The 144179-nt window shown below is 39.1% G+C and overlaps 1 protein-coding gene and 1 long non-coding RNA gene across 4 annotated transcripts; both read left to right on the top strand.

Annotated features, from left to right (window-relative positions):
• The first annotated feature begins 2836 nt into the window (after window positions 1-2836).
• Window positions 2837-5940, top strand: LOC123391915. Its single transcript, XR_006606588.1, has 3 exons — window positions 2837-3062; window positions 5027-5254; window positions 5398-5940. It is a non-coding gene; the product is annotated as an uncharacterized LOC123391915 (long non-coding RNA).
• Window positions 5941-42152: 36212 nt separating this feature from the next.
• Window positions 42153-127870, top strand: ZFR (zinc finger RNA binding protein). Of its 3 annotated transcripts, XM_045079449.1 has the most exons (21): window positions 42153-42303; window positions 42597-42696; window positions 62900-62923; window positions 64605-64887; window positions 67173-67317; window positions 69685-69903; window positions 76679-76926; window positions 79901-80092; window positions 80576-80867; window positions 82990-83183; window positions 84893-85012; window positions 86152-86297; window positions 92100-92262; window positions 93347-93552; window positions 94932-95082; window positions 98259-98400; window positions 103003-103100; window positions 103966-104061; window positions 121213-121324; window positions 121436-121533; window positions 126338-127870. In XM_045079449.1, the coding sequence occupies exons 1-21, from the start codon at window positions 42267-42269 to the stop codon at window positions 126515-126517; spliced, it is 3246 nt and encodes a 1081-aa protein (XP_044935384.1). In that variant the 5' UTR covers window positions 42153-42266; the 3' UTR covers window positions 126518-127870. The 3 variants fall into 3 exon arrangements, with proteins under 3 accessions (XP_044935384.1, XP_044935385.1, XP_044935386.1); XM_045079450.1 differs by lacking the exon at window positions 62900-62923; XM_045079451.1 differs by lacking the exons at window positions 103003-103100; window positions 121213-121324; window positions 121436-121533; window positions 126338-127870.
• The last annotated feature ends 16309 nt before the right edge of the window (window positions 127871-144179 follow it).

Below are 144179 nucleotides of genomic sequence, written 5' to 3'. Positions count from 1 at the left end.
TTTGGCTCAGGTCATGATCTTATGGGTCCTGGGATCGAGTCCTGTGTCTGGCTCTGCGTTCAGCGCAGCGTCTACTTGAAGAGCCTCTCCCTCCGCCCCTCCCCGCACCCGTGTGTGTGTGTGTGTGTGTGTGTGTGTGTGTGTGTGTTTGCGGGTGTGGCATGCATGTTTTCCCTTTCTCTCAAATAAATAAATGTTTAAAAAAGAAAGAAAGAAATCCAAGGGTGGGGGCAGAAAATGAGGGCAAGAGTTCTCATTGCTATCTTTTAGGGGCCCATATGTTTCCCATCCGCAAGCAGAAGATACAGCTAGAGAGGAAATCAAGGCCCTGGCCCTTCCCCCACCTCACTTTGACCAGAAATAAGATAATCAAAAAATGGATAGCAAGGGAAGAAGAAACAATCTGGCTCAAAGAGTGCTAAGCTGAGATTTTCCACACCATTAAGGAAAACCAGGAGGGGAGTTGATGAAACAGGACAGAGGCCACCCCAGGTCCCCAGCAGCCACCCCCTCCGCCCCGGGAACCCTCTCATGGACATCCTTCCAGACCTGGTGTCTGGACTTCATCAGCCTATCAGTTTATGACGGGGATCAGACAGCCACTTCCTTTCCAACTCAGGAGTAAACCAACGGGATCACATGTTTATTTATGTCAAAACCACTTAACTAGTACAATGCAAAGTGTAAGGCATTATGTAAAGGGATATTTTGCTGATTTAAAATATCTATTGCATTCATTTTTCAAATAAATATATTTTTTCTCCTCTATTGAACTTAAAGCCTTCCTCCATATATGTAGGAGATTACCAGTCCTTTTCAGGGAAGTCATTCTGTCTACCTAACAGCTAAGTGGAAGACCGTGTCTCTCTTCCCAAGACCTTCTTTTCCTCCCTACACACCCCAAAGATTCATTTTGTGTTGCCCCTCTCCTCACTGCTGCTACCTTCTCTGTGTTTTCTGTCTGTATTGATAAGAGTTGTGAGTGGCTGACAAGAAACCTCTCTAGCTGCTTTAGGCAGAAAGGGATTAATTAAAGGTATCAGGACTGATGCATTTCCGAGAGGACCACGGAGGGAACCAGCCTCAGATTAGGGAAGCATCCTAGCAAAGTGACAATAACCCCACTATCGCCACTGCAGGCCGCTCAGCATCACAGTCTGGACTCTCCTGAGAATCCCAGGCTGTGTGCTTTTCATTCAGCAGGCATCTTAGATTATTACAATTCCAGCAGATGGTGTCTTATTCTAAGACATCAGTGTCCTGATGACAATTTTTTAAAAGATTTTATCTATTTATTAGAGAGAGAGCACACATGCAAGAGAGAGAGAACACGAAGCGGGAGACAGAGGAAGAGGAATAAGCAGGCTTCCCATTGAGCAGGGAGCCCAACAGGGGGCTCAATCCCAGGACCCCAGGATCACAACCCGAGCAGAAGGCAAATGCTTAACTGACTGAGCCACCCAGGTGTCCCCTAATGACAACTTTTTTTTTACACTTGGAATTAAAGTGCTTTAGGCTACACGAGGTGTCTTTTTCTAGTTAATACAAAGATGCTGTATAACTTAGCCATAACCGTTCCCATGACAGCAGATATAAACAACAGAAAAACCCCACCACCGTTGTTCCAGAAGAATCAAAACCTCAAAAACTAGGATGTTTCCCAGAAAACACAGTCTCCTAAACCTCGGCCAGGGCCTCAGTTCAACCTTGAAGTCTCAGGGGATGAGTACCATGGGGAGCCGTAGCTGCACAGGACTATGGTAACTAAAGGTTTCCCCAGCGTCTGCGAACAGAAATGTGTGAATGGTATTCTGAAAAACAATCCACAGAGGCAACCTCCAACATTTCCAGCAGAGGATGTCACATCTCCCCGGCCTCCCCTTCTTCACGTGGCTGAGAAATACCACTTAGCCTCTCATATTCTCAAGGTTCTGCTGGGGCGGGGGGTGGGGGACGTTCTGCTGATCCCTATGGTGAAAATCTGAGGAACGATGCAAAAAAAGAGAGATCTTGGAATCAACAAATACCCCTTTTTCATGGTTCAATATGTTTTGCAATATACTAGTTGAATGTTGTGTGATTCGAGGCTCCGGAAAATCTCAAAAAGATCTCTCTGCATTATTTCTTCTGTCTCCACTGAATTGCAGATGGAGGTTCTGGTCCACCCAGGTAACCGGAGAACACGCATTAATAATCCATCGCTGACCACACCGGACACCTCAGCCGACGGACTATCGGAAAAGAAAGACAGAGGGATGGCAGCAGAGGGATCTCGGAGGCAGGCACGAGAACGGAGGAAGCCACTGCCTTGAATACACGGGGAAGGTCTAACTCCCAGGAAGAAAACTGAACCCCTTCTGAGGGTCTGTGACAAGTGACCAAGCTGTCCCTAAACAGCAATGACTCTGCAGCTGCTAAGTCGACTGATTTCTTTTTTTAAGATTTTATTTAACAGAGAGAGAGAGAGAGAGAGAGAGCACGAGCACACAAGCAGGGGGGAGTGGCAGGCAAAGGGAGAGGGAGAAGCAGGCTCCCTGCTGATCCCAGAACCCCAGGATCATGACCTGAGTGGAAGGCAGACGCCTAACCAATAGAGCCACTCAGCTGCCCCCACGTCTACTGAATCTCCATACGGTCATGGACAGTAAGGAAACAACCAGCCCAAGCAGATGTAGCTATTACTCACAGCACGGCCGGCAGCATGAGCCCCAAATTTGCAGCAGATCACCTGTCCCCAAGCCCCGGGAGGGTGACGTGGAGCCTTCTGGGGTGAACAGCACCCACACAGAGTCCATATCGCAGCTAAGAAACCTCCAATCTTATAAAGGAACTGATGGCAAACCACCCCCCACCCAACCCTCATGCCGCAGAGGAAGACGGTATCTTCATTATATTGGTCAGGAAACAAAACTGACTTCTGACCCCGAGAGAGATCTTAGCGCTAGCTTCCAACGATGTTTGCTTTATGCAAACAAGAAACAAAAGCTGTCATAAAGGGTGTGGAAATGCCGTGGAGAATTGCCTCCCAACATTCTGTGGGTGTGACAGAGGCAGATGGAGAGGTAAGGCAGAAAACGGGGCATCTGCTGAGGTCTGCAGAAGGGGTGACGACATGTACCCCTGCTCCAGCCCGGGGGTGGCTGGGTGGGGAGCCTTAGGCTGGGGACCTTTGTGGCCCCTCGGATCTCAGGACTGGCGTAGAGGATTGCCCCTGATGAGTTTTAAGGCTCCTTTTTTGCAGGTTTATTGATGCCTCAGGATGTTAATTTTTGAGGGTTAGCCTTGTATATGGTTAGACAAATAGGGTCTGACGGGAGTCACCAGTTGCCACAACGTTGGTGCTGGACACTCGAGAAGTTCTTGAGGCGCTGCTGCCCTAGCCCCCGAGCGCGGTGACGCCAGGTAATAACTCCGCTCCCACTCACTTCCGGAGGCCTCAAATAAAGCTCCTTACTGGTCTAAGTGGCCCACTGGGGTCAGGCTTTGGGGCAAGGGAAGTTCCCACATCTCTTTCTTCTTTCCTCTCCTCCCCCGGGGACTTTGACCTTTTAGAATCAAGCTGGACAAAGTTTGGAGCAACAAATTATGGTTTCAATACAGAATATAAACCTTACCAGCCTGAACAATGTGAAAACAAATGACAGATGTCAGGAATTGGGAAGGAGAACATGGAGAGAGGAATTTAGGGAAAGGCAAGCTTTTTTGACTTTTCATAAAGTCATGAAGATTCTGCCTAAAATCATCGGAACAGGAAAGAGACATGCATGTCTAGTATTTAATGTTAAAACAGCAACCACTAGAATAACTAAAAATGACAATATACTTCCACCAGTAGAGTAGTGTGGGCAGGCTAAATCCTTATCGTTCACAACAGGAAGTTAAGAGATAGTGTCTAAAGTTGATAAACCAAAAAACAGCAGTGTGAGCATAACAGACACAGAGAGGAAATAACCTGAAAACAGAACCAGAGAGGCTGCCTTTGGCTAGCAGAGTATTTTCCTGGTGCACAAGAGTAAGTGTACGACACTGTCGAATTTAATTTAAAAAAAAAAAAAAAAAGGTCATGTGCTTGTATAACTTTGGTTAATACATTCAATAATTTAAAGAAATAAAAATGGAATTAGGCCTGTCTCCCCTCTCCTCCTATATGGTTGCATGACTAAAACGTTTCCTCAGCTTCTTCTTTTCCTGTTGGTAAGACTTCTTCCCAGGTCTACAAGCATTGATTGGAGGATGTTCGTTGTATCAAACACATTTAAGGCTGAATTGAATGCCTGTGACCCGAATGAGAAATTTCCATCTAATTTTTTTACTTATTCTGTATTCCATCCATTCGATTAATATATATTCTGTGACCATGTTAGTATGTGCTAGACCCTGGAGATCTAATGGCGGAAGCCCTCGTAAAGGGGAGTTCTTCAGCTTGGATCCCTAAGTGACAAGAGCATGTAGAGTCCCTTTGCTGACCTGGACAGGTAACATAAAGAAGAAACAAGCCTCCATTTTGGTAAGCCACTGAGATTTGGAGGCTGTTGTCATAACATAACCTAGTCAGTAGGTAGGTACAGGGAGGCAAGATAGAAATTGGGGTGACATAGAAACATCATGAAAGTTCTATGTCTTCCACTCTGGAGCTTGCAGACTAAGAGTTCATTCCTGGTACAAGTACTCACTATTTCTTATTTCTTCTGGCCAGAAATATCCTCGGGTTTGAAACCCTACAAGGACCAGAATCAGCCCTTGCCGTTTTCCCTGCTTAGAATGTCCCTGGAATCAATGTTCTATTCCTCTTCTCCCATCGTTCATTCAAATTTGCCCAGCTCTAAAATTACCCCTTCCTCTCAATTCAATAAAAATGTTTCTTTTTCAGGCGCCTGGGATCGAGGCCGCATTGGGCTCTCTGCTCAGCGGGGAGTCCGCTTCTCCCTCTCTCTGCCTGCCTCTCGGCCTACTTGTGATCTCTCTCTCTCTATTTCAAATAAATAAATAAAATCTTTAAAAAAAATTTTTTTCTTTTTCTTCTCAGTGTGAGAGAATGACTTCTTATTATAAGAAGTAATAAGAAAATTCCCTCCGGTGTGTGAATAGAAGCTTCATGTCCCCAAGAGGATTTGCACTTGAAAAGAGATTTAAAAACAAAGCACAGATCCCACACAAACGAAGCTATACAAGGTGAAACTCCAGAAAGTGTGATTAAGTGAGGAGATTTTCCGAAGTAGGGAAGATACTTGGGGGCAACAGGAACTTTCCACAGGTACTCTGCTGATGATACCAATATCAAAATATTGTTGGGTATTGATTGCTGGGGGCTTCTGAGTGGCAGGGAGAACAAGGAGTCCTCAGGGATGCTTTAGAGCGACTTCCTGTGGTGTCCACTAATTCCCCGTCTCCTTCCAGGTGGCTCCCAGTGACACACCAGTCTATCTCCTACAGCCTTGAAGCCTTTTCTGCCCACCCTCAGGCCCAGCTTCCTGCCACTTTGCTTTCCACGGGGCGACTTCCTGGAACATGTGACCCTTACCTCAGGGTAAGGTCCTTAAAACCTGACACAGAACTATCCCTGCTGCCACATCTCTCCTCTTAACTTCACGCCAGGAGGCTTACCTCATATCACAAAAGCAATGTACATTCATTCATAAGAAATCAAATGGGCAGCTTATTTGAAAGGCGGATTCCGAGATCTAGATTCTGATTCAGTCGTTTGGGACGCAGCCCAGAACGTTTTTATAAACCTCCTTCCCCCAGGTGGTTCAGATGCACTAGGCAGACTATACTTAGAAAACCCAGCGCCCCAGGGAGAGGGGCTGAGCTATTAGTTCAGCTTGCCCTCCAGAATCTCCAGCTAACTCTTTTCTAGTAAGTTCTGACTTCCTGTGTTGCTGATGGAGCGAGGCCATCTGCTCACAACCTTAAAACTAAACAAAAGAGACAAATAAAAGATGGAACATTGCCTTTTGGAATTCTGTGCTGTTTTCGCTTTTCTTTCTGTGTACAGGGGAATGGGTCTTTTTCTGTGATTTAGTCTTTGATGACAAAAATGAGGACAACAAGTCGTTTCCTCTCCCACTCAAATTTCTGCCTATTTGCCTAAACACAGAAGAAAGAAGAAGCAACCAGCTGGGGAGTTCTCTAGTGAACCCTGGGATAATCAAGAGTTAAATGAAATTCGTTAAGGCAGTGTCTTTTAAAACCTGAGTTAGAGCCAGTAACCAAGGGCAGAACCAATAGTCAAAGAGACATAATCCATTTGGACAACTGAAGGGTTAATTTCTATGGCCTCCAGCTAAAGGCTTCAGAGTCCTCCACACCTGGAGGTAATTATCCCCCTTGGCTCCTGCCCAGCCCCAAACCAGGTCTCTGACCGAAATGCGCTCGCCCCCTGGTGGTTAAAAGGTAAACTACAATTTACCTTAGAAGAAAATCCGTTGTCGTATTCTTGGTTTCACCACTCAACACTGGCATAGAGCTTTTTCAGGGACAGATCTGCAGGTACAGAATCCTCTTCAAGGACACATCAGGACTGTTTTATAGGTAAGGACATCAGCTCTGGCGATAGCCACACGATTGATGGCACACACCTGAAATATTTGGGTACTTTGATACTTTACAAATGCAGATATTTATCAGCCCTGAAATGCACATTTCTCGCCTAGCCCAGCTCAATACACTAAACCAGGCCAAACTGCAAGCACATATCACAGAAAGCGCCCAATAAAAATCAAGTCCCAAGTTCAGTGTGGGCCTTCGGCTCCACCAGCACCCACTTCAATTCCAGGCCTGCCTGCCCAGCTTCCCCGCTCCTTTGTGGTGTCTGGACCCCTCATTATGGACCCCAGAATCTGCTCTTAGGGACACAGCTTGCATTCACCCTGTGGCCCCTGGGCTCCACCAGGCTTGCAGGTCTACTCCATCCCCACCGCCCTAGTTAGGGGAAACCTCACAACTGGAAAGTAATAGTAATAGAAAAAAGGCCTTTGAAACTTCAAAACAAGCTGGCCTTCAACCAGACGTTCTACTCACCTGCAAGACTTTTTTTAACTATTGATTAGGCAGATATATTTTATTGTTAAAAAAAAATCAAAGAAGCCATTGTTATTAGTTTGGAGTATGTCCTCCCAGAACTTTCTATATGTATTTACATATGTAAATATACATAGAGAAATACATATATATAAATGTATATACATACTTTTCAAAAAAAAAAACCAACAAATAAGTTCATACTGTACCCATCTTCTTTGGCAGCTTGTTTTTTTAAATTAACAAGAAGACTATTATCAGGGTACCTCATGGAACATGTGACTCTTGGATCTCAGGGTTATGAGTTTGAGCCCCATATTGGGTATACAGATTACTTAAGAATAGAAAATCTTTAGGAGTGGGGCACCTGGGGGGCTAGGCCAGGTAAGCGGCTGCCTTCAGCTCAGGTCATGAGCTTAGGATCCTGGGACGGATCTCTGCATCTGGCTCCCTGCTCAGCAGGGAGTCGGCTTCTCTCTCTTTCCTTCCCCCTGCTCATTCTCTCTCTCAAATAAATAAATAAAATCTTTTTAAAAAAGTTTTTAGGAGGTGCCTGACTGGCTCAGTCAGAAGAGCATGTGACTCTTGATCTCAGGGTTGTGGGTTCGAGCCCACGGGTGTAGAGATTACTTAATGATGAAATCTTTTAAAAATTAAAAATTAAAAATCTTTTAAAAATATTTCTTTTATCAATACTTCATTCCATTCGTATATATATGGAGCCATTTAGTTCTTTTTAACTGCTACACACTGTTCCATAGTATTGAGAATTTAGAAAGCCACAATAATACTCCCTTCTCTCCTGAGTCTGTGATCAATGGAGAAAGACAGATATAAATCGAAAACTTAACAGAAATCAAAATGTCTGTGCTGTTAACGTGCTGATTGGAAAACATGGCTTAAAGGAGCATGTAGAGAGACTTGCATTTCACCCCTGAATGCTTATGGCCTTACCTGTGGGGTCACAGGCATTCTTGGATATCCACATGTCCTCGGGCTTCAGAGCAGGTCACTGACGTGAATGCCCTCCAGGCAGACACCTTGGGAAACGGGAGCAGAAGGGCTGAGCTAAGATGCCCAGCCCCTTCTACCTAACCCTCAATCAGGCAAACCAGTCCCCTTGTCCTAGGAACGCAGGAGAGGATGAGGAAAAGGAGGAGGGACAGGCGTGCGATATAGAATCTAACTGAGGCCAGGCACATGGAGATTCCCTGATCATTTTCCAGCGTTTTGTTCTTACAACCATTTTAGACCAAAATGCACCATGGCATGGTTGACTCCCCCTTTCTCCCTGGAGCAGAGAACAAGCATTTATCAGAATGTTCCTGGCTTCTGCCTTCCTGAATCCATTCCCTCAATACCAATCACTACTCCTTTATACATCTGTCTAGTGAATATGCACTTTGTACATTGTGCAGTTTTCAGTTTAGCCTCAGGAGACTCTTAATATGGGTTAGGACAGTCCTTTTACTAAATTGACTCCTAGACCTTGATGTTATCTAAACAAAAATGTGCTCCGTATTTTGTTTCCCATCATAAACATGCCCAATCACATTGTCCAATGTAACTCACCAAAGCTTATACAGCAAAAAGATACTCCTTTTAAAAATGCAATATCTAAAGGGGCACGTGCACCCGAATGTTTATAGCAACAATGTCCACAATAGCCAAACTATGGAAAGAACCTAGATGTCCATCAACAGATGAATGGATAAAGAAGCTGTGGTATATATACACAATGGAATACTATGCAGCCATCAAAAGAAATGAAATCTTGCCATTTGCGACAACATGGATGGAACTAGAGCATATCATGCTTAGCAAAATAAGTCAAGCGGAGAAAGACAACTATCATATGATCTCCCTGATATGAGGAAGTGGTGATGCAACATGGGGGCTTAAGTGGGTAGGAGAAGAATCAATGAAACAAGATGGGATTGGGAGGGAGACAAACCATAAGTGACTCTTAATCTCACAAAACAAACTGAGGGTTGCTGGGGGGAGGGGGTTTGGGAGAAGGGGGGTGGCGTTATGGACATTGGGGAAGGTATGTGCTTTGGTGAGTGCTGTGAAGTGTGTAAACCTGGTGATTCACAGACCTGTACCCCTGGGGATAAAAATATATGTTTATAAAAAATAAAAAATTTTAAAAAATTAAAAAAAAATGCAATATCTAACATAATAAAGGTCATGTATTAAAAACTCAGAGTTAACACCATACTGAGCAGTGAAAGACTAAAAACTCTTCTCGAAGATCAAGAACAAGACAAGGATACATGCTTTCACCACTTCTGTTCAACATAGTATTTAAAGTCCTAGGCAGGGTAATTAGGCAAGCAAAAGAAATAAAAGGCATCCAAATCAGAGACGAAGAAGTACAATTACCACTATTTGCAGATAACACAATATTATATACATCACATATAATTATCTTTAGGGTTAAGGACTTAACCAAAAAAACTGAACTGATAAACAATCTCAGTAAAGTAGCAGGATATAAAATCAATATATAAAAATATGTTGCATTTCTATACATTAATAATGAACTATCAGAAAGAGAAATTAAGAAAACAATCTCAGGGGCGCCTGGGTGGATCAGTAGGTTAAAGCCTCTGCCTTCGGCTCAGGTCATGATCCCAGGGTCCTGGGATCGGGCCCCGCATCGGGCGCTCTGCTCAGTAGGGAGCCTGCTTCCTCCTCTCTCTCAGCCTGCCTTTCTGCCTACTTGTGATCTCTGTCTGTCAAATAAATAAATAAATAAAATCTTAAAAAAAAAATAAAAAAAAGAAAAGAAAAAGAAAACAATCTCATTTACAGCTGCATTGAAAAGAATAAAATACCTAGGAATAAATTTAACCCTGTACTCTGAACAGTATAAGATACTGATGAAAGAAACTGAAGAAGACACAAATAAATAAGTATTCCATGCTCATGGATTGGAATAATTAATACTATGAAAATGTCAGGGCACCTGGGTGGCTCAGAGAGTTAAGCCTCTGCCTTCAGCTCGGGTCATGATCCCAGAGTCCTGGGATCGAGCCCCCGAATTGGGCTTTCTGCTCAGCAGGGAGCCTGCTTCCCTTTCTCTCTCTCTGCCTGCCTCTCTGCCTACTCATGATCTCTGTCTGTCAAAAAAAAAAAAAAAAACTATGAAAATATCCATGCTACACAAAGTGATCTACAGATTGAGGGCAATCATTATCAAAATTCCAACAGCATTATTCATAGAAATAGAACAATCCTAATATTTGTATGGAATCACAAAAGACCCCAAATAACCAAAACCATCTTGAGAAAGAAGAACAGAACTGGAGGCATCTCTCCTTGTTTTCAAACTATATTACAAAGCCATTGTAATTAAAAAACCATAGAAATCAAAACATACATATAGATCAGTTGAACAGAATAAAAAGCCCAGAAAAAAAATTAATTTAGGTCAATTAATTTACAAGAAAAGAGCCAAGAACATATAATGGGGAAAGGACAGTCTCTCCAGTAAATGATGTCGGGAAAACTGGACAGCCAAATATGAAAGAATGAAACTGGACTGCTTACACCATACACAAAAAAACAGCTCTAAATGGATGAAAGATTTGAATGTAACACCTGAAACCATAAAACTCCTAAGAAAACAGTAGACAATCAGCTCCTTGATGTTGTTCCTGGCAAAGATTTTTTTGGATTTGACACAGAAATCAAAGGCAACAAAAGGAAAAATAGGGGCACCTGGGTGGCTCAGTGGGCTAAAGCCTCTGCCTTTGGCTTGGGTCATGGGATCGAGCCCCACATGGGGCTCTCTGCTCAGCGGAGATCTGCTTCCCTTCCTCTCTCTCTGCCTGCCTCTCTGCCTACTTGTGATCTCTGTCTGTCAAATAAATAAATAAATAATCGTTAAAAAAAAAAAAAGGAAAAAAAAAAACAAGTGGAACTGTGTCAAACTAATGCTTCTGCACAGCAAATGAAACCAAGGCAACTTACCCAATGGGAGAAAATATTTGCGATTTATATATTCATAAGGAAGTACTATCCAAAATATATAAAGAACTCATACAACTCCATTAAGAAAACAACGAATCCATTTTTTTAAATGGGCAGTGGAACTGAATAGACATTTTTCCAAAAAAATACAAATGGCTAACAGACACATGAAAAGATGCTCAACCTCATAATCATCAGGAAAATGCAAATTGAAACCACAATGAGATATCATACCTCACACCAATCAGAATAGCTATCATCAAAAAGACAAGAAATGCTGACAAGTGCTGACCAAGATGGGGAGAAAAAGGACCACCTGTGCACCTTTGGTAGGAATGTAAACTGGTGCAGCCACCATGGAAAAGAGTATAAAAGTTCCTCAAAAATTAAAAGTGGGACTACTATATGATCCAGCAATGCCACGTCTGAGTAAATATCCAAAGGAAAGGAAAACAGGATACTGAAAAGATAGTTGCACTCTTAAGTTCATTACAGAATTATTCATAATAGCCAGACATGGAAACAACTGAAGTATCCATCAGCAGAGGAAGGGAGATTGATCGATTGATCTATCATCTATCTATACACACACATATATATACTATATATGCATTACATATATATACATACATACACATCATATATACATACACATACACACACACACACACAGATAATGTTATTCAGTCATGAGAAAGAAGGAAATCTTGCCATCTGCGACAACATGGATGGACTTTGAAGGCATTATAGCAAGTGAAAAGAAAAGAAAGACAAACACAGCATGGTATCACTTATGTATGGAATATTTGTTTTAAAAGTCAAACATATAAACAGAATAGAAATGTTGTTCCCAGCCCTAGAGAATGGGAGAAATAGGGAGAGGTTGGCAAAAGGCACAAACTTTTAGCTATGAGTAAGTCCAAGGATCTAATGTAAAATGGGACTATAGTTGGTATTGTGTTGTAAAACTGAAATTTCCTAAGAGAGTACAAGTTAAATGTTCTCACCAATAAAAGACAAACATGTGAGGTGATGGATGTGTTCATTAACTAGATGGGAAGAATCATTTCACAATGTATACATATAGCAAATCACCATGATGTACACTTAAATAGCTTACAATTATATATGTCAATTATACCTCAATAAAGCTGAAATTTTTTTCTAAAACCTACTACAAAACTACAGTGATCAAAACACTGTGGTATTGGCATAAAGACAGACATATGGATCAGTTAAATAGAATACCACACCCAGAAATATATGGTTAAATGATTTCCAACAAGAATGTAAATACCTTGGGGCGCCTGGGTGGCTCAGTGGGTTAAGCCGCTGCCTTCGGCCCAGGTCATGATCTCAGGGTCCTGGGATCGAGTCCCACATCGGGCTCTCTGCTCAGCGGGGAGCCTGCTTCCCTCTCTCTCTCTGCCTGCCTCTCCGACTACTTGTGATTTCTCTCTGTCAAATAAATAAATAAAAATCTTTAAAAAAAAAAAAAAGAATGTAAATACCTTTTAGTAGGGAAGGAGCATGTTTTCAGCAAATGGTGCTGGGAAGACTTGAGTACACACATGCAAAGGAATGAAATTGCACCATATACAAAAATTAACTCAAAATGGATCAAAGACCTAAATGTAAGAGCTAAAACTATAACACTCTTAGCAGAAAACATAGGAAAAAAACTTTATGACATTGGATTTGGCAATAATTTCTTGGCTATGACACCAAAACGCAAACAACAACAAAAATGAAACTAGATAAATTAGACTTCATCAAAATTGAAACCATTTGTGCATCAAAGGATTCTGTCAACAGAGTGCAGAATAAAATAAAATTCTTGTAAATCATGTATCTGATAAGGGATTAATATTCAGAATATTCAAGGAAACCCTACAACTCAACAACAGAAGGAAAACCAATAAATCAATTAAAAATGGGCAAAGGACTTTGAGATGGTTAATGTGATGAGTCAATATCACTGGGCTAAAGGATACCCAGATAACTGGTAAAGCATTATTTCTGGGTGTGTCTGTGAGGGTTTCATTGGAAGAGATTAGCGTTTCAATCAGTAGACTAAGTAAGGATGATCAGCCCTTGCCAATGCAAGCTGACATCATCTGATTCTTTGAGTGCCTGAAGATAACAAAAATGTGGAAGAAAGGAGAATTTCCTCTTTCTCTTTTTGAGCCAGGTTATCTATTTTCTCCTGCCATCAAACATCAGCACTCCTCGTTCTCCTGGCCTTCAATCCTGGACTAGGAGTTACACCATCAGCTCCCTGGTTCTAAAGCCTTCAGACTCCAGTGAAATTGTACATCTGGCTTCCCTGTTTTTCCAGCTTGCAGGTGGCAGATCATGGAATTTTTCGACCTCCGTCACAGCAGGAGCAAATTCCCATAATAAACCTCTGTCTATATATAGGACATATATAACCTATTGTCCCCCCCCCCCCTCTGGGGAATCCTAATACAGACTTGAATAGGTATTTCTCCAAAGAAGATATATAAAAGGGCAATAAACAAATGAATAGATGCTCAATATTACTAGTCATTAGGGAAATACAGATCAAAACCACAAGAAGTTACCAGCATACCTGTTAGGATAGTTATTATCAAAAAAACAGAAAATAAATATTGGTGCGGATGTAGAAAAAAATGGAGCTCATTCACATTGCCGATGGGAATATAAATTGGTGCAGCCATTGTGGAAAACAATATGGGGCTCCAGAAAAAAATTAAGAATAGAATTATCCATTTTGAGTTTATCTTTGTGTACGGTGTAAGAGAATGGTCGAATTTCATTCTTCTACATATAGCTGCTCAGTTTTCCCAGCACCATTTATTGAAGAGACTGTCTTTTTTCCACTGTATATTTTTTCCTGTTTTGTGGAAGATTATTTGACCATAGAGTTGAGGGTCCATATCTGGGCTCTCTACTCTGTTGCACTGGTCTATGTGTCTGTTTTTATGCCAGTACCATTCTGTCTTGGTGATCACAGCTTTGTAGTAAAGCTTGAAATCAGGTAACGTGATGCCCCCAGTTTCATTTTTGTTTTTCAACATTTCCTTAGTGATTCGGGGTCTCTTCTGATTCCATACAAATTTTAGGATTATTTACTCCAGCTCTTTTTTTTTTTTTTAAGATTTTATTTATTTATTTGACAGAGAGAAATCACAAGTAGACACAGAGGCAGGCAGAGAGAGAGAGAGGGAAGCAGGCTCCCTGCTGAGCAGAGAGCCCGATGCGGGACTCGATCCCAGGACCCTGAGATCACGACCTGAGCCGAAGGCAGTGGCTTAACCCACTGAGCCACCCAGGCGCCCCTTGCTCCAGCTCTTTGAAGAATACTGGTGGATAATCGGAATAGCATTAAAAGTATCGATTGCTCTAGGCAGTATAGACATTTTAACAATGTTTATTCTTCCGATCCAAGAGCATGGAATGGTCTTCCATCTTTTTGTGTCTTCTTCAATTTCTTTCATGAGTGTTCTGTAGTTCCTTGAGTACAGATCCTTTACCTCTTTGGTTAAGTTTATTCCCAGGTATCTTATGGTTCTTGGTGCTATAGTAAATGGAATCGATTCTCTAATTTCCCTTTCTGTATTTTCATTGTTAGTGTATAAGAAAGCCACTGATTTCTGATTTCTGTACATTGACTTTGTATCCTGCCACGTTGCTGAATTGCTGTATGAGTTCTAGTAGTTTGGGGGTGGAGTCTTTGGGGTTTTCCATATAAAGAATCATGTCATCTGCAAAGAGAGAGAGTTTGACTTCTTCATTACCAATTTGGATACCTTTTATTTCCCTTTGTTGTCTGATTGCTGTTGCTAGGACTTCTAATACTATGTTGAACAAGAGTGGTGAGAGTGGGCATCCTTGTCGTGTTCCTGATCTCAATGGGAAGGACGCAGGCTTCAGGAATCCATCAGAATCCTAGAGGAGAACATAGGCAGTAATCTCTTCGATATCAGCCACAGCAACTTCTTTCAAGATATGTCTCCAAAGGCAAAGGAAACAAAAGCGAAGATGAACTTTTGGGACTTCATCAAAATCAAAAGCTTCTGCACAGCAAAAGAAACAGTCAAGAAAACAAAGAGGCAACCCACGGAATGGGAGAAGATATTTGCAAATGACAGTACAGACAAAAGGTTGATATCCAGGATCTATAATGAACTCCTCAAACTCAACACACACAAAACAGACAATCCTATCAAAAAATGGGCAGAAAATATCAACAGACACTTCTCCAATAAAGACATACAAATGGCTATCAGACACATGAAAAAATGTTCATCATCACTAGCCATCAGGGAGATGCAAATTAAAACTACATTGAGATATCACCTTACACCAGTTAGAATGGCCAAAATTAGCAAGACAGGCAACAACATGTGTTGGAGAGGATGTGGAGAAAGGGGAACCCTCTTACACTGTTGGTGGGAATGCAAGTTGGTGCAGCCTCTTTGGAGAACAGTGTGGAGATTCCTCAAGAAATTAAAAATAGAACTTCCCTATGACCCTGCCATTGCACTCCTGGGTATTTACGCCAAAGATACAGATGTAGTGAAAAGAAGGGCCATCTGTACCCCAATGTTTATAGCAGCAATGGCCACGGTCGCCAAACTGTGGAAAGAACCAAGATGCCCTTCAATGGATGAATGGATAAGGAAGATGTGGTCCATATACACAATGGAGTATTATGCCTCCATCAGAAAGGACGAATACCCAACTTTTGTAGCAACATGGACGGGACTGGAAGAGATTATGCTGAGTGTAATAAGTCAAGAAGAGAAAGTCAATTATCATATGGTTTCACTTATTTGTGGAACATAACAAAAAGCATAGAGGACATGGGGAGTTAGAGAGAAGAGGGTTGGGGTAAATTGGAAGGGGAGGTGAATCATGAGAGACTATGGACTCTGAAAAACAATCTGAGGAGTTTGAAGTGGCGGGGGGGGTGGGAGGTTGGGGTACCAGGTGGTGGGCATTATAAAGGGCACAGATTGCATGGAGCACTGGGTGTGGTGAAAAAATAATGATATTGTTATGCTGAAAATAAATAAATAAATAAAAGAATAGAATTATCATATGGTTCAGCAATTTCACTTCTAGGTATATATCTAAAAGAACTGAAAACAGCAACTCCAACAGATTTCTACACCCAAATTCACAGCAGCATTATTTATAATAGCCAAAAGGTGAAAACAACCCTAGTATCCACTGATGGGTGAACAGAAAATGTGCATAAACATACAATAGAATATTATTCAGCATTACAAAGGAAAGGAATTCTGACATGCTACAACATGGCTGACACTTGAAGACACTATGCTGTAGAAGAGAAAAAATAATTTTCCCTCTACTCTTCTGAGTTCTTTGCTGAGACTCCTGTAATAAAAGACAGTTTAACAGAAGAAAACCAAGTAAGTTTATTAACTTGTATACTTCATATGGGACATACTCAAGGGAAAATGAATGACTCTCTGAAGTGGCATTATAATTCAAAACTAAATACCATCTTAATAGGGAAAGGGGGAGGTAAATGATTTTTAGAAGAGATGAATGAGCTTCTAGAAGAGTAGGTGGTTTGTCTCGGGTTGGTGTTAACTTCTCATCTGCTCTTCTGTGACAAGAGTCAGTCCTCCCTGGTTGTTGAAACTCCATGGGAAAGGATTGATGACAATTGAGTTCCTTTGGATGACCTGTCTTTGGGAAGATAGGGGGAGATCAGGGAAAGCCTCTTCCTGCATTTGCTATTTTTCAAGTGTCTGTAGCTCAAAGTAATCAGTATACTAAAGCAGCGTATTTTGGGGTGGTATATTCTGCTACCCTTCAATGCTAAGTCAAAGAAGCCAGTCATGAACGGACAGATACTGTAAGACTCCACTTACATGAGGTACCTAGGACAATCACATTCATAGACACAGAAGGTTGAATTTTATCTGCCAGGGGCTAGGGGCAGAGGGAAAATGGGGAATTGTTTTACGGGTATGGAGTTTCAATTGAGGAAGATGGAAAAGTTCTGGAGATGCATGGCATTGATGGTTGCAGAGTAAGGTGCATGTACTTAACACTATTGAACCATACACTTAAATATTAAAACAGTAAATGTTATTTGATGTTATGTATATTTTGCCACAATAACCAAAAATACAATATCTGTAACACAGAGATTGGAATAGGTTTTCCCTCCTACAATGGCTAGCTCATTGAAAAAGTCCAAGGGCAGAATTCCCTTAACTTTGTAAGTTAAAGTTTGAAGAGGTTAAAATTCAAAATTCTTCCTCTCTGGTTGACTTCTTAATTATGCTCAGTTTCTGTCTGAAGTTTCTCACACTGATGCCCAGTTGAGTGAAGTTTATGTTAGCAAAATGCAGCCCTGTTGATGTCCACTGGAATAAGTGTAGTTCTTTTATTTTTTAAGATTTTATTTATTTTATTTATTTGACAGAGAGGCAGAGAGACAGGCAGAGGGGGAGGGGAAAACCGGCTCCCTGCTGAGCAGAGAGCCCAACTCTCGACTCTCGGGGCTTGATCCCAGGACCCTGAGATCATGACCTGAGCCGAAGGCAGAGGCTTTAACCCACTGAGCCACCCAGGTGCCCCAAGTGTAGTTCTTTTAAGCCCTCACAGATGGAATGAGGTAAGACTCTGATGTGAGACTCTAATGTACCTCTCTTTTAATGATTCCAAAGAGTAAATAGATTCTATTTATAAATAGATTTTATACGAAAAATATAATATATAATATATAAATATATTCTATAAATAAATTCACAAGACTGTCAAAGCATAAGTCACATACATACCATATTTTGGGAACTCAAGCAATTCCCAGTACCCCATGATGGATGTAAGTACACAAAGCTTGAGTTAGAAACTTATGATTACCAAAGACCAAGGCCATGGGATCTGAGAGAAGACAAGTTGGAGAAATCTTTGATTCCAGCCCTACCAAAGCCTCTTGCTGTAGACATTCTGGTCTATGCTGGGCTGAGATTCAGAAGAGATGCGCTAGGAAAGCTCTTGACTTTGTTCAGTACCAACATTCCTTGGGACTCAAGGGCCTGTTTTCCCCAGTCCCCACTGTGGTTTTAGCTGGAGCCTCCTGCAGCAGATTCTGAACTGAAGCATTCTCCTAGAGGCCTGGAGAGGGCTCATACCTCTGCCATCTGTTTTCCCTCAAACCCTAGGCTTTCTTTAGCTTTGCATATTTTTGAGGTCCTGTCTTTGAATTTTAGGTCTTGAATTACTTTCTTCTGCCAGATCTTTTTCTATAGTAATGAGATAAACCTCTGGGGTTCCATATCCCCTGTAGTCTGATGCTCTGGGGACCAAACAATGATGCCAAGGCTCTCAGATCTCAATCTTTTCAAAGACAATCTCTTCATTTATTTTGCTTGCATTCTTCCACTGCTATATCCTAAAGCAGATTTTTTTTTTTTTTTTAAAGCAGGCTCCATGCCCAGCATGGGGGCCAACACAGGCTAGAACTCACAACCCTGAGATTAAGACCTGAGCTGAGATCAAGAGACAGACATGTAACTGACAGAGCCACTCAGGCACCCCTTCAAGCAGATTTTTCAGACTCCTTTGAAACAACTTGTTCTTCTTTGACTCTTTGACTCCTAGATGTGGTCTTTTAATCACCTTCTTAGCTTTTGTCTTTGTAGTAATTCTATTGAGTTGTTCTACTTTAACCCAAAAGGTTGGCATAGTTGCTAATAAGATATGTTTTCTATTTTGACTGAGTGGTGGGTATTGGTAGTGCTCACTTGAGTACTTTTTTGTATTTTTTTTTTTTAATATTTTATTAATGGAGCACTTGAGCGGCTCAGTTAGTTAAGCATCTGCCTTCAGATCAGGTCATGGTCCCAGGATCCTGGGATTGAGCCCCACGTCTGGCTCCGTGCTCAGTGGGGAGCCTGCTTCTCCCTCTCCCTCTCTCCCTGCTCATGCTCTCTCTCTCTCTGTCAAATAAATAAGATCTTAAAAAAAAAAAAAAGTTTATCACACACCCATGCACAAGCATGCGCACACACAGACACATTCATTCTGATGATGAAGCTATATTTTTTGAGTCTCTAAAATCCTAAGTCATGGTCAGAGGTTATATAATTGGTCAGCATGGTGGAAGTGACTCTTAACCTGTAGACAAGCCAAACAAATCTAAGAGGTTAGTTTCCTGCTTGACCCTAAAAGCTGATATAAAAAGTGACCACATTTCAAACTGTTTTCAAACAGTCAAGGGCAAAGTGAACCTTGGCCCTGTCCTTCCTACAACAGCAACAAAGCCTGATGCTAGCAGTCCTGGTTGCGCCAGGAGCACGATCTCTCCATGTGTTGTTTTCTGTTCTTTTTTTTTTTTTTTTTTTTTTTTTTTTTTTGACAGACAGAGATCACAAGTAGGCAGAGAAGCAGGCAGAGAGAGGGGAAAGCAAGCAGGCTCCCTGCTGAGCAGAGAGCCTGGCGGGGCTGGATCCCAAGACACTGGGATCATGACCTGAGCCGAAGGCAGAGGCTTTAACCCACTGAGCCGCCCAGGCACCCCTTGTTTTCTGTTCTTAAAGCCAGTCCCAGTCACTGCTTAAGGTTCCAAGCTGTTGGGTTTCTAGAAGGCGACTATTTACAGTTCTTTATTCCCATCCCAAAACAGAAGCACCCGAAGAATAGACAGTAGACCACAGTGTCTGCTTTTTCATGGAGCACTGGATAGAACACGGATTCAAATCTTTGGCTACAAGCGGTTCAGCCTATAATTAGATAGATGGGTGGAAGTAGATAGGCTTCCTCATTCATTTACTACTGTGTCAGGCAATAGAAAACAGGTCAAAATGCATGGCAGGGTCATCAAAAAAGAGAAAAAGGAAAGAACTTGGCTGAGTATGTCCAGTTCTTTCTTTCAAATTCACTAATCATAGACTTCCCCCTCTTCCCATAGAGAGGTCCGAATAAGGGGACAGGGGTGGGACTCTAATTTCCTCTCACTGGAAATATGAGACCAGAAAAAAATGGAAGTTCCCCCATCATATAGTATGGGCCAACCAGAGTTTTTTTTTAACACCCTCCCCATTGATTGTCTCTAGTCTTTCACACAATGAACGGGTGCCAGGGAAGATCCTATATGTTTCACAGCACACATGCAAGTGTCCTCAGGCAAGCCATCTGGAAACTGAATGTATAAACATTAAAAAATTTAATAAAGACTGACAATTTGCTTTCCAAAAAGTCTACACATGATTTGCACTTAAGCCAGAATGTGTGCAAATAATTGTTTCCCCATATCTTCATCAATGTTGGTTATAAGTGATCTTTTACATTGTTGCCAAATAGGACAGGTAAAAAGGATATTTTTGTTTTGGTTTACTACATATGTCTCTATCACTGGGGAGCATGAACAACAACTTGTTATGGTTTTGGCCATTTGTATTTCCTCTTCACAGAACTGTCCGTTCATATCCTTTGCCCATACTTATATCAGGTTATCTTTCCTTATTATTTATAGGCATTCTTTATATATTTTAGATGCTAATATTTTGCTTTTTGTATTTGTGATAACTATTCTTTGTAGTCTTTTGCTTGCTTTGTAAATTGAGTGTGTATCTTTGGTAGTACAGAAATTTTATTTTGATCAGGTTGTCATAATTCACTGTTTTTTTAATTAAAAAAAATTTTATTTAAGTCATAACCACAGCCAATGTGGGGCTCAAACTCACAATCCTAAGATCAAAAATCTCATGCTCCTCCAACTCGGCCAGCCAGGCACCCACATAATTATTTAATTAATTTTGAGTGAGAGAGAGTGAGAGGAGGGGGAGGGGCAATGGGAAAGGGGAGGGAGAGAGAGAGAGGGAATCCCAAGCAGGCTCCATGTTTAGCATAGGGCCTGACTCGGGGCTCAGTCTCGGGACTCTGAGATCATGACCTGAACCAAAATCAAGATGTGGACACTTATCCCACTGAGCCGGCCAGGCACCCTAAATATCCTGTGGCTTTAGGAAAAGACTGAATTATGTTTAGGTCTCTTTGTTTTTTAAGACTGTTAAGTTACATATTTTAAAGCAATTTCTATTTTTAAAAAGTGGTTAAAATAAACCGTTTTGGCACTTGAAGGGGCAACTTTCCATTACATGGAAATATCAGTTGCATGGGATCTTGATTTTCACACAATGTCAGTACACTGAGTGTTGTTATGACTTAGGAAGTCATGGTGGAACCAAGCTCATAAATGCAGAGCAAGGGAGACCTTACCTGTCATTTTAAACAAACTTGAAAAAGACCCAAGAGCTTTATTTTTCTACGCTGGGCCTGGCTGCTGCATTTCACTGCCGGAACCTACAGCCCCTTCCGTGACAAGCTGCAGCCTCTACTCTGCTCAAGTTCTCAGCCTTGGTGCTTCCTGCCAGAGACAGAAATTCATGGCCTTGTAACCTGAGCTTCCACAGGCTCATATTTTAGCCTGGGGGTAGAAATCAAGGAGGCTCAAATTTTAGCCTGGAGGGTAAAAATCAAGGAATATGTATCAAAGTAAGAGTAACAAAGGAACAATCTTGGCTGTACGGTCCTATGGTGGAGATTGTACTCTTCTCCCTCAAGATGTTTCCATGGTAACTCACTTGTGCCTCGAAACAGCTCTTATGGGCCCTGTAGGGTATTGGGTTACTGCTCCTTCACTTCCTCCCAGTAAGAAAAGAAACATCCACGACTTCGTAGGGTCTCCCAGTACAGTGACTTCATGCCTTATTGATGTCGGGCTGGACTCTGGGGTTTGTTTGTTAATGGAACATTCGTGAACGTCACCGAAGCAGAGGCTTTAAATGTGCTTGCAAGGTCTGGCGTGGCTTCCTGGACCTCAGTCGTGTGCCAGGAGAAACTGCTGGTCCAAGCGTAAGAGACACAGGGAGCTGACCTGAACCGGACCCACAGCCTGAAGCAGAACCACTCCAGTGGTTATGGTGAGAAGCACAGATGTGGTGATATTGATATAGGCCTCTGAAATTTGAGTTAGTTTGTGTTTTTGTTTTTGTTTTTTTACACAAAATCATTGCAGGAAAACCTGACTGATCCAGCGTTTTGTTTTTTCGTTTTCTTTCTTTTTTTTTTTTTTTTAAAGATTTTATTTATTTACTTGAGAGAGAGAGAACACAGAGGGAGAGGGAGAAGCAGGCTCCCCACTGAGCAGAGAGCCCGATGCGGGGCTTGATCCCAGGACTCTGGGATCATGACCTGAGCTGAAGGCAGATGCTTAACTGACTGAACCATCCAGGATCCCCCAGCCCTCACCTTTTAATAATAGAAAATTTTCTAAAATATATAATTTATTACCTGTCCTAAAAATCAAAGGGCTCCAGGGATGCCTGGGTGGCTCAGTCAGTTGAGCATCTGACTCTTGATTTTGTCTCAGGTAGTGTCGGAGGATCAATCCCCACACTGGGCTCCCCACTCTCTTTGAGATTCTCTCTCCCTCTACCCTCCCCTAGCTTGCATGCTCTCTCTCTTTGTCTCTCCAAAATAAATAAATAAATCTTTAAAAAAAATTTTTTTAGAGCTCTAGGGGCACCTGAATGATTCAGTCTGTTAAGTGTCCACCTTCTCAGGGTCCTGGAATCGATGCCTGCATCAGGCTCCCTGCTCAGTGGAGAGTCTGTTTCTCCCTCTTCCTTGCCTCTCCCCTCTGCTAGTGTTCACTGTCTCTCTCTCAAATAAATAAATATAATCTATAAAAAAAAAAAATGAGGGGTGCCTGGGTGGCTCAGTTGGTTAAGAGACTGCCTTCAGCTCAGGTCATGATCCTTGAGTTCCAGGTTTGTGTTGAACATCAGGCTCCCTGCTCAGCAGGAAGTCTGTTTCTCCTTGACCCTCTCCCCTCTCATGCTCGCTCTCTCTCTTTCTCAAATAAATAAATAAAATCTTTTTTTTTTAAATGAAAGTGTTCTAAACATAATTTAATCCAACCCCTTGCTGGGCATATCCCCAGAGTTTACTGCACACTTCTCCTGTCATCCCAACAGTCACTACTCACCAGACACACACTGAGACTTGCTGCACAAGTCTTCACCCCCCCCCACTCTGGCTGGTGCCCCCACCATCCCCTATAACATCTCTCGTATCTCTGGGATCACGGGTGAGGTACGGACTCCCCTCAGTTCCTGCTGACATGAAACACTTAGTTTCTTCCAACCTGGGTTAAACTGTACAAGGTCACCAAACAGAGCCACACTGTGCTGCTATCTACTGTTCTGAAGCTTAACTAATTCTTTCATTTTAGCACAAGACTTCTCTCCCCAGGAGACAGTTACAAGACAATTGGACCTAAAGATCATTTGAGACTCACTGAGGAGGCTGCATTCAAACCCTTTCTCCCCAGCACCTAACCAGTGCTCATGGGCCAACTATGAGTGTTCCTGCTGGGGTGAGTTGCTTTCTTTTTAGAATACCGCTAAGAAGGTTAAGGTAAAGTTAATGATCTCTGATTAAATGTGGGTTCAGTCCTGGGGGCCAGGTGTCAGTCCCAAGGTACCAGTATCAGACTCTTGAGTAAAGAATCCCCGATAGCCCATATGGAAATTCACATGAACTCCATAGCTTACGCCTGCCCTCTGAGAGTCTAAGTATGATAACAAGCTGGTGTTTTTATTTTCCCATTCTGTAGAGAAGATAAGTCTGTATCAGACCAGTCCTAGAAGATGCATTCACTGAATTCACTCAACAAATACTTATTCAGTCACTGATTTAAGCCCTAGAGATACAACGGTGAAACACACAAAGTCCTTGGCCTCTTGAAGCCTGCATTCCTGGGAGGAGGAGGGGAAGGAAACAGAAAATAAGGAAATAAACATAAATATATCATTTTAAGTGGTCATAAGTGCTATACAAAAAAATAGGGTGTACAGGAGGGTAAATGATAAGAAGAGGTCGGGCTCTTTTATAGAGGGCAGAGAAAAGACACTTATTAGAACCTAACATCTAAGTAGGCAGTTGAAACCAAGGGAGGGAACAAGCTGTAAGAAGTTTTAAGGAAGAACCAACTAGTAGAGAAAGAGCAAATACTAGGACCTGAAGCTGTTGCAGACATTCAAAGAGCGTCACCAAGTCCAGGGGCCAGAGGAGAATGAGCCAAAAGGAGCAGGAATCAGCAGGTAGGCAAGAGTCTGTCAGCCATGGAGGGAATTTGAATTTTGTTGTAAGTAGAAAAGGAAGCCACTAGAGAGAGTTGAGAGGGAAGCAGGGGGTGACTTGTAATCTGATTTAATATCTCTAAAACCTAATCTTCATCGATACAAATAAAAAGGCAGGAAGTTGCAAAACCAGTTGGAAGCTTACTGCAGTGACTCAGATGACAGACACTAGTGATTTGAATCGAACAGTAGCAGTAAAGTGGTGAGCGGGAGTCAGGTTTGGGAAACAGCTTGAGGGTAGAGTCCTTGGGACTTAGTAAGCAGCTAGAGCTGGATGTGGACAGCAAAGAAAAGAGAAGCATCAGGGATGACTTCCCTGGAAGGACACAGGGGTACGGGGGAACCTTGAGGAAACAGCTGGAGCCCTGTTACACAGAATCCCCTTGAGCATTGAGATGGGAAGGTCACAAAGTCAACATTTGAGTAGGCAATCAGGAGAGAGGGCAGGGCTAGAGGCATGAGCCTGGGAAATCATGGCCTTGTGGATGAGTAGAAAGCTGTGAAGCAGGATGAATTCTTGAAGGAGAAAGTGTAATGATAGAAGGGAGTTGAGAGTTGGACATATCTCACACTCTGGAACATGTCCTGAGAACTGTGGATCGTTCGCCATTTGGGCGTAATGGTGGACTCATGTTCTTGAGGGCGGGGGCCATATCTTAATCATCTTGGCGCCCCCTCTGGGTTTTACATAAGCCCCAGTGTCTGACTCCTGTCTCTGTAGCAGGAAGAGCCTCATTCAAGGCTTCAGCTGGGAACCTGAAGGAACACAGCCAACTCAGGGCTGAGCTGCAGCCAGAAACCAGAAGTGAGCTGACAATTTACTTTGTGTTGTATGCGGTTTCACACGGGTTTGGCTCTGCAACCAGAATGACAATTATATTGTGTGGGAGAGGAAAATGGAGATGAAAATTTCTTAGCATCTGAAACTTTCAACTATCTTTTGGATGAACCTCTAAATTTTTAAATAAGTCTTTCACTGTTGCTGAGGTAGAAATAATTACCTACAATTAAATTGTGCTGGACGTATCATAATTCTTTAAATCTTTTTATTTGTAGAGAATTTCCAGCTTACACAAAAGTAGACCAAACAGTATAATAAGCCCTCTATGTATCACTTAATCCCCAAAATTATCAACCATGACCATTTTGCCCCATCCACATCCTTGTCCAATTAATTTTGAAGCAAATCTCAGACATAACATTATTTCATCCTTAAAATTTTGAGTAGGTTTCTTTAAAAGATAAGTTTTTTAATATGTAACCACAATACAATCATTACACTAAAAAAAAAAAAAAAAAAAAATGTAGGGGCGCCTGGGTGGCTCAGTGGGTTAAGCCTCTGCCTTTGGCTCAGGTCATGATCCCAGCGTCCTGGGATCAAGCCCCACATCGGGCTCTCCACTCAGCAGGGAGCCTGCTTCCCCTTCTCTCTCTGCCTGCCTCTCTACCTACTTATGATCTCTGTCTGTCAAATAGATAAATAAAATCTTGGGAAAAAAAAGTTTAGTGTCAAATGTCTTGTCAGTGTTTAAATTTCCAATTGCCTCATAAATGCTATGAATTTTTCCATTTTCATTTTTTGGGGTTTTTAAAAAAATGGGATCCAAATAATGTCCACATATTGCAAATGGTTGCTATGTTTTTAAAATCTCTTTTAATCATAGGTTTTCCTTCTACTTCTTTTTATAACACTTGCAATTTCTCTGTTGAAGAAACTAGGTTGTTTGTCCTGAATAGTTTCCAATAGTCATGAGTTTTGTTTATTGTATCACATGGTTTATGAAATGTGTTCCTTTGTCCTCTGCATTTTTTATAACTGGCAGACGGAGTTGGATCATTATTTTTAATATAACATTTTTTAATATAGATCATTTGAAAACATACCAAAAAATAGAAAAGCTCCCCAAAAAAGCACCATTTATTCAAAGTTCCACTACTTACTTTTACCCCTCTTTTTGAACAGTAAAGAATAAAAATGGAAGTTCTCCCTTCTCCTTCTGAGATTGCACCCTGTACAAGTAACCACCAGTAACAATTTAGGATTTGGAGCAGATAGTTCCAATTCAAAAATGAAGGAAGGTGTGATGGTTAAATTTTTTTAAAAATGTGTTTATTCATTTAGGGGGGAGGGCAGAGGGAGAGAATCCCCAAGAAGACTCCCCACTGAGCGTAGAGCCCAACTCAGGGTTCCATCCCACAATCTATGAGATCACGCCCTGAGCCAAAACCAAGAGTCAAACACTCAACTGAATGAGGCCACCCAGGCACCATTTATGGTTAATTTTATGTGTCAATTTGACTGGGCCTTGGGGTGCCCAGACATTTGGTCAAACCTTATTCTGGGTATGCTGTATGTTTTTGGATGAGATTAACATTTGAATTAGTAGACTGAGTAAAGCAGATGGCTCTCCTTCATATAGATGGTCTTCATCAAATCAGCCATAGAACAAAATAGACTGGCCCCCTTTCAAGTAAAAAGGTACTCCTCTTGCTTGACTACCTCAGCTGGCCCATTGGCCTATTTTCTAGACTTTGGACTCAAACTTGAACATTGACTCTCGAGCCTATGGGCTTTTGACTCAAACTTACACCATCCAGTCTTCTGGTTTGAGGCCTTTGAACTTGATCTGGAATTACACAGAAACTCTCCTGGCCCTCCAACTTGTCAATGTAGATCTTGAGACTTCTTATCTTCTGTAACTGCATGAGCCATTTCCTTGCAATAAGCATCTAGATCACATATTGTCCATGTAGGATATACACGTATGTCCCCTATTGGTCCTGTTTCTCTGGAAAACCTAATGCAGAAGCCTAAGTGGAGGGAATGGAACCTGAAGGATTTGTGGCACTTAAACGGTTAAAGACAAGAGGAAAGAGTATGCCAGCAAAGCAAAGTGGAAGAGTCTGGAAAAGAATGTGTTATTGGGGTTCAGAGTGGAGATTGGGCAGACTGCAGTTAAGATTTGGTGGTTTTGAATCACACAGAGTTTTGGAGGCCAGGGTTTAATAAGTACACTATCCTACAAGCAAACAAGAATCACTGCCTATGCTTACCAAGATAGAAAGGCAGGTATTGAAGAAGTCTGCTATTGTATGCAAGATGGCTCAAAGCCACGGAATTTGCTGGACAGATTCCATTGTGGAATTCTGAAGGAACCCAAGATTCTCATTATCAACCTAGTGTCAGAAGTCTCACATGCATGTTAAGAAACACATTTGGAGGGCAGGGTCGCCTGGTTGATTCAGCTGGTAGGACATGCAATTCTTGATCTTGGGGAGTAAGTTCAAGCCCCATGTTGAGTGTAGCAATTACTTAAAAAATAAAATTTTAAGAAAAATAAAAAAGAAAGAAAGAGGTGCCTGGGTGGTTTAGTCAGTTAAGCGTCTGGCTCTTGATTTCAACTCTGGTGATGATCTTGGGGTCGCAAGATCAAGCCCTGCACTGGGCTCCAAGCTTTTAGCATGGAGTCTGCTTGAGATTCTCTCCTCTGCCCCTCACCACTCCCCTCACTTGCATTTTCTCTGTCTCTCTCAAATAAATAAATAAAATCTTTTTTAAAAAATAAAGAAAGATTATGCTGAGCCATGGTGGCTCAGATTATGCTGAGATTATGCTGAGCCACCATGGCTCATAAACTGAGCCATGGTGGCTCAGTTGTTAAGCCTCTGCCTTTGGCTCTGGTCATGATACCAGTGTCCTGGGATCGAGTCCCACATCAGGCTCCCCGCTCAGTAGGGAGTCTGCTTCTACCTCTCCCACTCCCCCTGCTTGTATTCCCTCTTTGGCTGTGTCTCCTCTCTCTATCAAATGAATAAATAAAATCTTTAAAAAAAAAAGAAAGAAAGAAAGAAAGAAAGAAACACATTTGGGAGCTCTCCAAAGGGAGGTACAAGGTAAATGAGGGCTAAGCAGAATTGTGCCTCAACACGGTCACTCCCTCACACCCCAGCTCTGTGACACTCCCTCCTGCTCTCCACCCCTTCTGGCTCTCTAGTTCTCAAACTTGGAATGCATCTGCATCTGTGTCTTCCTGACTTCTCATTCATTCTGTTTGCCAGTCCATAGTCTGCTTTAGGGTCTAGGTTTATCTGCCTGGCTTCCATGAGAGGCAACAGAGGCTACAACAGTTGAGTACCTCAGGAGCCATATTGTCAACGTTTAAATCCTAGCTCTGTCTCTTCAGTCAATGGACTGCTTTTCTCAGTCTACTAATTCAAATGTTAGCCTCATCTCAAAACACCCTCCCCAGCATACCCACACTAAGGTTTGACCAAATGTCTGGGCACCTCAGGGCCCAATCAAGTTGACACAGAGCATGATCTGATGCAAGTGCCTTAAACTTTCTAAGCCTCGGTTTCCTCATCTGTAAAATGAGGAGCGTGATGGCAACGTACACAGCAGGGTTCTCAGGAGGACTGAAAAGATGGTACATGTGAGGTGCTTAGAAGAGGTCTGGTGCAATAGTCATAGCTGTTTTTCATGAAAACATAAGCGAAACATGTGGTCTCTGCTTCCACAGCTCTATTCCACTGCTGAAGTAACCCATGGCCCTGAGTCTCAACCTCTCTGATCTCGGAGCTATGTGCTCCGCTCTCTCAGAGAGCTTCCCCAAGAATGCGGGGTTTCTGCACTTGCTAAGCTGGTTTCCTATCCTTTGCCCCTAGCTAACTGAGCCTCTTCACCAGGAGAGGAGACGCATGATATCAGTCCCTGCTCAGCTGTGGGCCTTGAGGCCTATCCCCCCAACCCCCCACACACCCCCCCAACAGGCTGAGCTGATCTTGACTAAGAATGGAGGGGTCTCGGGAATACCAAAGCCACCATGAAAGGATCTAGAATCAGTCAGGCTGCCATAGGCCTAGTCCTAGTACCTGCTGTGCTTGCTTCTCAAAGCCCTTACCCACAAACAGGTCCCCTCCAAACCTCTGAACTCTGCCTCTACCTCCCACTGCTGCTCTAGATAAGGAGTCCTCCCCTAGACAAGCCTGGCTTGTATGTGACACCCTGCCCTGCCCTGTCTGGCCCAAAAGGGCTGCCTCTGTTTTCCTCTAAAGGCTTTATTGATTTTTTTCCTTTCACATTTAAATTTGCAAGCCATCTGAAATTGATCCTGCCTTTAGTTCAAATGTTCTGCAGAGAATTGAATTGAAAATGGCTGGCTTTCATTCATTAGACAATGGTATCTATCCAGGCTATTCCAGAAGCTCCTGCTTCTTTACCTCCAGAGCTGACTTTGTTCCTACCGAATTCCCTGCGTGATCCTCCAGCCTTCCTGCTAAGCATGTGAGCTTTCTATAGCCTCTTCTAAAGCCGCCTATGGATTTCATCAGCCAGAGTTGTTTTCCATTACTTGTAATCAAAGTGATTTCTAATACCTACAAAGAAATTTCTAATTTCACATCCCACTCATGCTCTCTCTTTACCTCTCTCAGATAAATAAATAAAATCTTAAAAAAAAAAAAAAGAAAAAGACAGTCATTGAACTACTATTCCCTTTTTTCAATAATGGAACATTGGGGTGGGCACATCAATCAGTTATGGCCAACGAGATGGGAAAGAAAACTGACCATTAAAAGCAATCCCTTTTCCTCTGCCCCTTTCTCTGTCTTGTATAGTTGGAGCATTGGCAGCCATCTTGTGAACAGGAGATAATATATGAGGAAGAAAAGCTAATTACCCTGATGATGGTGAAACCAAGGGTACTTAGGGATACCGAGCCATTTAACATTTCTGGGACTTCCTGTTAAGTAAGCAATCAATGTCCTTATTGTTCTTACTAACTAGTCAGCTTTCAGTTATTCAAAGCTGAATTAATCTCATTAATACTGAAGACCACCAGACTTGCCCCCGGGCAGGCTAAATTGCCAAGGCCATTTAGTCAATGGAAGACCACACTACGTCTCTATGCCTACGGTACAGGTTCTTGGCAGAGGGATGTTCTCCTTCTTGTGGGGCAGAATCCCATAACTGCTAAGAGATCCAAATTTGGAATAAGATGCCCGGGTTCAAATCCTATCCTGACTTACAACACCAGAGACTAATTTTGCCTGGTTTTAGTTAAGACTCCAAGTAAAAAAAATTTAATTATGGGAGCTGATGAATGTGTTAACACATTTTATCATAGTAACCATTTCACAACATATACATGGGTCAAATCATCACATGGTACACCCTCAACTTCCATAATATATCAATTATATCTCAGTAAAACTGGGTGAAAAAAGAAAAGTTTCATGAAAATGACACAGAACCTGTACCTATGTCTTTTTTTTCTCAATGATCTTTATGTATGAGTACCATCTATGCTGCTGCATGTATCAGTCATTCATTCTCATTGCTGAATATTATCTCAGGAATAGAATAGAACTTATTTTACCTCTTTGTTGATGAATACTTGAACAGTATCCAATGTTCAATGATATGAATAGTTTCTCCCATGAATATTCTTCCAAGATCAGACGAGATCGGGCGTGTTCAGGGTGTTATGGCCGTAGACTCCTATGAATATTCTTTTTTTTTAATTAATTTTTTATTTATTTGACAGAGAGAGAGATCAGAAGTAGGCAGAGAGGCAGGCAGAGAGAGAGGGGAGGGGAAGCAGGCTCCCTGCTGAGCAGAAAGCCCAATGTGGGGCTGGATCCCAGGACCCTGAGATCATGACCTGAACCGAAGGCAGAGGCTTAACCCACTGAGCCACTCAGGTGCCCCTCCTATGAATATTCTTGAACATATCTTTTAGTGAACATATATCTGTAGATACAGCCTGGAGAGGTATTGCTAGGCAGTAAACCTGGACTTGTGGAGCTTTAACAGATATTGCCCAAAGTTTCCCAAAGTCGTAGAAACAATTGGCCCTCCCATTGTAGTTAAGACAGACCCACTTGGGGCATCTGGGGGGCTCAGTTGGTTAAGCATCGGCGTTTGGCTCCAGTCATGATCCCAGGGTCTTGGGATTGAGTCCTGCACCCAGTCCCGCATCAGGCTCCCACTCAGCCCAGAATCTGCTTTTCCCCTCTATCCCTCCCCCTCCAACCCTTCAGCTCCCCCCTCCCCGCTCTCTATGCAAAAATAAATAAAATCATAAAAAAAATAAAGCTCCACTTGTTCCACATTTGGATGTTTAGACATTTAAATGCATTCTTCCGACCCCACCTGACACAGAACATTGCCTGTGGAGCTTTGAGATGCAGCTATGAGAAACCAAGGAGGTAGTACTATGGCTACCTTGGCTTGGAGTCCTTGCTGAAAGCACAGGAGGCTGACTGCTACTTCAGGTCCCCGTTGGCAAGGGCAGGAGAAAGGTCTTGGCTGAGTGACAGCCAAGCCCAGAGGCTCCGAGGCTCTGAGGGTCTGACTGTGTCTCTGCAGGAGGATGACAACTCCAAGGCCTTCCAGGCAGAGAAAGGGTCTCTGGGTCTGATGCTCCTGGCCTCCAGCCTAGCTGGGTGGCAGCAGAAAGGCGGGGCAGAGCACACAGGTGGAGTGTGGAGTGGGCAGAGGAAGGGGAGATGAGGGGGCAGTGCGACAGCTAGAAAGCAGATTCAAGGTAGGTGGGAGTGGGGGAGCCCGGGTACAAATGACTATATTTCCAAGATGTATGCAAATCAGATGTACTTAGAACCAGGTTTTTTCATTTAAAAAAATCAATTCATTATACAAGGAGAACTTCTCAGCCACCACAAAAGGACAAATAAAGTCTCTTCCACCTCTTAGAAATTCTGATCCTCCAGGCCCCTTCCCCAAAGCGAAGCAAGTCCTCTAATAGAGCCAGAGAGGAAGGTGTAAGGAGCACAGTCTGGAAAGACCCAGCCTCTACTTCTCCTGGTTATTTCTGACATAAAGGAGAATCAGGGCACTTAATACAAGTTTATTTTGCAAAGTTGGGATTGTTATTATTCATTAGTAATAAATCTCTATGTTGAAATGAAACTGGCTTTGGAATAGAAGTCGGATGTGTCTGGATAATGGCCTCGTGGTTAAGGAGTTCTGTGATCTTGGACAGGTCACTTACCCCTCTAGATCTATTTCCTTATGTATACAACGACGAATGGATTGGGTGGTATCTTATTTTACTGGCTCTAAGATGTACGGTTTGTGGGTTGTTGCTGTTGTTTTTCACATTTTAATATCTCTGAACTTGGAATGTATACATAATAATTATAATCAATTTTGTCCTACAATTATTATTGGCAGAGTTATTTTCCTTGCTGCTTTTATAATCTATGGAAGATTAGAACCAATGAAATTTATTAAATGACATTTGCTAAAAATTTACTTCTAGCCCGGGAGACTTCTGGGCCCCAGGAGAGACCTGACTTGGAGATACCAAGTACCCAGGAGAACTGTCCATCATGAACCGAGTATTATCTTCTCTACCAAACTACAAAATGAAACACGTCTAAAATAAAATATTTTTTTATCCCAAAATAAAAGTGGTATTTATCTGAGACCAGGCTGGAGCAAAATACACTGTCACAACCAGGCGGCCCAGGATCGCCCTGTAACTTGCTCCTAGTACTTTGCTCTCTCTTCCTCCAGTCATTGTTAGCTTCACCAGGAATCCCTATGATCAGTGAATTAAAGAGGCAAATGTGGAAGAATCATTGACCAATCTGTATGCTGTACTGCTTCCAGCTAGAATTGGAAGATTTTTGTCTTACTGCCCCACTCAGGGTAGCCCTGAAATATAGTGGTAAAGGAAAATCCTCCCAGGGGGCATTCCCAGAGGATTTAAGGTGTACGCCTTATTATCTACTTCATGTGTAAATAAAGATAGACTGAGCATAGATCTATATTTATTAATGAGCACTGGCTAGTAGCTTGGCCAGCTGAGCAGGGACTTGAGAAAGAACAAGCCTAGAAAATGGTGACAGGAAGATCCAGGGGAGAGGTACCTGGATGGACCTTTCAGAATGGTCACTGGATATGAAAATGTCCCTATCCCATGTGTGGTAGGCAGAATAATGGTCCCCTAATCTATATTCTCTTACAGGGCCAAACAAATTTGCCAATGTGAGTATGTTAAGGATCTTGAGATGAGGAGATTATCCTGGATTTCCCAGGTGGCCTAATATACCACAAGGGTCCTTAAAAGAGGAAGACAGGAGTGTCAGAGGCAGAGAGAGATCTGGAGATACTCTGCTGCTGGCTTTGAAGATGAAGGAAGGAACCATGAGCCAAGTAATGGGGATAACCTCTAGAAGCTGGAAAAGGAAATAGATTCTCCTCTGGGGCCTTCTAAAGGTATGCATCCCTGTGACACTTTCATTTTAGCCCACTGAGATTTCTGAACTGCAGAATTATAAAATGATATGTCTGGCTGCAGGTCAAGAAGTTTATAGTATTTGCTATAGCAGCAATAGGAAACTAATACACCATGTAAATACCCACAACAGTGTGTTCCCAGCAGAAGTAGCTCTCTACTAATCAGGTAGACTAGATGACCCATTTTTTGTATGTCAGCTGGCCTCTTTCCCAAGCCACTTCAATGCTAGCTTGAAGTGTATATGTAGTCACTTAATCCTCACACCAAATTTATGACATTAGTCCTATTATTATTTTCCCCATTTTATAGATGAGGAGAGCAGGCACAGGAGGTTGAGCAAATTGGCTAGTCATATAATAAAGTCAGGATTTGAATACAGATCATCTGATTCTAGTGCTGTACCATCCAATATGGTAGTTATTAGCCACATTAAGGAGTTTAAGTTAAACAACACTAAAATTCTAGTTTCTATCACCAATATGCCCTTCAGCATCCCTCATTAATTTCATATCAATCTCTAAATGAGATCACAGGGGCACCCGGGTGGCTCAGTGGGCTCAGGTCATGATCTCAAGGTCTTGGGATCCAGCCCCGCATCGGGCTCTCTGCTCAGCAGGGACCTGCTTCCCACTTTCTCTCTGCCTGCCTCTCTGCCTACTTGTGATCTCTGTCTGTCAAATAAATAAATAAAATCTAAATAAATAAATAAATAAATAAATAAATAAGATCACAGCATGGCTTAGCCTCTTCTCCAAGCCCCTAAATAGCTATTCTTCCTGGCTATTTTGAATTCTGCATGTTCTTTCAATTTCTTAGAATGTGTTACTAACACAAGGAAACCCTTACAGCACTATAGTTGAGACTTGGCAGCAGATAATCCATGCTGAAGTATCAAGGGAACTGGGAGGACTAAAACAGGTTGAACTTTTCATATGTGCCTAGTACTGTGCCAGGTGGTAGTTGGAGGAGTGTAGAGGGAGATATCAAAAATACATATCATAAAACCATTGTCCTCAAGAGATGAAAAACAGAACTACTCTCATTCATCCCACAAATAGTTATCAAGTGCCTACTATGTTCTTGCCATTGTTCTAGGCATTGGGAATATAACAGTGATAAAACAGACATGGTTCCTGACTCTGTGGTGCTTACCACATTCTCTCCCAGGGGAAAAAAAGACATCGAACAAGAAATGACAAGTTTGATGTATGTGAGGAAAATGCAAAGTATGGGATGCTTCAGAAAATAGAGAGTTGATAATATAAATACTCCAGGAATTTATGAATGAGATATAGCCATGTGCTATAAGTAATAGGCCATTTTTTACTTTAGCCAAGCGGAAATCTTCGTAAGGACTTTAGCAGGGGAGACGTGTTGGCCAGAGGTGTTTCAAGAAGGTGGTATGTCACAGAGGTTAGGCATTCTGGAATCAGGTTGGTGTTAGATTTAAATCCTGCCTCTGACACTTACTAGCTTTGTGAACTCAGCTTTATCATCTCTAAATGGGATACCCATAATAGTCTCTACCTTAGATTTTTAAAAAGAGTATATTTATTTGTCAGAGAGAGAGAAAGCAAGCACAAACAGGGGGAGTGGCAGGCGGAGGGAGGAGCAGGCTCGCTGCTCAGCAGGGAGCCCCATGAGGGACTTGATCCCGGAACCTGACATCATGACCTGAGCCAAAGGCAGACACTTAACCGACAGAGATACCCAGGCAATCCTCTACTTCAGATTTTTTAAAAGAACGAATTATTGTAATGTATATAGTTCTTCTTACTATTATTAGTACCATTTTTCAATCTTAGGTCCTTTGATACTTATGTGGAGAATGGAATTGAGAGGATTAGATCCTTAGAAAGACCAATTAGTAGGCTGTTGAATGGCCTTGGCAAGAGACAAATTAGGGCAGTGGCTGTGCAGAGAAAGAGAACTTGAGATATTTAGAAAGGTTTTTTTTAGGTGTATACAGGAAATTGCTCTCAGGAGAACTGAAAATACGTCAGTGCAAAATTTTGTATTAGTCAGGGTTCTCCAGAAAAACAGAACCAATGCACAGGGATTATATATAAGAGGATATTTATTATATGAATTGGTTCACACTGTTATGGAGGCCAAGAAGTCTTGCAATCATCTATCTGCAAGCTACAGAACCAGGAAAGCTGGGAAAGAAATTTAATCTAAGTCTGAAGGCCTGAGAATCAGAACCAATAGTATAAATAAATCCCTGTTGGAGCTGAAAGGCCCAAGAACCAGAAGCTCCAAGTCCCAGGGCAAGAGAAGATGAATGTCTCAGTTCAAGCTGAGGGAACAAATTCCCCAGACCTCTGCCCTTTTGTTCTGTTCAGGACCTTGACAGATTGGATGATGCCCAGTCACAGAAATGAGGGCATCTTAATTCAGTCTAGTGATTCAAACCCTAATCTCTTCCAAACACACCCTCACAGACACACCCAGAGATGATGCTTTACAGCTACCCTTGGCTCAGTCAGGTTGACACATAAAATTAGCCATCATAAATGTTCATAGATAGTAGTGTTATTCTTCCTAGCAAATAGAGGAAACAACCCAAATATCCACCAACTTATGAATGATAAATAGATGGGATAGATGCAAACTATGGAATATTATTCAGTCATAAAAAGGAATGAAGTAGCAATACATGCTATAACAGAAACTTGAAAACATTTGACTTTGTGAAAGGAGCCAGACACAGAAAGCTATATGTTATATGATTCCATTTATATTGCATGTCCAGTACAGATAAATACATAAAGACAGAAAAGAGGTTAGTGGTGGCCAGGGACTTGGAGGAACAGGGCCTGAGGAATGACTGCTAATGGTTTCAGGATTTGTTAATGGAGTCATGATTGCACTGAGCATTTGCTATGTGCCAAGCAATGTTCTAAGAACCTTTCATGTATTAATTCATTTAATGTCCATAGCAACCATATGAACAAGGTGTTATTAGTTCCTGAAGAGACTGAGTCTCAGAGAGGTTATATAACTTGTCTTTGGTCTACACAACTAGTATGTGGTACAGACAGGACTTGAATTCACAAAAACTACCCCTAGAAGAAACCACTGTATCACAAACTCTCTTTGTTGTTTGTTTTTAAAGATTTTATTTAGAGAGAGAGAGAGAGAGAGATCACAATTAGGCAGAGAGGGAGGCAGGGGGCGGCGGGGGGGGGAGCAGGCTCCCCACTGAGCAGAGCGCCCAATATGGGGCTCGATCCCAGGACCTTGAGATCACCACCTGAGCCGAAGGCAGAGGCTTAACTCACTGAGCCACCCAGGCGCCCCCACAAACTCTCTTAACAGAGATGAAATACATCATCTTTCCACTAAACCCCCATTTGCACCAGTCCGTGTCACTGTGTTTATCAAGGATGCATTTTATCTCTGTGGATTCCCCTAGTGTCTGACCTTGGACCATGGTTCTGTTTGCTCCTCAATTCTTTAAGAGTTCTTCATGTCTCTATCCATTTATCCACCACCCAACATCCATTGGCCAAAAACTCAAGAAAGAACTTAATTGGATTCTGAAGAATATCCTTACTACAGCACATTTCCAAGACTACACGGTTATTCCTCCAAGGGAAGGGAGGAGAGTAGAGGGGAAGGGAGAAAAGGAGAAAGGGGTGAGGGGAGGGGAGAGGATGGAAGAATTTAGAGGAAAATGCTTCCTGGTCTTTCACATCCCACCACCTGGAGTACCTCCTTCAGTTAAGGTTCTCTTGATTAAAATCAGAACTTTTCCAGGGCTCCTAGGAGGCTCAGTTGGTTAAACATCTGCCTTTAACTCAGGTCATGATCCCAGGGTCCTGGGATGAAGCCCCACATCAGGCTCCCTGCTGCCCCTCCTGCTTTGTTTTCTCTCTCTCTCTCTCTCTCTCCCTGCCAAATAAATAAATAAAATCTTTTTAAAAAGTAATAAAATCAAAACTTTCCCTTTGAATCATGAACATTGTCCTACCCATTTGGCCCTTAAAATTCAGTCTGACATCTAGGTCAGCTCCCTAGCCTGACTTTGTTGTCCTCCACGTGCTGTCCGCTCCTAGCACCATCTGCCTATGTTGGTAAAGTCCCGGAATGCCTGGAATCTCAGCCTGTCCAAGTCATGCCCAGAGCTAGAGCCTCATTTCCTGTTCTTTCTTTGTTAGCCCCAAATGCAATCGCTGTAACTAACTTGGGAGACCATCAGCGGTTCCAAGTGAGTTTCCTGGCCTTCTTGCTCCCTCCCTTGGTCATTGGGGAAACAATGACGCAGATGCAGCCTGCCCCTTGCCTCCCCTTGCATGCCTCATGCATGATCCTCTGTGCCCTACCCCTTTCCCGGTCCCATCATGGGCTTGAGCTTACCCTTCCCCTACATCCCATTTTTTGGCTTCTTCTCTGGGTGACAGGAATGGGAGATGGTTAGAATAACCAACCAACATGCATAGTAGTTGCAATGAACCCCACATTGACCTAGGACCTTTACCTCTCGGAAGTTGTTAAAGCCCTATCACTTAGTGAGAGCTGAGATTTGAAGTCATATGGGTCTAGCTTCAGAGACCAAGCCCTCATTCTCCATGCCATACTCTCTTGGTATACAGAGTAGCTCATATACTATCCTTTCTGGCTGACAGGTTTGCATTTTAACAAGTCCTTTCAGGATACCAGGTCTCAATTCAAAGGTGTGACTAAAGGTGACTAGATGTATTGGGGGTGAGTTTAGGGACAGGCCTTCTCAGACCAGCTCCACCTTGTGGTTAATGGATCTGCCGATTAACGTTTTCTCATTTGCCTTCAGATGCTAACTGAAGTTCTTAATGATGACCCTGAGGCATTACAGGTTCCTGAAACTGCCTTCTGAATCATCAAAGATTAAGCTGTGCAATACCTGGTTCATTTATTCAATCCGTACTTACTGGGTGCCTATCACCAGGCACCCCATACTGGCACCCTGCCTTCATCGAGCTGTAGTTTGATGGCAGGAATAATGCTAACCAAACAATGGCGCAGTAAGTGCGAGATTGCAGCTGTCACAAAGGCAACTTAAGGAGGGATGCCTGAGGCTCTGAGAGCATAATCAGGGTCTGATGGACTACGGGGTCAGAGAAGGCTGAGGAAGAATTGATCCAGTGGAGATCTTGAAGCATGAGGGTTAACTAGGTGAAGGAAGAGCCATCTAGTCAGACAAAACATGCAAAGCCCTGTGGTGGGAGGGAGCATGGTAAAGAGAGGCCAAGGTAGCTGGAATGAAGAGGAGGAGGAGGAAGATGCTGGAAAAGGCTGGTGTGCCTGACTGCAAGGACTCTATAAGCCACGTGAAAATTTTGCTTGGTCCTAAGAGTGAGAGGAAGCACAGAAGGATTTGATCAAATTTGCATTTTGGACCCATCGCTCTAGCTGAAGTGTGGAGAATGACAGCTAAGTGTAATTTTTTGTATTCCAGCGCCAACCATTTCTGGACATGAAGGATGACAGATGTTATGAATGGCGTCCTCCAATCAAGTCTCCCACCTGTTTTTGGCCTAGAGGATTACATATGACGATGTTGACTAGACTGGGGACATACAGCCTCCCAGAGCAGAGCCACCTACTTTTTGGTTTTAGGTGACTGATTTGCATAGTGCATTCACTTACTAGAAGGTAGATTTTTTTTTTTTTAAGATTTTTTATTTATTTATTTGACAGAGAGAGATCACAGTAGGAGAGAGGAAGGGAAGCAGGCCCCCTGCTGAGCAGAGAGCCCGATGTGGGACTTGATCCCAGGACCCTGAGATCATGACCTGGGCCGAAGGCAGCGGCTTAACCCAATGAGCCACCCAGGCGCCCTAGAAGGTAGATTTTGAAAGGATTCACAATCATCCCGCCTAGTTCTTTTTACATAAATACTCTGTGCTTGACATTGTTTTATAGAAGTGCTACCTCATTTATTTTTTTTTAAAGATTTTATTTATTTACTTAACAGACAGAGATCACAAGTAGGCAGAGAGGCAGGCAGAGAGAGAGGAGGAAGCAGGCTCCCTGCTGAGCAGAGAGCCCCGATGCAGGGCTCAGGGATCATGACCTGAGCTGAAGGCAGAGGCTTTAACCCACTGAGCCACCCAGGCACCCAGAAGTGCTACCTCATTTAACCGCTACCACAGTCCTGTGAGGGAGATGTTATTATTATTCTTGTCATAGAGGTTGAGAAAGATTAAATAATGTGTTCGGGTCATGCTGCTACTAAATACAGAGGAAAAGGACCCAAGGCTTCTTAATTCCAAGCCCATCCCAAAATTCCTTCCTTGAATAAATCCATGCCAAGGGTAAGTTGAGCCCTTCCTACAGATTCTCTCTTTATTTTTTTTTTTTTAAAGATTTTATTTATTTATTTGACAGAGATCACAAGTAGGAAGAGAGGCAGGCAGAGAGAGAGGAGGAAGCAGGCTCCCTGCTGAGCAGAGAGCCCATTGCGGGGCTCGATCCCAGGACCCTGGGATCATGACCTGAGCCGAAGGCAGAGGCTTTAACCCACTGAGCCACCCAGGCGCCCCCAGATTCTCTCTTTAAAGAGTACACTGTTGCAGACAATTTTCACCACGGCCACACTTATTCTGAACTCTAGGAACAGTTACCAAAGAGGCACGCCTTCCTCTTCCTAGTTGCCTGCTCGCTCACTGTGGTGCGCCAGCAGACTTCTTCCATCCTCTAAAGGCCTGCCAAGCAGCCAAGCATAAAATTGGCCTAAAAATAATCTTCTTAGGCAGGTGATTTACACCTGTCTTTTCTCCTCCAGTTTTATTCAAGTAGCCTAGTAACTAATAGTACAAGTTTATCAAAGCAGTTACAGTCAGTGCCTTAAAAGCTTTATTGCTCCATGAAGTTCAAGACCTTTAAATGGGGTTCTAATATCCTATGTGTAGGAGACACTTTCTCCTAGCATCACACTTGGACTGCAAAAAGCTTTTGCCTAGAGAAACATCAGTATTGTCAAAAACAATGACATTGATTTTTTCCCCCCAATGTTCTACATTTTCTCTTTTTTGAAATGAGTAAGAGGATAAATCAGGTTCTTAGAACTCATACATTTGTAGGAGGTGTGGGGGAGTCTGGTTGGCACAGTAAGAATTGAAGTATTGTTTCTGCTATGGCATAAAAATGTGGGATAAAGCCCTAAACCTCATGAGTGAGTTCTGATTCACCCTTTGCATTTCTTTTTACTGCTCATGTTAAGCATTGAGGAGGGGCACATGGCTGGCTCAGTTGGAGGAGCACGTGACTCTTGATCTCCGGGTCATGAGTTCAAGCTCCACACTGGATGTAGAGATTACTTAAACAAACTTCTTAAAAAATGGTTAGATTATTTTTAAAGAATTAAGTAAATAAACAAACACTGAGGAGAAGCCAGTAGTGGAGGGTCTGGGGCATGGAGAAGATGAGGAAGAGGTGAAATGGAGCATTTATGCATTGTTCAGAGGCAGGAAGTAAGGGGGAAGGAAATCGTCCAACAGAAGACGGACTGTAAGAAGGAAGAGTGGGTGGAAATGAACGGGGAAAGTAAAGAGAAAACAGAGAGAAAGCAGAGGGAAGAAAGAAATGCTTGCATGAGGGAGAGTAGTCTTCCGTCCTCACCAGGAAAGATTTGGCATCCTTAGCAGGGACCTCTCTGAAGATCCTGTCTCCTTATCGCTCAGCAGCAGCCTCACTAACTTCTTGCTGCTCCTGCGCACTCCGGCTTTAGGGCCCTCCCTTTGCTTCCTTCCTCCAGGTATCTACCAGGCTCTTTCCTCCCTTCCTTCAAGGCTCTGCACAGGAGACTGTTCTGCCCACACTCTACAAAAAGCACCTCCCTCCTATCTTTGCCTGGCTTTATTCCTAAAGCTGCAGTCACTGTCCGCTATACTATTTGGTCCTTGTCTGACACCCTCCCCCTTTTTCCCCAGAAGGTAAAAGGGACTTCCTTTTCTCCCCGCATACATCCCCCGACATAGCCCGACACTTCAGTGGGGTGGGGGTGGGAGGGTTGAAGGTGGGGGGAAGAGGGTGTTCTGGAGGGATGTTTGGAGTTGTGCTTCCAGTCCAACAGACTAGCATTCTTTTCCTCTCCTCCCCCGTCTTTCCCTCCCCGATTTTGAGGCTGGGAACAAGAAGAATGAGCGAATAAGGAAGTGTACAAATTCATCTAGCTCAAATTCTTTTTTTTTTTTTTTTAAGATTTTTAAAAATTTATTTGAGAGAGCGAGTGACAGAGAGCCCACAGATGGGGAGGAAAGGGAGAAGCAGGCTCCCTGCTGAGCAAGGGAGTCCCACGAAGCGGGGCTTGATCCCAGGATCCTGGGATCATAACCTTAGCCAAGGCAGACCTTAACCCACTGAGCCACCCAGGTGCCCCTCCAGCTCAAATTCTCACGAAGCGTGCGCAGTCGAGAAGGACTGAAACAGAGCATTGCACACGAAAAAGTGAAAGGGTGAAAAGTAAGAAGAGAAGGCTAACCGACGTCACTCTCTGTGCTCACTCTCCCTGATCCCCCCACGGCAGGACGAGGCGCTCCTCGCACTCTCCTCTATCGCCCCTGTTGCGGCTCCCTTCCCCGGTCACTTCCCGGTGGAGAGCTAGCTGCCAGACCGCCTTCTCCCGCCGGTTCCCCCAGGCCCGCCTCGGCCCGAGGCCCGGCACGCGCCCGCCAGAGCCGCGAAGGCGGCCGGGACTACAGCTCCCAGGGTGCCGAGCGCAGGGGGCGCCTGCGCAGTGCGGCGGGAGGTGGCGGTCTGTTCTCCGCTGAGGAGGAGCGGGGCAGAGGAGGGAGGCAGTGGGTGAGAGTTCAGAGTTCAGCAGCAGCAGCCCGAGCCCATGATTCCCATATGCCCTGTAGTTTCTTTCACCTATGGTGAGTATAATGTACCCCGCCGAGGTCCTTGCCCGGCCCCTTACCCGACCCGGGGCCGCGGGGAGACGCGGGGGTTGGGGCTGGCTCCGGGGAGGAGGCGGCGGCCGCCACCGGGGCGTGCGAGTGAGTGAGGGAGTGCGAGGCGGGAGGGGGAGGCGGCCGCGGCCCGGGCCCTGGCCCGGCGAGGGCGGCTTCTCACAGCGCCTCTCTCTCTCCCTTTCCCTCCCTCGGCGTTTCTGCCCCAACGCACCTCTCCTCCCGCCATGGGACCCGACTCTCCGTGCCCGCCGCAGTGCCCAGCCGGCTGGGGGAAGATGCCAAAATGGCGACCGGCAACTACTTTGGATTCACCCACAGCGGGGCGGCGGCGGCGGCGGCTGCGGCCCAGTATAGGTAACGGCTCCCCGCCCTCTCCCTTCTTTCCCCCTGCTCGCTCTTCCGCCCGGATCCCGTCGACACGACGCCCCCGCGCCGGACCCCGCCCGGCGGCCCCGAGCCCCGGCCCGAGGCTGGCCGGGCCCGGCGGCCTCTCCCGCCCCGCGGGGCCCGGCCCGGCCCGGCCCCGCGGCGGGGAGCGGCCCCCGGGGGGAGGGCGGGACCGAGGGACGATCGAGGTGTTGAGACGTGGAGGGCCGCCGGGGCTTTCCGCGGCCCCGCAGCTAAAATGGCCTCCCGCGGCCTCGGAGCCCCGCCGCCACCTCCGCCGGGCCGGCTGAGCGGGGGGAGCGAGGCCAGGCTCGGATCTCCCCCCAGCCCCCGCCCCGCCTGTCCACTCCCCACCTCTAATCCCTCTCCCACTTGGGGAACTGAGAGGGTGGGCGAAGGGGAGTGCCGAGGCGCGCTGCCCACCGGCCTCTTCCGCGACGCCTCCCGTGCGCCAGTCTTCGCCCGGTGCTGCGGCCCCCCAGAGCCCAGATAACGTGTCGTTTTCTCGGGCACCTTCTCCTTCGGCTCCTCCTGTCCCTCCGCTCGAAGCGTGCAAACAAACTGCGGGTGTCACAACATTGATTGGGTTCCTTTAGTTTTTTTCCTCCGGGGAGCGATGTAAACATACCAACCACCTGTGAATTTGTAGTTGGTGGACTGGAAAAGATGTGCGAAGTTTCTAGTACTGGTAAATGAATCCCTGGCCTTGTTCTAACTATTGAGTTTTGGCGGGGGCGGGGGGTGGGGGGCGGTAATAATTCCCCTTGGCGGGTCTTTCTCCCAGGACTGGGGGGGGGGTGCTGGGGGGGAGGTGCAAGTGACATTATATTGACTTACTCTGATGCATCCTATGAAATCTCTACATTAAGGGAAGCTCTAATTTCTGAAGTGTCTGTAATTCATTATACATCTTACCAAATGAGAAAAACACGCTAGATTGTGTGTGTGTGTGTGTGTGGTCGTTGTTGCTTTTGAGTCAGTCTGAGACATTTTCTTTAGATTCAGACCATAAACCTACAGGGTTCCTAAGTGACAAGCTTTTTATAGAGAGATTATATTAGATAACTGTGTGTTAACTGTTTGGTTAAACCCAGGTAATTTTTTCATCTCATTAACTTCATGTGTTGGGTTGTGTAATGGAAAGGGCATCACTGGGAATCAGACCTGGCTTCTGTGTCTTTTTTTGCTCTTGAATTTATGACGTTGGGGACATACTTATTTGGGCTTTCATTTTCCTCATCTGTAAAATGAGATACTGGGCTATCTTCTTGGGTAAAAAAGCCTGTGATTCTGAGAAAGTTGCCGTATTTTATGGAATTCTAAGATGCCATTTATTTGTAAAGGGTGACGTTATTTTATGTATCATTAAAAAAAATTGCTGCTAATTAAAATATAATACCATGGTTACAACCCCATTGATTCTAAGAGCTGTTAAAATGTGTAAATGCATTATATTTACAAAATTGGTATTTTTATAATTGTTTTGAGTGTCTTGAATGCATGTGGCATTTTTTTACAAATCTGTTCTATCTTGAGACATGTTCCAGAAAAAGGACTAAGATGACAATTTATTGGGGCAAAGTCTTGGGACTTTTTAGATATTAAATTCTTGGCTTATAAGTTGTGATAATTAAACTAACAAAGTGTCAGTTACTTTGATAAACACCTTTTAGACCAATAATTTTTGTGGGGAGAGAAAAAAATCTAACCATTTTCTTTTTCTGGGAAACAAGATAGCTAATCAGCATCTGTGCTATAAATCTTGTGCTACCAAGTACTATGTGTTCTAGACAAAGCTGTATTTAGCCATTAAAAATGTGACTTGTTTCACACAGCATTTTTTGTTGTTACTATGGCAGAGTGATAGATTTTAGGATTATTTACTTAGTAAAAATGTAGTGGGTTCTTTGGCAGTTCGAAGTATTTTTTCTATTGCAAACCTACAGACAGAAATGGAGGAAATGGCAACTTAAAGATACTTTATATTTTTTTAATAAAATAGTTGGATGTATGTAATTTATCCTGGTATAGATTAGTACAGAATTTCTGTATCTGATTTTTTCTTTGGCTTTGAATCTCAAGTTTCAGTAAACTGTAACAACCATCCAAATTACTAAATTGTTATGTGTATGTCTAATGAGGAAAGACTAGTATTTGGGCTATACTTATTTATGCATACATATGTCAGCAAAACTAATTGTTTAATGTGCTGTGTCCCTCTTATATAGATAAGGTACATGAAAAGTTGTTTGCTTTTAATGGGAAGAAACCAGGCCCAATACTGCTAATACTTTGGCACAAGGAAGATAAGTAGCCATAATAAAAGGATATGCAAAGAATGCAGTGATGATGCTTATTTTTTTTCTGCCTAGAAATCGTTATAATGTAACTTAGATGGAAGACCAAGACTTACTTTGCAAGTTTTTTGTTGTTGTTTGTGGGGTTTTTTGTTTTAATTTAAAGGATGCAAACTTGGGGAAATTTTAAGCGTTTACATGTGAATGATGTGAGTAGTTGCTATGCCTGTCGTTGAATACAGATAACTGAAAGTAACCTAAATCTTCATTGCATTCTGCTTCTTAGTTTCTTGGTTATGTAGCTATGTAAAGCTCTGAATTCTGCTACTTCTAACTGTTAACCGCTAGATAAGCTAACTTTTTCATTTGTGTAATGCATATTAAATCTTTTTGTGATAAGCATTTACTTAGCCTTTGTGCTGCACATTCCATCAACTACTGAATATTTTTCTTCCTCTTTGTATTTTTTTTAAGTGAATAAACCTTTTACGCCCATTTGCTACTCTTGCAAATGCAATCTTTTCATTTTCTGACCTTTCATGTGCTTTTTACCCTTGGAAATGAAGAAATCAAAATATTTTAAAGTATTAATTTGTATGTGTTTATGTATGTGTATTCGGTAGAATTTGTGGGGCACAGGACAGAGCAGATCTCACGTACGGTGAAAAAATAGGATGGTTTCGAGGCAGAAAGCGGACTTGGTTGGGTATGTAACCTACATTAATAGAGTTACCTTTTTTTGTTTGAGAAGATAGACTTACGGATAAATCTAATTTTGTGATCTTGGGAAAACGTATTTCAACAGTTAGGAGGACTTAGGGTAGCAAAGAATGTGGGGGAAGATAATCCCCAGTGGAAAAAAGTTTTCTGATCGTTTCATAGGCTTAAAATCATTTTTTTTCACTCCTTCATTGGAGTGATACAGAGGTTCTCATTCAGAGAACCTCTTTTAGAGAGGAGTTTGTGGCATACACAAATATATATATGTAATACATATGTATATATATGTATATATGTAATATAAATATAAAGTAATCCATTATATTCCGCTATTAATAGGACATAAACTTTTTTTTTAGTTTTAAACAGCCAGTTTCCCTTTGTTATTTAGAAAAGCCTTAGACATCAATTCCTTGACGTTATCTAATCAAGCTACTTGTCTGTTAAAACCTGGATAATCTAAATCTTTAGCCTTTGCTTAAACTAATTTTCTTTGTCCTATATATACTTAGTGTATCACTAAATAACTTAAAGTTAGCAATTTGAAAAAAACATTTTGCAACTTTTTTTAACCCTTCTTATATCTAGTATTTATTGAATTCAAAGGCTTTAGGGTAGAGATTATATAAAGATGCAGAATAATTACTTTACCCCCGTAGTCTTCAAGTCTTAGCAAATATTGTTAAATGGTAAATGTTTACATGAATCCTGACTGTTTACTGGACATTAGTTTAATCATCTGCTACAAAGGCATCTCATCCAGTGATTCTTGAGATATCTTTACTATGTCTGTTCCTAAAAGATAATTATTCTCTTCACATCATTGAGATAGATAACTTGGGTAGGCTGATTAGCTGATGAATTTTCCTTTTCTCCTCCTCTTCCTTTTTTTACTTTATTTTGAATGTAGTGGTAAGAAAACTATGTCTTGAGGAAAGAATAAGAGTAACACTGGTAAGGTAGAAAAGGAGTAATCACTCACGGAGAAGGTGAAAAACCAGGTGAACAGGTTTTCGAAACCAATCATGGTGATGGAAATTTACTGGCTGTACGGAAAAAAAAAATTCTGCAACTGCTAATTATATCAGCTCTTTCATTGTTGAATCAGAGATCTTGGGATTCATATTGCATGAATGAGTTTGAAATAATGAAAATGTTCTAAAAGCATTGCTGCTGTTACATTAATGATACTTCTGTGATATTATTAGTTTTAAGAATAGTTGTGAGCCAAAATACTCCTGTATAGAATGTTTAAGGTGTGTGTTTGTGCTTTCCTAAATGGCTTTACCATATACTCTCACAAGAAGAGCATGGATTTGGAGCTTCTGAGACTTCAGATTTGAATCCAAGCTCTATCCCATCAGTCACTTGGCCAAATCACTTCATTTTTCTGAGACTGTTCCCTCAGTTAACTTTCCTTTGATCAAGATTATATATAAAACCTTCTACCCTAGTGCCTGATTTTCAGTAAGCATTTTACCTATGTTAGTTATCTATGAAGTATAGGTATTTGAATAATACTATAAGGATTTTTTTTAAAATACTATAAGGATTTTAGAGGAACTCCTTAGTTGATGTCTTTCATATACTTTATATAGTGAACATCATAATCTTAAGTTAAATGTTTTAAAAGTAGGTATTTGAGTATCAATTGATAGGTCAGTTTAATTGGGAAGGAAGGAAATTTTTTATTTGCAAGTGATAGACAAAAATATGAGATATAATAAGCATTCAGATTTTCTGGATCTAAGATTAGGCAAAAATTGGTAAAGTTACTATTTCAGCAATATTGAATTAATAAATTTCAAATTAAATCTTGTTTTTATATAGCCACAAAGCCTATTAAGTAGAAATAAAACAAATGAAATTTGCAGTGATTTAAGGAAAAAAATACATTAGGATATAAAGCCCATAAAAGACATAAATAAATGAGGATGGGCTGGGTTCATGGAGTGAAAAAAATCAATACTATCAAGTTATCAATTTTCGGGGCACCTAGGTGGCTCAGTCGTTAAGCATCTGCATTTGGCTCTGGTAGTGATCCTAGGCTCCCTGCTCGGTGGGAAGCCTGCTTCTCCCTCTCCTACTCCCCCTGCTTGTGTCCCCTCTCTCGCTGTGTTTCTGTCAAATAAATAAATAAAATCTTCTTTAAAAAACTTATCAGCTTTCTCCTAAGTAATCTATATATTTAATGTAATTCCAGTAAAAATCACAACAGGTTTTTTGAGTTACTGGATCAAAAGAGATTCTAATGGTGGTGATGAAGACAATATTTGTCCAAAAGTAGTCATGACAGATTTGTAATAATATGACAAGCAAGGTCATATGTTACCACATACACAAACTTTATTCAGTATAGGGATAGACATAGATCACTGGATTAAAACTGAGATCCCAGAGATGGAATTATGAGCAGTTGGATTATAAGGTATAAATGTTTAAATAGACATATTTGTAAAACCAGCCAAATTATTTTTCGGAAGTACACCATCAGGTTAACCAGAAGACAGAGCTTGGGGCTTGTAAGTGTAGTAATTGACAGATTGTGTTAGAATTAGTAGGTACATGATTAAAGGTGTGGAGTGCACCTACTATGCTCAATTTATGTCCTTGGCACTCTTACCTTAGAATTAGGGTCACTGTTCTGAGTATAGCATTTCTGAGTGTTGTGTGAAAGCTGTGTGCTTTCATGCATGTAGAGGACAAATAAAGATTAAATAAATATGACATTGGTTTTTTTTGTTGTTTTAATATAAATCTTCTCATATATAATACGTATGTTAAAATACATTTTTAGGGAGTAACACATGATATTTAATGAGTATCTACAATATGTGCAGTCTCTGCACTCAGGAGTTTACATTTATGTAAATTTATGATCATACCTGAATTTTAATGAAATACTAAAATGGGGAATTGGAGGATTCTGACTATGAAATTAGGGATATGCTTCATAGTCTTCCACGCAGAAAAATGAGAGATATTATTTTATTATTTTTTTATTTTAAAGCGTTTTATTATTTTTTTCCTTAGGATTTTATTTATTTGAGAGCATAAGCAGGGGGAGCAGCAGAGGGGAAGGGAGAAACCGGCTCCTTGCTGATTAGGAAGCCTGACTTGGGACTCCATCCCTGGGATCATGATCTGAGCTGAAGGCAGATGCTTCGCCAGCAGAGCCACCCAAGTGCCACTGAGAGAAGATCATTTTAGGCAGAGGAAATGTGTTGAGCCAGGACAGAATTGTATGATACTTGGTATGATTGAGAGTGGATGGGTCTGAAGTCAGACTACCTGAGCTGAATCCTGGTACCCTATACCACTTGCCATTTGACAGTGGAGAAACAGTCTCTTGGTACTTAAGTTTCTTCATCTTTAATCTGGAGATAATACTGTTCCTTACCTCATAGGATTGAGATTTTTAAAAAAATTCTCTGTTAAAGTGCAATGTATATAAAAAGAACTGCACATATAATAGTATAGCTTGATGAGATGTCATATACTGAATATACCTGTATAACCAGCACCCAGATAAAAATAAAAACAATATTACCAGCATCCCGGGAGGCTTCTTCATTCTCCATTGTGTTTTGAGGATTCATTAATGTAGTATTTGCAGAGTTCTGGAAACAGTCCCTGGCATATATTACATCCCCATTAATGTTAGCTATTATATTCAGTAGACCATTTGGAAATGAAGCTTAGGAAAGGGATAAGGGTTGGAAGTATGAATCTGGATATCATTTATATGGTAGTGATCCCCATTATATACAAGTGTATGAAATGCATCGTTTAGTAAACATTTTTGAATGAATGAAAGAAAAAAAACAGAGCAGACTTGGGGAACATCTGTGTTTAAAGTAGGGCCAGAGAAAGAAACAAATACAGAGTAGGCAAAGAGCTATGAGAATGTCATAAAAACCAGAAGAAGAGAGGTAGAAAGCAATGTTAGTTATCAAATTATAGGTATAATTTTAATGGGTGGCCATTATAGAAAACCTCAAATTTACTTATTTGGAACTACAGAAAGACTATGATAAAATTTTGCTTAAAGTAAGTTTCGTGGTCTCTATTAGGGCATGCACAGTGTCCCTGGAGGGAAAGGCCTTCTCCCTGTTTCTCCAGCCTCACTGTGAGGTGGATAAGGTTAACTTTACTGCTTGTGTCCTAGATCTTTTGTTAGAAACCTGCTTTTCTGTCCACATACTTGGACCTTCATCCTGGGGGCTAAAAAAAAAAGTTTTGTGGTCTAATTTAGTATTCATATAAATTCTTGAGGGTCTTAGAGATCAAAGGGGCATAAAATATTGGGAAGCACTATTCTTGATGGATGAAAATAAAATTTTTAAATCTTTTTTTTATTTCTTGGAAAATATAGTATATAAAATGCATTACAGTGATAGGGTAGTCGGCTTTAACTCGGAAAGAATGTTTTTGAAAAGTTTGAAGAAATCTACTACTTTTTTGATAGGAAAAATAATATAGAAGCCATTTAAATAGTAACCATATAGATGAGGGCAAAGAATGCTCTGATTTATGAAGATGGCTTTATGATTTCTCTCACTCCAAGTTATACCTACCCCAAACCATTTTTTATTATAAACAGAATGCTCATCATAAAATGTAAATTCAGCACAACACTCTTTTGCTTACAATTTTAAGTGGCTATCCATTACTTTTAGAATATCTGGTTATCCTACTTTTAAGAATTTCAGGATCTTATTACACATTTGTAATTCGTTTCCCACATTTATGAAATCGAAAGACTTCTGAAAATACTCCTGGTGTGTTTGTAAAACATTTAACAATAAAAACTGACCTTAAGTGTTAGGAGGCTATTTTTAGTTTTGTTTCATCTCACTTAGTGTGAGTGTTCTTATCTTTCGCTGGGGAAAAGTTCAGAAAGTTATAGGGCACTTTGGTTTAATTGACTTATGGTATCTATCTACCAGCTTTTCTTTCACTGGCGAAATTTTTCTTGAGTTCAGAAAGTTAAAGGGTACTTTGGTTTAATTATGGTATCTAACTTATGGCGTACATAATTAATTTTATGTACCCAGACGTTTGTGGGGTTTGATTTTTGAGCAGTTTTATTTACACATAGTTAAAAGGATTGCCATTTCATGACTTTTTCTTCCTTAGAGGTCTTCCAAAGAAAATCCTCTAATTTTTAAAAGTTAAATAGTGTGGGGCACCTTGGTGGCTCAGTGGGTTAAAGCCTCTGCCTTCAGCTCAGGTCATGATCCCAGGGTCCTGGGATCGAGCCCCGCGTCGGGGTCTCTGCTCTGTGGAAAGCCTGCTTCCTCCTCTCTCTCTCTCTGCCTGCCTCTCCGCCTACTTGTGATATCTCTCTCTCTGTCAAATAAATAAATAAAATCTTTAAAAAAAAAAAAAAGTTAAATAGTGTTGGGGTGCCTGGGTGGCTCAGTGGGTTGGGGCCTCTGCCTTTACCTCAGGTTGTGGTCCCAGGGTCCTGGGTTCGAGCCCCATGTCGGGCTCTCTGCTCATCGGGGGGCCTGCTTCCTCCTCTCTCTCTCTCTCTCTCTCTCTCTCTCTGCCTGCCTCTCCACCTACTTGAGATCTCTGTCAAATAAATAAATAAAATCTTAAAAAAAAAAAAAAAAAAGTGGAATAGTGTGCCTGGGTGACTCAGTCAGTTAAGCCTCTGTCTTCAGCTCAGGTCATGGTCCCAGGTGCTGGGATCGAGTCCTGCGTCGGATTTCCCTGCTGACCTAAGAGCCTGCTTCTTCTTATCCCTCTGCTACTCCCCCTGCTTGAGCTCTCTCCCTGCCAAATAAATAAATAAAATCTTTTAAAAAAAAATAAGTGGAATGAAATCCATTTTATTTTCCAATTACTATATGGATCCACTGGATCCTTTTTATAAGTCTAAGATTTACCGTATGATAAATGGTAAATGGATTTTATTTTTCCCTGTCTTGAAACATTTTGCTGTTTCATTATCTTGGGAATTATTTCCTTTTGTCACTTTTTGCCAACCACTCTAAAAAAGACTAATACTATAGAAAAATAGAGGAATGTTGGAATTACCTAGAAGGGTGGTACAATAGTAAAACAATTGGAAGACACTCATTGCCCAAACTTTTGCATCTTTTTTTTTTTTTTTTAATAAACATATAATATATTTTTATCCCCGGGGTACAGGTCTGTGAATCGCCAGGTTTACACACTTCACAGCACTCACCATAGCACATGCATCTTTTATTTTTTTTAAGATTTTATTTATTTGAGGAAGAACAAGATAGCAGGGTAAGGGGCTTTCCTAGCAGGAAGCCTGATGCCAGGCTCCATCCAGGAACTCCAGGATCATGAGCTGAGCTGAAGGCAGACACTTAACCAGCTGAGCCACCCAGTCACCCAATTTTTGCATCTTTGAAGATGGTATGAAAGAAAGTAGAGACACTGCTTTTATAGTTAGCTTTTAGTTTTTTCCTTCAACACAGCTGAGCATTCCAAATTGTCCATACTCTGTCCATATTGGCAGAGAAGAAAAGACAGGAAGATGCTTAACAATTATTAGATAAATAACATGAATGCAAAAAAACAGCATCACTCTAGACTAATGATGATAGTTAGTAAAATTGATTGTAAAAGCAAGATCTCAGACCAAAAATCTTCAGGTACAGTGTCCCAGGTGAAAATTTTTTTAACTGGGAAGTCAGTGAGTGAAAGATAAGTTTTTCTAAGGTTAAAAAAAGTAAATATGGTGTTTTTATCAGGTCAGTTAGTAAGAGTGACTTCATTGTGTAATATTCCATGAAAAGATCTCGAACATCTCAGTTTGCTAAAAGTGTATATGGCAGCAGTTCTTTCATCTTCTGTGATGTTTGTGCACCAGAATTTACTTCATATGATTTATTAGTGGATAGATGCTGAAGGCAGGTATGTATTCAAAGATAATTTGGAGGAGATCAATAGTGTGGAAAGGAAAAGACTGATTATATATTGATCATTCCAAACTTAAAATTGAAAATGTTTTGCGGTTATGGAGCAAAGAAGATGACTATCTCTCTTAAAGCCATCAAATGTTTTTTGTGGGTTTTTTGGGTTTTCGTTTGTTTGTTTTTGACTGAGCGAGAACGCACACAAGCAGGGGGAAGGGCAGAGAAAGAGGGAAAAGCAGGCTCCCCGCTGAACAGGGAGCCTGATGCGGGACTCAGTCTCAGGACTCTGGGATTATGACTGGGCCAAAGGCAGATGCTCTAACCCTAGCTGGGCCACCCAGGCACCCCAGTCCATCAAATGTTTTTAAAAATTTTGCAAGCATTGCGTTTTGGCAGTGCAGGTACAAAAAGAAAAACCAGAAGAATGATAAGTTAGAATTCATTAGAGATAATATTTGAAATCTGCAGTCAGCATTTATGAGAGAGAAATGTTACAGATTCGTGCATGAAAGTTGATCAGCGGTTCTGTTCAGAGAACATGGTTCATTTTAAAACCAGGAGCAAATGGGATAAAAATTAGGGTCTACTGCTGCTTTTAAGATTTCTGATAGGTTTTATTATCATCAATGTTATTATTATCCCTTATTCTTGTGTACATAATTTGTCAAATGACTTCAGAAGTACAAAAGTGCAAAGGGTCCAGTGGATCCAGGTAATGGTAATGACTTTTTTTCTTGGTATACTATGAGTTATGGATCCCAAGAAAACTTAACAGTTTTCATATTATATAACATTTAACCACCCTGACCCACTAATAATAGTCTGCTAGTGTAATGTGTTAGTAATAATGTGTTAGTAAAAATTGTAGGATTTTATTTTATTTGTTCTAGTTCTTAGAAGACATTTAAATTTCTTCTAAAATTCTGCAATAGTTATTGTTTGAATAGTGTTGTAAAGGTAATGGGAGCATGATATATAATATCAAGTGTACAGAATAAGATGGTTTGTCTTTGGGGTGATTCTCTGAGGAAGTTTAATTTTGCATCTTTGTCATATCATAAAATATTAAATGTAGTATAAAGAAAAATCTGTGAATTTGTAGGTACATAAAATGCCATAATTTGACCTAGAAAATAGAAAAGTCCAACAGTGTTGAACATTCAGCTTGGATTAATGAAAAGACCAAATTGTATTTTGTATGCCATGAAAAGGAAAAAAGCGTTTTGTCTGTCAGTTACTTTGCCATTTTATCCAGAATTGAAAATAATGCACACACACAGAATATGTTTTCCAGGGGAGGAGAAACATACCCCACAATGTGAGTATAGAAGCAGTCTCGTTTTCTTGATTGAAACCTTGTCTCATTCCTTTTATAAGGTCAGAAATTGAACATCTGCTTCTGTTTTATAGTGGTTCCTCTAAAAATTTATCATGAAGATTTTATGCAGTTTAAAGTAAATCATTATCTTTATTTACATTTCTGAACAATACAGGGACTTAAAATGCTTTAGCTTTGATCAGTCCTCTGGTGATTTTTGTGCTATTATTGTATAGTATTTTACATTTTAACCCCACAACCCATCATTGTTGAATAACATTATTTTATATAGTCATTGATTATTTAAATTTGCCTTCATATTTCACTTTCTTAACATGACATGCATTCTGAGATCATTTTTATTCTTCCTAAAAAAAATCTTAAAGAATGTCCCTTAATATGGTTGTACTAGTAACAGGGGTTTTTTGTTGTTGTTGTTGTTTTAATCTCACCTTCCTCATTTTGGAGAAGTCCTCAGTCTCTGTTAGGCACTTTGTTTTTTTCCCCTCTCGGTGCTTCTCTTATCTTTGTTGGGGCTTTCAAATTAATCTTTCATTAATTTTGGGAAATCTCAGATACTCTTTTTAGATGTGTTTCCTCTATTCATTTTCTCCATTTGCAGCTCTCCTTAGATGTAACTTATTACTTATTATCCTATCCTCGTCGTTTTTAAGCCTCTGTTATTTTTCATCTCTTTGTCTCTGAGTGCATTCTGAGTAATTGTGAGGATAACTTTCTAGTTCACTAAGTTTTTTGTCAGCCATGTCTAATCAGTTATGTAATGCCTTTCTAAGTTTCTGATTATAATTTTTATATACTGTATTTCATTTCTGGGAGGTCTTTTCTTTTAAAAATTCATCTGGTTGGTTTTTTGGGTTTTGTTTTTGTTTTTGTTTTTGTTTTTTAATCAACTTCATGGTCCTGAGTCTTAGTTTTGATAGTCTAATCGTTTACCTTTTTTAAAAAATTATTATTATGGGGCGCCTGGGTGGCTCAGTGGGTTAAGCCGCTGCCTTCGGCTCAGGTCATGATCTCGGAGTCCTGGGATCGAGTCCCACATCGGGCTCTCTGCTTAGCAGGGAGCCTGCTTCCTCCTCTCTGCCTGCCTCTCTGCCTACTTGTGATCTCTCTCTGTCAAATAAATAAATAAAATCTTTAAAAAAAATTATTATTATTATTATTATTATTATAAGTAGGCTTCACACCCAGTGCAGAGTCCAATGCAGAGTTGAACTCAAAAACACCTAAGATCAAGACCTGAGCCTGGGTGGCTCAGTCAGTTAAGTGTCTGACTCTTGATTTTGGCTCAGGTCATGATTTCAAGGTCATGAGATTGAGCCTCTCATGGGCTCTGTGCTGAGGAGTCGGCTTGAGATCCTCTCCCTGTGCCCCTCCTCTCTCTCTTTCTCTAGTAAATAAGTAAAATCTTTAAAAAAAAAAAAAAAAAAAAAAAGAGCTGAGATTAAGAGTCAGACGCTTAGTGGACTGAGCCACCCAGATGCCCCTTTTTTACTTTTTTAAGTTACTTATTTTATATTTTATATTTTGTATTCAGTAATTCCAATGCTTTCAGGCTTTTCAAAAAAAATTTTTTTTTTATTCTGCAAACTCTTGCTTCTAGTAACTTGTTTCCTTATAGGGTTGTTGTGTTGTTTTTATTGAGATCTTCTGTTTCTTAGAACACTGTAGCATTTAGAGAGAAAAATGTATTTTCTGGCATGTGAAAGTACTATCAGCTCAGAGATCTACTAAACTAACTTCTTAGCTTGGAGTTTTCCTAGTCAGATAAGGTGAATTCGAGAACTCAAACCTAAGGGAAGGCTAACTTGTCATAATAAAGATTTGTCTCAGGAGGGGTGCCTGGGTGGCTTATTTGGTTAAGCTTCTGCCTTTGGCTCAGGTCATGATCCCAGAGTTCTGGGATCGCATCCCACATTGGGCTTACTGCTCAGCGGGGAGCCTGCTTCTCCCTCTCCCTGTATCCCCCCACCCTGCTCATGTGCTTTCTCACTATATCTCTCTCAAATAAATATTTAAAAAAAGAAAAGAAAGGAATTGTCAGGTAAAGAGTGTCTGGATGCCTCTGTAGGTTAAGCATCCAACTCTTGATTTTGGCTCAGGTCATGATCTCAGGGTCTCTCCGGGTCGTGAGGTGGAACCCCCTGATGGGCTCCATGCTGGGTGTGGAGCCTGCTTAGGATTCTCTCCCTCCCACTCCCTCTGCCCCACTCCCCCACCCCATGCCCGCACACTGCTCTCTCATTAAAAAAAAAAAAAAAAGAATTGTTAGGGATATTTCTCTCCCTTTTACCCAGAGCCAAGGCTGAGCTAGGAAAGGTTCTTCTACAATTTTCTCTTGAAAGGGAAAATGGACTTTTTTCTAATTCATCTTCTGTGCTGGTTTCTTGTGGGAGTCCCAGAGTTGTAGGCCATTGCTTCCCAATACCATTCATGTCTGCTAACACAGAAAATGATGTTTGTGAACAGCACACTGGGTAAACTGGGAGATTTGGAGCCCTCGATAGGAATATTGCAGTTGTAAGCAACAGACCTCGGGCTCTGACCATGTGCGCTGCTCATTTTCCCTGAGAACTTCTCCCTGTTACAGAATAGAAGAAAATGTTTTTGTTTAAAGGTGTAAAGAGCAGGAAAATGAATGATGAATCAGAGTTAATGCTCTATATCATAAAATGGTAGTTCTTGAAGCTTACGGTTTTGGGACCCCTAAAGCAGTTATAGTTATCGAAGACCCCTAGAGCTTTTGTTTATGTTGGTTATACTTATTTACTGCCCTAGAATTTTTAAAAAGATATTTATTAAATGATTTCAAAATAAGATTACTACATGTTAACCCCAAGTTTCTTTATGTAACTATAAAGAAATAACTATATCCTGTCCTCCAAAAATAGGGAGATGAGGCATTGTTTTATATCTTTACAAAGATTTTTATAAATCTTTTTAATATCTCAATTAAAATGATTGGTGCTTTAGCAAAGGAAACAGTCAACAAAACCAAAAGACAACTGACAGAATGGGAGAAGATATTTGCAAACAATGTAATCAGATAAAGGGCTAGTATTCGAAATCTATAAAGAAGAACTTATTAAACTCAACATCCAAAAAAGAAATAATCCAGTCAAGAAATGGGCAGTGGACATGAACAGACACATCTGCAAAGAAGACATCCAGGTGGCCATCAGATACATGAAAAAGCACTCCACATCACTTGGCATCAGGGAAATACAAATCAAAACCACTATGAGATACCACCTCACACCAATCAGAATGACTAAAATTAACAAGTCAGGAAACTGACAGATGCTGGTGAGGATGCGGAGAAAGGTCACTTAACTCCTGCACTGTTGGTGAGAATGCAAGCTGGTGCAACCACTCTGGAAAACAGCAAGGAAGTTCCTCAAATAGTTGAAAATAGATCTACCCTATGACCTAGCAATCGTGCTACTGGGTATTTACCCTAAAGATAAAAATGTAGTGATCTGAAGGAGCATGTGCACGCAAGTGTTCATAGCAGCAATGTCCACAATAGCCAAACTATGCAAAGAACCTAGGTGTCCATCCACAGATGATTGGATAAAGGGTGTGTGTGTGTGTGTGTGTGTGTGTGTAACACACAATGGAATACTATGCAGCCATCAAAAGAAATGAAATCTTGCCATTTGCAACAATGTGCATGGAACTAGAGGGTATTATGCTGAGTGAAATAAGTCAATCAGAGAAAGACAATTATATAATCTCCCTGATATGAGGAATTTGAGAGGCAAAGTGGGGGGTTTGGGGGTTAGGGAAGGAATAAATGATACAAGATGGTATCGGGAGGGAGACAAACCATTAGAGACTCTTAATCTCACAAAACAAGCTGAGAGTTGCGGGGGGCGGGGGTGGTTAGGGAGAGGGTGGTTGGGTTATGAACATTGGGGAGGGTATGTGCTATGGTGAGTGCTGTGAAGTGTTTAAGCCTGACGATTCACAGACCTCTACCCCTGGGGCAGATAATACATTATATGCTAATTTTTTAAAATATTTTTAAAAGTTTTTTAAAATTTTTTTTGGTGCTTGGTCTGCTTCTGCATTCAGTGTGTTGCAATAAATTGTTTGGATTAAATTATATGAAGGCAATCTGTAATTGAAAAAGGGATAACCTCCTGGATCCGAGCAGGCCTTGGATCCTATTTTGAAAATCACTGCTGTACAGAAAGTAAAAGAGGTATAGGAATGTTTTTCCTGTTACCAGATGCCACTTACATGGACAGACCATTAGTATGCATAGTTGTTTTAATGCTGGTAGTGACTATAACCTTAGTATAATGTAAATCCAGGTCATAATGGAATTTAAAGGCACTAAAAAAGGGCTCAGAGTTGGGTATAGGTTAGGTCGAGACCAGAAATGTAGAAATTAGAATTGAGTGTGCTTTTCTCTCCTTCTGCCAGCCACTCTGCCTACTGTGCAATCTCTGTCAAATAAGTAAATTAAAATCTTTTTTTAAAATTTTTTATTTATTTATTTGACAGACAGAGATTACAAGTAGGCAGAGAGGCAGTCAGAGAGAGGAGGAAGCAGGCTCCCTGCTGAGCAGAGAGCCCGATGCGGGGCTCAATCCCAGGACCCTGGGATCATGACCTGAGCCGAAGGCAGAGGCTTTAACCCACTGAGCCACCCAGGCGCCCCTAAAATCTTTTTTTTTTTTTAATTATATTAGAATACCTAGACAGGAGTATTTTAAATTTGTGGTTGGTTGGTCATTGAGCTAACCAGTTTGAAAATTATCTTTTATGCCCTCCCCCAGAATAATACATAATGTAATTAAAAATAGTATAGAAGGGAATTTTTTTAGATTTTATTTATTTATTTTAGAGAGGGAGTGAGCACACGTGTGCGTGTAGTGGAGGAGGAGAGGGAGTGATTCTCAAGCAGACTCCACACTGAGCGTGAAGCCTGGTGTGGGGCTCAGTCACACAACCCTGATGAGATCATGACCTGAACCAAAACCAAGAGTCACTTAACTGACAGAGCTATTCAGGCACCCATAGAAGGACTTTTAATGAAAACAACATTCACTTATTTTCTTAATCCCTTATCCCTAATTCCGCTTTGTAGAGACTCCCACCTTTAATGCATTCTGGTTTTATTTCTAACTCCATATCATAAAATAATATGCTTCCCTGTGTCTTAATTTATTGACTTTTTACACATTATATTTTGATTTCCTATAATCATAGTTAAGATTTAGTATATATTCTCTCATGCTTCTCATTTCTCCTTCCAAGTTAAATGATATGGCTGTTTCTGTTATTTTCAGACACTCCCCCCATTTCCAACAAAGGTAGTCAGTATCTCAGTACTCTCTATTTTAGGAAAAGAATCTTGAAACTCTGGTGCTTTACTTTCCTTCTTTTCCCACCCCATCCCCCAACTTAGCTGTAGTTGTACTTGCAATTAACATTTATATTCTGTAATCACAGTTTATCTTCTGTACTTTAGGTTGATTCTAAAACTTTATTATGGCAGAAACTTTATTATGACTGTAAATAGTACTTACTGTGGACCCAGGTGGTAGTGTTCTAAGATTATTATTCCTAATGTGTTCCATTTTTACAACCGTGTACCACTTAATAGAAGAATATTCCTCAGTTCAAGTTCAAATGGATGTTTACTATTTTTACATCCTACTAATTGCTTAACGGTGGTGTCTTTTACCAAGATCATGCCTTTCTTGAGTAACGTCATATTTGCTGAAGTCTTTTTTTAAAATATTTTATTTTATTTATTTGACAGAGATCATAAGGGGGGGTGAGCAGGCTCCCCGCTGAGCAGAGAGCCTGATGCGGGGCTCAATCCCAGGACTCTGAGATCATGACCAGAGCTGAAGGTAGAGGCTTAACTCTCTGAGCCACCCAGGTGCCCCTGCTGAAGTCTTCCATTACCTTTTTTCCCCAAAAATCTTTTTGGTGCCTTGATTGTATCTTAAGACTTTATTTATTTGTCAGAGAGAGAGAGAGAGATTGAGAGAACGCAGAGAGGCAGGCAGAGGGAGAAGCAGGCAGAGGGAGAAGGCAGGCTCCCTGCCCAGCAAGAGAGGCAGGCAGAGGGAGAAGCAGGCTCCCTGCCCAGCAAGGAACCTGATGGTGGGACGGACTCCCTGAGCCGAAGGCAGAGGCTTAACCCACTGAGCCACCCAGGCATCCCCCTTGATTGTATTTTAATGTTTTTCCAAGCTTCTGGTCTACTGTCTGTTGTCCAGTTCTTTATCTTCCTGGATATCATTCTCCTGGAGGCTTCTGTCTTTTCACTTCGAGTCCAAGCTCACTGCTTCTTTGGGCCCGATGCATAGCTGCTGACCTGGGCTCTCATCTCCCTCCTGGGTTTGGATCCACTATTTATAGGACCCCATGATTTCTTTCTTGGTTTATTTTTTTGTTAAAGTACATCTTCATGTCACTTCCAAAGAAAAGGTATATAGGAGGTAAACTCAGTTCTTGAATGTCAAAAGAAAAGAAAGAAAGGAAAAAAAAACCCTTTATTCTGTCTTAGTGATTTAGCTGGGTGCAGAACTCTGTATTAATAACCATTTTCTCTCATAGTTTTTAAGACTTTAGTCAGCTGTTTTCTAACCACTAGTGTATGTGTTAAACTGGTTTTTGTTTAGTTGTATGCAGGTGACTTTTTCTTTGGAGACTTTGAAAGATTTTTTTTTTAACCTTGAGATGTTGTGAAATGCTGTATGTTTCTAGATGTTGGCCCTTCATTCTATTTTGCACTCTGTAGGCCCTTTTTAAAAGATTTCATTCATTATTTAAGAGAGAGGAGGAGAGAACACAAGCAGGGAGAGAAGCAGGCTACTTACTGAGCAGGGAGCCTGATAATGGAGCTCTATCCCAGGACCCAGGGATCATGACCTGAGCTGAAGGCAGATGCCTAACAAACCGAGCCACCCAGGCATCCCTCTGTAGACCCTTTAAATTTGAAAATATGCGTCTCCCTTCCAGAGTAGGAAGTATTCTTTCTTAATTTCTTTAATTTGCTTTTTTCTTTTCAGAATTCTTTCTAGTTGGATATTGGACTTTCTAGATTTATCTTCTCTTTTATAGTTTTTTATATCCTGATCTTGTCTATGTCCCTTAACTTTATCTTCTGACTGATGTTAAGTTCTTACTTTATGACTACAAATTAGAGTTTGTGAAAATTCTTGTTTGTTGAATTGAGATATCCATTTCCTGCAGGACCATTCCTATTTCTTTTGCAGTTTATATAGGCTTTCTTCGAATGGTGGTTTTGGTCAGCTATTTTGTAAGGACTCTGGCTGGTTTCACTTTCTGGTAAGCAAGGAGAAAGCTGGCCATTAACCTCCAGGTTAAGTCCAAGAATATAAAAGTGTTACTACTTTTTAATATTAATAATTCCTTAAATACTTTATTTACCTTTTTCTCCTCCCAAGAGAAACACGCTTCCATTTTATGTATTTCTTAACCTTGCTCGTCCCATATTTGTGTTTGTTTTTTAATTTGTTATTATTTGTCCTGGTTTAAAACTGATTTATTAGATTTAATTTATCTACAAAGGATATTATCCAAATAGAAGCTGCTTCTCTGCTGGATGAAAATGAAAGTCTTTGCATATTTCACAGATGTTTTTATGGCACAAAATTTGGGGGTTTTATTTACTTATTTTATTTTAAAAATCATTTAGTGACCATTAAGTCTTAAGTTTTATGAAGGCATGTAATTTAGTATCTTATTTGAGTGCTACAAACTAGGCGAAACCTTGGTTTAAAATATTTCAATCTTAGACTAATTTTGCTTAAACTAATTAGAATTTGAGGTGACCTGAATTTTTGAAAATTTACGTAGCCACTAGATACTTAATTGAATTGCTATAACCCAGGCTGGTCATATACATCACATAAAAGTCAATTTTCTAAGGATATTTCAGATTGAAACGAATTTCCTAGATGGGTTTAAGATAATACACTAGAAAATCTTTATTCTGAACAGCAGATTGTTGCCCTAGCCCTTAACTATAGGAATTAGAACTAGATCATTATTCTTCATGATGCTCTTGGTAGAGGATATGGGTCCAGCCGTACAGAGCAGATCTAACTATACAGATCAGACTTAGGTTAGGCAGTCCTAGGCATGTAGTATATGGTAATTGCTAAGCGTACTGACATCCTGTTATATGCTTTCTGGGAAGGGAGATTATAAGATTTATTGTTCAAACTGAGACACACAGGTGTGAGAGCATAGGGTTAATGATTATGAGGGGGCAGTAGGCTTAAACCAGAGCATATCATCATCCCTTTTTTAGTCACATGGACTTGTAAGGATCAGAGCCAGTATAAGTCGGATTGCTTGCCTGGTTGACTTGACATTCCTGTTCTGTTCCCACTCTGTTTTTTGTCCTATAGGACAAGTTTTGGAGACCAGGAAGTGTGAACAGATGTGCAATAAAGAGCAATGGGATGAATGGAAACTGTATAGGAATCCAAGATATCTGAATTTTTACATAACCAAACCCTTTTTATGCAGTGTAGTCTGAATGTGTGAAATTTTATCAGTAAATGTTAAATACAAGTTTCACAGAACTGGTATATTTATATTTTAAATATAATTCTTTTTTCAGTTCTAGGAATTTTGAAGAAATACGTTATTGGCATTTTTTCTTAAGGCTATGGAATTATCCATAGAAAATGTCAATCCCAAACCAATTTTTCCACTATTACAATTTAAATTTCCCTTTTCCTGTCTTTTAATTGTCATATATGTAGAAAATATTAGCTACTTTTAATATCAAAATGTGGAAAACCTCATCCAAATATAAATTATAAGAGTTTCTTTGGACTTTGTTCTAAGTTTTTGTTTTTTTTTCTTTTTCATATTGGGCTGAAATCTGCCACCCTTCCATCCATTGGTTCTAGTTCTGTTCTCTGGAGCAGCATGGAGTAAGTCTCTTCTATTAGAAGGCAGCTCTCATATCTTCCCCAGTCACCTCTTCTAGACTGAATGTTCCTCCACTTTTTATGTGAAATAGTAGCCATACTTACAAGCTTCATATCGATTCCTTTTGAATACATTGTAATTACTAGTATTTTTTCTAATACAGTTAAAATGTGGTGGCCCCAAATTTTAATTCCATGCCATATTTGTATGGGTAGTGTGCACACCAGGAAGACTATGCTGTACTATAACCCATGAATTAGACACTTCTTAGAGTAGCTTCAGCTTCAGTCAGGTATTTTTTTCTTGGCTATTCTTAACTGTTGGCTCATATTAAGACTTACGGTCATCTAAGACCTGTCAGCTAAGTAACTGTTGGGGCTCTTCTTTTTTTAGAAGGCATTTCTGCCTTGGTAATAAAGCTTTAGCAAGTGTAATCTTGAGCATTTTAGAGAACCTAGAACGACAAATAGACTTTCATGTGCTTAACATCTATAAGCCTTGGTTTTATGTAACATAGACTCTCAATTTAAAAGTTAAAATTTTAAAAAAGTTAAACATGACTCTGCAAACTTTAGCTGGAAATTTATTTCATTTACATTGGAAAATGTTTTTGCCCCTTTGCGTTTTAAATTGTTATGATTGCAAAGCATCTGACTTAGGTCTCCTTTTGCAACATCTGCTACATTTTTGAGAGAAATAAATGTGTATAATGAAACGCTGCCTGTAACTTGAGTAATTTATTTAAAATAATAGAGAGTCTGTTGTAGGTTTTGTGCCCTAGAGCAAGATTACTCAACCTCAGCACTATTGACATTCTTCGGATAATTCTTTGTTGTGGGTAGCTGTCCTGTGCGCTGTAGGATATGTAATAGCATCACTGGCTTCCATCCACTAGACGCCAGTAGCACACACCACCACCTCCTCTGCAGTTTGACCATCAAAATATCTCCAGACATGCCAGATGTCCCTGGAGGGCAAAATCTCCCCCAGTTGAGAACTACAACCCTAGAGTATCAGAAGTATTTAAGTCAACTGGGTAATAGTTTCTGCTTCATATGTTCTCTACCATTGGAGTTAGAATTCAGTATTTTTTTTTTTTTTTTAGATTTTTATTTATTTGTCAGAGACAGAGGGAGAGAGAGTGAGAGCACAGGCAGACAGAGGCAGAGGGAGAGGCAGGCTCCCTGCCGAGCAAGGAGCCCGATGTGGGACTCGATCCCAGGACCCTGGGATCATGACCTGAGCCGAAGGCAGCTGCTCAACCAACTGAGCCACCCAGGTGTCCCAGAATTCAGTATTTTTAATATGATTTCTTTGTAGAGATTTTTTTTTAACTGTAGAATATAAAGAACTCTACAAGCAACAAATACTTTTTTAAATTCCTAGTTTCATCAAGTTTTCTTTTCTTCCTACTACTGCTTTTTATCCCAGTTTGTCATCCCTCCTTTGTAATATGGTCCGTGATTTTAAGCATAGTATGCGTGACTGTCTAATGCACTAAGATTAAGGAATAAAAATTACACAACAGTAACAAATGTGGTATTGACTAGGCTTATTGTGTTCAAATACTTGGTGTTTCATAGTCGATAATTAAATTTCTAAAAAATGTGCTTTTTATTGTATTAAACTCTTAGATTTTAAAATTAAATTGTATTGTGTTTATTCTTCTACTCCACAATATAGCCAGCAGCCAGCTTCGGGTGTAGCCTACTCTCATCCAACTACAGTTGCTAGCTACACTGTCCATCAGGCTCCAGTAGCTGCTCACACAGTTACTGCTGCCTATGCACCAGCAGCCGCCACAGTCGCAGTTGCCAGGCCTGCTCCAGTAGCTGTTGCAGCTGCTGCAACAGCTGCTGCTTATGGAGGTTACCCCACTGCACATACAGCAACTGACTATGGTTATACCCAGAGACAACAGGAAGCACCACCACCACCACCCCCAGCTACTACACAGAACTACCAGGTAAGAAAACTACTAGTTTCAGTAGTCTTAACACGCAGCCATCACTGACCCCAGTGTATGATAATAATGTCCAAGCCAGTGCTTATCAAACTTGGGTCTTCCAAACTATACCTCAGATGATAGAAATGCATGTATATTCTTAGGTAATTTAAGGGCATAGTCCAAGAATTAAGTTCCCTTGCAATGAGTTTTTATTAATAATTCCCCAGAGTCCATTCCAGTCCATTTTATATCTATGTCTGCTTTAATTAGAAGTAATTTGCTTTAATTACTGGTTAAATATTTAACCAGGGTTTCCAAAAAAAATGAAGATCATAGGGACAATGCACCTTGTTTGTACTACGGCAGTATTCTCCTATTTTGGGAACCATGAGCCTAAACTATATGAGCCAAACAATTACATAGTGTCTTTTTGGTTCTTTACAAGGGCAGAAAGTCTGTTCCCTGCACATTCTTCCTCTCAAAGTCATCTTTCTTCATATGTAACAGAAATTGATGCTGCTCTTATATTCTGTAGTTGCTTTTGGTTCTGTCTTATTTGGGACATGAAGATCTAATTCCTTTAGTACTATGTTTATTATGGTACTAAATTACTACTTATTTAAATTTGATTCTAATCCTTTATTTTTCTTTTAAGATACATTTATTTATTTGAGAGAGAACATGCAGGAGGTAGGGGTGAGGGAAGGAGAGAATCTCAAGCAGACTCCCTACAGAGTGCAGTCCCCCCCCCCCCCCCCCCCCCCCCCCCCCGATGCAGGCAGGGCTCAGTCTCCTGACCCTGAGATCATGATCTGAGCCAAAATCAAGAGTCAGACACTTAACCGACTGAGCCATCTAGGCTCCCCTGGTTCTAATCCTTTAATAACTTGTTTTCTCTTTGTTGGCTTTAGGATCTTCTGAACTTTGCCTAGTTTTTCTATTTTCTTTCTAATGTCTGAGTTTATTTTGTTAAGTAATGAATTGACATATAAATTATAATCTTAGTATTTTTTATTAATATTTGGCAAGCTGTGGGGCACCTGAGTGGCTGGCTCAGCTGGCTGTGCCTAACTCTTGATTTCAGCTCGGGTCGTGATCTGGGTTCATGGGATGAACCCCACAGTGGGCTCTCTGCTCTTAGTGGGGAGTCTGCTTGAAATTCTCTCTCCCTCTCCCTTGCTGCTCCTCCCTGTGCTCTCTCTGTAAAAATAAGTAAATAAACTTTAATTTTAAAAATGTGCATGTTATTAAACTCAGAATTCCTTTTTCCATGTGTGATTGTTTTCATTATGTCCAGAGGTGAAATGTAATAAATTCCATTGTTTTTAATAAGGCTAATGAAGCCCATCATTCTCTGGGCCCTGCCTACTTCTTCAGCCTCCACCTACATACCTTCCCATCCCTCCTCACTTTGTTTAGTGCCAGAATTCACCCAGCTCACCTTGATCCTCACTGCCTTGGAGATTTATATATAGTGTTCCTTCTGCCTGGAACCTGTGTTCCCCTTTCCTTTCCCTGATCCGGAAGTTTCTATCCATTATGTTAATGATAGTGGTAAATAGGGACACCTAGGTGGCTTAGTCAGTTAAGCGTCCAGGTCTTAATCTCAGCTCAGGTCTTGATCTCAGGGTCATGAGTTCAGGCCCTGCATTGGGCTCTATTCTCGGCATGGAGCCTTTTTTAAAAAAATAAGTTGTTAATAATAATAATAATAATAATAGTAAATAAAAATGAATGAAAAGAAAGCTGGAATAGTCACAAAGCTTAGAACACACAGGTGGTCTTTACAGTGAGATCCAATTTTAAAGCAAAACTGCTATGAATTTCTTAATAGAATTTTTTCTTAAGATTTATTTTTTTGAGTGTGAGAGACACAGTGAGGGAGCAAGCAGGGGGAAGGGTGAGGGAGAGTGAATCTTCAAGCAGACTCCCTATCAAGAATGCAACACCAGACTTGATCCCAGGACCCTCAGATCATGACCCAAGCCTAAATCAAGACTACCGCTTAACCAACAGAGCCACGCAGATGCCCCCTTTCTTAATAGGATTTTAAAGATAAGCATTATTTTAAAATGTTTCAGTGATTTTTTTTTCTCATGTGAAAGTTAAATAAACATGCTGCTTGAAATGGTTTTGACCTTATTTTCAAAGTCCAAAAATAGATGGCCCTTTGTTTTGAATTTAACTCTTAAACATAGGTCTATAGTTAGTTTTTTGTTTTCCTTTATTATACTTTATAGAGTTGGGGATTTTTTCCTACCACTTCACTTATGGCAAGATCTTCTTTCATTCCCTTTCTTTAGGACTCGTACTCCTATGTAAGATCCACAGCTCCTGCTGTAGCATATGACAGTAAGCAGTACTACCAACAACCAGCGGCCACTGCTGCTGCTGTGGCCGCTGCTGCCCAGCCTCAGCCTTCTGTTGCTGAAACCTACTATCAGACAGGTGGGTTCTATTAGCATACACAGTTCCATCGAAAACTACTCAAATACATTATTCAGTGTGCTTCATGAAAATACCCTTTTAAGTCCACCTAAGCTATTTTGTTATATTACCTCAAGAAGCAAATTGTAGCTATGTCCTTCTCTTCTTCTGCTCTGTGCTTTGAGTACCAAAGAGGGAGGGAGCTGTGGGGGCAATTCATAATCATGCTCTTCTCTCCCAGAGATGAATTTTTGTTCCTGGTCTTCAGCTTTACAGTTCTCTTTCTGCTATGAAATAAGCTGTACAATAGGAGTTGTGGTGATAACTTCTGGCCACATCCTTAGCTTCGCCAGAAATGCCCAGAACATACTGCTTGATTGCCTTTGTGTAACCATTGGAAACCCTTTGTGGGCCCTTATTTTTAATTCATCTTTTTCTGATCAGTAATGACAGTTGGTTCTGTTTCCAGCCTCTGATATTACAGTAAATGTAATGGTTCAAATACAGGAAATACTTTGTTTTCAAGGAAGCCTACGTATTTGTAGTCTTTGTTTCTTTTTTCTTTCTTTAAAGATTTTATTTATTTGACAACAAGAGAGAGAACACGTGTGTGAGCGCAAGCAGGGACAGGGGCAGGGAGAGGGAGACACAGACTCCCAGCTGAGCAGAGGGCCCGATGTGGAGCTCAATCTGAGGACTCTAGAAACATGACCTGAGTTGAAGGCCCATGTTTAACCTACTGAGCCACTCAGGCACCCTAGGATTTATTTATTTTGCAGAGCTCATGTGAGCAGCAGGGAGGGGCAAGGGGAAAGAATCTCAGTCAAGAATTGGATGCTTAACTAACTGAGCCATGCAAGCACCCCTTGTAGTCTTTAAAAGATGGATTTTTTGATAGAGATTCTCCTGATAACTTCTAAAACAAAGCTGAGTTCAGAGAAGTAGATAGTTCCTTTATTTTAGTTAATTTTTGAAGGACCATGGGAGTGTGGATAGACCTTCGATTAGGAAAGAGTCGGACTGGCTTCTAGTACTGGCTTTACCACTAATGTGGGTGAGTGAGTTTTACTCTTTTCATCTCTGTTCTCTTATTTGTAAATGAGGTAGTTGACTCTGGGGTACTTCTACTTCTGAGATTTCTGTGAGTCCCATAAAAGTGATATAAAAATATTTTGAATTATAATGATCAACTTTTCTATAGTTTCTTCTCTAATAATTTGTGGGTACACTGATCTGTAGCAAACTTCTGGTTAATTATCAAAGTTAGATTGTGGTAAAGAGTCAGAAGAGTCTTGATTTAGTCTTAGCTCTGATGTTGACTATGTGCCTTGTAAGCCATTTAGCTCTTAGACATTAGTTTCCTTTTGTAAAATGTCCTCATCTGTGTGTTGTGTGGATCAGGTTTTATACTTGTAGATAACAGTTTTATAAACTGTTAAGTGCTATTTATTTAAGGTGCCTTAACTAAGCATAAAGTGATTTGTATGCTTTAGTGATCATTAATAAGATTAATTATTAATTTAGGGCTTGATAATAACAGTTCATAAGCTTCTTAAAGCATACATTTATTTTGAATATGGTCAAAAGTAGCAAAATGTGAATGGTGGCCATTTTTTTGTTAAGATTTTTTTTTTTTAATTAATTTATTTGACAGAGCGATCACAAGTAGGCAGAGAGGCAGGCGAAGTGGAGGGGGAAGCAGGCTCTCTGCTGAGCAGAGCGCCTGATGCGGGGCTCAATCCCAGGACCCTGGAATCATGATCTGAACCAAAGACAGAGGCTTTAACCCACTGAGCCACCCAGGTGCCCCAATGGTAGCCATTTAAAAACAGCTGCACTCAAGCTATTGATATTTGAAGAATTAAGTCAGTGGCACTTTGTGAGTTGGAATTAGACTGACATTCACCATAGATGAATTAATAAAAGGCAATGAATGGTATATGAGCACATCCGATATAATTAAATTTTGAAAATTTTTACTGTGAATTGAAATCATATTTGAGGCTCTTTATTCTGTTCACAATATTAAGCATAACCCTCAGGTTAAACTAACTGACTCGATACACACACACACATACACACACCCCTTTACCTAAAAACTATTAGTACCTGTTTTAAGTAGCACTGCTGTTTCAGTTAGTTGTAAATTTAGACAAAAATGCCATTTTGGAAATACATGGAAAGTATCTGGGAAAAGAGGATAAATGAATTTATCTAAAGGTTATATTTTACTCAGTTGGTAATAAAAATTTCAAACCTCTGCCAGGAAGAAATTGCTAGCATCAAATTTATAGTTGGTGTTTACACTTTTCTAATTTTCAAGAATATTGATATAATAACTGTTGAGGTTCACCTTTCTCATTTTCTGAAATCTCTTTTCTATTTTAGCCCCCAAAGCGGGTTATAGCCAAGGTGCAACTCAGTATACACAAGCCCAGCAAACTCGACAAGTGACAGCCATAAAACCAGCCACACCAAGTCCAGCTACCACTACTTTCTCCATTTATCCTGTATCTTCCACCGTACAGCCAGTAGCAGCTGCTGCTACTGTGGTGCCATCCTATACCCAGAGTGCTACTTACAGTACCACGGCAGTTACTTATTCTGGTAAGAGAAATGAACTGTGTTTAAATGAGTAAACAAAATTAGAAACTATCTTGATGTTCTGTGAAATAATCTTAGTCCCAGTAGCAAGAATTGAATTAATTGATAGGTGTAGATATATATGTATAATGTGACAAATGGACCATAATAAGTTGTATTTGGGGCTTTTGTTTTTTTAAGCCAGGAGATAATGAACAACATAAAATTCTCTTTGGGCATTTGAAAGCCAGCCATGAGTCCTGGCCTAGCATTGCAGTTAGAAAAAATAACACCTAGTATTTTACAGGGTCATTTTTTTTTCTGACTTTTCCAAATGAATTTGAAAATTTAAGGTTAACATTCAGGGACTAACACTGACAAATTGTACTGTTTATTTCAGCCACCAGGGAAGTATTTATTATCAGGAATAAATCTTGAAAATATTGGGTAGTCTTTGTAAATATCCATAAGATTGTTATATAACATACGTCTCTTGGAAGGACAGAGTAGCTCTATTTTCTTAAATAATTATATGTTTATTTTATTAAGGAAATTACATATTTCCTTAAATAATCATTATATTAAGAGAAATATCACTAAAATCTTCCTGTGTCCACTGTTTTTGCTAATTTCTAGCTAAGGTATTTTGCATTATTTCAGTGATTAAAATCACATGTTGCTTTTTTTGTAGACATGTAACCTTGTACTTCTGTATGGTTTATTTTGTTAGGCATTTTATTTATCTTTCTGTACCTTGTCTTGTTCTATGGAGGATTTAAGGCGGTATGGGCAGTTTTAGTTATTTCGTCCAGTTTGCTTGTTAAAAGCCTACTACTGAATTAAAATTTTGTTGTTGTTTTTCACAGTTTGCTTTGAGAGAGTGCGCAGGCATGTGCTTAAGCAGGGGAGGAGAGGATGAGGGAGAGAGACCACACCCAGCACAGAGCCCAACATGGGACTTGATCCCATGACCCAGAGACAGCAACCTAAGCCAAAATCAAGTCACACGCTTAATGGACTAAGCCACCCAGGCACCCTGTTTTTCAGAGATTTTTTTATCCTATGCTAAATTCTTGTGCTGGGTGCTAGGGATATGGTGATGAATTAGGCTGACCTGGAGTATTTAGGAACAAGTTTTTTGTGGCTGGAATCCAGGATATATGGGGTAAATATTAAAAGATAAGGCTGGAAATGGCATGTGAAAAGCCTTGCAGGGTCTGTTATGGTGTCTGTCTCTATCTAAAAGGGTGCCAAAAGGAGCAGTGGGCACAGATTTTTAAGTTAAACCATGCAGAAATGAATTGGGAGTGAGGAGAGGTTGTTATTCCTAGATCTGTCATTCAGGATTGACCAGATACAACTTTTCTGGCCCCTCTTTATCTCTGACTAATTTTTATTTATATCTGATTAATCAGTTATAACTCTAAGTGGAATAATTTCAGTAAGCTCTGACTGGACACTTTTTTTTTTTTAATGTCCACCAACAAAATAAGAAGTATAATAGTATCCTTTCCTGTTACTGCTTCTGTCTTACGTGTTGTTCTGTTTTTTCTGTCTCTCTTCCTTTGTCCAGTTGCTTGAATATATCTTACACAGGATTTAGTTAATTATTTTTATTTACTGCTATAATATGTGAATAATACATCATTTAAAACTAGAAACTATAGATAAAAAAGAAAACATTAAATCACAGGACATGTACCCCAGATGCCAATTGCCATTAACATTTTGGTTTATGTCTTTCTCGTTTTCCTCATGGAAATATACATATTCGGTATATACGTTTGTGTTGTTTTTTTTTTTTTTTTTTAATAAAAGTGAATTTGGCCAACACATACAATTTTGTTAATTGCTTTTTTCTGATTGTGAATGTTTGTGCATATCATTAAGTATGAGGTACATCATTCTTTTGATTTATGTTTTTCCCCAACTTCTTGTTTTAGAGAACTTTAATTCTGCAGAAAATTCAGAAACATAGTGTAAAGTCTATATACCATTTTCTTAGATTTACCTATTAATATTTTGTCATATTTGCTTTATCTCTTGAGACATTTCAAATGGGTCAGCATTATAAGTTGCAGATGACCTGGTGCTTTGCCTAGAATTCTTCAGCCTGTATTTCCTAAGAATAAGAGTATTCCATTACATAACCACATGCAAATACAATTAAAAGGAATTGAACATGAATTTATCTAATTCTTTTAGTTGTCCACAAGTGTTTTTTATGGCTGAGCTTTCTATGTTTGGTGTGTTTTTGTTTTGTTTTAAATTCAGGTTCTAATCAAGGATTGTGGATTATACTTGGTTGTCATGTCTTGTTAGTTTCAGTTTTCTTTAATGTAGAATAATCTCCTGTTTTTATCTTGTCTCTCCTGACCTTGACATGTTTTAAGAGTTCAGGCCAGTTGTCCTATAAAATCCATAATCCAGATTTATCTGCTTTCTTTATGCTTAGATTTTGTCAGTTTTTTAATCAATAAAACTACCTAAGTGAGCTTCAGCATTTCATCACATCAGGAGCACATAAGTAATGCTATAAATTCCTTATTGATGGCAGGTATAATCACTTACTAAAGTGGTGACTACCAGATCTCTCCATTTTAAGGATACCTTTTCCCCTTTGTACTTATCCAAATAGTCTATGGGCCTGTTAACCAAACTACTTTTGACTGTGGTGTTGGATCCTTTGAAAGACTCTTAAATGAATCAAGTTCTACAATGATGGATATAAAATCTTTTTACATTGATTCTCAGCATTCTTCTCTAAGGAAGCGTCACCTCTTTTTAGCATTACTGTGGACTCAGTATTTTTTGTTCAGTGTAGTATAATCCATTACTTTCATTTTTCTTTTTGAGGCACATGCTTTCTCAATTTTGGCCAATGAGATCCTTTTCAAACTGGCTCCTGAACCTTTTGGACTTGGCATCATTATATTTTGAGCACTTTTTCCTTTTTTTCTTCCACAGTAGGACATACACTTAAAGCATTTCATGCCCAAACAGTCAGCCATTTCACAAAGGAGCTGCGTTTTCTAATATGGTATTTAGAAGTCAGAATCTATACTTAGAAATACATAGTTTTTAATGGCTGTATAATATTGTTTGGTTGTACTATATATATTTTAAAGTATCTTTCTTGGGGTGCTAAGTTTCGTATTATGGAAAAACTAGAAACAACAGTGGGTAAAATAATCCTTGTATGAAAAGATTTGTAAATTTGCCAGTTGTTTAAATTCTTGGAAATTGCCAGTATGTCAAAGAGTATGCACTTTTTAAAAAAAAAAAAGTGATATATGGTGTGAAATTGCCATCCAAAAAAATCATTGTTAGGACTTCTGAGTTCTGTATGTGTAATTTTATATCAGCTACAATTTAGGTCAGCTGTTTTTTCCATCTCATTAAACTTAGTTCTAGAATCTCAGAACCTGATAAATGGTGGCTTGTAACATGCTGAATTTACTACTGCAATGGTAGGTTTTTGTTTCTGATATTGTACATTGTATTTAAAAATAATATTTCAACTTAATTTGTAACTTACTAATTGATAAAGATTTTTTTTTCAAGATTTTATTTATTTGAGAGAGATCAGAAGTAGGCAGAGATGCAGGTCGGGGGGTGGGGGGGGGGAGCAGGCTCTCTGCTCCATGTGGGGCTCAATCCCAGGACCCTGGAATCACAACCTGAGCCAAAGGCAGAGGCTCTAACCCACTGAGCCACCCAGGTGCCCCATAAGGATTTTTTTTTTTTTTTAAGATTTTATATATTTATTTTTTTGAGAGAGAGGGAGAGAGACAATGAGAGGGGAGACATCAGTGGGAGAAGTGGACCCCCTGCCATGCAGAGAGCCCGATGTGGGACTCGATACTGGGACTCCAGGATCATGACCTGACCGAAGGCAATCATTTAACCAGTTGAGCCACCCAGGCACCTCTAATTGATAAGGATTTTTAATAAAAGTACTTTTTTCCCCCCTAGAGGTCAGGGAGAGGGAGAGAGAATCCCAAGCAGGCTCCACACCCAGCGCATAGCACAACATGGGACTCAATATCACAACCCTGAGATCATGACCTGAGTCTAAATCAAGAGTCGGATGCTAACCGACTGAGTCACCCAGGTGCTCCTTTAATAAAAGTACTTTTTAAGTGAAAATGTTTTAGCCCTCAGAAATTGAGCTTTTATTTAGAGATTCAACCTTCTATTTACTTTCCAGTAGTGCTTTTACGAGAAATGTACATTTGTTTGCCAGTAATCATAGGAGATTAAGTAGTAAGCTATATAGTTAAGCTTACCTTTTATTAGTTTTAGACTACAGATACGCAGATGAAGATTAATTTGTCAATATTAAGCTTAGTGTGGTGATTTTTATGGTTTAAATAACTCAGTGTTTAAAAAACACCTCACGGGGCGCCTGGGTGGCTCAGTGGATTAAGCCACTGCCTTCAGCTCAGGTCATGATCTCAGGGTCCTGGGTTCGAGCCCTGTATCGGGCTGTCCGCACAGTGGGGAGTTTCTTCCCCCCTCTCTCTTCTTGCCTCTCTGCCTACTTGTGATCACTCTCTCTATCAAATAAATAAATAAAATCCTTTTTAAAAAAATAAAGCACCTCACAGTCTCTTAGCCCGTTTTCTCATCTGTCAAGTAAGGATAATAATAGTTGTTTTATAGATCTGTTTTGAGAATTCATTGTGTCTGGAGCACTGCCCCGAATACGGTGGATTTTCTTTTTCTTTTTCTTTTTCTTTTTCTTTTTCTTTTTCTTTTTTTATTTATTAATAAAAAAATAAATATTTATTAATTAAAAATTAAATATTTTATTAATTTGACAGAGAGAAATCACAAGTAGACGGAGAGGCAGCCAGAGAGAGAGAGAGATAGGGAAGCAGGCTCCCTGCTGAGCAGAGAGCCCAATGCGGGACTCGATCCCAGGACCCTGAGATCTTGACCTGAGCCAAAGGCAGCGGCTTAACCCACTGAGCCACCCAGGCGCCCTACTGTGGATTTTCAATTTTAAAAAAGCTGAAAGTCCTGGTCATCCCGCATTGTAAAATGCTATTGCCCTTATGCTACTTTTTTATCTTCTTGATACATTAATTCATGAGGTTACATTTAAGTGGTATTTTTACAGTTACTGTACACAACAGCTAGTCATTTGGAAAATATCTTTAAAATTTTTCATATAAAAATCATGGTCCTAGCCAGTTAAAATTTAAAAGTAGCTTTGTTAATTTTAACTAGACAATTTATGGTGCTTTAGAAGTGAAATTTAAACTGCATATTTCTGCCTATCACTTTGAAGACATTTGGTCTTTCTCCACATTTTTAAGTACCATAGGACATTAGTAAGACTGGCCAGAAGAGTTTATTGATCTGTAGTTTCTCCTTTGATCAGTTATATGAGTTGTTATCTGATTGTTTCTTATCTGATCATATGCTTATTATTAATATGCCTACCTGCTTCTTCATGTTTTTACTTTTAGATATTTTCTTCTCACAGTACTTTCTATCTTTATAAGCACTTTATAATTTAATAGCCTGATATAAAAGTCTAGGAAGGCTTTTCATGCAAATTACTTGATTGCACTGTTTTATAGATATTTCCACTTTAAGGTGCTTATGATTCTCACTTTTCACGCATCTTAAATCCTCACCTTTCCAATTCATGTTTTCATTCCTGTGTATGTAGATGCCTCAGAGCTAGTGGGTCATAAGTCTTTTCTTTTCAACATAGCAGTTGCATTTGAGAGACCAAAAAGTTTAGTTTTCCTTAAGTAGTTCTTCTGTGCCATCTTGGCAACTAGGAATATTTTTCTTGAGCCTTACATGTCTTTGCTCCACTCAATTCCACTTCAGAAAAAAAAAAAAAGTCTTGTAGTGCGATAAATAGGGAGTCTTCCAAATTTCCAGAGACCTCAGTTTAGAAAAGGGATAAGTTTTCTAGTTTTGAGATAGGCTTATAAGTAAAATCAGTAACTTTGTCAAATTTAAAACTTCTATAGATTTTTAAGTCTATAAATCACTGAACATAAGCAACATGTATAAGTTATGTCTGTATCAGTAACTAGCTTGTTGTGCTTATTCATTAGAGACTTTTAACAATGGAAATGGATAGAATCAATCCATTCATTCAGAAAATACAGTGCTTTTTTTCTTTTGAAAAATGAGTACCAATGTATTTCGTTCCTAATTCCAAAATTTTTTGTCTGTTATCTTACATATTCATCTGATCTCTAGCTTCACATCACAGACCTCTGCTAAGGTTTCTTCACCTTGCTTCTCCAAAGCAGCTTCTGTCAACTCCTTGCTTTTATCAGTTGCATAACCCATCACTCAATCACCGGGATTCAAAGCCTTTTTCTGTTCTTTTAAATCTTCTGTCCTCTCAGTCATCAAGCATATACTTTAATGAATTTCTTTTTTTCCTGTCTAATATCCTAGTTCAGACTCTCCTTCAAATTCAGCCCTTCCCAAATGTATGCAGAGGAATTCTTTTGGGGGAAATACTAACAGATTCTGTAACCATGTACATTTTATCACTGTCATATCCCACCGAGTAGGAAGTTTCTCGAAGTCAAGGACCAAATCTTACACTCTTACATATTTATAACACCTGACATGTGTTGAGTTAAAATTTTATTGATTGACTTATAATTTTTCCAGGTTTTGCGAGTTACTCATTATTTGTAAATATGCACATGTAAACCTGCCTTTGCTAGCAGTATTTATTGAATTTAAGTTCAACGCATTTAACTTGGCCTGTTGTAATTATGTAACATAATCTTTGTTTGATTTTATTTGTAAGGTACGTCTTATTCAGGTTATGAAGCAGCAGTGTATTCAGCTGCATCCTCCTACTACCAACAGCAGCAACAGCAACAGAAGCAGGCGGCAGCGGCGGCAGCAGCTGCTGCTGCAACAGCTGCCTGGACAGGGACCACCTTTACTAAAAAAGCACCATTCCAAAATAAACAACTGAAACCAAAACAGCCTCCCAAACCGCCCCAGATTCACTATTGTGATGTTTGTAAGATCAGCTGTGCTGGACCACAGGTACTTATGTTGTATGTTTTACCACGAGCCTTCAAGTTATTTTTGGTAGTCAAGTATGGTTGATATTCTAACCCTCACAGAAAAGGTTTACATTTTCTTTCCTGTTAGCTTTTAGCTAACACATACACATATTTCACTAAACAGTCTTTTTTTAAGAAGTATTTGTATTTTTTTTAAAAAAAGTATTTGTATAGAGACATAAGAATTCTATTTAAAAAAACTTTAGAAATAATTATGTTAACAAAAATGGGCAAATTATACTTTTTTCATGAAAGATACTTTGCCCCTTAAATAAAACTTTAGCTTAAAAGTTTTAATTTTAAATTAATTAGGGTTGGGGATAAGATTGACTTTTTCTTTCTTTTAACGGTCACAGCTTGCTCTGTAAAGCCTTTATACAAAATTCTTCAACTTAACACAGTTGGCTTTTAATTTCCTTAGCTCTTGTTCGAGGTCCATGACTATAGGAATAGAATGTTGTAGCTTAGAAAGGATGACCATAGAGATAATTCAGTTTTATATACTTGAATTAAAGATGAGAGGACTTTGTCAGATGTGTTATTTTTTGGAGCATATAAATAGCAGAAGAAAATTGTCTTTCTGCAGTTTTGAAAGTCCTTAAAATAAGTTCTTTTAACAATCTGTAGTTTGCAGGATGACATTTTTTTTTATTTGCAGGATAACATTTCTGATAAGGCTAACATTTGTATATGCTTTATAGAATGTTACTTATTTCTGTGTAATTTCCTTTGTGAAGGAATAGAAACTTTGGGAACAAGAAAGATGTGGGGAAGTGTCTTTTTCAAAAATATCAACTAATGAAGCATGTAAAATATTTATTCCCTTTCTTCCCTAGTTTTTTTTTTTTTTTCCCTGATTGTTACACCTTAAAATGTGATTTCGGCATGAGTGTTTATAAAGTCTAATGTGTTGAACCCTTATCCTGACGTTATTTGTTAATTTCTTTAAGAATGTCTTTTTATATAAGAATTGACAAGCAGTTTGGAAGATAAAAGGCATATTATGGTAAAGGAACAGTCTTTGCCTCTGTAGTAGGTTCTTTCAGTTGAAAGAACTCTGTCCCACCTATATACATTCTTCTTAATTTACTAGGTTAGTTGTATCTGCTTCTTAATACTGAGTTTTTAGTTTATTTTCAATTACCAGCATTCCCTGAGTTACACAAATTAGGGAATAATTAATATATGTAACTAGTTAGATTAAAACCTTGTTTCTCCCTATTTTGAGTGTGATAGGAAATCGTTTCATTGTGATTACATGGTGGGGGGAGAGGGAGGAGGTAGGGAATGTTGGGCAGGGACCCAGGATTAAACATGGAAGGAGTATATTCTATTCTGCAATGGCTGTTGATAGGGGATGATGCTGTGAGTAGCAAATGTAGGCCTAAGAGATGTGTTGACTATCTGGTACCAATACATGATAGAACATGGGTCTAGGATCATAGGTAAAGAGTAGCATTTAGAATGATATCTGTAAAGCTGACCATCAGTTTGGAGTGCCTAGATCTTTACGAAAGAATAGGCCAAGGATACTTCTGCAAGTCAGAGGCAGTGCCTTAAGGGGCTAATGAGAAAAGCATCATTGGCATTGTAGGTTAGAACCTAGGTCTGGACATGAGGAGAGAGAGTAATAAGGTTCAGGTTTAAGGTTCTCAGAGCTGGCTCTGCCACTGTGTGGCTTTGGACAAGTTGGAGACCTTCATTTCTTTGGGCTTTTGTTTCTTCACTTATTAAGGATTTGCCCTAAATAATTGAGGCTCAGACTGCTTCATGGAGCCACTCCAGGCCACTGTAGATAATGAGAGGAGAATCAGATGAGTGGGTCTTAGGTCTCCCTCTTTGTTTCAAAAACAGAGCAACTTCCCCTACTTCTGCATAAGATTTCATTTGGAGAAAGGATTCTCTTGTTTAAAAATTAGAAAGTCATTGTTTAGGTAATCTCTAAAGTTCCATCCAGCTCTGAAATTTCTGTGATGAATATACAGTTTTATGCTAATAATACGTCTGTCTTAAGAACAGTTTTAAAAATAAAACACGGAAGAGGAACTATTTGGCCCCACTCAAGGAAAAAGAAACAGCAGTCCTTATTAACCTCCTCATTTTAATAAATCTGCTACCTTTTATCAGCTGATTCCAGATAGTTGTTTTTTGGGGTTTTGTTTGGTTTTTTTGCTAGGGATTTTATTTATCTGTTTGACAGAGAGCGAGCACACAAGCAGGAGGGAGAGAGAGAAGGAGGCTCCCGTCTGAGCAGAGTCCAAAGCGGACTCAGTTTCAGGACCCTGGGATCGTGACCTGAGCCTAAGGCAGACACTTAACCGACTGAGCCACTCAGGGATCCCCAGATAGTTTTTAATATAGTTTCACTATTTTATTGGCTAGTATTACAATAATACTGTTTTTCCTTGCAAATATACGTAATTTTGGCTGTTTCGTATTTTAGATAAGCTTTTGTTCAGGATGGTATGGGTTCTATATGAAAACACATTCTGAGTTAGAAAAATTAGTTTTATAAATAAACATACCTGTTCATAAAAATGTCTTGTTACCATTCAGTAACTTTTTTTTTTTCATGATACAGATACATTCCTCTCTCCTCTTAATTCTACAGTTAAATAGTTTGTGGAATGGTCACTCTGTCCATCATTATACATAAGCAGTAGAAGATTCAAATTCTTAAAACTGGGTGTGGTTACCTTATATTGTTAATATGGCTATGTATGAAAGTCCTTTGCAGATCAAAGTGTTGGATAAGTATATTCTTGGTAAGCAAAGTACAGAGAACTACAGATACATCACATCTATAGGGAATCCCACATGCTCTTGTTCAGTTGCTTTTACAGTTGTTGAGTCCGCATTATTAAATGAGTAGTAGAGATTTGAGAATTGAATAATTTCAAATGATATAGATAGAAAATTAGCAAAGCAACATTTATCCTTTTTGTTTGAAACAGACTTACAAAGAACATTTAGAAGGACAGAAACATAAAAAAAAAGAAGCCGCATTGAAAGCCTCACAGAATACCAGCAGCAGCAACAACTCTACTCGTGGGACTCAGAATCAGTTACGTTGTGAGCTCTGCGATGTGTCTTGTACAGGAGCAGATGCATATGCTGCCCACATTCGTGGTGCTAAGCATCAGAAAGTAGGTGTTTTTTCCCACACATCCTTATGTCTTACTCTTTTTTCTTTTACTTTTTCAATGGAGGGTTTAAATATAGGTGTCTTTAAAACTTGAAAACTTTGAGTGGATTATAGGCCTTATTTATATGCTAATATACATAAAGGTAACATCAAATAGTCATTGCTTAAAGAGGGAAAGATTGGAGACTTTTTTCCTTTGAATTAAACTAGATCATTTATTCTTCCATTTGGAAATTTGTTGTATGATTATTTTCCTCTTGTCATGCTCAGAGCATCCAAGAGTATTCACAGAGTTCTCAAAAAAGGACTGGATTTTGTTTAGTTTATGTTGTTTAAAGCAGAGGATGTCTGTGTGTTTATTTTTAGGGTTTTTATTTAAAATGATAAATACCCATTTCCTTGATTTCTAAAGAAAAACTCTTTTAGAAAAAGTTAAAAATCAATGCTTTTTGAGTTTCCTCACAAATGTGCTTTTATTTTGTAGGTGGTTAAATTACACACAAAACTTGGTAAACCCATTCCTTCAACAGAACCAAACGTTGTTAGCCAAGCTACTTCTTCAACAGCTGTGTCTGCTTCAAAACCAACTGCCTCTCCCTCAAGCATTGCAGCAAGCAATTGTACTGTGAATACTTCATCAATTGCAACTTCTTCAGTGAAAGGTCTTACAACTACAGGAAACTCGTCTCTTAATAGCACATCCAACACTAAAGTATCAGCAGTGCCTACAAATATGGCTGCCAAGAAAACATCTACACCCAAAATAAACTTTGTTGGCAAGTACTGAAGATTCTGTGTTTCTCCTAACTCTGTCAAAGTGATGTTTCTCCTCCATGCCAGGCCTAACCCTTCTGTTTTATGCTCTTGTACCCAACCCCCTTCTCTGGGGTCTTATTTGATCACATACCTGTTTTTTTCTCTTAAATTTTTAATCAGTCCTTCATCTTCTAATGGTTTCTTCCTTTGGTTTACCTGTGTCTTCAATAGTCTTTAGAAATTAAAGAGCACAAAATAAAAAACCCAGACATTTTCTCATTACTGTAATCCTCCCCACACTGCAGCCTAATTCTTACTTTGTCTGCTTCTATACTTCTTATCCAGTCCTCAGTCTGTTCCACTGTTTGCACTCTACTCTTTTGAAACTGCTGTCAGAAGTTACCAAAAATCTAATTGCCAAATCCAGTGACCAGTTTTCAGTCTCACACTGGTGATTCCTCTGACATTTGACACAGTTGACTGCTGTGCCTTAAAGCTTAGTCTCTTCTGTGTCTATCCACCCCATTCTCAGGTGTCTCTTTTGGGTCTCCCACCTTCAGGTTCATTAAATGGTGGTGCTTCTAAAATTCTGATTCTAGTTCTCATCTCACTTTTCTCACCCAGTATTCACAAGTGGTCTCATTCATTTCAGTATGCAGTAACTTTAAAATCTCTTGGGCAAACTCAAAACTCCCTCCTTTTCAAGCTATGGTGTAGGAATTACCTGGTTATTATCTATATGGGTTTCTGTGGGCATCCAGTGTCTGATTATGTCACAAGAATGTCGTGAAATAATCTCTTCAAATTGCTGCTTTTTTCACTTGGAAAATTTTACTGACATTATTTCTACTTGTTCATTGTCTCCTTCGGTTGTTTACTTAGTCCTTTTGTTTCTGTTATTATAGTATTTCTACAAAAAGATGTGTTTTTTCTTCATAGCTACTGCCTTGTGTTAGGCCTTCAAAGTCTCTTCCTCAGAGCTTTGTTTTATACCACATACAGTCTCTCCAAGCTTATCAAAGTCGTTTTGTTAAAATACATGTCAAATTGTTCTAGTCTCCTGCTTAAAAACTTTTCAGTGGTCTTCTCCTTGCATGTAGGAAAAAACTATGTTCCTTAATTATCCATTCGAGGCCTTCATAGTCTGAATGTGTCATCACGTCTGCCTACATAGTAATTGATGGGGATGTCTTCCTTGAATTTACCATAGTCTTTTAAACTTCATATTGTTGTGTATGGGATTCTGTTTAGATATCATTCTCTTCCTTCTTCTGGGCCAAATTCATACTTAATTAGTCTTCTTTTAAAGCCCAGCTCAAGGGACACCTGGGGGGCTCAGTGGGTTAAAGCCTCTGCCTTTGGCTCAGGTTATGATCCCAGGTCCTGGGATTGAGCCCTGCATCGGGCTCTATGCTTGGCGGGGAGCCTGCTTCTCTGCCTACTTGTGATCTCTGTCTGTCAAATAAATAAATAAAATCTTAAAAAAAAAAAAAAATGCCCAGCTCAAGTGACACACCCTTAGTGAAGCCTTTGCTAACTGGATCATGTTAGAGGGTAAAGGGTCCATGGGCTTTTTTGTTTGTTTGTTTGTTTTGTTTGGGGGGGGTGGGAGTTTGGTTTTTGGTTTTTGTTTGTTTTTTTTGGTTGTTGTTTTGTTTTTAAGCATTTCCACCTCACTGTGTTCCTACTTGTTATAGCACTTAACATAGTATTTATTTGTATCTTCCCTTAAATTGTTGGTACCTCAAAAGCAGCTATATTATCTAATTTTTATATTATCAGGACTGGGTGATATCCTATCACCCAGTTGCTTGGGAGGGAACTAGGGATACAAACATGAATTGTGCTTAGACCCTATCTTTTTAGGTACTTGCTGTCCCCTTTAGGTATTTGTTGTTATGAGAGTCATGGTGGGGACAGGATCATTGGTTGTTGGAGAAGGGAAGAAATCTAGGTATCTATTTCATTAACAGGAGAAAAAAGCCAAGTGGTTGATGTGTTCTTCAAAATTCTGTTGTATGTCAACCAGGAGTTGGACTGATGGTGAAAAAAATAGAACTTTATCTGAAATTTCTTTTGTATCAGATTATACATTTACAAAAGAAAAATGAAAATTACTATAATTCTTTTATGATCCTCTAGGTGGGAATAAGCTGCAGTCAACAGGAAATAAAACAGAAGACTTAAAAGGAACCGAATGTGTTAAAAGCACTCCTGTAGCCTCTGTACAGATTGCAGAAGTAAAGCCAGACACCGTCTCAGAACCAGTCACACCTGCATCTCTTGCTGCTTTGCAGAGTGATGTGCAGCCAGTGGGCCATGATTATGTGGAGGAGGTATTGACTTGAGAATACCATCACTGTGAGAGTATAGGAAAGAAGTCTGTCACTTTTTTGGCGCCTGGGTGGCTCATTTGATTAAGTATCTGATTGATTAAGTGTCTGACTCTTGGTTTGAGCTCAGGTTGTGATCTCAGGGTTGTGAGATTGAGCCCCATGTTGGGCTCTGTGCTAGGCATGGAGCTTGCTTAAGATTCTCTGCTCTGCACCACCACCCCCCACCCCCACGCCAAAAAAAAAGTGTCATTTTGTTGCAGGAATGCTTTATGTGTAAAACTAGATTTAGGTTACTTATAAAGGAATATCACAGGTATCTTTGTTAAAAGTTTTTAAAAAGCATGCCCTTGGGGCACCTGGATGGTGGTCGGTTGAGCGATTGACTCTTGGTTTTGGCTCAGGTCGTGAGATTAAGCCCCATGGTGGTTTCCACACTCAGCAGGGAGTTCACTTGAAGGTCCTTTCCCTCTGCCCCTCCACCCTCAAATAAATTTCTTGCTCCTTACGATTGCCTAAGTGACATCATAATTTTTTTTTTTTAACTTTATTCCTACCAACACCATCACTGTGATAGAAGATAACTTTCTATTTGTTTGGTAGGCATTCTTATATCCTTCAAGTATCTGGCTTATAAAGAGTAAAAAAAAAATTGTGAACCACAAAATAATAGAGTATTTCTTTCTGGACAATGATGTAGTTTCATGTATAAAATTAAAGTTGCTGAGTTATCAGATCATGTTTATTTGATTTGTCAAGCTGATTAGAAATCTTCTTGTTTTACAGGTAAACTCAGTAAATTGAAGAGTGAGGGAACATTGGAGGGGACTGATAGATATTTGCTGTTGGCAAAAAGCCCACCATAGAGTGGTGTAGCACTAGTCTTTACTTTCACTGTATTGTGGAACATACGTAAATTCTCTGAGCATCAGTGTCCCGATCTGTAAAACTTGGATATTTCCAAAGTTGTGAAGATTAAATAACAGTACCTAGAATAGTTCCTAACATATTGTAGATTTTTGTTAAATAGTTTATTTTTTTTCCTCCCATCAAGAAAAATTACATACTATGTTGTCTTTGCCAGATAGAAAAGTGGATTAATATAGTTTATAAGTAGTTCACAATTTTAAAATGTCAGATCTTAAGAGAGTAAGGTTTGGTTATCTAAAGAAATGTATATGGCCAGGACACCTTAATCTTTAATGATATTTGTCAATTAAGTAATCCAAAACTTAAGAGAATTGGATTCAGAGCCGGTCTTAAAAGCTTCCACAAATAATTTGAATCTAGTATCCATTACAGGCATCTTAATAACCCTATACTTCTCTTCCTAATTGGTTGTGCATTTGGGAAAAAATTGACATTGATTTTCCATAAAGTTACATATATAAGATCTTAAGCTTTGCAGAAACTTATATGCCAAAATAATGTCTTTAATTCTCTTATTTCCATCTCCGCAAGAGCAATAACTAGCCAGTAGCAGTTGTTCACTATTTATTAGAGAATTTATTAGAGAATTATTACCCAATTGCATTTAAATCTAAATGTTGACACATAGATAAAGGTATTGAAATTAAAATTAATATCAAAAGCAAATACATGCAAATTTAATTGTTTACATATATTCATCACAGAATCTGAGGGTTTATGAATGAAGTCTTCAACTATAGTATTTTGGTAATGATTCTTGAATTCTTTTTTCCCATGTCAAGGTACGAAATGATGAGGGAAAAGTAATTCGATTCCATTGTAAATTATGCGAGTGCAGTTTTAATGATCCCAATGCTAAGGAGATGCACTTAAAAGGGCGAAGACACAGACTTCAGTATAAAGTGAGTAAGATTTCAACTGTCGGGCAGTTCAGTCAATTAAATGTTTAGTTCTTGATTGCAACTTAGGTCACGATCTCAGAGTCGCTATCCCTCTGCCCCTCCCCCTCTTGAAAAAATTTTCAGGAGCACCTGGGTGGCTCAGTCCATTAAGCCTTCAGCTCAGGTCATGATCTCAGGGTCCTGCAAGCCCTGCGTCAGGCTTCCTGCTCATCGGGGAGTCTGCTTCTCCTTCTGCCTCTTCCTGCTCTCATGTCTCTTCACTTATTCTCTCTGTCTCTCTCAAATAAATCTTAAAATTTTTTTTTGTCTTTTTATTTTTTATTTTTTTAAACACAGCTTGGAACCTTTTCCATAGGAAACAAAATATCTAAATATAACTCAGTTCATGAACTGTATGCTAACATTAGCATGTCATGTCTCACATTCAGATGTTTGGTTTTTATTGATTAGTTTTTTATACTTAGTCAAGAAGAGTATGACCATATTTGATCATTTTTAGTGAAAGTAACATTGCCTGGATCAAGTAATCATGTATATATAAATAATTGCTTTACATAAAGTATTTTGAAAGAAGTATTAGGTCTCCATCTATTTACCTTCTTTGTCTTGGTAAAATTCCCACTAAAATGAATTTTAAGATGAGGACTTCCTCATTGGAAACACTTCAGATGTTAAGTTAAATCCACATCATTTAAAGTTTTTAATTAGCCTAGACTAATGCACTAGATTCATATTTTCCCTTCTAAACAAAGAGGTGGTGAAAATTAAAATAGTCTGTTTTTTAACCTCCACAGTCAGACATTTAGAATCATCTGCTTACAAACAAGTAAAGGAAAATGAAATATCCATTAGTTCAGGAAGAATTTCTTCCATTTGTTAGTTTGTACTTTTTAGATACTAAGTATGTCATTGTAAATGTAGACAATTAAGAATTTAGGGGTGGGAGGGAAAGAAGAATGTTTATTTTAATGTATTCTGAATCTTTCCTCTAATATAACTTATTTTACTGATTTTACTCTTAAAGTGAAAAATTTGCAACTGAAAACCCCTATGATGAAAAAATATGGGGGATTGTCTGATGAATAATATGTGTAGATTATTAGAGGTCCCACTGATTTTTTAAATGTCTGTATTGACAGAAAAAAGTAAATCCAGATTTGCAAGTAGAAGTAAAGCCCAGTATTCGAGCCAGAAAGATTCAAGAAGAGAAAATGAGGAAGCAAATGCAGAAAGAAGAGTATTGGCGAAGACGAGAAGAAGAAGAACGCTGGAGAATGGAAATGAGGTAGTATCTTTAACTTTTAGTACCATGATAGACAGTGGTTCAGCCTTTCTAAAAAGCTTAGCTATTCTGAGTGACTCCCATTCAAAGCAATCCAGATTATTTGATGTACTTAAGTTTTCACTTTTCAGGAAGATCCTAGGTATAGAAAAGAAATGCATTACAATTAAGTTATTGGCTATTCTAGTATTTGACTGTGGCCTTGGTGGTATCTTATATATTAAGTATAAGTGGTATCTTATATATATTAAGTGCATGAAGAAATAGTTAAATTATTTTGGGTTTTTTGTTTTGTTTTGTTTTGTTTTGTTTTAAATAAACTGTACTCCACTTAGTGTGGGGCTTAAGCTCAAAAACCCAAGATCAAGAGTCACCTGCTTTACTGACTGAGCCAGGCAGGTACCCCAGAATAGTTTAATATTTTAAATAAATGTCTCAGTTAAAACAAAATAGAACATTTGGTTACATGGTAGAAATATCATGAGTATAGGATCTAGTAGATTCCAGACAAAATTGTGTGCTTTTTAAAAAGAAACATCTATCATAGAAGCTTGAGGCTATAGGGAAGGAGAAAGGAGAAAACATATCTTCTAGAGATATGTTAATGTTTGGTTTTATTGATCTAACTGACGACTTTTTTTTGAGAGAGAGAGAGTGCATACAAGCTGAGGAGGGGCATAGAGGGGAGAGAGTGTGTCTTAAGTGGCCTCCATGCCCAGTGCAGATCTCACAACCGTGAAATCATGACCTGAGCCCAGATCAGAGAGTTAAGTGCTTAACTTTTTGAGCCACCTAGGTGCCCCAGCATATCCTTAAATAATATAATTCAGGGGCACTCAGCTGGCTTAGTCAGTAGAGCATGTGACTCTTGATTTCAGGGTCATGAGTTCAAGCCCCACATTGGGTGTGGAGGTTACTTGAAAAAATTAAATGGTATTGTTCAGTGGTTTTTAAGTAATATTCACAGTTTCACAGAGTTGTACAGCCTTCATCACAGTCAATTTTAGAAACATTTTTGTCACCCTCTCCAGAAGAAACCACAAACCCACTGGTAGTCACTCCCTATTTTCCCCCAACCCCTACATATACCCCTGGGCAACCACAATATACTGTCCGTCTGTAGACTTAATTCTGGGGATACCTGTGTGGCTCGGTTAAGCATCTGCCTTCAGCGTAGGTCATGATTCCAGGGATTAAGTTCTCCATTGGGCTCTTTGCTTAGCGGGGAGTTTCCTTCTCCCTCTCCCTCTGTGTACTCCACCCACCCTTCAAATGAATAAATCTTTAGATTTATTCTGGAGATTTCATATAAATGGAATCATACGATATATGGTGTTTTTTGTCTGCCTGCTTTCACTGCACCATGTTTTTAAGATTCATGCATGTTTTAGCTTGTAACAGTACTTTGTTTCATGGCATAATAATATTCCATCATAAGAATGTGTAACATTGTTCGTTTATCAGTTGGTGGACATTTGCGTCGTTTCCACTTTCGGGGTGTCATGAATACTGCTGCTAGGAGTATTTGTACAAGTTTAAAATATATTGGGGCGCCTGGGTGGCTCAGTGGGTTAAAGCCTCTGCCTTCAGCTCAGGTCATGATCTCAGGGTCCTGGGATCAAGCACCACATCGGGATCTCTGCTCAGCAGGGAGCCTGCTTCCTCCTCTCTCTCTGCCTACTTACGATCTCTGTCAAATAAATAAATCTTAAAAAAATTTTTTAAATAAATAAATAAAACATTATTTCAGGGGCTCCAGATCATGGGATTGAACTCCACATTGGGCTCCCCACTCAGTGTGAACCTGCTTCTCCCTCTCTCAACACTGCCTGCTTGTGTATATACTCACTCACTCTCTGTCAAATGAATAAAATATTTTAAATATATCTATATGGATATAGATATAGATTTCAGAAAATAAGCATAATGTACACTTTCTTTTTTTTTAGTTTTTTTATTTATTTGACAGAGCACAAGCAGGAGGAGTGAGAGAGGCTTAGTCCCAGCACCTGGGATCATGACCTGAGCCAAAGGCAGATGCTTAACCAACTGAGCCACCCAGGCACTCCTGTACACATTTTATAATTCACTTTTTTCATTTATATGCCACTTTAAAAATTAAGCTAGGATTATTTTCTTTTTTGTGACAGCATAGTATTCTCGTATATGGATGTGTAATTTTCTTTATAGCGTGTCATCCTCTGTTAGATACTTGGGTTGTTTCCAGTGTTTCTGTACCATGGTTATTACATTGACCATGCTTGAGGCTATATTATTGCATAAATTATGACTTTATGTTGGTAATAATAATATTTCCAGAAATAGAAATATTTGTTTGAAGGAAACCCATGCTTCTGCATATACTGAGTACTCTAACTTCAATTATTTTCAGATATTTTGGTTTCAGGACCCTTTATACTCCATTATTACTGAAGATAATAATTGAAGATATAATTATTGAAGATAATAATTGAAGATATAGTTGAAGAATAATATTAAAGATAAATTCAGTTGAGTTTCAGGACCCTTTATACTCAGTAATTATTAAAGACTCCAAATAGTTTTTGTTTATGTGGGTTATAGCTGTCAAGATTTCACTGTATTAAAAATTAAAACTGAGAAGTTTAATATTTATGAATTCATTTAAGAATGACATTTTAATTATATTTGTTAAAATATAAATGTATTGGGTACCTGGGTGGCTCAGTTGGTTAGGCGGCTGCCTTCAGCTCAGATCATGATCCTGGAGTCCCAGGATCAAGTCCCACATCAGGTTCCGTGCTCAGCGGAGAGTCTGCTTTTCTCTCTCTGCCCCTCCCCACCTCTTGTGCTCACCCACTCTCTTTTATTCTCTCTCTCAAATAAAATCTATAAAAATATGTATATAAACAAATTGACTAATTATATTACATTGCATATATTTAATAAATATAACTTGGTGAAAAATTAATCTTCATATAACTATTTCTTCACCAGAATTGTGTGAATGATACTGTTTGACATTTTTGCAGATCCCTTTAAATGTCTTGCTTAAAAGAAGGCAGCATGATTCTCATGTGTGCTTCTGTGTTCATTTTTGTTGCAATACCACATTCTGCCTCTGGATAACGCCACTATACATTGAAAAGAGAGTAAGAATGGAAGAGGTGTATGATGTCTTAATATTAAGACATGGATCCCCTGACAGGGCCTCAGGGACCATCTGGAGTCCTTGGGCCACACTTTGAAAATTGCTGCTACAACATTAAAGTTCTCTGCCAATGAGAGAGAGAAATATGAAATCCATTTTTGGTTGGTTGGGTTTTGTTTTCAAATTTGAAATTTGGGATAGGAAAGGTAAATCTTTTCAAATTTGTTTCAGTTCAGTTTGAATTATATTACTAGCAAATTTTCTAAAGCTTCTTTGAATATAGTTGACACACAATACATTAGTTTTAGGTGTACAACATTCTGATTAGTAAGTTTATACTTCATACGTGCCCACCACACATGTAGCTACCATCTTTCCCCAGACAACACTATTAACAATATCACTGACTATATTCCTTATATTATGCCTCTGTGACTTGCTCATGTCATAATTGGAAGCTCGGATCTTCCACTCCCCTTCCCTCATTTTTCCCATCCCCTCACGCCCCTTCCCTGTAACAAACATCAGTTCTCTATATTTTGCTTGGTTGTTTGCTTACTCATTTGTTTTTTAAGATTCCACATATGAGAGTAATCATATATTTGTCTTTTGACTTATTTCACTTAGCATAATACTTTCTGGTCCATCCATGTTGTTGCAGATGGCATGATCTCATCTTCTCTTACGGCTGCATAATATTCCAGTGTGTGTCCATCGACATCTTCCTTATCTGTTTGTCCATCAGTGGACACTTAGGTTGCTTACATATTTTGGCTATTGTAAATAATGCTTCAGTAAACATAGATGTGCATATATCTTCTTAAATTAGTATTTTCAGTTTCTTTGGTTAGTTATACAGTAGTTGAGTTATTGGATCATAAGATATTTCTATTTTTAATGTTTTTTACCTTGGCTGCACCAGTTTACATTCCCACCAGCAGTGTACAAGGGTTCCTTTTTCTCCACATCCTTGTCAACCACTTTTTATTTCACATACTGAATTTTATTACATGTTTGAACATTTACATTTCCTCTTGTAAATTGCCTGGGTTTTATTTATTTATTTTACTTAACTGTTATTTTGTACAGACACTATATTGTAGCTATTAACCTATTATTAATGTGTTATCGGCAGATAGTTATAACTGTTATGTATTGGTTTTTACTTTTTAATATGTTTAAATATATCAGTCTTGTTTTTTGTGAATAATCAGCCTTTGTAATGCATTTGAAACTCTGTACTTAGATATGGAATTTTTCCTCTTTTGTTGATATGTCAAATATTTATTAAGCACCTATGATGTGCTCGAAAATTGCATGTAGTGTGTTAGGTACTGAGTATGAATTGGTAAACAATGGATAAAAATCCCTGCCCTTACATAACTTAAACATTTGTGTTCAATAATAACAATAAACTATTCAAAACTGGATAAGTGTAGTTTTTCAAAGCCTTCAACCTGTTACTCATTTTCTCAAGGCCTAAATAACAGAGAATTATGTTTCTATACTACTTCTAAGTCAGATGACCCAAAAAAGCACTGCTTATTCCCAATCTGAGGAAATTGGTAGTTTCTAAAGAGCTACATGAGAAACATACATGGGTTTGGTGTTTTTTGTTTTTGATTTTGGAGAAGTGTGCTTCTTTCTTTTAAACAAATTTGTATAGTAAAACCTTATTCCTATCAAAATTAACGTCAGAGACATAATTTCTCTTCGAAGTTATCGGTATCCTAGTTTGAAGCTGAAAATAAAGACAGAAGTGAGAGTGAGGTAGTAAAAAAGAAATTAGATTCTGAAAATGACCATTAAAGCAGAAGTTATACAATAGCTGCCCACAATCCAGGTTCAGCCCATGGAGGTTTTCATTTGATATACATAGTATTTTTAATTTGAACCAACACTAAAGATTCTGAAAAATATTAAAATCCTGATGATCTTGAGATTGGAACCCTGTATTCCCTTATGGCATTAATTAGTTGGGGCTGAGTAACAGCTGTTCTCTTTAGCCAGAACATGTACTTTCTCCCCCCACCTTCAAATTTTTATTTAAATGCTAGATAACAGACGTGCTTTCTGCTTTACCATAGTCTTCCCCAACCTTAATATGTCCCCACAGATGAGACAGAAATGTGAGTTGCCATTCATCACTGTCTTGCACTGTTGTTTTTCCTCAGTAGACAAATTTGTGTATGCCGGTATCATAAATGGGGAAATTAAAAATAGTCTTAAGAGGTTCTTTCTACATAGAAAATAGGAAGGAGCACATTTCTCTAGACAGGAAGAAAATTCCTGAATGTGTGCTTCAGATTTTTCATTCACACACGTTACTGGTCCAGCCACTGTAGGTAGGCATTTAAGTTTACAATATCTTAAAGAAGGAGAGATTGAAGGAAGCTCTGAGGTTTCTAGTGTTTGTTCCTTTGGCTTTGACATCAGGCTATGAAATTTTGTGTTGCTTTTCTCTTTGTTTTCTCACCTCTTTTCACTCATACTCGCATCTATTTGTAGATTGTAAAAGCAAATAAAGGATATTAGTTACACTAGGGAAAAAGGAAGGTGTTAGCTAAGCTGATGTGGGACAGTTTTTTTAATTGCATTTTTTGTCATTATTGATGTAAGTTCTTGGGTTGTATTTTTCTTTTAATAAGGTTTGTAATACCATTCTCTGTTTTCAGACGTTATGAAGAGGACATGTATTGGAGAAGAATGGAGGAAGAACAACACCATTGGGATGATCGCCGCCGAATGCCTGATGGAGGCTATCCTCATGGTCCCCCAGGCCCATTAGGCCTTCTAGGAGTCCGACCAGGCATGCCTCCTCAGCCACAGGGGCCTGCAGTAAGTGTACACATAATTTACTTAGGGGATAAAAGTGTTAAGATTGATTCAGCTTTAGAAGATAACAGTTTGGGGAGACTAATTCTTAGATTTAATAGTCTCATAATGTCAGTATAAGTTTTACATTGGGAAATTCATTTAGAATTTTTTCTAAAATTCATTTAGAATTTTTTCTCCTTTTATTATAGCTTCTAACTCATGTCTTATAAAGGACTTCATAGAGTGTCCATAAATTTTTCTTAACCTTCAGTAAAAGCTAAACAGAAGCAGGGCTTTTGTTCTGTCAAGTGTTCTTTAACATTAGAGATTTTCTTTCCTTTGTTTTTCTTGACATTTGCAAAAGCAACCACTTTTGAAGGCAGCTGCTTTGCCTTCAAAATTATTATCTTCCCATTACCTGTTGTTGAGAATCTTCTTTCCTTCTTCAAAACCTGACCATCTAAAACCTGCTACTGCTTCTGAATTGAGTGCAGGATAAGCGGTATGTAAATGGTTCCACTTGAGCATAACAGTTGATGTACTAGGAAAAGTGTAGGAAAGATAATGCATCTTGAGGTTTGTGTTCCATAGAAGCTGTGTAAACGAAGAGACACCAGCTTATGAAGAGCATTCCATAGAAGTTTAGACTACAAAACTAGAGAATTTTTTGTTGTTTTCCAGAGAGCATTTAGGAGAAACAGCAAGTCCTCCTCTTTAACTTACTCTCTTTCTCATTTGTCTTTACACAGAACAAGCATTTGTAAGACCTGTTTTATCAAAGTCAAAAAAATTTTCACAATCAACAGTCTTTAAAGTTGAATAAGAAGTATTTCCATAACCTTAGATACGGTGTTCAGGCAGAGCATGTGTACATACAGAGATAAGCAAATGCATACATACACAAGCATCCGACTCTTGATAGTATAACTTTCCAAAGTTTGCAGTTTTGTTTTTACTGAAGTAGAAAAGGGGAAGATATTTTAAGTGGACATTTTGCATAGTTGACTTTATTTAAAAGATATGACGAACATACATGTAGTTGAAAAATATGTTTATTTTTGCCCAGGAAACATTGCTTTTAAATGAAGTAACTTTTTTTCTCTAGCCCTTACGTCGTCCTGATTCATCTGATGACCGTTATGTCATGACAAAACACGCAACCATTTATCCAACTGAAGAAGAATTACAGGCAGTTCAGAAAATTGTTTCTATCACTGAACGTGCTTTAAAACTTGTTTCAGACAGTTTGTCTGAACATGAGAAGAGCAAGAGCAAAGAGGGAGATGATAAGAAAGAGGGAGGTAAAGACAGGTGTGTTTTCAGAGTTACTTTGCTTATTTTTTGTTTTTCTTTCCATGTACTTCTTATACTTGAAATAAAAAGTTACAAAGACTAAAAATTCTCTGGTGTGAATATACATGTCTTGTTTGGGTAGATATTTAATGCATTTAGCTGCTTTTTGCTAAAATAAATAACACAGTTAAAATCTCCAACCTTGTGATTTTGCTAATTTTATCTTAATTTATATAAAACTATTTTGAGTCTTTTTTCAAAGCCGCCTCCATAATTGCATTCAGCTGCTCTTCAGTTTTCCTTTGTTGTATCTGTCCCACATTCAGTCCTTGTTTTAACAATTTGTTTCCTTAGTTTGTTGACCATAAAGCATGAAGAGACTTAAGCTTTGGAAACTGTTTTTTTAGGTAAGCTCAGGCCCACTGTGGAGCCCAACACAGGGCTTAACTCATTACCATAAGATCAAGAATCAGATACTTAACCAACTAAGCCACACAGGCACACCTGGAAACATCTTTCATATCAAGTTTTAGGTTGTGATTTTTCCTTTTACCATTTGGAAATATTTTTACATTACATTAAACATGACTCTTGGGGCACTTGGGTGTCTCAGACAGTTAAGCATTCAACTCTTTTTTTTTTTTTTTAAGATATTTTTTATTTATTTGACAGGTCACAAGTAGTCAGAGAGGCAGGCTGAGAGAGAGAAGGAAGCAGGCTCCCTGCTGAGTGGAGAGCCTGATGCAGAGAGCCCGATGCAGGGCTCGATCCTAGGACCATGAGATCATGACCTGAGCCGAAGGCAGAGGCTTTAACCCACTGAGCCACCCAGGTGCCCCAGTATTCAGCTCTTGATCTTAGCTCAGGTCTCAGTCTCAGGGTCATGAGATTTTAAAATAAGGAACCATGACTCTTATTCTGATTTGTAAAATGAGACACAGAAATGTTAATATTCTTTGAAATGGTCCTGTGAGACAAAAGATCCCATGAGATCTTAGTTCTTGATTTATTTATCTATATATTTTATCTAAATGAAGGCTGCTTCTTAAAAATATTAAATATTGGGGGTGCCTGGGTGGCTCAGTGGGTTAAGCCTCTTGCCTTCGGCTCAGGTCATGATCTCAGGGTCCTGGGATGGAGCCCTGCATCAGGCTCCCTGCTCAGCGGGGAGCCTGCTTCCCCCTCTCTCTGACTGTGTCTTTGCCTACTTGTGATCTCTTTCTCTGTCAAATAAATAAAATAAAAAATATTTTTAAAAATAAATAAATAAGAATATTAGATATTTTTAAACTGTAGTTGATAGCATAAAATTATTTAATTTACTATTATATATTTAGAGATTATCATGGCTGTGGCTGGGAAGACAAATGTCATAATATAATTTGATTTCACCGCAGAGCTTTAAAAGGAGTTTTGCGAGTGGGAGTATTGGCAAAAGGATTACTTCTCCGAGGAGATAGAAATGTCAACCTTGTTTTGCTGTGCTCTGAGAAACCTTCAAAGACATTATTAAGCCGTATTGCAGAAAACCTACCCAAACAGCTTGCTGTAAGTATTATGGAAATGTTCATTTTTACCCCTTGTCTGGTTCAGAAGTTTTTGGCAGGACTAACTGTGCTTCAGCCTAAACCCAAGCCAGCCTTTAAGTTTTTGGCTTGACTTTCCCTTTTGAGGGAGTTTTTTTGTTTTTTTTTGGGGGGGGGGGGATGTTGTTGTTGTTTTGCTTCATTGTGCAAATTGGTAGGACTATTTTCTAGTTTGCCTTTTTAGGTTTTATAGTGCTTATATTTGACATGAAGCCATCTTGCTAATTTATTTAAAAATGTAAAATTGTAGCACATGTTCTCATCCTGATTTTTTTTTTCCAAGATTTGAAGCTTAAGAGAGAAGGCAGTTGTTGACAGAAAATGGTTTTTCTTTTTCTTTTTTTGTTAAAAACAAAGCCCCTGTGTAGCAAACTTGAATTTTTAAAATCTGTGAACCTCTCGCCTGTTTAGTTGAATACATGTTTTTAATAAAATATAGTAAGAAATAGTCTTTCCAATTTGAAATTACCAGGTCTTACTGGGATTTTTCTTTTTCTGTCTTTATAATGATAGGAATTCTGTCTTTGTCCAGCAAATCATGGCAATTCACAATTAGTAGAATATCCCCTTTTTGGTCTTACAAAAGCAAACTTTTTAAGATTGAATTCTAAAAAATGTTACACATTAGTCTCATAATCTCAGATTGGGATTTAAAGTAAATATTCCTTGGGGAACCTGGGTGATACAGTCAAATGTCCAGCTCTTGGTTTTGGCTTGGGTCTTGAGATCAAGGCCCACATTGGGCTCAGCCCTCAGCATAAAGTCTGTTTAAGACTCTCCCTCCCTCTCCTTCTGCCTCCCCCCACCCCCAGCACACACTCAGCCACCCCGACACACACCCTCTCTCTCTCTCTCTAAATAAAATAAAAATTTTTTTAAAGATATTATTTATTTGACAGATGGAGATCACAAGTAGGCAGAGAGGCGGGCAGAGAGAAAGGGGGAGAAGCAGGCTTCCCGCTGAGCGGTGAGCCTGATGTGGGGCGCAATCCCAGGACCCTGAGATCATGACCTGAGCCAAAGGCAGAGGCTTTAACCCACTGAGCTACCCAGGTGCCCCTAAAATAAATTTTTTAAAGAAATATATTTCTTGAATAATTTAATGTATATAATTTATTTTAAAACCTTTTTGGTTTTAAAAATTAATTAGGTATTCTAAATCCAAGGATTGACATTTCATTGTTCATGTGTATTCTACAGCAGTGAGTCAGAATAAATAGTACTTGACCACAGCAGGGCAACTGGTAACAAAAGGGATAGTGAACCACAATGTTGAACTTAAGCTCTGACAGCTAACACTTAATGATGTTTGCTTTATGTTCCCATTGTTCCAGATACGAAGTTTCTCATTGTGGATGAGTCTTAAGTGCTAGGAACCAGAAGAATTGGCATTGTGTGTCTGCTTTTTTCCCTCTGTTGAGGCTGCTAGGGCAATGGGATATGAGGGGAGGTGGGTGTTGAGGGCCTTGAGAGAATTACATAATTTGCTAGAAATACCTTGATCTTAATTGCGATGCTTGGGTGGCTCAGTCATTAAGCATCTACCTTTGGCTCAGGTCATGATCCCAGTGACCATTGGGCTCCCTGCCCTGCTGGAAGCCTGCTTCTCCCCCTCCCACTCCCCTTGCCTGATGGTCTCTCAGTGTCTCTCTCTGTCAAATAAATAGATAAAATCTGGGGGGAAAAAAAGATGCTTAATAAAACTACGAAGTAGGGAAATATATTCTAAGGAAATAAGCAGTTAGACTAAAGCAAAATACCCTTTCCAAATCAGACTGTACTTACTATACAAGGGAAAAAAAAATTTTTTTTTTATTTTATTTATTTATTTGACAGAGAGAGAGATCACAAGGAGGCAGAGAGGCAGACAGAGAGAGAGAGGAGGAAGCAGGCTCCCCGCTGAGCAGAGAGCCCAATGCGGGGCTCGATCCCAGGACCCTGGGACCATGACCGGAGCCGAAGGCAGAGGCCTTAACCCACTGAGCCACCCAGGCACCCCGAATAAAAAAAATTCTTCGTCATCATTGTCATAGTTGACAATTATATAGTACTTAGTATGTACCAGGCACTTTTTTGTTATTTTAAGATTTTATTTATTTATTTGAGGAAGAGCACACGAGCTAGGGGAGGGGAGGTGCAGAGAAGAATCTCAAGCACATCCCTGCTGAGCAAAAGCCCCAACATGGGGCTCAATCCCAAGACCCCCAGATCATGACCTGAGCCAAAGTCAAAGACTTAGCTGACTAAGTGCCCCAACCAGGCACTGTTTTAAAGGCTTTATATAGTTAATTCATTTAGTTCTACAGGTTAGGTAACAATTTCTGTCCCCATTTTACAGAAACAGGGTAGAGGAGTTAAATAATTTGCCCATATTCACAACACTGGTAAAGTAGTAGCTGGAATTTGAACTTACATATTGTACTATAAACACTCCATGTAATTTCTGTAAAGCATTCATTAATAGAAGCTGGGGCTTATCTATATCAAATTACAGTGGAAACTGGGGCTTATCTATATCTATCAAATTACAGTGAATCTTGGTTTTTCTGGATCTTAATCAAGACTTTTTGCTCTCCAATTATGATGTATAGATGTGTTAATTTCACAATGTACATACAGTGGGAATGGTTGAATTCAAGGATCTATTTAGTTTCATTCAAATTCTGCAGATGTAGAAGAACTTAACTACCCAGATGCAATTTGAAAGTACAGTAGTAAACACAGCAGTGTTTCTTCTATTCAAGAATTTATAATCTAAGAGGGACATATACAAATAACTCCCAATACAAATAATGGTAAATATTAGCTCAATAAAGAACTGTAAAAGGCAAGTATGGTAAGAGATAAATGATACTTGGATTATTGTAAGGCTTCTTAGAGGAGAAGTGTATTATCTACTCATTATAAAAGGATTGAGGTAGGGCCCTGACTAGTTGTCAGTAGAGCACGTGACTCCTGATCTTCAGGTTTTAAGTTTGAGCCCCATGTTGGGTGTAAAGATGACTTTTAAAAAAATAAACAACTTTTAAAAATAAGTAAAAATACTTGAGATGGTGAGAAAATGAAAGAGCCATAATGAAACTGCTTTGTCTGATAATATAAAAGTTCAGCTAATTTTTTGTGCTCTTCATTACATAGGTTATAAGTCCTGAGAAGTATGATATAAAATGTGCTGTGTCTGAAGCGGCAATAATTTTGAATTCATGTGTGGAACCCAAAATGCAAGTCACTATCACCCTGACATCTCCAATTATTCGAGAAGAGAACATGAGGGAAGGAGGTTGGAAAGCCATTAAACATTCTACTTTTCTATTAACTTTTTTTTCATTTACCTACTCTTTAAGATGGCATTAAGCCCTAGAAGGCAACATGCTGGCATTACATATGAATTTGATAGATTTGACTTAAGTAGCAACCAGTTTTGCTTAATAAGATCATTTCCCAGAAAGTAAATGCTCTTTTTAGTAATGTACTTTTATATAAAACACTCATGGTATTAATGACTTTCTTGATTTTTTCTTTTCTTGCTAACCTCAGATTTCTGGAAAAAAAAAAGTTCAAAATTATTCTTGCTGACATAATGGACACATGAAAAAAATTAAATGTTGGTAGTAAAGGGCCACAAATTTAACTTCTGTTAAGAAGTTCCTTGTTCTTGCCTTGTCTTCCAAAAAAGACGAGAGTTTCAAATAAAATTGGTTATATACTTGTAATATGTTTTAAGAGGCATTGTTATATGTGTAATCATGGATTTGGCTTGTCCTGAGGTAAATATTTCTAGTTCTCTGAGGTTGCTCTTTGGTTTGGAGAGTTTTCATGAATGCAGAGCATCCTAATGCACATAGATTTGGGCTTTTAAACCCAATATTATTATACTAGAGATACTGAAAAATAAATGGTGTAGGCTTAGTAAGTTGTAGTACAGTACAGGATTTTTAAACTTACTTTACAATTGTAGAATATGAAATCCTGCTGGTGCCAGCAATGTTGCTTTAGGGACTGTTCTGTAACATTTTCAAAGCTTCAAAAGCTTTTAGCCAAAAAGCATGGTCAGTGTCTGCCTAATGTTGGTTCTGTTGTTTTATGGGTCAGATAAAATTTACTTTGTTTCCTTTCATGTTGTTTTTGTACATCTTAACTTGTTGAGTATGAAGTTATATAGTCTACACTAATATTTCTTTGTGATACAGATAGAAAAGAATACTGTATATTAAATACTAAAATTGTTTAACATAGTATCAGTAGGCTCTTAGTTACTGTCCCTTTAAATTTGTTTTCTTACAGCAAAGCATTTTTTTTTAAGGCACTGGGCTTTTCCACAACCCAGAAAGAGAACACTTAATTTAAAATGTGGTCATTGGGAGGCATGTCTAATCTTGCATACTTCACATATATATCATATCAGGACTTGTATGTTGTATAAGCTTTGCATCTTAAAAATAATTGGGTTTTGTGTAAAGGATCTTTTATATGAACATGAGTTTCCATTGAAGGTCTGACTATGGATATGCTGGGGGAAAAAACAGTTCCTGAGTCGATCTGTTCAATTCATGTGCAACATATGACACTTAGGATTTGAAAAATCTTCTAATATGATAAAAGCTGTTATACTTAGAATGAAATTACACTCATATAACCATTTAACTATTTCAGAGCACATCTTATCCAATTACATTTAGCCTTAAATTTATGCAGTATCGGGTTACTTCATTATGTTGCAGAAGTCTAAAGTTCATACCACATTTGTAGTATAGAGTCTTTGATAACCTATTCCTTCTAAAGGAAACAAAATTATATTTTTGTCTGACCCAGAATTGAGTTAGAATTACTGTTCTGGATTTCATAAATACTCTGGTGAGAGAAATGATCAGTCCAAAATTAGAAGATTTTACCTCAAGACACTGAGCTGAAAAGTTGGATGTGCAAAAAGTATAGAAACATTGATAGAGTGTTCCTTGCTGCAGATTACTGCAGTAAACTATGTCTTTAGCTTCATTATGAAGATTGCTTCTTTCTTGCTGCAGAATAACGGTATGTATTCTCTCTCACTGCAGCTCCCAATGCTCTGTGTCTTAAAATCACTTAAAGCCTATAGCTTGCTTTGGGGAGTTAGTACAGGGGGTAAGGAAGGCTTTGCCGGAAGAACAATTCTAAGTCTTGAGACTTGTGCCTTGTGCAGTGTGGTAGCTCTTTAATGGTCCTGTTTAATACCAAAAATTATTTTTCAATTATTTTAAAAAAATTATTAAATTGCCCAAATAACTGTTAAACGCATGTCAGATCTACTTTATGGTACTGTGTTTGACAGTTAAACACTATTGACTTGAAGCTTGAAATGTTGGAAATGCTCTAACCCTTGCTACAGTGTCTTCTCTGCAGCAAGTCAAGTATGTGTGTGTTTTTTTCCACCTGTAGCTTATCAGTCCCGGTCCAAAGCCTTCTAGCAGAGGGGATTGATTCCTGTCAGGGGTTGCTGCCAAGACATCGGAAGGATTTTTGACCAAGGTTTTCAAAAGCTCAGTGTCACACCTGCCATTTGATTAAGGAGGGATTTTGGATGCAGAGTCTGGCATTTATTGTCCTTTGTGTGGCTGTTTTGTTTGTTTTGTCTTTGTCTACTCCAGAATTGAGCAGTGTTCACACTAGTTTTTAAATGGTTGTGGGTGGATTATATATTTTACATAACCATGTTAATTTAAATTAATATATTCCCATTAACTTTTAATCATAAAATAGTGTGGACACAGCATGTCTTCTAACTAGTGATTAACCCCTTAAAATTTATGAAATACATTGATGTAGGATAAGAATTTGCTCCTCTTTTTTTTTAATAAATTATTTTTGTTTTGTTAACTGGGTATTAGGCAAGAAGTATAATTTTTTTGTTTTTAGTACAATATCCTAAGGGGTTAATCCACTTGAAATATAAAATGGGTGCAAAAATCCACACTCTAAATTTAACAGAAACTTTCTACTTAACAGCTCTTAATTTGTTTTTAAATTGCAATAGGTGTCTTGGCATCTTTGAAATTGTATCATTAATTAAATTTTTCAAAGTTATAAATGCTTGTGTGCAAAAAGAAAAATTTTCTTACATATTAAAGGAAATTATAACACTGAAAATAACATATAGAAATTCAGAAACTTTTTTTAGAAAGAGATTGCACGTTGTCACCTATTTGCATTTTAGCTTTAGCAAGTAATGTAAATAAGGGAATAGAAAGAGGGTCCTTAAGCAGTTTTGTAATCCTGCATTAAGAAGTGGTTTTTTGTTTCGTTTTTTTATTTCTTTTTTTTTTTCTTTTTTCCTTAGTTAGCTGTGCTTTTCTGTATCCCTTTCTTTCCTTATCTCAGAAGAGCCCTATATCTTATGGTCAGTATGTTTCTCATTTTAGTAGTAAGTCTTGCAGGTTTTGAGATTGTCCACTGTTTTTTAAAAATCACTAATATTTTGTCTTGATAGTTTCTCTTTAGTATCCACATTCTTCTTTCAGTCTTAATTCTCAGAATGCTACACAGCATTCTTTGATTATCTGAAAATCGCCCTTCTAACATGTCTTGAAAAATCTGGATCATTTGATTATTTGAGGAGAAGAACTAAGAATAGAAAGCCCAATGGATAGAGTTATCATTTTTAGAATATGCTTCTTTATGTATTATCTCCTCAAAATAAGGACAAGTGTCTTTTAAGATAACTGAATGCTCATACAAAATATATACAATTAAATAATTTGCCTAAAGTGCAATAATACTCTAAAAATCATCTTTAACTTCTTTTATCATATTATTTCTTTTGTCCCTTACACTCATTTGGTAACCTCAGTGATTTATTAAATTATATTTTAAATACCCCATAATTTTGGTGCACTTGAGCCAGTAGACTGTGAAATTCAATAGATGACTCATCTAGTATGTAATTATGCTGTGTTTAGAAAATACTTCTACTGTTAAAATCATTAAGAGCTATGAATTAGATTGACTTGGTGCAAAAAGAAAAATTTTCTTACATATTAAAGCTTAATAGCTTAATTAGCTAATATGCTGTTATTTTTATACACACTTTACAGATACGTTTAGATGAACATAGCTGGCCCTCTATCGCGAATGTAAAATTAACCTCTTGTCCTAGTTAGGTTCAGATTTTCTCAAGTTTTTTAGGTGGCTCCTTTGTTTTAACATAATAATCGGATTTAAAATCAGTTGTTATAATTTTAGGCCATACCTATTATTTATCATCAAAGAGTTCTTACTACATCTCCTCTTTTTCTGTACTTATCCTATTTAACCATGCTAGTTCCTATCACCCTTTTCTTCTATATCCATTATTCCTCTCCAGTTATTCTTTGGGATATTTTATGGAAACTTTCTTAAAGAGCATTTCATATTCCCTTAAAGCTGTAGACGAGAAACCATTGACCTCTTAGAAATGCATATTTTTGGCTCTATAATTATTACTGTATTGATCATTCCATATTTATTATTAGTTCTTTGCTATATGAGCCCCAGAATAACCTCTGACCATTTAGAATACTGAACAAACTTAATAGTTTATCATGAACTCTCATTTATTAAGGTGGATTTTTGTGTTCCCTCTTGTCTTGTCTTTGTGCTGGTGCGCTGTGTCCAGTAATCCTTCCTTTTGATTTTATTTTGGTGGGTAGGGTTATTTGCAGAAATCATTTATTACCTTTCTTAAGAGTTTAAGTATTTTTGATTTTCACATTGGGTTATATAAATTTGCTGAAAATAACTCTGGGTACATTAAAGGGCTGGTAAACTCACAAATGGCTCATGTGACACTGATGCTACTTTAAGGAAGTGTCTTGCTCACCTGGTCAAACACCCATTCCTCACTGCATTTTGCCAATTCAATCCATTTTAGATGTAACCTCGGGTATGGTGAAAGACCCACCGGACGTCTTGGACAGGCAAAAATGCCTTGACGCTCTGGCTGCTCTACGCCACGCTAAGTGGTTCCAGGTTCGGAACATCATTTTACTTTTTTCTTGTAGCCTTATGAGAGAGTAGTTCAGTAAACATGTTTAACTGTGTTTAAACATTTCAAAAGATTGCCCAAGCAATCTATTTTAAATTAAATCTCAGAAAATATGTTAACATAGAAAGCTGGGTGTGAAGATCTGCATATTGCAGTTACTATTAATTTGACAATAACCTTAGGTTTGGGGGTGTTTTGTAGTTTGGGTTTTTTTATTTTTATTTTTAGTGGCTATATTTAAAGTTTACTTGTTTAGGAACATCACATGTTTGTGTATATATATTATATTCCATAAGGCTGCAGATTAACTTTTGCTTTAAATAATGGAATATGTGTTTAAAGCTTTGTGTATAGTTTTAAGATTTTTTCCCCCTCTTTCTCTAAGTTAATAAGTGTAGGGAGTGAAAGGTGAGGAAGCAGCTGTTTGGTTTAGTGACTTTGCAGTCATGCAAAGGCACAGAAGGGAAACCAAACAGATTTCCTTAACCTTTCAGTCCCTAGACAAACTTTTTAGCTCTTTACTTTTTCTTTTATTTCTAATGTAGGCAGAATTTTTTTTTAAGTTTACTGTTTTAAATGAACACAGGTCAAGGTTCACAGGGGATCAAGAAATATTATTCTTGTATAATCTGTTTACTTTGACCTAAAATACCAGCTTTTGAATACTAACCCTGGCATAAAATATTGCTGTAAATGGCAGCTCATTGAATCCAATTTTAAGTGTGGTTATTTTTGTTTTATTTTTATCTGAGCTTCCATTGAACAGTGGTATTTTAACTTTTTTTCATCAAGGGATTATTTTCAATATTTCTAAGATTAATTCACCTGGGTTTTTGTGTTGCTCTCAAGGCTAGAGCTAATGGTCTGCAGTCCTGTGTGATTATCATACGTATTCTCCGGGACCTCTGTCAGCGAGTTCCAACGTGGTCTGATTTTCCAAGCTGGGTGAGTAGTATGTAACTTTATGGTATGAAAAATAAATCTTTAGGAAACACTATCACAGTTTTTATAATCTCCTCTTACATTTAATTGTCAACTTTATTTTCATTTGCTAAATGTACTTCCTTTCCTCTTCTAGGGAGAAATCCTGAGGGTCATAGAGTGTCTAACTTTCTGAGATTTTATTATTTAAAGAATTGCACTTGATGTTTCTTTTTGTATTATCCTCCTTCTTTTTTTTTCTTTTGCTCTTATGATGTTTATTTTTTAAGGTAACAGCAATTATTAATTGGCTTTTATTTACATAAAAATACAAAGACTAAAATTTAAGCTATTAATCTCCCTATGCAGAGTTCTGTTAACAGGGTTTTTTTTTTTTTTAATAATGTAGGGGTGCCTGAGCGGCTCAGTCAGTTAAGTGTCTGACTTGGTCTCAGGTCATGATTTCAGGATCCTGGGAAGAAATGCTGGATTGGACTCCCCAATGAGCAGAGAGTCTGCTTGTCCTGACCCTCCCCCTACTCGTGCACGTGCACGCTCTCTCCCTCTGTCAAATAAATAAAATCTTTTTTAAAAAAATATTTAAAAATTTAAAAATTCCAGAAATAGAGGTTGTGAAATAAAATGTGAAAAAGAAAAAGAAATATGTGAAGTTAGGAAATTCAAATAATGCAGAAAGTCACCAAAAAGTGAGTCATCTTATTATTCTATGGCAAATTATCTGTAACATTTGTTGTGATTACTTCCAGGAAAAAAGTACATGTATATACACCATATATGTTCTTATTTTTATATATGTACTAATATCCTTGTGAAGTTTGAGCCCTTTTGGTTCCTGAGTAGCAAGAATTCAGTTGTCTGGGGGAGCGTATTCAAAAATATAATTGAACGTATTGGTTTCAGAGTTGGGTTAGAGAGAAGTGAATAGCCAGGCTACTTGAATGCTTTAATTTTTTTCTAAACATGGGTGTTCATGCTATTTAATTATTTGCATTTTCTTAACAAAATGCATCTTGGAGCTCTTTGAGAAAGGCATAGTCAAATCCACCTTATTCTTTGCATTAACTACATGGTATTCCCTTTTGGGAACATGCCATATTTTATTTAATTAGTATCCATTTGATGACATTTGGTTGTTTGCAGTATTTTACCATTAAGTCTTCATTATATTGTTGTCAAGCTTTTGTATTATAGTTCATGTAATAAATTGCTAGGGCTAGAATTCCAAGGTCAAAGAACATGTGCCAGTTATTTTTGAGGAAGTTGAATCATTGAAAACACCCAGAAACTGGTGGATCAATCATTTCCTTCACACCCTCACTAACTCTAGGACACCATCACACTTCTTAACAATATAATAAATATAAAATGGTCTTGTTTTTTATTTACATTTTTTAATTTGAGTGATTGCTGGCTTTAGAATTATTTTTCTCTTAACCAGCAGTTCCTTTGTTACTCAACATTTTCTTATTTATATTAAATCTTTGTATAAGAAATCAGCCCTTATCTGTAACAAAAATGTTTTCCAGCTTTTCAGTTATATTACCATTTTTGTTATATCAGAATTTTTTTAATTTTTGTAAATTCTAATCCGTTAATCTTTGATGACCTCTGGGTTTTATATTCTACTTATAAAAATCTTCTTGTATTTTAGATTATAAATTAGTTCACACATTCTTTCTTCTAAAGCTTTTTTTCCCCATCAAATTGCATTTTCTACAAGTGCATATATATTTTTTTAATACATAACAAAAGCTTTGATAAGTATATATTCCAGCTTATAATAGGGGTTGTTTCTGAGGAGTAGGAGAAAGGGATGGTTATGGTAGAGATCTGTAATGTTTAATTTTTATCAGGACAAAATGTATATACATTACTTGTATAATTAAAAATAATTTTCGATTTAAAAAAATTTTAAATCATAAATAGATTTAGCTAAATGTTTTTTTAGACCAATTGCCAATTATTCCAGTACCACTTAATAATTTATTTAACAATGACACCTTCCAACCCCCAGTTTGAAATACCACCATTATTATAAACCTGTGGTTCTCAACCAGGGGAGGTTTTGTCCACCAGGAGACATTTGGCAATGTCTGGAGATATTTTGAGTTATCAAAACTGGTTATTGATAGCACCGAGGTTGAAAAACCCTGTCCTAGACCAAAGTACCTTTTTTGTGGGCCCATTTCTGCAGTTGTCTGATTCCTTAGTCTGTTTTCTTCTGTAGTACTGAACTCTTAATGATTGAAGCTTCAGAGATTTAAATTTCTGAGTGTCCTCATCATCACATTCTTCCCTCTCTGTTCTTTGCCCACTTTTAAACATCATCTTGCTCAGAAGAATTATTTTGGTTTTTCTTATGTATTTGTTTTTCCAAAGGAACTTGACTACAACTTTGTTCAGTTTCTCTGAAGTTCTTGTGATGTTTCCTTAAGAAGTACTGCATTGAAATTAATAGATGTGGGGGAATTATCATCACTTTTATACTGACTCTTACCCTAGAGTACGTGACATCAAGTTTACTGAAGTTAATTTTACGTACCTGCTTAGATTTGAATATGTTCTATTCATGTTAAGTTTTGGTTTTGTTTGTTTGTACCTAGGTATTTTGTCTTTTAGAGGCTTTTTCCCCCTTCACATCTATTTTCTGGTTATTGTTTGTGTATATAAAAACTGGTTAACTTTGGATATTAATTTGCAACCCCTCTCACCTGACTGCATTCCTTTATTTGTAATAATTTTTTTCATATGATTCTCTTGGGTCTTCTAATCTTGGAATCATACCTAAATGACATTTTGTCATCTTTCTTTTTTCTAATTTAACTGATACTTCTAGAATAAATAGGAAATTTTAAAAAATACATGCATGCTATGTTCCTAATTATAAAGAAAATGCTTCTAAGGTGACTAGTGTACTAAGTATGATGGTTAGCCTTTTATTTGAGGTTCTTCTTTATCAGGTTAGAATTATCATTCAGTCCTTTCCTAGTTTGCTTAGTAATTCTGAATCAGGAATAGAGGGACACCTGACTGGCTCAGTCGTAGAGCTGTGACTCTTGATCTCAGGATCGTGAGTTCTAGGTGTGGAGCTTACATTTTTTTAACAAAATTTTTTAAGGTTAAAAAAAGTCAGGAATGGAAATGAAACTTTATCAGATAATCTTTCAAGGTTTATTTACATGAGTGTATAGTTTTTTCCTTTCAACCTGTTCAGTATTGTTCATTATACAAATAGATTTCCTCATACTGAACTAATTTTGCATTCCAAGTGTGACTCTCATACACGAAAATGATATTAATGAACTATTAAGTTTACTGATGACCTGGTTAGGAATTTTGTTGGTGACACAAAAGAAAATTTTATAGTTTTATTTTTGTCTTTCAGATTTAGAATCACTGGTGCACTAGCTCTCTAAAAACAATTTGAAAGTTTTTATTCTTTATCCAAATTCTGAAACACTTTTAGAGGATCAAACTACTGTCATTTGATGACATTATTTCCCAATCTGTATTAATAAAGGGGGTAACATTTTCTCAGTTTTTTCTGTTGCAGTTAGTCTAATTTTTATCTCTCCTATTTAATTTTGGCAACTTTTGTTATCCTAGGAAAGTTGACCAGTTCAGCTATTCACATTGTTATATGATAGAATTTTGTTCTTGGGGATCTTGGGGTTTTTGGGGGGTTTTTTTGCTTTTTGCTTTTTTTGTTGTTGTTTTTCTTTTTAGGTTTTGGGGCACAGGTAAGATTTATTTATTTATTTTAGAGAGAGACTGCATGTGAGCCAGAGGAGGGGAGAGGGAGAGAGAATTTCAAACAGACTCCTCCTGCCATGCCACCCCAATGTGGAACTTGATCCCGCAACCTTGAGATGACCTGAACCAAAATCAAGAGCCTAGAGGCTTAACCAGCTGAGCGGCCCAGGTTGCCCCTCTCAAGGCTTTTTAAGTACTTGGAGCATCTTCATTATTATTTTGTTCTTAATTCTTAGCTTTGTTGATTAGACTAGCCAGCAGTAGTAGTTGCTATATAGGAGTAAAATGACAGATGGGTGTTTCATTCTAAGATTTTATTTATTTGTTTGATAGAGACACAGCAAGAGAGGGAACCACAAGCAGGGAAAGTGGGAGAGGGAGAAGCAGGCTTCCCGCCAAGCAGGGAGCCCAATGTGGGGCTTGATCCCCAGGACCCTGGGACCATGACCTGAGCTGAAGGCAGACGCTTAACGACTGCGCTACCCAAGCACCCCAGTTTTTTTATATATTTTAATATAAAAATATGTTCAGTATTATCTCACTTCAAATTTTTTAATGTATAAAATTATATATGTGCTATAAGGGTGTCTGGGTGGCTCAGTGGGTTAAGCCTCTGCCTTCAGCTCAGGTCATGATCACAGGGTCCTGGGATAGAGCCCCACATCGGGCTCTCTGCTCAGCAGGGAACTTCAGTTCTCTACACCTGTGTTCCCTTGAGGCTGTTTCTATTGTATTAAGTCCAAGATAAGATATTTACGATACTGGACTCTCAAGCCATTCTTTCTAGGCTACTCTTGGCGTCCAGAGGTTCATCACTATAGATGGCCCTGCCCTACAACTTTATTTTTCCTCTTTATCAGAGGGAGATAGGAACTTCAGACATCCCTTTGAGGGGGCAGAGCTTTATAAATTGAGTGGAGAAGGAAGAAAAAGGTGTAAAATGAATTAGAAGAGCATAGGCTATGGCAGGGTAATGATAGGAGAGTCAAAGAGCGCAAATGAAGCTGGTGGTTATTCTTTGAAATGATGTATGTAAAATAAAGTACACCGGTTTTTTGATTGTTTAAAACACACAAGAATGTCAGTATTTTGGCATTTAAAAATGTTCCTAGTATTGTCGTCTTTAGGCAGTGGCTTAGTTTTCATATTATTTTTTCCTTTCCCCAGAGAATTAGCTCCTTGGATTTATCTGCCAGATCTACCATTTTCCTATTTAATCCTAATTTCATCTCTAATTTTCTGTTTTCCTTGTTTATTTTATTCTTTTACAAACTTCTTGTGTTGGATACTTGTTTCATTCACTCTTTAATTCCAGTGTAGTTAACACGCATTTAATATTAGTTTCAGGTGTATAATATAGTGATTTAACAGATCCATACGTCCTCCAGGGCTCATCCAGACAAGTACACTCTCAATTTTTTTTTTTTTGGTAGGATTTATTTATTTATTTTGGTTTTGTTTGTTTGTTTTTAAAGATTTTATTTATTTATTTGAGAGAGAGAGATCACAAGGAGGCAGAGCAGCACACACAAGAGAGCCCAATATAGGGCTAGGTCCCAGGGACCCCAAGATCATGACTTGAGCCTAGAGGCAGAGGCTTAACCCACTGAGCCACCCAGGCACCCCTATTTATTTTGGAGAGAGTGTACACAGGCACAGGGGTGAGGGGTGTTGAGAGAGAGAATCCGAAGTAGACTCCCTGCTGAGCACAGAGCCCAATGCAGGGCTATATCCCATGAACTGAGATCATGATCTGAGCTAAAATCCTGAGTCAGACACTTAACTGACGGAGCCACCCAGATGCCTCCTTGAGGGAGGATCCTAAGTCTGTGTGATTGAAGGCAGGCTACTTTTGTTTCTGTAAATAATTTCTAGTTTTTGTAGCATTGTAAGAATACAATGTAAACAGAATACATTCTGTTTACAATTTTTGGAGTTTAAAGTTTCGCTTTATACTCTAGTATGTACAGTTTTTATGATCTGTGGGCATTTTTTCCCCCTATGGGCACCTTAAAGAGGTGTTCTCAATAAGGTGTAACACACAGCATACACCTCTTAGTTCAGCTTAATCATTTTGTTCATATCTTCTGTAGTTTTTCCTTACTTAATTTTTGTCTACTTCATCCATTCATGGATTGATGAAAGTGAATTAAAATCTGTTTCTGTTAATGTTTCCATTTCGGTTCTATTTCCTTAGTTTATGCTTTATTGTTTTGTTGCAGGGATAATTCTGGACATAAACAATACAGTTATGTCATCATTGTGAATTTGAACCTTTGCCATTATAAAGGGTCCCTTGTTTAACTCTTTCTGTCATGAGTTAATAAGCCTTGTCCATTGATTAATATTGAAACTCTAGCTTTCTTGTCATGAGTATATTTATGTTTGTTTTCTTCTGTGCTTTACCTTAATTTTTATTCTTTCCTTTTCTTATTCTTTTTGTTATGTGAATGTTTTTTCTTTGTGACAATTAGTTGTTGCTCTTCTAGTTTTATATGAAGTTCTCATTCATCTGTTAACAGTTATATATAGTATCTGTCAACTTTCACCCATAAAAGCTGAGGCATTTTTCACTTATATCCCCCCTCATCCTTCTTTGGGTTTCTTGTTTTGTAATTCATTTGTTCCATTAATATTTTTTAATGTATTTAATGCTTCTTGATTAACTTACCTTAAAATTTGTTAATTCCACTTGGAAAATAGACATTTACACACTTGGGCTTTTTAAACTTTAAAAATGTAAAAATAACTGCATTTACCTTCTGTATTGATATTCTCTGATTGTTTAATGTTCTGTGTTTAAATGGTTCAGTGCAAACCACCAGGTCTTGTACTGGGGCTTTTCCTTTTCATTTCCTGATTACATTTTATCATCAAAATAGTTTTTATCAAAATTATTTAAGTTTTTTAAAATTCTGTCATGTTTGAGAAGCTCTGCCAATCGCCATTACTTTAATGAGAAATATATTGTTGGGTCACAGTTTTTCCCCCTCCCCATCTTTAGTTTCACTTCACTACCTTCCAGTACTGGGTTTGGTAAGTCTAAGTTCAGCCTAGTTTTTTTGGCCCTGACTTTTTTTTACAGGCTGTTGAAAGAATTCTTTCTTTATCTTTGCATGTCATTAACTTTAGCCAAATTATGTCTTGGAATCTGTTTTTCAGTATCAGCATTTTATTGAAATCTTTGTCATTTTGTCCCGCAGATTTCCTTTTTCTTTCCGTTAGGGGAGAAAACCATCCTCCATTATGTCTGATTAATAGCATTCTCTATTGTAGGGGCCCCATTATCCTTATGTTGGACTGCTTTTGTTCTGCATATCTTTTATCTTTGTAATTGGTTTTTTTTTTTTAAGTTATTAATTTATTAATTTATTTTAGAGAGGACACCTGCGCAAGGTTGGGGAGAGGGAAGGAGAGTCTTAAGCAGTCTTCCCTGAGTGTGAGCCCAACATGGGACTTTATCTAACCACCCTGAGAGCGCAACCTGAGTCAAAATCAAGAGTTGGCCACTTAACTGTGTCACCGTGACATCCCTTTAATTGTTTTAAATCTTGTCTTCTTTCCTCTTGTGTCTCCTGTGATTATCTCTTTGGCAGTAAGCTTGTTTTCAGCTATGTTGTAGTCTTCTTTGCTATTTATAATTCATTTATTCTCTAATAATGTTATTTTATATTTCAGTATGCTTTATTCTGTAATCTTCCTTTTCATCTCAACGTGTAGTTTTTAATTTTACTGGTTTTTTGCTCATCAAGTTCTCTTATAACTCAGAATACTAGCAGATTGATTTTATTAGCTTAAACTAAGATCCTTCCAGAACATGTTTTTTATTTTATTTTTTTAACAGATGATATTTTTTTAGAGTTTTTGCGTCTTCTGCTCTCACACATGCACACCCTCCCCATCAGCATTTCTCCCTAGAGAGGTGCATTTGTTATAAGCAGTGAGCATAGATGACACATCATTATCATTCAAAGTCCGTAGAGAAGAGACTTTTCATCTCTATTTTTTGTGGTGTATTCCACCCAAGTATAGAGATATCATGCCTGGTTTGGTTTGGGTTTGTTTTTTTCATCTCATTAGTTTTCAGTTCCATTACAAAATCATCTTTTTGTGCTCCAAACAAGAATTGTCTTTGAACCTTTCCATGCGTTTTTAAATGGCTCTCCTTTTTCTTCCCCTGTGAGCTCTGCTTTGAGAGTTAAACAAAAGATGTATGGATTTGCTGGCATGCAGCCTTATTGCAGACATAGGTGGTGCTCTCTACTGCAGCTTGATTGAATGTGCTCTGCTACTCTATGTGAGGTAGATTCCATTGGCATACCTTCATGCTTTGGTTTTCATACCCAGGGTGGGTACTTATAGCCTTCGCCTATGCAGAATCTGTGCTCACTCTCTCTCTTTTTTTTTTCTGTTTTCCCTATTCACCATCCTTTTTAGGAAGAACTTCCATTTCCCTGAGCCAACAGAGTGTTTTGAGTATGTGAAGCCACTTTGGGACACTTCTGTTGAGAGTTACAGCTACCCTTAATAATACCTTTTCCCTACCACTTCCTTCTTTGGCAGATCTTAATCTTAAATACCTTTCTTATACCTTTCTTATGTATTAGCCAAATATCTGTTTAGATGTGATTAGATGTGGATAATTAGGATTCTTTTATTCTCTTCCTCCCTTCTGCAAGAGTCTTCAGGATGGTGAATTCTATTTTCCTCTTTCTGATAAAGGAAGGGGGGAGTAGAAGGGGTTTTTACATTTAGGAAAATTTATTTTTCTGCAACTGCGTTCAGTATGACTTACTTATCTATTTCTCTTAGTTGGGCAGTTATTGGTGAATCTTTTTTATTTTTTTCATTCAGCTACCAACCCTACCCTCATCTTCCCTCTAGATAACGGAGTTATGAGCTCCATGGAGAGAGTTACTCAGGGCACTCAATTCCTTGGAAAGATTCTTTCACTGACCTTTTCCTCTGTTTTTGGTTGAAACTGTTACATTTTTGCTTGGGTGTGTTGTAACAATTTATTTTGTGTTTGGGCAAGAGATTCTGAAATTAGGCTTTATACTATCACCTTAAGCAGAAATAACTTGTTTTTTAAAGACTAGATTTATTTATTTATTTGAGAAAGAGAGCGAGCAAAAGAACACAGGCAGGGTTGGGTTGGGGGACAGGGAGAGACAGACTCCCCACTGAGTAGGGAGCCTGATGCAGGGCACCATCTCAGGACTTCGGATCATGACCTGAGCCAAAGGCAGACACTTAACCAGCTGAGCCACCCAAGTGCCCCAAAAGTAATTTTCTTGATTTTCATAAAAGAAATGTGAGATTCTTACAAACTTTATTATTTTTAGTTTTAATTAGCATTCAGTTTACTTTGAGTAAAGAAGTAACAGTGCCGCTGGGTATTTACCCCAAAGATACAGATGTAGTGAAAAGAAGGGCCATCTGTACCCCAGTGTTTATAGCAGCAATGGCCATGGTCGCCAAACTGTGGAAAGAACCAAGAAAGATGCCCTTCAGTGGATGAATGGATAAGGAAGATGTGGTCCATATACACTATGGAGTATTAATGCCTCCATCAGAAAGGATGAATACCCAACTTTTGCATCAACATGGACGGGACTGGAAGAGATTATGCTGAGTGAAATAAATCAAGCAGAGAGAGTCAATTATCATATGGTTTCACTTATTTGTGGAGCATAACAAATAGCATGGGAGGACATAGGGAGATGGAGAGGAGAAGGGAGTTGAGGGAAATTGGAAAGGGAGGTGAAGCATGAGAGACTATGGACTCTGAAAAACAATCTGAGGGTTTTGAAGGGTCGGGGGAGGGTTGGTTGGGGTGCCAGGTGGTGGGTATTAAGGAGGGCATGTATTGCATGGAGCACTGGGTGTGGTGCAAAAAACAATGAATTCTGTTATGCTGAAAATAAAAGAAAAAAAAGTAACAGTGCCTACTTTTAGGCTTTCCTTCACTACTGCAGTGAATACTGAAAATGGTACTCTGCCCTCAAATTAGCTCCTCTTTTGTCCTGAGCCCATGGTAATGAAGTAAAGAAAATACAGGTAGAATTCCTGTCAAATTAGTCTGACATCAGAATTATGACATAGTATTTAAACCTCCTTTGGAATAGTATATGTGCTATAATTTATAAAAGGCATATACTTAATTTTTTAATGTTTATAATATGTTATTATTGGGAGCCTGGGTGGCTCAGTGGGTTAGGCCCCTGCCTTCGGCTCAGGTCATGATCTCAGGGTCCTGGGATCGAGTCCCGCGTCGGGCTCTCTGCTCAGCGGGGAGCCTGCTTCCCTCTCTCTCTCTCTGCCTGCCTCTCCGTCTACTTGTGATTTCTCTCTGTCAAGTAAATGGATAAAATCTTAAAAAAATATATATATGTTATTATTTATTATATGTATTTCTGAACAGTGTAGATTAGGTTAAAGAATATTTTACAAAAAAGGATGATTTGTAACAATAGATAAGCCTCCAGAACATTATATTAAGTGAAGAAAGCCAGACACAAAAGGTCACATTATATTTTTGCATTTATGTGAAATACCCACAAAATTCATACAGACAGAATGCAAATTGGTGGGTTGCCAGAGACTTGAGGGAAAGAGGGAATGGAAGAAACTTCTTAATGGGCTAAGGGGTTTTACTCTGGGATTATGGCATTGTTTTGAAATAGGTAAGAGGTGGTCATTGTACAGCATGGTGAATATACTGAATACCACTGAATTACTCACTTTAAAGTACTTAATTTTATATTATGTGAATTTTACCTTGGTTAAAAAAAAAAAGCAGTCTGTCAAATGTAAAAGGACAGTTTTCAAAGAAGAGGCTGAGAGAGCTACTATAATTCTACTTTGTGCTCAGATAGCTGTTGGAATACCTGATTCAGTATTTCTTTGTATGTATTTTGAGGGGTTGTATGTGTGTGTGTGTGTGTTTTAAGAACATGAGTAATTTAGATTTTACTGGTGATAGCTTGTATAGTAAGAGAGTTCCTGGCTGTCACTCCACCCCATCCACCCTGCCCCCTCACCCCGTGGTAATCTCTTTACCCAACAGGGGGTTGGGACTCAGGACTCCTTGTTCGAGTTCTGGAGTCTCAAGACTCAAGAGTCGCCTGCTCTACTGACTGGGGTAGCCAAGCACCCCCTGTCTGTCACTTTTAGAACCAGTGAAGAGCTTTTAAATGATAGGAAACTGACCTTCATAGCAAAGAACTGTTGTCTTAGCTTGCAAAAGAGCTCACAAATTACACTTGGAAGTGTATCATCTCATTCACTTTATCTTAAAAATAATGTATGTGTAACAGAAACCATCTACTTAAAGGTATGTGCACTACTGAATCCCCAAAAGATGTAAAAGTCTACAAGACATGACGATTTTTACCAAGATTGTTGAGTATGAAATACGGTGCTATACATAAATACAATACAAAAATAGAACATCCTACACATGGACTTAGGAATGGAAGTCTGTCATGCATTTATCAGTATTAGCCTACATCCGCTGGAATGTAGAAATGTGTATACAGTTGCTTATTGTAATGATTTATTAATATGAGCATCTTCACCTGTAAAATAGGAATAATAGTCAAATCTATCCCCAAAAGGTGATTGTGATGATTTAAATTGGTTAATGCTTAGTATATAACGAGCTCTCAGTAAGTATTAGCTATAATGAAGGAGATAATTACTATTCTTTTTATTATTTAACCAGATTTTCTTGTGTTAGATATCTTTTGTGGTTTCATTTTTTTTAAAAAAGATTTAATTGATTGGAGAGAAAGAGAGCATGTTAGCAGGCAGTAGTGGGGAGAGAAAGAGAAGCAGCAGATTACCCGCTGAGCCAGGAGCCTGACGCAGGGCTCAGTCCCAGGACCCTGGGATCATGACCCTAGCCGAAGGTAAATGCTTAACGGACTAAGCCATCCAGGTGCTCCTTTTTGTGCTTTTGTTAAGTATAATACTCCTATTGTAAATTTTGATTTTGTCAGTTATATGCTAAAAAAGGTTTTACCTGTTTATACTGCTACCAAATGAAAGTATTTGTGTTTTCACAATTTTATAAGGTGTATTTTTAGGCAGTGGAGCACCTAGCTGGCTCAGTCAATGGAGCATGTGACTCTTGATCTCAGGTAGTGAGTTGGAGCCCCACGTTGGGTATAGAGATTACTTGAAAATAAAATCTTTTTAGGGGCACCTGGGTGGCTCAGTGGTTAGAGCCTTTGCTCAGGTCATGATCCCAGGGGCCTGGGATCGAGCCTCACATCAGGCTCTCTGCTCAGCGGGGAGCCTGCCTCCTCCTCTCTCTCTGCCTGCCTCTCTGCCTACTTGTGATGTGTCAAATAAATAAAAATATTTTAAAAAAAAATCCCTTTAAAATCTTTTTTTAAAAAGGAACTAATATGCAGGGAAACTAGATATCAGTTTGAATCCATTGATATGGGATATTTATTGAAATATAACTGTGGGTTTTTAAAAAACAAAAATATATTTTAAATCAGACCTGGGTTTGAATCCCAGCCTAATTTTTATGTTTTAGCTCTATAACGTTGGACAGCCTGTTTAAGTTGTTTCCCCCACCACCCCCATTTTTTAAATTGGGGTATAATAGCATCTAGTAATGAGAATTAAATGAAATCATACATATAAAGTGCTTAGCATTTTGCTTGCCACATAGTAAGCATTATTATGGAAAAACCGGCTTCACTGAGTGGTAAGGTAGGGGAGTCACAAATAATTTTTATTTTTATTTTTATTTTTTTACAAATACACCAAAAAATCATGCAGTCCTGCTGGCATTGAATGAAATCCTGGGCTGCAAGTCTAAATATGCTTTTGCAGCTGGTTCTGTGATAGCAGAAACTTTCATTTTGCCTTTATTGTTTACTGTTAACCTGCATTATCTTCAAAATAGAGATACATACCATCTTTTCTCCTGTATGACTTTCATTATTGAATTACCACTTTTCAGGACACCTGGGTGGCTCAGTTGGTTGAGCAGCTGCCTTCAGCTCACGTCATGATCCCAGTGTCCTGGGATCGAGTCCCACATTGGGCTCCTTGCTTGGCAGGGAGCCTGCTTCTGCCTCTGCCTCTGCCTCTGCCTCTGCCTCTGCCTGCCTGTGCTCACTCTAGCTCCTCTTTCTCTGACAAATAAATAAAATCCTTTAAAAAAAAAAAGGCCATTATGAATTACCACTTTTCTATGTACCTTCTTTCTGAGCTTTGGTTTGTCTTTGCATTGTGACTGTCACCATTTCACCCATGCTAGCAGCAGAAAGTCTGTTCAGTCATCCCTTGGTCCCCTTCATAGGGATACACAGATTTTTGGTTCCCGTGTTATCAGCACAGTTGATCATGGCTCCTACCAGAAGACCCAGGGAAAGCTGGAATTTCACACTAGAGGACCCACCATATTCTCACTTCAACATCTTGAATGCCAGAGAGGGATTTTGAGTGGTTTTGAAAGCAAATATTACAATCATAGATTTCAAATAATTTAATATGGAGAGCTTTTCTCTCTAAATAACTTAAGCTACCAAGACCCTTTATGGTACAGTTTAAATACTATTTTTTTGATTCAATAGTATGTATCTTTGATGTCCTTTTACTTTGCATACGTTTCAGAGCTTATAAACCATGAGTCTTCTGCTTTTGCTTTCCTAACTTACAGATATCTGCTTGGCAAACAACTGTGCTCTAGAAAATCAGTATTTTTAAATTGTTCACTTCATAGCAAGTGATCTCAGAAGGCATATAGTAGACTTAGTTTTACTGTGTGTGTTGATGTATTGACTTTTGGTTTTTCATAAGTTATTTCTTTCTTGGGTTTTAGTTTCTACCTTTATATGCAAGTGTAAATCATAAACTCTCATATTTTGGAGCACGTGTGTGGATCAGGAGGGAGCCTGCTTCTCCCTCTCTCCTGCTGCTGTGCCCACTACTTGAGCTCTCCTGCTCTCTCTGTCAAATAAAAAAAAAATCTTAAAAAAAAAAAAGTAAAAATAAATTCTCATTTCTTAAGATCAATTATTAAGGAGATTTTGTTAAAGTTTTGAATTACTTGGAACACATCCTGTATCTTGGCATACCAAGATTATAGTTGATTATTTAATACTTATTTTTCTCCTAACGTTCTCTGAAAGTACTTAATAAAAAGTTTGAGATACAGTTGACCCTTGAACAATGCAGGGGTTAGGAACACCAATCCCCACACAGGTCAAAATTCATGTCTAACTTTTGACTCTAACTAGTCACAGCCTGCTCTTTCTTAGAAGCTTTACCAATAACACAGTCAACACATATTTTGTGTTGTATGTATTAAATCTTGTAACCTTTTTTTGTTTTGTTTTCCTGAGAGACGGAGAGGGTTGGGCAGAGGGAGAGAGAGGATCTTAAGCAGGCTCCACACCTAGTACAGAGCCCAATATTCGGCTTGATTTCACAACCCTGAGATCATAACCTGAACCAAAATCAAGTCAGATGCTTAACCAGCTGAGTCTCCCGGGTGCCCCTATATCTTATATTCTTATAGTAATACCTTTTTCTTAAATTCTTTTGGTATTTCAAGGCTCTGTGGTTCATCTGTCTTTTCAAATTGTCACAGATGTACAAAAAATTTTCTGATACATTTATTGAAAACAAAAATCCACATGTAAGTAGACCCATACAGGTCAAACACGTGTTATTCGGGGTCAACTATATTTACAAAAGTTGCATATTTTGTGACTCAGTTTTGTACTTTAAGCATAGCATCAATAATTTTGACAATTATTACCTTTAATTTCTCTTACAAGCAGGATTATTTTCAAAAGTATTCTGTTTTCTAAGCATTTTATTATTCAGTATTTTCTGTATGTTAGCCACTTATGGTAGGCACAGGAGCTCAAAATAAATGATATTGGTCTCTCCTTAAGGATTTCACAGTTTATAAGACATCTTAAAGTAATAGTTGGTTTATTTAAAAAGTGAGAGAGATTCATAATACATTTCATAATACATTCATAGAATTATCGAGTAACTGAAGCTGATTTCTTAAGATACTAAAAATTTTTAATGAAAAACCTTTTTGACCTGTACCCCTGAAACAAATAATACATTATATGTTAATAAAAATAAATAAATTGTTTTTTTTAAAAAGTTTTGAACATCTCCCTGTATTTTTCTAATGAATAAACTGAACTAAACTTTTTCATTGTGATTTACATTTTTTTCTTTTTTGTTTTTAATCTTGTGCTGCTCAGCTATCATTTTTTGTAGCTGTTAATGTATATTGTCTGTTCAAATTTCCATCTCTTATAATTTATTCCTAATTTGTTTGGAATTGCAGTCTCCACATGTTCAAACTTTAATTTAGAGTTTTTCCTATTTAAAAGATCTGCGAGATGACCTTGAGTGAATAGGTGGATATGGTTTTTACCTCAGGTTATATCCATAAGCCTCTTAGGTACACAGCTAAAAATAGGTTCTCACGGGGCACCTGAGTGGCTCAGTTGGTTAAGTGACTGCCTTCGGCTCAGGTCATGATCTCAGGGTCCAGGGATCAAGGCCCGCATGGGCTCCCTGCTCAGTGGGGAGCCTGCTTCTCCCTCTCCCTCTGCTGCTCTGCCTGCTTCTGCTCTCTTGCTCTCTTGTCAAATAAGGAAAATCTTTAAAAATAATAATAATAATTAAAATAGGTTCTCACTAAGGTATTTTCAGCTTCATTATCTTTTTAAGGATTTCATTCTAGTTCCAGTCTATTCAGTTTCTTTGAATGTTATATTGGTGGTCATATTTAAAATTTCAGTAAAGGCTATAATATGAGTGGACCTTAAACATTATGCTGAGTGAAGGAAGCCAAATCCAAAAAGCCACATTTTATATAGTTCCATTTGTAAAAATGTCCAGAATGGGCAAATCTGTAGACATAGAAAGTGGTTTGCCAGGGGTTGGAGGAAAAGAAGGATGGGAATGATTGCTAGGAGTATGGTGTTTCTTTGGGGGTGGTGGAAAATATTCAGGAATTAAATAGTGAGTATGGTTGAACAGCTTTGTAAGTATACTAAAAACCACTAATTATACACTTTAAAAGAATGGTTTTTATGTGAATTATATCTCAAGTTTTAAAATCTAAATGAAAGCAAATTTTTCTAATAAGAACATTCAGAACACTTCATGTCTCCTTTCTAAGTCTATACTTCCATTTTTCTCTGGTTTAAATTTTGAGTCTCGTGTAATTTATAGCAAAAGCATAAGTTATATTTTCTTTAAAGATAATAGAAGTTCATTTGTGCATTTAAGTGAAAATTTAGATAACATACATTGTTTATAAAGAAAGAACACATCTTCATTACTTGGGATATTAACCTATTCTAACTGCAGGGGGTTTTTTTGTTGTTTTATTTTGTTTTGGTTTTTTGAAGATTTTATCTATTCACTTGAGAGAGAGAGAACACATGAGTGGGGAGAAGGGCAGAGAGAAACAGACTCCCTGCTGGGCAGAGAGCCGGGTGCAGGGCTCAATCCCAGGACCCTGAGATCATGCCCTGAAGTGATCCTTAACTTAATCATGCCCTAAGAAGATGCTTAACTTAACTGAGCCACCCATGCACCCCTAACTGTAGGTTTAAAGAACAAACATGTGAGCCCTAAATATGTAAAGAATTTAAGGACTGAGGTGCCTGGGTGGCTCAGTCGGGTGTCTGCCTTTGGCTCCAGTTGTAATCCCTGGTTCCTGAGATCAAGGCTGGAGTCAGGCTCCATGCTCAGCAGGGAGTCTGCTTCTCTCCCTCCGTCCCTCTCCCCACTCATGCGTGCTCTCTCTCAAATAAATAAAATATTTGGGGTTAAAAAGAATGTTAAGGACTGTCATAGACCAGCAGTAATTAAAACTAGAAACGAGAAAAACCCTATTAATCTATTTCACATTTTTCTTCATTAAGCATAAATTACAGTATCTTTTTAAAATGTAAGTTACATGTTGCCTCAAGAGTTTTGTATTCATTGCTTGTTTTATTTCATTTTGATGATTTTTATATGTGATTCATATTCTGGTTTCTTGATCTGTTCTATGTCACACTTTCAATCTTTTAAAATTTTTAATGACCACTTCATAAGTAATTTTGTCATTCTGGTGTGTGAAAATGAGTGATTCCTTTGGGGGGTGCCTGGGTGGGTGTCATTATGCATCTGCCTTCAGCTCAGATCATGATCCCAGGGTCCTGGGATCGAGCCCCACATTGCACTCCCTGTGGGAAGCCTGCTTCTCCCTCTCGCACTCCCCCTGCTTGTGTTCCTGCTCTTGTTCTCTCTCAGATAAATAAAAATCTTAAAAAAAAAAAAAAAAATAGTGATTCATTTGGTCTGTAAGCTGTTAAACACATTTTTTTTTTATGTTTTTAATTTTAGGCTATGGAGTTACTAGTAGAAAAAGCAATCAGTAGTGCTTCTAGTCCTCAGAGCCCAGGAGATGCACTAAGAAGAGTTTTTGAGTGCATTTCTTCAGGCATTATTCTTAAAGGTAAGTTTTGCTTTGTTCTTAATGTTTGGGTGTTGACAACTGAATAAGAACTCTTTCTTTTACAAATGGATAATGCTAATGCCCTTTTCTCCATATATTGATTGCTTGTAGGTAGTCCTGGACTTCTGGATCCTTGTGAGAAGGATCCGTTTGATACCTTGGCAACAATGACTGACCAACAGCGCGAAGACATCACATCCAGCGCACAGGTACAAGTGTGTTCTTCATCCCAAAGCTTTGTTGTTGGGCCACTGCCCTTAAAGTTTTGGTTTTTATAATTGTCCTTCAAAAGAAGTCATTGTATAATATTCATTTCTCTTCTTCTTTCATAAGTAAGCCCTTGGAGGGTGTATAATTTAATTAGATTTCACTAACATAACCTTAAATTGTATTTAACCATAGTATGTATGTCTGAAGGAAGCGTATTAATATAAAAATACAGCTGTATTTCCAGTGTCTTATTAAATGTGGGAGTTAGGTTATATGTCGTGATCAGTCTGGGAACTGTGTATGTACTCTGGTTGTAAGAAGCGATACGCTGAGTGGTTTGTGGTAATTATTGTTGTAATTTATATGTCTTTCTTGCTACTGGAAAGGCTGTCCAATGTAGTTAATTAAAAGTGTGTGTTCAGGGAACCTGGGTGGCTCAGTCAGTTTAGTGTCAGACTGGTCATTTCAGCTCGGGTCATGATCTCGTGGGTTGTGTGATCCAGCCCTTTGTCAGGCTCTACACACAGCAGGGAGTCTGCTTGAGTTTCTCTCCCTCTCTGCCCCCCTCCACACGCCCCTGTGAGAGCTTGTGCGTGTGTTCTCCCTCTCAGATAAATAAAATCTTTTGAGGGGAAAAGAGTGTGGGCTCTAGCGTCAAGATTCCCTGAGCTTGAATACCACCTGTTCTGTCTCACCTGTAAAATGGATAAAAGTAGTATCCTGTCTGAAGCAGGATTATTGGGAGGATTAAATGAGTTAATGGGTTTAACTGTATTAACAGTATCTGGTGTATGGAAGGATCTTAACAAATGTTGGCTATTATCATTATCATTTGATAATTTTATTGGGAAAAGATTTATGGAAAAGATATGTGAACCTTAACGAATGAATGAAAAAAGTCAATCTAAAACTACTATAACTTTCGTTTTTTTTATTCCAAAACTGTACTAAGGGGAGAAAAGGCAACTAGCAGTGAACTAGTAATAATTGACTCTTAAGACATTTAGGTACTGGACTTAAATTCTTGATTTGTTATCTCTTCTGGCAACGATAATTTGGAAGATGTCAAGATTAAAGTAAATTGTTAAGTCATATTAAGGGATTAATTTATTAGACAAGTTTTGTTTGTATTTCTTTGGGTTTAATTTTTGGGGATGGAGATAGTTACTCTAAGTGGCTTTTTTTCTTCCTTGGTGCTTAAAGGAGGAATTATTTGTAAATTCTAAGGGAAAGAAAATTTACGGTTAGGAGCAGGGCATTCAAAAACTAAAAGAATTCACATTTGAAAAGCATTTTTTTTTTAAGATTTTATTTATTTATTTGACAGAGATCACAAGTAGGCAGAGAGAGAAAGGGGAGGAAGCAGGCTCTCTGCGGAGCAGAGAGCCCGATGTGGGGCTCGATCCCAGGACCCTGGGATCATGACCTGAGCCGAAGGCAGAGGCCTTAACCCACCAAGCCACCCAGGTGCCCCAAAAGGCATTTTTTTTTAAACGTCACTTTGAAGAAAGTGGTCTGGCTTTAGGTAGGAATGACAGATGTCCTTGTTAAAAGTAAAGGAGTTAACTGCACTGTTCCATTTATGTAATATTCATGAAATAACAGAGGTGGAGAACAGTAGTGGTTCCTAAGAGTTAGGGGTGAGTGTGGGTGTAGGGATTGTTAATGATGGCTGTAAAGGTAGTCTCTGGTGATGGTACAGTTAATATCTTGATTGTGATGTAGCTATGCAAAGCTACACATATGACAAAATTGCATTAAAGCCAAAGACACACAGGAGTGCATATATAGCTGGTAAAATCCGAATAAGCTCTATAAATTACGAATAGCACCCCTGTTGATTTGAGTTTATTTCTTGGTGACCTATAGCACCCATGTTAATAATTATCTTCTTCCTTTGTCTCTGTGTACGTCTATCCCCCACTCCCCAATAATGCTTATCTTTATTTTTGTGTATTTCTATAGTCTTACTCTTTTCTTTTTTTTTTAAGGTTTTTGTTTGTTTGTTTTACTTGACAGAGATCACAAGTAGGCAGAGAGGCAGACAAAGAGAGTGACATTCCTTTTGCTGTGTATTGACAGAGATCATAAGTAGGCAGAGAGGCAGGCAGAGAGTGAGGAGGAAGCAGGCTCCCTGCTGAGCAGGGCGCCCGATGCGGGACTCGATACCAGGACCCTGTGATCATGACCTGAGCTGAAGGCAGAGGCTTTAACCCACTAAGCCACCCAGGTGCCCCTCTGTAGTCTTACTCTTCAGTAATCTTTACAAGTTGCTTCTTCAAGATACAGCCTTGGTCATTTATTCAGATCCTTTCCCATAGGTATTAACCCTCCCCCCTCAAAAAGTAATTGTAAAGTCAACCTCAAATCTTCTTTGATGTTATTTTAAAATTCCAAGATATCTTTGAGAATTATTCCAGTATCAGTCCTCAAATTTTGTTTGCTGCTAAATAATTGCCAGTTGTGTGGCAGAATTTTCCCTTGTTAAAGTTAGAAATACATACAGAACAAGAGGTTATAGGATGCTCACTCTAGCCTCAAATGCTTAATTTTACTTACTGGAGTATTCTTTCATTTAGAAACTTCTAGTATTCAAATAGGCTGATGATTAGCAGCAATATCCCTATGGTAGAAATGTATTAGTATTCATTATCATATATCAGATATATTTGGGTATTTTCCATGAATACAGAAGAAAGCATTATTCTGTTTATCTTTTCTAAATCTCTCAATAAAGAATTAGTATTCTATTAGCTATAAATATTCCTAGTTCTCACTTCAGAAGGTTATCAGCCTTATAGCTTAAATGAGAAGAGAAGCACCCACTACTGGCAAAAATCCAGAATTACGGACTAAATAGAATGCTGTATCAAGTCCTTAACACAGATGATTTGGAGACTTTCAGGATTTCAAAAGCCAACATATGAAGCAAAGTTCTGAGGAATTGGAATTGTGTAATTGGGTAAAGTTCTAGAATAATAAATTCTCATACAGATAATTATAACAAACAACTAAATCTCAGCTGAAGAAAATAGGTATTAAAAATAGTCTCAGGGCACCCAGGTGCCTCAGTCAGTTAAGTGTCCAACTCTTGATTTCCTCTCAGGTCCTGACTTCCTGGTCATGGGATCAGTCCTCACATGGGGCTCAGCGATGGGCATGGAGCCTGCTTAACATGTGGTCTCTCCCTCACCCTGCCCCCAATCTCTCTCTGCCCATGTACACACTCGCTCTCTGAAAAACAAGTGCATTGGCGGGGGCCTGATTCAGTTGTTTAAGCCCTTGCCTTCCGCCCTGGTCATGATCCTGAAGTCCTAGGACTGAGCCCTGTATCAGGCTCCTGATAGCCTGATTTTATTTATTTATGTGTGTGTGTGTGTGTGTGTGTGTGTGTGTGTGTGTGTGTGCTTTCACACTGTTTCTCTCTCAAATAAATAAAATCCTTTCTTAAAAAAATAGTCTAAATAGCAGCCACTTTGTTAAGTGGAAGAAGCCAAGTCAGATGTTATATGAAATATCCACAGCATGCAAATCTTGTAGAAATGGAAAAGTAAATTAGTAGTTACCATGACCTAAGGTTGGATGGGTTCAGGAATGAATAACATTGGGTCATGGGGATGTGAGGGTGCAGGTATGAAAATGTTCTATAATTAGAGAGTGGTTATGGTTGAGAAGTATACTAAAAACACTGAATTGTACCCTTTAAAAGGGAGACGCTTAGGATATGTTAATTATATCTCAAAAAATAATCTAAATATTTACATTGAGGGTTATAACCATATAGTGAAATTTGCTATATAATCAAATGACTTCATCTCCTTGAATCAATTTAAGAGGTATATATTCCCAGAAATTGATGAATGTATTATGAAATCTTGTGACATTGATGCCTAACATATTTCTGCATGTACATAACCATTTTAGTGAAGATTTTGATTTTAGTTCATGAAGTAACAAGTTGAAGAAATGTGACCCTTTTTTGTAAACCTGGGAAAGTGTGTGTGCATGTGTGTACATGTGCAGCCTATACACATGGGCATCCACAGAAAAAATGGGAAAATACATGGGTAGAAACTGAAGAGGGATTTCCTCAATGAGATTTACATTCCTTTTGCTGTGTATTGTTTAAGTTTCAAGGTTTTTTTTAAATGACATAATACTGAATTTTTGTAAAGACTTATTTCTTAACTTATGTCTTTTTTTTTTTCTTTTTGAGCGAATGCAAATGCATGCAGGTCGGGCAGGGAGGGGTCGAGGGAGCAGGGGAGAGAATCTTAAGCAGGTTCCATGTCCAGCGTGGAGCTGACTTGGGACGTGATCTCCTGATTCTGAGATCATGACCTAGGCAAAACCAAGAGACCCTTAACTGATTGAGCCGCCCAGGCTTATGTCTTAGCTTATGTTTTTAAAACCAAAACGGGGGGCGCTTGGGTCATGATCCCAGGGTCCTGGGATCGAGCTCCGCATTGGGCTCTCAGCTCAGCCGGGGACCCTGCTTCCCTTCCTCCCGTCTCTGCAGGCCTCCCTGCCTACCTGTGATCTCTGTCAAATAAATAAATAAAATCTTTTTAAAAATAAATAAATAAAATAAAAATTTTAAAAAAGAAGAAGAAACGGCATGGGTACAGAAAAGCCTGAAAATATAAACACTCGAACATACAGAGCTTTTAGGTTATGAAACTTAATATTATTCAAGGTGTTTAATTAAATATGCTTTTTTACATTATATGGAGATATGACTACTTAATAATTAATATTTTGGTTTTTAAAATTAACTCTGAATTCTGGCTCTTTTTGTTGCAGTTTGCATTGAGACTCCTTGCATTCCGCCAGATACACAAAGTTCTAGGCATGGATCCATTACCCCAAATGAGCCAGCGTTTTAACATCCACAACAACAGGAAACGAAGAAGGGATAGCGATGGAGTTGATGGATTTGAAGCTGAGGGGAAAAAAGACAAAAAAGATTATGATAACTTTTAAAAAGTTCCTGTAAATCTGCAGTGTTAAAAACAACAGGTGCCCATTTGTTGGTTGTTTTTCATTCATAATAATGTCTACTTTGAAAAATTTATCAAGAATTTAAAGAATTTCATGGAAGAACCAAGTTTTTCTGTGACATTAATATCTTAATGTACAGTGTTAGGTATTATATGAATGGAAAGACACCCAAAAAAAAATTGTGCCCCAACTAGGGGAAAAACAATGCTTCAGATGTTTTCCCCATTATTTTGGTTTTATTTACTGGTTGCCCTAGCACCCCCTATTTTTGTGTCTTTTATTAACTAGTCTTATTAAATCTTTACTGTATTTAATGCAGTATTTGTGCTTCAGTTGCTATGTGTATTTTGATATTTTTATTTAGGAGTTTTGTTTGCTCTTTGACACTAGTTGTTACTTTGTGTTATAGGTGATATCCTTTACCCCTTCTTAATATTTTACAGCAGTACGTTTTTTTGTAACGTGAAACTGCAGAATTTTTTCCTTTTGTTTTGTTATTCTGTATGTGATGGATTACAACACAAAAAGTTATTCTGCCATTTAAGTACTCAGAACTGATTGTTTCTGCAGATCTTGTGGCATTTGTCTCTAGTGTGATATATAAAGGTGTAATTAAGACAGATTTCTGTTAATCTAATCAAGTTTGCTGTTAGTTGTGCATTAGCAGTATAAAAGCTAATATATACTATATGGTCTTGCAACAGTTTTAAAGCCTCTGCATAATTGATAATAAAAATGCATGACATTTTTGTTTTTAATAGACTTTTAAAATTATAATTTTAGGTTTGAAACGTAGATCTTTGTACAGTTGACTTTTTGACATAGCAAGGCCAAAAATAACTTTCTGAATATTTTTTTCTTCTGCATAAGTGGAAAGGGCATTTTTCATATATAAGTGGGCTAACCAATATTTTCAAAAGAACTTTATCATTGTGCAACTAACAACAGTAACTAGCCCTTAATTATGATGACAGTTCCTTATTGGTGTGTGTGAGATTACTCTAGCAAACTATTACAGTATAACACAGTTGAATGATTCCTCCCCTGTGCCCTCATGCCCCATCATCCAGGTAATTTACAGTTCTCTTAACAGTGAGGTTGATAAAGTATTACTGATAAAAAATTAAGGTTATCTAAGGAAAAAAAAAACCAGAAAATTATTTGGTGTGGCCATCTTACATGCTTATGTGTCCTACAAAAAGCTAAATATTCTAGCAGTGGTGTAATGAGAAGTTACATCTTACTGTTGATGTATGTATGCTCTGGTACACAGATGTCATTTTGTTGTCACAGCACTACAGTGAAATACACAAATAAAAACTTAAATTCACATAATGACTTAAATGTATATTATGTTAGAGTTACTCAAACTACTTTTGCTTTGAAATGACCATATTCGGGCTTATTTGGGTACTTATATCTTGTTACTCCTGATACCTACTTGTCTGAGCACATAATTTCCAGAAAAAATTATAATTCAATAGTATATTGATTCAGTGTCTTTCTGGAGTTAGAATCTCTCCCTGGACCCTTAGTAGACCAGAAACTATAGGAGACAGCCACTGGAGAACTAGAAAAGGAGACATAGGCTTTTCTCCCAAGCTTGTCACATACTATCTGTGTAACACAGACAAGTCTTTTTCACCCCTATCCCCAGTTTTGTGTTTCTTAAATGTTTCTAGGTCTCATTTTACTCTTTCAAATAATTAGTTTTGAATAATACGCTTTTTGAATGATTGAATATTTGAATAATTAGTTTTGCCCAGTAAAATTTTGGAAGGTTGTTTCTCACTGTTCTCTTAGGGAAGGCAAGAACTTATCATCACACCCCAGTGACATGCTAGGTCATTTCACATGTTTTTCCATTTTAAACAAGAAGTGACAGTGCTGTATTTCATATTTTTCAGATGAGAAAATTGAACCCCAAAGTGGCTAACTGACAAGATCACAAATAACTTATGTGACAGGATTGAAATTGAGTCGTTTCAAAATTCATACTCAGCACTTTTCCAGGCTGCTGCCTTCAGCTTGCAGTTACGTTCTAAACATGTTTTCAGCCTGTTACAAAATTTTGATTTGTTTTGGGTATCTTCATCCAGATAAACAGTTGGTGACATTTAAATTTTTTATAAAACTAATTGTTTCTGTACCAAGTTTTTGCATGACTTAATTTCCATTGTTATGGCTAGACCCACATTAACCATCTTATATGAAATAACTTGGATTCATTACTGTCTTCTGCTTTGACATTTTTTTTTAAAGATTATTTTAGAAAGAGAGAGCAAGCAGGGGGAGAGGCTTAAGGAGAGGGAGAGAGAATCTCCAGCAGACGGCACTCAGTGTGGAGCCTGATTTAGGGCTCACTCAATCCCACAATCCTGAGATCCTGAGACCACAATCTGAGCCAAACCAAAAGTCTCTTAATGACCTGCACCACCAAGGAACCCCATATTGATAATTCTTAAAGAAAACTATAAATTCTAGTGAAAAGATGTATTGGGAGGAGCGTGCATGGGTGGCTCGGTCAGCTAGGGGTCTGCCTTTGCCTGGGATAGAGCCATGGGTGGGGCTCCCTGCTCAGTTTCTTCCTTTGCCCCTCCCAGTTTGTGTGCTCCGGCACACATGTGCTCGCTCGCTCTCTCATAAAAAAGTCTTCAAAAAAAAGTATTGGGCATCATCCTAATACATTCTTGAACCAGTTGTTTTGGCAACTAATTATCAGTTATTCTCTGCATCTCAGGCTGGCTTTCCCTGTTGTTGTTAGAGTAATTTAATGATAAATAAATTGATTACTTTCATCCACCCCCTGTTAAACAGTGCACTCCAAATTAGTATTGTTTTTCCTTCACCACTATTCTTCTGTTTCTTAGAATAAGTTAGAATTAAAAATGCAGAATTTGCACGAACAGCACAGAAAAGATCTGATTTTTTTAAGTCAGTATTTTATAATTTTTTCCTGCTTCTTAAAAAAATTTTTTTCTTGCATGGTCATGCTATTATGTTGTCAATGTATGTTATAAATTGAAGTTACAAACAGCTGCTTCAATGGACCCACTACTTTTTATACTGAATTTGACAGTATAAAATTTGACATCTAATTTTTAAAGATTTTCCAAAAAAAGGGCAAAATTTATAGTATCCTAGAGAGATAATATTCATAACATTGGTCTCAAATTTGGCTGTTCAATGAGAGTTATCTGGGAAACATAAAAATTAATATTTTTAATCCCTAATTCCAAAACTTGAGGAGGGCCAGAATAAGCCTAAGAATATTATTTGAGTGGATGGTTCATACAGGTTTAAAATGTAAAAGTTGTAAAGAAGTATATGGCATAAAATGTCTTCTGCCTAGTAAGTTGCCCCTTCCCAGAGAGAGTCAATAAATCCATTGTATGTCCTTGTACACATGGTCTGTGCAGATGGTCTGAATATGTGCACCCTTTTGCTCTTCTATAAATGGCTGCATACTATGTATATTCTGTGGCTGGCTGCCTTTCTTTAATATCTTGGGAGTTCTAGAGATTGTTCCACATCAGTATACATAGAGAAATTACTTTTTTCTTTCTTTCTTTCTTTCTTTTTTTTTTTAGATTTTATTAAAGTGTGCGTGTAAGTGGGGAAGGGGACAGAGGGAGAGAGAATTTCTAGCAGACTCCACTGAGCATGGAGCCCAACTTGGGGCTCGAAATCCCAACCCAGAGATTTTGACCTGAGCCAAAACAGTCTAGACACTTAACTGAGCCACCCAGGTGCCTCAGGAAATTTCAGTTTTAACAAGCACTATAGGATCATTCCAAATTGGGGTTTTTTTTTCCTTCAAGATAGGTGGTTCTGGTGCGAGTGGTACACTGATCATGTTTGAAGAAAAAAACATGCTTTATAGCAGTGACCATCATGTACTCTTAAGTCCAAAAACTATTATTTTTACATATATATAATTATTTTTTTTAAAGGAGGCTCTACACCCAGCATGAGGCTTGAACTCATGACCCTGAGATCAAGAGTCTTTTTTCTTTTTAAGATTTTATTTATTTATTTGGCAGACAGAGATCACAAGTAGACAGGCAGGCAGAGAGACAGGAGGAAGCAGGCTCCCTGCTAAGCAGAAAGCCCGATGTGGGGCTCGATCCCAGGACCCTGGGATCATGACCTGAGCCAAAGGCTGAGTCTTTAACCTACTGAGCCACCCAGGCGCCCCCTGAGATCAAGCGTCTTATTCTCTACTGGCTGAGCCAGCCAGGCACCTTGCAAAACTGTATTTTAAATTTAGTATCAAAGGTATTTTATTATCAGCCATACTGTGTATATATATATAGCAATAGGCTAATTGGGATATTTAGCAAATCATAATATCCCATTCTCTAAGCAGTTTTACTGATTAACTGTAGTCTAGGTAATTTTAGTCTTTATCTTGTTTAGTGTGATAATACTAGATGTAAAATAAAATGTGAAAATGGAAAACAGTAACTAAAGCTTGAGTATTTTTTAGAAATACCTCAACTGGGGCGCCTGCTCCCTCCTCTCTCTCTGCCTGCCTCTCTGCCTATTTGTGGTCTCTGTCAAATAAATAAATAAAATCTTTTAAAAAAAGAGAAGAAAAGAAATACCTAAACTGGTATGTTAAATACAAACCTATTATATTCACCTCTTAATAGAGTTCCAAGTAATACCAGGTATTAGAGAAATAAGGTCTTCGGTTTAGACAGGACTATTTAATCAGTTGAGTAACAATGTGAATGCTTCCTTACAGTCTATTGAGTCAGAGTATGAAAAAGCATTTAGGTAATTTCCATTAGCTTAATAACTCTTAAAATAAGTTCAGAAATAGGGAAAACAGCACATACCTAGGGCTCGGATCAGTGGAGCCCTATGTTAAAGAAATACAGAGTAATACGGTATGACAGGTTCCTAATAAAAAACTCCAGGGTGTTTTAATTTACCTTGAGCTTTGCTATGAGCTGTTTAAAAGGAACGTGCTGCCTGTCAGTGCAATTTAGTGTGCTTTATAATGTAGATAAAAACAGAAGGCCTGGGGCACCTTTCATGTGACTCTTGATCTCAGGGTTGTGAGTTTGAGTCCCACATTGGGTATAGAGATTATTTAAAAATAATAAATCTTGGGACACCTGGGTGGCTCAGTTGGTTGGACGACTTCCTTCGGCTCAGGTCATGATCCCGGAGTCCCGCAATCAAGTCTCGCATCGGGCTCCCAGCTCCATGGGGAGTCGGCTTTGCTCTCTGACCTTCTCCTCACTGCTCTCTCTCACTGTCTCTCTCTCAAATAAATAAATAAAATCTTTTAAAATAATAATAATAAATCTTTAAAAATGTTAATGCAGGGGCACCTGGGTGGGTCAGTGGGTTAAAGCCTCTGCCTTCAGCTCAGGTCATGATCCCAGGGTTTTGGGATTGAGCCCTGCATTGGGCTTTCTGCTCAGCAGGGAGCCTGCTTCCCCCTCTCTGCCTGTCTCTCTGCCTACCTGTGATCTCTGACTGTCAAATAAAAACTAAAATCTTCCCAAAAAAATGTTAATGCATAGGTAAGGGGTGTGGAGGGAAGTTCAAACCTACATTACCAATCCCAACTAATTTTAGTGAGCCAACATTGAAACTTAACCCAGAAGGAGCTACTTCTGTCCTTTATCTGACACCCAAAATGAGAGATGCATATCCTTGGCATTGGTCACACCATATCTAGAACCATGGTGTTCAATTCTGGACATTTTTTTTTTTTAAATAAGCTTTATACCCATCATGGCCCTTGAACTCAAATCTGAGATCAAGAGTTACATACTCGGGCACCTGGGTGGCTCAGTCAGTTAAGCGACTGCCTTCAGCTCAGGTCATAATTCTGGGGTCCTGGGATCGAGTCCCACATCAGGCTCCCCCCGCTCTGTGGGGAGCCAGCTCTCCATCTTCTGCCTGCTACTCCCCATCTTGTGCTGGCTCGCTCTCTCTCTGTGTCAAATAAATAAATAAAATCTAAAAAAAAAAAAAATTACATGCTCTATTGACAGCCAGCCCGGTACCCCTCTGGGCATTGTTTTTTAAAGTGATACTCTGACTGAGATAGTGAATTTCCGTGTAATTGGAACCACAGAGCAGGAGGGACTAGAGATGATGTGGGGGAAAGAGGATTATAAGTATCTTCAAGTATAAAAAGCTATAGGAAAAAAAATCAATTGAAGAAAGAACTTTTTGAAAATGTTAACTGCAATAGTAAAATAGGTAGAGGTCACTTGTAAAGTTGTTGCCTGTGTTCAAAATTAAAACCACTTGCTTAAGATTTTGGTTAAAAGTCCTGGTATTAGGTATGAAAGTACATAAGATAATCAAATCTTTTCCAAGTTGAAGGTGTGATTACCAGGCATACCTCGGAGGTCTTGGGAGTTTCAGTTCCAGACCACCATAATACAGTAAATGCCACAATAAAGTGGTTTCCCCGTATATATAAAAGTTACATTCATCTATTAAGTATGCAATACTGTTAGGTCTTTTGTTTGTTTAAAAGATTTTATTTGTTTGAGAGAGCATAAGGGGGGTGTGGGGCTGGGGTGAAGTAGGCTCTCCACTGAGCAGGGGACCCAGTGCCAGGCTCAATCCCAGGACACCAGGATCATGACCTGAGCTGGAGGCAGATGCTTAACCGACTGAGCCACCCAGGTGCCCATACCACTATGTATTTTAAAAAACAAAGTTTTTAAAAATAAATATTAAAGCTTAAAAATGCTAATTGTCATCTGAGTTTTCAGAGAGTCATAATCACTGATGACAGACTGCCATAACAATTAAAATGAAAAAGTTTGAAATATTTTAAAAATTACCAAAATGTGATTTAGAGGTGCGCCTGGGTGGCTCAGCTGGTTAAGCAACTGCCTTCAGCTCAGGTCATGACCCCAGGACCCTGGGACTGAGCCTCCTTCTCCCTCCTCTTCCCTTGTTTGTATTCTCTCTGTCAAATAAATAAATATCTTTTTTTTTTTTAATGTGATTTAGAGTATGTGCTATGGTGAGTGCTGTGAAGTGTGTAAACCTGGCGATTCACAGACCTGTATCCCAGGGCTAATAATACATTATATGTTTATTAAAAATTTTTAAAAATTATTTTTAAAATGTGATTTAGAGACACTGAGGAAAAATGATACTGATAGACCTGCTTGATGCAGAGTTGCCACAAACTGTCAATTTATTAAAAACCCAGCATCTGTGAAGGGCAGTAAGGCAAAGCACAGTAAAAAGAATTATGCCTTTATATTGTTAGTCCATGTACCCGCTGAAGATCATCTGAATAGAAGTCTCACAGCGAGTTGCCTCAAAGTTGGTCATTATTTCGTGGCAGCCAAAATGCAGGCATAAAGAAGATTTTGGACAAATGCATGCTGATTTTGCTATCTAACATGTTAATGTTTCTCTTGTTTTCCAGGGCACTGGAATTCCTGGGTGGTTGTGTTCTGGGGATTTTTTTCCCTCCTACCTCTCTGAACATTCATTCTCTGCTGCTGCTTCTAAGTAGCACCCATGGTTCTGTCATCAGCATTTTCTGTATATGTACATGGCATTGAGGATCTCATTCATCCTCCGAGGTTTAGATATTCCCATTGTTAAAATTATCTCCAAATTCTGCCTTTTTCTAAACTCCAATCTTGCTTTCTTTTCTTTATGCCTCCAGTCTCTCAGCCAACAGCCCCTAGATTATTCCTCTGAAGCATCCATGGGAGTATGTCGCTTCTACTCAAAATACCTGGAAGCAAGTCCGCCTCACTGTGCTGAACAGTGTATGTTATTTCATCCTCACAACATTGTTCTATGTTCACCATTACACATGCGTGGCTTAGGGTTTGAGCTTAAGTAGCTTGTCCTTTCTGTAATAAAAGATCTTTTGAATAATGTAATCTCTTGAATTGGGTCAGATCATCAGAAAGCTACATACTTGGAGAGTTCTGTGGACCTCAAAGCCCAGCCTAACCTCGCATAGATGTGTCCTGCAGCCAAGCCTCTTGCTGTAAAATTTTAATGCTTAAGACATGGTGTACCAATGGATTTTAAGTAATCCAATTTTGGTCTCCTCCAAAGGCCTACCCATCAGCCCCCTTTCACCTCTTCATTCTAAGGAAGTTACAAAGCTACATCTTTTTGAAAGGTCAATGGTTAGACAATTCTAGGAAAAGAGGGAGTTCCATCTCCTTTGCTTGGCATTTCAACCTGTATCTAGCCAGAAGTCATCTTACATACTAGATCCAGGATACAGCTGTGTCTTATTTGTCCCAAACACTGTTAAAAACAGCCTGTGTTGGGGTGCCTGGGTGGCTCAGTGGGTTAAAGCCTCTGCCTTCAGCTCAGGTCATGATCCCAGGGTTCTGGGATCGAGCCCCTCATCGGGCTCTCTGCTCAGTGGGGTGCCTGCCTCCTCCTCTCTCTCTGCCTGCCTCTCTGCCTACTTGTGATCTCTGTCTGTCAAATAAATAAATAAAATCTTTAAAAAAAAAAAAAAAACAGCCTGTGTTAAGGATTTCACAAAAATCCCAACTTGACTTCTCTTGAAAAAATGGAAAGATCGATGACAAGGGGCGTATGTTCTTGTGCACTAACAATTAGCTGAAGCTGAAATTAATGGCTATTCCTTCCAGAGGGTAAATTTTTAAGACAAAATCTTTTCTGGAAAGTGTATCATAGCCTCTACCATTCCCTAGTTGGCCTACCAGACTGGCCTGTGTGCATTTGATTTAATGATACCAGAGACCCCAGCCATTTTACCTATGCACACTCCAAAATTCTTCAATTCTGTGGTCATGTGTTTCTCTCCTATACAGTCGGATACTTGATGTGTCCCACACTTCTTATAAAGGACAGTCATAGGGGCATCTGGCTGATGCAATTGGTGGCGTATCCGACTCTTGATCTTGTGCGTTTGAGCTACATGGTGGGTATAGAGATTACTTTAAAAAATAAAATCTAAAGGACAGTCATAAAGAAACACAAAATGCACTTCCTTCATTGATTGTTTCAAGAGAAATGTGGGGAAGGAGGCCTGAAATTTAAGTAAACTATGGCCTCAAGGGAACCCTTTATTTTATAAAGCAGAGACCAAAAATCAGAAAATCTCACAGTAACATTGGAGCAGCCTGTCTGTCTTCCTGTCTGTTCTTTGGTTGGATTTAATGAAAGAGGTAGAAGGTTATGGGAGTTGAAGAAAAACAAAGATGGGCTCAAAGGGAAAAAAGATTTTGTAGATGCCAAAATTCTTACTTGTATGAGTTCTTAAATTTTCTCTTTTCCTGAAATTTAGTGTACAACAAAAAAAAAAAAGAGAGGGCTTGGTATATAATAAAGTGGAAAGGCAGCTTAAATTTTAAAAAAAATTTTTTTTTAATTTTTTTTAAGATTTTTTTTTTTTTCATTTGAGAGAGAGAGAGCGCGCACAAGCAGGGGAAGGGGGCGGGGAGCAATCTCTCCACTGAGCAGGCTTGAGTGGGGCTTGGTCCAGGACCTGGAGATCCTGGCCCGAGCAGAAGGCAGACGCTTAACTGTCTGAGCCAACCCGGCACCCCTAAATTATTAATTGAAACCAAATTTATGAATCCCAGTTCCCAGTAAGTTGAAGTAAGCACCCTCCTCCCTGTCTCTCCCTCTGAATGCAATTATAAAGTCTGGATAAAATACATAGATCAGCAGTTCCAGGACTCTAAAACGTGACTAGTGACAGGAAGATTGGAGAAAACAAGAACGGAAATATCATCAGCTTAACAATTTGCTATAGTTCCACCTTCCAAAGGTAAACTCACTGCTTAGCCACAGACAGGAGTACAGCCATAGATATGTGTAACCGGTAGTGGTAACTAAAACCCCAGATTTCTGGCCAGAGAATTGAAAAGGGGAGTTCTGGGTAACTGGAACATACTAGACAGATTGGAGAGTGGGAGGAGCTGGGGTAAGAGATCCCATAAAGTTACTTATGAATAACTTTATAATAATTTTTTCTGGGGCTCAAACTCAACTTACTTTATGAGACCAGCATTACCAGGATATCAAAACCAAATAAAAACAGCTCAGAGAAAGTTCGGGCTGGCTGGCTGGCTCAGTTGGTAGAGTGTGTGACTCTTGATCTCAGAGTCTTAAGTTCAAGCCCACATTGGGTGTAGAACTTACTTTTTTAAAAAAGAAAGAAAAACAAAGCTCAGACCAATGTACCTGATAAGAGTGAAGAACCCTTAACGAGAGATTTATCTACCATACCCAGCAATATATATAAAGAATAATATAGGGACTCCTTGGTGGCTCGGTTGGTTAAGCACCTGAGTCTTGACCTCAGCTCAGGTTTTGATCTCAGGGTCATGAGTTAAAGCCTCACATTGGGCCCCATGCTGGACAGGAGCCTACTTATAAAAAAGAAGAAAGAGGGGCGCCTGGGTGGCTCAGTGGGTTAAGCCTCTGCCTTTGGCTCAGGTCATGATCCCAGGGTCCTGGGATCGAACCCCGCATCGGGCTCCCTGCTCAATGGGGAGCCTGCTTCCCTTCCTCTCTTTCTGCCTGCTTGTGATCTCTTGTCTGTCAAATAGATAAATAAAATCTTAAAAAAAAAAGAAGAAGAAGAAGAAGAAAGAAAAGAAAGTGATCAAGATGTATCACAGGGTGTGTGGGTGGCTCAGTCAGTTTAGTGTCTGCCTTCAGCTCAAGTCATGATCCCAGGATCCTCGGATGGAGCCCCGCACTGGAGTTCTTGCTCAGCGGGGAGCCTGCTTCTCCCTCTCCTTCCACACACAACACGCCCCCGCTCGTGTGTGCACCAGCACACATACTCTCTCTCTCTCTCACATCTCAAAAAAAAAAAACCTTAAGGGGCGCCTGGGTGGCTCAGTGGGTTAAGCCGCTGCCTTCGGCTCAGGTCATGATCTCGGGGTCCTGGGATCGAGCCCCGCGTCGGGCTCTCTGCTCAGCAGGGAGCCTGCTTCCTCCTCTCTCTCTCTCTGCCTGCCTCTCTGCCTACTTGTGATCTCTCTCTGTCAAATATATAAATAAAAAAATCTTTAAAAAAAAAAAAAAACCTTAAAAAAAAGAGGTTGTCTGGGTGGCTCAGTTAAGTGTGTGCCTTCTGCATGGGTTATGATCCCAGGGTCCTGGCTTTCAAACCCCGCATCTGGCTCCCTACTCAATGGGGAGCCTGCTGCTCCCTCTGCCCCTCTCTCCCACTTGTGCTCTCTCTCTCTCAAATAAATAAATAAATATTTTAAATAATACGTGTTATATTTATTAAATATATATTATATAAATTTATTATATATAATATATTTATATATAATATTTATTATACATATTTATATTTATATTTATTTAATATAATATATATTATATTATATATTATATATATATATACACCCCAGGCAACTGGAATTTATCATGGGAATATCTGAAAATCAACCAATATATGAGTTTTACTACAAAAATATAAAATTTCTGCATCCCAGAATAACATTTAAAGAAAATAACTAGGGCGATTCCACTAAGAAAAGAATTGGACAAAGGCATAAGGATTTTTATTATGTTACCTAAGTGGTCAAGAGCTGAACCGATGGAACATCCACTTGGTGGATCATTAGATACAATGAGGTAGCGAGGTATTTACTGGCACACTGAGATGTTCACTGCATGTGTAAATCTATGTAAAACCAGTATCTGTGTAAGAGTCCACTTCCACAATACATGCATCTAACTATACACGCGCACACAGAAGTTCTATTAACATTGCTTATCCTCAATGACTTTTTCAACAGATGCAGATGATTTGACAATGAACATGGAAAACTTTTGTAATAAATAGTAAGATAAATTTCTTTGTTTGAAAGTGTAAATAGGGGCGCCTGGGTGGCTCAGTGGGTTAAGTCACTGCCTTCGGCTCAGGTCATGATCTCAGGGTCCTGGGATCGAGTCCCATATCGGACTCTCTGCTCAGCAGGGGCCTGCTTCCCTTCCTCTCTCTCTGCCTGCCTCTCTGCCTGCTTATGATCTCTCTCTGTCAAATAAATAAAATTCTTAAAAAAAAAAAAAAAAAAGTGTAAATAAACAATGTCCATGAGTGGACAATTCTTTTTTTTTTTAAGACAATTCTTTTTTTTAGTTCTTTTCATTTATTTGTCAGAGAAAGAGAGACCACAAGCAGGAGGAGTAGCAGGCAGAGGGAGAAGCAGGCTCCAAGCTAAGCAGGGAGCCCAATGCGGGACTCAATCCCAGGACCCTGGGATCATAACCTGAGCCAAAAGCAGATACTCAACCAACTGAGCCATCCAGGTGTCCCTATCCCTTTTTGTTTTAATGGAAAAACATATGTACAGACCATTCTTTCCCAAAATGTTTCCAGTGGTTACCCCTTATGTAGTATAATAATGGCTTGTTCGGTGTGGCACTTTTATTTCTATTGGATTAGGAGATTTTCTTGTCTTTATATAATAACTTTTACTACACAATAAATGGTTACTTAGTAATTCTTAAATAATTATTACATAATAATTCTTTTTAAAAATGTTTTATTTATTTGACACACAGAGAGAGGGAGCACAAGCCGGGGGACCAGCAGAGGGAGAGGGAGAAGCAGGCTCCCTGCTGAGCAAGGAACCCGATCCAGGACTCTGTCCCAGGACCCTAGGATCATAACCCGAGCTGAAGGCAGAGGCTTAACCACTCAGGCGCCCCCAAATAATTCCTTAAAAAGAAAAAAGTGATATAAAAAGTCTTCAATAGCTCCACATACCTAAGGATAAATTTCAAAATCCTTAGCCTGGCATTCAGGGGCCCCAAAACTTAGCTCCAGCCCGTCCTGGCAGCCTCATCTCCCGCTACTGCCTGACTGGAACCAGCAGCATGACCGGGGGCCAAGCCCTGACGCTCACTTCTCCCCACTGGTGCACATCTTGCTCCCTCTGAGGTCATCATAGGTCGTGGGGAGCTCCTTTCCTGACCACAAGGGACAGAGCCTTTCCTTCAGGGATGGGGCCGGTGTTGCCCTGCCAGAGGAGGAGACCAGGAGAAAAGTAGAGCATTCAAACGCCCATTCAGGGGTGCCTGGGTGGCTCAGAGGGTTAAGCCTCTGCCTTCAGGTTAGGTCATGTTTTTGGGGCCCTGGAATTGAGCTTCATCGGGCTCTCTGCTCAGCAGGGAGCCTGCTTCCCCGCTCCCTGTACCTGCCGCTCTGCCTACTTGTGATCTCTCTCTGTATGTTAAATAAATAAAAATCTTTTAAAAAAATAAAATGAAATAAAAAATAAAAATAAAAACGAATCTGGGGGCACCTGGGTGGGTCAGGCAGTAGAGCCTGGACTCTTGAGCTCAGGGTTGTGAGCTCAAGCCCCATGTTGGGTGTAGAAATGACTTAAAAAGAAAAAAGGAAAAAAGAAACAAATGGGAAAAGAATGAATGAGTTGCTTCTCTAATATTGTGAGGTTTGGGGGCACCTGGGTGGCTCAGTCATGAAGTGTCTGCCTTCATCTCAGGTCATGATCCCAGGGTTCTGGGATCAAGCCCAGCATCGGGCTCCCTGCTAGGCAGGAAGCCTACTTCTCCCTCTCCCACCCCCTGCTTGTGTTCCCTCTCACGTTGTCTCTCTCTGTCAAATAAATAAATCTTTAAAAAATAACAATAATAATGGGGAACCTGGGTGGCTCAGTGGTTAAGCCTCTGCCTTCGGCTCTGGTCATGATCCCAGGGTCCTGGGATCGAGCCCTGCATCGGGCTCTCACCGGGCTCTCTGCTTAGCAGGGAGCCTGCTTTCCTTCCCCCTCTCTCTCTCTGCCTGCCTCTCTGCCTACTTGTGATCTCTGTCAAATAAATAAATAAAATCTTTTAATAATAATATTAATAATAATTTATTGTGTGGTTTCAGATTAAGTTCCTCCTAGTATTTTCTCTTCAGTTGATGTTGTCTCACATGAGGGGGGAGAATGAACGGACTCCCCTCTCTCTTTCTGCCCTCCCTCCAACCCACCGTTTCAGCGGAGCCACAAAACTTCTTTTCAGGTTTCTTAAACCTGCGTAAGATGTCTGCAAAGCCTGAGATTGCCTGGTGTGGTGCTTTGCTTGGCTGCCCTCAGAATGTTCCAGAGACCAGGTAAATGAATGGTGAATAGACTCCAGTGTTCTGGAGGGGAAGAGGGAAATGGCCGGCCATTAACAGAGCTCAAACAGAAAAGTGACTCTGTAAAAATACCGAGATGTTTCTTGGCAGCTCAGCCACTTCTATTCCTTGCATTCTCTTTTTGCCTTTGGACAAAGGGATTTTTAAAAAACAATTTTGATTACATCTTCACCTTGGGACAGATAACTTTTTCAGACCTAAAACAGCGGGCCTTTCACAACCTCTGTGTTCTACCACTACCTGAACAAAAAGCCTTTCAGGGTTCCAGTGAGCGGGAAGGGGTCAGCCAAGCACCAAACAGGCCTGACTGCACTTTCAACAAAGACCAAATATCCCAGGAGGGAGGCATGCGCAGACTGTTTTTATTTGAGAAGGTTCTCCTGGCCCCTATGACAGCAACCACTTCCTTCTTCCTTCTAAGATGATTCGGCTCCAAACATCAGTGGCCCTTCTTCTGTGGAAAAGAGGTGCCCTCCCACCTTTCTTCCAGATTTCCAAACCAGAGGCAGCCCCGAACAAAACTGGGAAGGAAGAGAAGTTTCTCTCAGTGTCATCTTCCTTTGAGTTCAAGCAGAAGCAGCCTGGATGTCAGGTCCCTCAATTTTTCCCAACCAGCGCTGGAGTACCAGAAATTCTACCATCTAAATGGAAGGTTCTGATCTCAGTTAAAATGCAAAGAGAAACAATACCTTGTTTTAATTTTGTGACACACAGCCTCCACATAGCTGGGCAACATGAAAAAGCATGATGTGTCAATCTTAATAATCTGAGATGTCAACGAGCTTTTTTCATTCCTCTTTCCTGGAATTCATCTGTGAACCCAATGCCAGATCTTGACTTCTTTCATCCTGGAATGAGTCAAGAGAAATTTGAAAGAGCCAAACAAAGTAACAGGTTTTTTTGCCTGCTGCTTCCTCCCGCCTACTTCACACACACACACACACACACACTCTCTCTCTCTCTCTCTCTCTCTCTCTCTGCCCTATGCTCTGAGCTGGGGAGAGAGCTAGCCTGGGAGAGAAAAAGCAGAGTAAGAAACAGGTAGTGTTCCTGCATTTACTGCCCCACCGTTATGGCATCACTTAGAGAAACCGAGGAAAGAAGGGACAAGCTGACCGGAGTCTGGCACCCCCACGGGCGACTTTTTTCAGAGCGTGTCCCTTCCCACAATCTCTCCTCCACTGCCTCCAGGCACAGAGGAGTTGAAATTGTGGCATGGACTTCCAGGCCCTAGACAACTTGCAAAAACCCCCTGACATTTCCGGGCCTCCCAAGGGTTTTGGAATGGTGGCCCCCAAGTGAGATCCAGAAAGGAATTAGGAAAGAGCCAAGGTGCTGCTGGGAGGCTGCCTCACAGAAGAAAAGGGCACACCCGTTCCCAGGTAGGGCACAGCGTGCCCCAGGGTGGAGGACTGAGCTGCTTCTCTAAGGAATCGCCACATCAGCCAGCTGCAACAGGGGCAGGGCTGAGGGACTGCAGGCCCAAGTCCGCACCCCCGGAGCCAGGCACCTACCAGCGACACACAGGACAACGGGCCTGGGTCAGGGGGATGGGCAGCCCACCCTGCCCCACCCCAGGCCCCGCTGGGCCTCATCCTTTAATTCACCCCAGAGAGTAGGGAAGACACACAGAAGGGAGCTCTGAAATGGACTGTGACTGACTTAGAAGACTCAAAGTGACAAAGACAAAGCTTAGAAATAACCAGATTAAGTTGCCTGTGTTAGAGTTCATGATCAGGAGGAAGATTGTGTTACTCCAGGAGTTAAGTTGCAGGGCGCCACGGATCAGTGCGACCTCGGCCAAGTTGTTTTACTTCTCTGGGCCTGGTGACACCGCCACCCTCACTCCTCAAATACAGCCTCTGGGGGTGGCCTAGCCACTGACGGAAGCACAGTGTCTACTGAGACGCAGCGGGCGGGCACTGAGGAGGCCTGGTGAAGGAGGACAGAGAGGGACGGGCCTGGGGCCTGGCTTCCTCCCTCTCCGTCATTTCGCTTGATCCCGTGCTGGACCTGAGGGAACCTCCCCTCCCCGACGTGTGCTGTGAATTCAGGTTTTCCCGGCTGTGGGAAAGGAAAGCATGCCTATGAAATCTATTCTAAGCCGCAGTGGCGTAAGCAAAGAAGCAATTCTCATTTTGTTAAAAGCAAAAATTGTCTTTGGATTTTTTCTCATTAACAAAACAGATACTAATGGGGGTCTTTCTTGAAGCAGAGTGGGGTGACAAGAGCTTTTGGATAGTGGGGGAGACCTGGACATTCCTTGCTCAGCATTTCCTAGATTGTCCTGTAGAGGGCACAGTTTCCTTGTCCCAGAGACCTCCGGGGTTCAGGACCGTTCAGTAGCTGGGGCAAGCTCTGAAGGCTTTCCATCAATGTGAGCACCGTAGGAGATGCCAACATGCGCAAGAGGGCCTCCTCTGACTTCGAGAAGCTCCCAGGATAACTTTAGCAGAGAAGACAAAGGTGAGGAGGCCCTTTTGTCGTGATTCCCAGGCATATTCCAGTTCATGGGCCAATGCAGCGTACAGATACTGGATGCTTACGGATTCAGAAGACCTCTAGACTGATTCCAACAATGTCTAAGGATGATGTCAAAGAGGTGGTGAGGTTAGACCTGAATGGATGGATTGCTTTGGCAACTAATGCCAAGACAAGCAGAGACAGAAAGTTATACTGTCATATAAAAGGCTCTTGCTTTTAAATTAAAATCAAATATATTTTAATTGTTCACTTTAAAATGGCTAATTTCAGGTCATGTCACTTTCACTCCAATCTAAAAAACCTATAGGAGATAATTCTGTGTGTGAGTTTGTGTGTAATTTTTAAATTAATTTGGTGTTGAGCTAGATAATAACACTGATGGTTTAAAATCCAGATGTTTAAAAGAACACAGTGAGGGGCAACTGGGTGGCTCAGCTGGTTAAGTAACTGACTCTTGATTTCGGCTCAGGTCATGATCTCAGGGTCCCAACTGAGCCCCTTGAGTTGAACCCCAACTGAGTGGGGCTCCACACTTACGGGGAGTCTGCTTGAGTCTTCTCTCTCTCTCCCTCCCCACTCGGCCCCTCCCCCTGCTCATGCGTTCTTTCTCTCTAAAATAAATAAATCATTTTGTAAGAGTATACAGTGAAAACTCTTCTTTCAATCTTTCTTCCAAATACCACGTTCCCCCTCTAAAAACAACTGATGTCATAGTTCCTTTTATTTCTATCTAAATGCAAGGACTTAGGTATATACAGTATTTATTTCTACTTTTGTACACAAATGGTAGCCTATTCTGTCTACTGTTTTGCCCCTTGCTTTGATCACGGACTATGTAACAACATGTAACAATGTAATAACTGTGTATTCATTAATTTATTTAATCCTCACAACAATCCTAGGAGGTAGATGCCATCATAATCCTCATAACCCTCAGTTTAAATATTTTTAAAGTTTATTTATTTAGTGGGCGCCTGGGGGGCTCAGTGGGTTAAGCCTCTGCCTTCGGCTCAGGTCATGATCTCAGGGTCCTGGGAG

The sequence above is a fragment of the Mustela putorius genome, unplaced genomic scaffold (genome assembly GCF_011764305.1).
Source record: "Mustela putorius furo isolate JIRA1106 unplaced genomic scaffold, ASM1176430v1.1 tig00000407_pilon_pilon_pilon, whole genome shotgun sequence".
Lineage (NCBI taxonomy): Eukaryota > Metazoa > Chordata > Mammalia > Carnivora > Mustelidae > Mustela > Mustela putorius.
The sequence above is the reverse complement of the archived record's forward strand: the minus strand, read 5'-3'. Positions and strand labels throughout refer to the sequence as shown.

Excerpts from the sequence above, each read along its gene's own strand:
- ZFR (XM_045079449.1), top strand. The coding sequence starts at position 42,267 with ATGATTCCCATATGCCCTGTAGTTTCTTTCACCTATG. Across the intron at positions 80,093-80,575 it reads GTGGTGCTAAGCATCAGAAA|GTGGTTAAATTACACACAAA; the intron begins GTAGGTGTTTTT and ends TTTATTTTGTAG. Across the intron at positions 121,534-126,337 it reads ACATCACATCCAGCGCACAG|TTTGCATTGAGACTCCTTGC; the intron begins GTACAAGTGTGT and ends TTTTTGTTGCAG.